Source organism: Lonchura striata, chromosome 1 (genome assembly GCF_046129695.1).
Source record: "Lonchura striata isolate bLonStr1 chromosome 1, bLonStr1.mat, whole genome shotgun sequence".
NCBI lineage: Eukaryota > Metazoa > Chordata > Aves > Passeriformes > Estrildidae > Lonchura > Lonchura striata.
Window position 1 is genome coordinate 24,760,711 of NC_134603.1, and position 144,179 is coordinate 24,904,889.

The window sequence follows — 144,179 nt, forward strand, 5'->3', positions numbered from 1 at the left end:
TTAAATAGCATTAGCAAAGAATAATGTTATACCAATAACAAAGGAGATGGAAAGAAACTTTTTCTCCCCTTAAGAAAACACACTGAGATCTATTGTGTGTTCTCAGAGCTATCATGTAAGCAATTAAGAGCACAATGCAAACTAGAAGAATTGCTAGTATTCAATTTATAATACATAGCACATTAGAACCCTGAAATCTCTTGTGTAAATAAGAACTGGAGCATACCTCTGCAACTGAAACACAGAGCAAAATGACCTCTCTATGCCAACAAGCAAATATTTGGTATCATTCTACCCACCAAGTAACAAGTGATACGATGACAGGAAATCGCCTCAAGTTGTGCAAGAGGAGGTTTAGATTGAATATTAGGAAAGATTTCTTGACTGAAAATGTTGTCAAACATTGGAACCATCTACTCAGGGAAGTGGTAAAGTCACCATCAGTGGAGATATTTAAAAGATGCATAGATGTCATGCTTAGGGATGTGGTTTAGTGGTGGACTTAGCAGGGCTAACTTAGTGGACTAAGTTAAGGACTTGATGACTTTTTAAGTGTTTTACAACCTAAATTAGTCTACAATTCTGCTTTGGAAGAATATCAAAAGGCAAATGTCCAATGCCTTAAAATTTGGGCAAGGCTGAAGAAAAGCATATGAAATCCTTCACTTCATTTGTCTTGAAAGCAGTTGTGATGCAAAAGCCATAGCTGAACACAAAGCAATCATATGCACGAGTTGACTCCTGAACTGTGAGCTTTATATTAAGCTGAAGTCCTGTGAAATTCATGGGCAGTCTTTCCAGGTCATTGGTAGTACCTGGCCTCAATGTTCCTTGTTCCAGCACTCAGAAGGCCTGTGAGTGAGGAAAGACCAGAAAATTATGTCGCTTTCCCTGTTCTACCTTCCAAAACTGGACTGCCCCTCTTCACTCAGCATGGGTTAGAAATCAGAAATATAGAAGCATTGTCTTTCCTGTTCAAATAGACTGATAATTTCCTGGGGGGAAAAGAAAATATCCTCTGTGGAAGAATCTAGTGAGGAACCAGCTGTTTGTTCTTCTCTGAGATACCAGAGACAATGAAATGATGAAATCTGCACACAAGACAAAGTCTGCTTCATAAATGAATAAAACATTGTTAATTCCTCTGTGGAGACTTTTCTGTGAAATCCAGGTGTCCATTCCATTGAAATTCTCAGAAGAGGAAAAAAATTACACTATTCATTACTCCAGGCACAGCATTTGCATAAAACACTTTTTATACTGTGGCTCTTGTCAAAATATCCCTTGCTCTGCCACATCAGCTCTCTGACACTATGTACTACTTGTGACACCCTGAAATGCATTTCCTATGGAGTCTTCTACACTCCAGAATGCTAAACATCCTATACCATGCATCCTCTTCCCCTTTGCTATATGGTTAAGATTTATTTGCCTTCCTCTTCCTGGCAGACATATTTTCCTGCTTAAAATACACAAATCTGTAGGAACACTTCAGGTTTGTATTAGAAGGGACACATTGAATGATTTGAAAGTGGACTCCCTTTATGTTTTTGTTTTTTTTTTTGTGAGATCATTTTTCTCTGACACTTTCCCCAGTGGTTCACAGATACTTGTTTTGGGGAGAACCAGTTTGCTTTGTTAAATTACAGGGCCTTAACATAGATTTCAGTGTTATTATGAAGCATAGGGTTTAAAACAAGCCAGTTCCTGTAACTTCATGCCTTTTAAATGCATTACTCCTCTTTTATATCCTCTTAAATCATTTATGTACACATCACTATTGAACATACCATACTTTACATTCCTCATGTAGCAGCACAGGACACTTACAACTATATGAGCTAATTAAAGCTACAGGGTAAAACTCTGACCCTGTTGAAGTCAAAGGGAATTCTGCATCTTACTTCAATAGAGCAAGTATTTCACCCTGAGGCCCCTTCTGTCCCCCTCAGTCTTTCTGGCTGTTTGTGCAAAAAGTCCTGGAGAATATCAGGTCTCAGAGAGCCAATTAGCCAAAGACAGCTGTATAACAAAGCTTCCTCAAGCCAATGTGGAGTGGGCAGCCCTCTGCCTCCAGGAATCAGGCCCAGGCTGGAAGAAGTCTGAGTGGGATGGAGCTGTAGCTCCAAGTGGCAGCCCCCATGGGCAGAAGTGGAGGAGCTGCTCTGCTGATGCAAGGACACAACTGGGTACAAAGCTCTGGGAAAGTCATTGAAGGTGAGGGGAAAGGGCCTGAAGCTGGGTTGCCAGGGCAAGTGATCTGAGCACTTGAAAGCCAAATGTTGCCTAGTTGCTTTTTAAAATGATTACTCCTGACCAGGAGTTCCAAACCCTCCCCAGTGGGCAGGACATGCAGCTCCCTGCAGTTGCCACTGAGGAGCAGTGCACGATGACATATTCCTTGGGAAGGACCAGATGTCCTACACATGCAGAGGACATGTGATATTTTGCTTTTATTTTCTACTTTCCCAAGGGCTTCTCAACACAGGACAGAGTAGGTTGCTGGCTGGAGAAATGACTCCTGCAGTGGCAATCCATTCCCAGTTGTTCTGTGCCCCATGGGGTCCTTCAGCCTCTCCCAGATCATTTAACAGATGTGCACTTTCCACATAACAGGAAACAGGGTGCCAGGTGGAGCTAGAGATGTGGGTCGACCCATCTCCATCTCTACAGGACAAAAATAAGATGCCACGTGAGATCTCTAATCACCAACACCACTGGCTCATGGCTTGTAAAGTTTTAAAATGTAACCTACAAAGACAAGTGCTTGCATGTACAAACTCTCCAAGCTGATTGCTCCTGGGTAGGTTGTGGAGTGGTCTGAGTAGCCCAACAGGATTAACTGCTCCAAGTGTAAAGCTAGATTTTTAAGAATGTAAGTATATTCTGATCTGAAATATTGAATTAAAACTATATTTCTCCTTGACATATTTTGTTTCAACTGAAAGGATTTTGGCATGATCTGGCCTTAATATTGGAGAGTACATTGCAGACCATAAAAGGATCATACAATAATTACAAGCTGTTGAATGCTCAGGTGGATATAGTGGTACTCATAGAATAAGGCACTTGGACTAATGTTCTCAGACCATGGTTATGCTTACTGTGAAACTGAACCTTAAGAAGAAAAACGATCTTTGAATGTGGTATTAGATCAAGGCTGTTACAAGGTTTTTGAGATTCTTAAGCCTTATGAAAATGTGAATCAGACATTGTTCACCTTCCAAATGGCTAAGTCATTGCCTGAAGGCCTCCTTGGTACTTGAAGCGCCTTGCTATTTTCACTTTACTTTTCTCTGTGGGAATTGAATGTGAGCAAACAGTGTTCATTTTGGTACTCTTGTGTTGCAAAAGGTCAAATCCAATTATATAATTCTATGTATTCATCTTTACAAAAAAGGGTTGTGTTCAATCTGGACACATAAAGATAATGAAAGCTCTTAAACTGGTCAAAGGAAGACATGAATCCATTTATCCAGTTAATTTTGTTGTTTTAAGAGTAGTGAAATACCGCTTTTGAAAAATCTTTGCTGAGTTGCCTTGAGAAACCTTAGTGAAATCAAAATCATATATATACTTGTAAATACTTAAAAAGCTGCCCATGTCATGATGGCATGACATTTTTTTGTCTCCATGCTGTAATCATTGGAGAGGATGACATAGAAGAGGAGCTCCACTGTATTTTTATCAAACATCTGGATGTTTTTTTTCCATGAAATGCTTTATCAACATAGGGGTACATTAATCAGAAAGAAACTCAGATTCAGAAAAATAAAGTTATAAAAATGAATTACTATAAGTTTATCTATCCCTGGCAGTGTTATTGATTAAATGCTGGAGTATTCAGAATCTTTGGATAAATTGGAAAGAAATATCTCTATTCTAGGCCACAACAACAGAGGAAGAATTCTTTAATGATCCCCTTACAAATACGGACCAAATAATGAGATTACATAAACAGACCTTCCATTAATTCTCTTTCTAGTGCTATTGCTAGCTAAAAACAATAATACTCCTTTTTTATGATTATATGTTTTGGGATGCAGCAGGAATTAGTTCTTCTTTTGGGCATGCACAAATGGGACACTATCAGAAGACCATGATTGATGGTCAGAGGTCTTCTATAGATAGTACAACAAAAGTATTTATTCCTGGTTGTTCAGGGAATGACACTTTAAAAAAGGGATTTCAGGTGCATTCTGGTGAAAAGAGTTTTAGTCAACAGGGAAGAATTTGTCACCATTTTTCCTCTCAAAGTCGCTTGTGATTACTTCTTGAATTTCTTAGGCATCTGAGGTGCAGAGCTCAGTGAACTTGCAAGCATCATCAGCAGTAATGGGGTTAACTGAGTGTAACTCTGAGCAGAACCTGTTAGGCTCAATCATCTTCCACAAAATACCACCACTATGCAACATACCTCATGGAATGGTCTTTTGTTGAAACAAAACATGATGCATTAAACTGAAGGATTTTTTGCCAATCTTAATTTCTGTCACATGGCTGCTCTGCTTTATGGGTGGTAGAATCAGCTATCCAGAGATACCAATCTTCACAAGTCCAGGGACCTGCTAGACACAAACTTTGTCAAACTGAGTATACTCTGAATTGCTGAGACCACCACATTCAATAAGCCCATGGCTTTCAGTGGAAATGTAGAACTTATTTTACAGCAGCCCCAGCTAAAAGAGGAATTTTCATGGATTCAGCAAGGCAGTAACAAGAGGTATTTTGGAAGAAGAGGACTTTCGACTGAAAAGCTCATGCCAGGAGTATGGCTTTCCTAATGCCCTTTTCTCTGGAGAATGAACAGGTTTTTATTCACCACACTTTGAACAGATGAAAGAAAAATTTCTTTAATCCCATGCTGTAAGCAGTATTGCTTCCACTGTCAGTGCCATGGCTTGCATTTCCAGTCTGACCCATTCTGCGATCCTCTGTGCAGGAGGTGCTAACCAGGCAGCGGGGAGCCTGAGGACAGTGGCATGGACTGTGATAAACAGGGACCCACTGGTGTCTGCTGTACATTTGTGAGCTCCCAGAGCAGGACAGATGGATGCGCTGATGTGCTGTATGACAGGGACTGAAAAGAAAAATGCAGTGTATTGGTCAAAACCCAAGTCCTTTTATGAAGTTGTTTGAAGTCAGTAGGTCAGTCAACTGGAAGCATATGGTCAATGCAAACATTCACTGTTCATAGCCTATGACTGCTCTGCCCTCACTTTCCACATGGCATCTCCCTCCTATCAGGTCTGTGCTACCCTTCCAAAAGTTACCTTCAAAATAAAAGTTATTATACCATATTGTTTGTTGAATTGACTACTGTATTTATCTATTCATTGACTGCTGTGTGAAGTATTGATCTCTTAAGATTGGATATGATCATACTTCCTCCTCTATTCTGACATAAGCATGGAAACAACTGTTGTTTTAAGGTCATAAATCCTTCAAACATGAGATTATATTTTGTTCTTGTAAGATGACAGTTATACCGGTATGTGTTTTTTGATTAAGCACTGTGAACAGCATCTTATTTTGCATACCTTGTTTGTAGCTTTTAAAAAGAAAGGCTGAAATATAATAAAGTCATGTACTTGGAAATGTAAAATCGTATTCCTTTCTCATATATGCCACACTTTTATGATGAACACCACCCAAACCCTGGTTTCCTTGACTGTTGAAAGGATTGATTTTCATCATTGGATAAGGATGGTTCTGCTGCCCAGACAACCATCTCCAAAACACTTGTTCTTTCCACTCGTTCCGGGTATTATAATGAAGTGCTCTGGAGTAATGTAAATTATGTAAATACTCTTTCCTATCAACTATGCTTTTCATATATTCCCTTAGAGCAAGATTAAAACAGTGAAGAAAGTGTGCTTGAAACTCCCTCTAAAATTCTATGCACTTAAACTGTACTTTTTCATGGCTTTTCTACTGGAACGAATTAGGCAAAGCAGAATTAACCTTGTCAGTCACCAAGTCAGTTTCTATGACACAGAGTACTGTAACTAAGAATACAGAAATAACAAGAGAGCCCCAATGCATTTACCCTCCACTGATTCCTGCACAGAGTATGTAAAGTGCTTTGGGGTGCTCTGAGGAGATAGACCCAATATAAATGTAAAGTAATAGTTAGCAAAGAAAAGACTTTTTGCCTGGAAGTGAAGAGCAAGGGAAAGTATTCTCAGGCCAAAAAACCAGTTTCATGTCCAAACCTATGTATGGAGAGTGAAACATGGCACAAACCTGAGACACAGAAGTGAAGCACTGAGCTGCAGACTGGAGCACGAGGACTGAGCAGGAGCTTGAGTAAAGGAAACAGGCTGCTTTAGGCAGAGGAAAAGGGAGAGACCAGAAAGATGAAGAGACTTCGAAAGGAAAGGACATGTACAAAGAGATGTGAAAACTGAGTCCATGTGGTGGTAAACCAGCCTGAGGCCCAGAGAACAGTTGCCAGATCTTCCTGTTCTGGCGAATTTAGTCTGGTAAAGGCAGATGATAAATGGGAGCAAGGCAACTGTGTACTTCTGAAAGTATGGTATCTGCCTTTCTGCTGATATAAAACCATAGGAACACCCTCTGCATTAGAAAAGGAAACAGTTCTAATTTTATATGCACCTTATCTCTTTCTCTCTTGGCTGTCTGAAAGACATGAGCTTCTACCAGCCCCCAAAGCTCCAGTTGTTATTCCAGTCATGTGCCCCCAAAGGGAAGGATGAATGCAGAACACAGCACTTGGGATGCTTCTGATGATGCTCTTGAAGTAGAAAAAGACTAACTTCCTCTCAGACTGGGGCAATCAGAAAAAAGGGGAAGAATGAGAGGTAATACCAATTGTGAACTCTTGAACGATATTGTTAGATATCAGTATGTGACAGAGTGCAAGGGGTTCTGTGTCAGAGACAGCCTCCCAGCCTGGTCCATGCTGCTATTGAGCACAGATATCAGTTGGGAAAATGAATCAGAAATCCCATAGTTGGCTTCAGCACACTGACATGGTCCCAGGACTACTATTGCATCTGGCACTAATTCGGAACCTCTGCATCCCACCTTGCTGCATGGTAAAGAAGGACCATGGCTGACTGGTTACCAGGAGGTCTGCCAGGAGCTCCACCAGTACAGTGCAGTGATACATTTGCTTTAGAAACTCATTTAAGTTCCTCATTAGGCAGGCTGTTCCTGGAGTAACTTGCTGAAAACTATTCCCACCACAGACTTAAGAGAGAAGATTTTCTGAAGCAAGAGCTGAGGGTTTTGAATTTTTTTAAACCAAGCAAACAACAATTTCCAAAACTTTAGGGGTTTTAACAGTGTCAAACTTTCTTTTCTGCCTCAGTTTTGTATTTTGGATTGACTGTGCTCCTACCTGGTAACTTTGAAAAAATGATGCTCTCTAGGCTTTGCAAAATTCATAGACTCATGTCGCCTACTATAGATCTCTGTTGTGAGAGGATGTTCTCCAGATTGAAGATAAAGTGCAATGCAATAATCATTATGTAATCATTAGTAACTAGCCCTTTCATTTTTGTGGTGTTGTTTTCTTGCCACATCCAGTTAATGGAGAAAATAATTCCTGAACACTCTGAATGGAAGCTAGGGGTGCAATATCCTCTTTTTTTAGTAGCATTTTCTTGCAAAAAATTTAGTGTAACTCAAGCAAACATCTAATTGTTACTGCAGAGCTGACTGGTGTAAACAAAAGTGCCTATAGTCAGATGGAGAGTCCACCAAGGCTCCATGTATAATTGCTTCCAAAGCAAAAACAGATAACCAGAAGATCTGTCATAAAAAAAAAAAAGTACATACAATATCTGTATCAGAGACCAAGTACTCCGCATTAACGCTGAAGCACATGAAAAGTCCAAATGTTTCTGGAAAGCTTTTCTTAATTCTGTCTTTCTAATAATGACTAAAGCAACAAAAGTATCATTTGGTGGAAGGAAAGGAGATAAACTTGAGCAAAGCAGAAGCTCCAAGGAGAATATGTTATTTCAAAGGGGCTTGTCTTCCTGAGCTTTAACAGAATAGCCTAATTTTCATTACAAAATGTTGCCAAATCAGAAGGAAAACACATCTCAAAACGCTCTTTGTTCTGTGAATGCACATTTGTGTAACAGCAGCAGCATCGTTATTCTGTGTCATCCCTTGTTGACAAGCCTGTTTGAGTTCCAATAATGGAAAACTATCATGTTGATTTGCTTCAGATTAACCTCATCTTCTTGTCATACTACAGGTATTTTCTATTACAAGAAACAAATATATGGTGATAGGTAAATGATTTTGATAAAGTCTGACAAATATTTTAAAACAGCTGCATGGCAGCTTATTTTATTTTAGAAAAAAAAATAACCAGTAGCATCACAAAATGGCATTTGTTACATGTCTTTGGTAATTTTAACATTAGGTGTTGTCATGACTTTCAACATCTGGCTATAAGCTACAAATGCTTTTTTCTGTGTTATAAACATAATTTTGAATACCTTAGAATTCTAAACCAATCAGTAAGAAGAGCTGAAAATAGTGAAATCACCACCAAAACTAACATTAAGGACTGTAAATAACTGCTCTAACCAATTATAATAGGTTAGCTTCAGCCTACAATAGTTTTGTATCCCAAGTACAGAGCTGCTGATTGCTTCTTTTGTTTTCCCCTTCAGAGGTAGGACATGGGAAAAGTGAGCTATTCTGATCCTGTAAGGACAGTACTAATGCCAGAGTGCAGAAAGTATCAAAGCATACAGAGGCACACAATTTTATGGTGTTTACTTTATAGTTAGCAGTTACCAGAAGAGACTCAAAGACACCACTATTTTTGGCTATAACAAGACTTACTTTTTCAGTCCTTTCCAACACAATAACTTGTGCAATTGAAACTTTGGAATTCTGCTTCAGAAGGTAGGCTCTGCACTTATGTAAAATATGTAGTTGTTGCAAGCCTCTACTTATCCACACTCATACAGGTACTGTGGTGTGCAAAGTAGATGTCTATTAGGCAAATAAAATGCAAACACACCTGTGCTAAATGCTACCAGCACAGGGCTTACACTTGAAGGCAGTCTCTGCCAGCTGTCACACAATGCCATGACCAGCTCATGGGATGTAAGACTGACAGACACCCATTACAGACCTCAGGACTCAGAATGGGGCTCCTCTTGCTGCCACCCTGTCTGCAATCTCTGAGCACTCAACCCAGCTTTCTCCTACAGTTTATAAGTGTCCTCTCACACATCCATGATCCCACTCTAGCATCCATTTTCTCTGTCTTACCTGTGTGAGGGAAGCACTCAGAACCACATGAGGGTTTCTATTATTCCACCTTGGGAGATTTAGTGCATTTTTAGTGGCATTATCTGTCAGTCCAGGCACAAAAGTAAGGTCAGATCTATTCCTAGGGCCTTGTTGGCATCCATAACTACCTGATTTGTGCTCTAACCATATGTGACACCCACCGAGTAAATTTATTGTAGCAATCACTTTGAGCATATCTCAAAGATTTCATCATGATATTTGCTTGCTTGCAATGCCAGAGAGAGAACAACAGCATGGAATGAAATGCACCGAACTTCCCCTCATATGAAAGAGAAATGAAGGAACAGAAAACAGGCTGAATTTCTCCAGGGTAATTTTATGTAAAAGAAAGACCAGCAACATCCTTTAAGGCCTGAAATGTCAAGCTTGTAAAAATAGTATTCTTGGGAGTTGTATTTGATCATTTGTTAAATACTGTGATATAAAATGTAGAAATCCATGTGTAATGCTTCAAATCCCTAATCTGGTTTAAAAGGTCAGTTGAAGCCTAAAAGGACTTGACATTTTCCCTTTAAAAATCTGACTTTTTGACTCAGAGCTAACAACATTTGAGCCTGAATGACCTGAAGGATAAATACAAAAGCTGATTTCAATTGAACTATTTAGAAAGCAGGGGATCTTCTAATTTGTAAGATAGCATTCAGGGAGGTTTTTCCATTAAGAACTCAATCGACTGAAAAATTATTTCCTTGGGTATTCCACAATCTTTCAATGCTTGTGTAAATTTTACACAGGAGGGGGCAGCGAGTGAGGTTGAAGATATATATAACACAATGCCAGGAAAGAAGAAAGCCTCTTATGAAACAGAGGTAACTGGTATTTGCCTCGAAAAGATGTACCCTTTTCACCTCCTCCTTCACTGCCTTGGCAGGCTGGGTCTGCTTCAAAACCTTTCGTGTCCTGTGCAGATGAAGGTTGCAAGTGAGTACGAATGTCTTGTAGTTCTTTCCAGCAATACCCCTTCCTACAGACTTCATTTGACTTGCAGTGAGTGCTCCATGGGGGTTTGATGGCTGCTTCCATGGAGGTGTGCACTAACCACATCCCTGCCTGTGCGGGTGTGGTCCCATGTAGAGCCTCTGGCTCTTCTGCCTGGCTCCAGCTGCACCACAGGTTCACTGTGGCAAATGAAAGCCCAGTCCCTTTTCCTGCCCCAAGCCTCCACTGTTCTCTGATCACCTCCCACCTTTGTGCCCTGCAGTGTCCGACGTTCTCCTGCCTGCCTTGCACCCTCTCAGCTGATTTTACCAATGCAGTGGTGGAGAAACCAGGGATGCCTGGTGCCGGGTCCAGTTCACGCTCACGGGTGTCAGCCCTGCCATGCACAGTCCTCCAAGTGCCCTGTGAGCAGAGGGTGATGGAGGGGTGACATGCTGTGAACCCCAAGATCCCCCACGGAGGCAGGGTCGAGGGTGCCTGCCTTCCCCGGACAATCACCACCTGGCTCCTGAGGTGAGGGACCACTGTGCCACACTGCCACCATGGACAGGCACACCCGTCATCACCTGCTGGCACAGAAATACCATTGGTTGGACAGACTGCTGTCCCAGGATGGATGTCTCCCAGCTTCCCCCGGTATTTGTTTTTGATAAATGCCTCAGTTTCGGCTCGCATCCACCCAGCAGCTGGGGACTATTATGCCGTGGCAACCTTCTATTCCATTGTCACGGTGTCAAATGCCTGAAAAGGATAATAGGTAGATATTTCTGCTCTTTGGATGTTAAGAAGAAAGTGGCATTCCTATTCCTTATTTAGTTACTTCTTAATTTTAATTAATGGCTTTAGTGATAATTACCAGATTCATATATTGATAAAAACTGGCACATTCTGCACGTTAATAATAGCACAAATTTGATATTTATGAACTGCTGTTCTTTTGCAAATACAGACATTTGGTAATCATCATTATGGTGATAAAATTCATTAGAATTTGAGAAACAACCTATTATCCCTTCTGCCCATCATCTTTTAATTAAGGAACACAAAACGATTTTATAAGGCTTTGCTACTCACACTGCACAGTATTGTTTCTGTAAGGGAGTCTTTCTGTATCAAAATACCTCCCTTTCAGTTTCAACAGACTTCATGAAAAGACTGAAAGACGACTGACAGTAGATTTATTCAAAAATGTATTTAAAAAATTCTAAACATGCTTAATTCTGCACACACTTGAATCTTCTTTGGATGTAGACTGGAGTTTGTGTGTAAACTGGAGACTAACAATGTTATAGTCTAGAATATGATGTGGTAGTTTTCAGTAGGGTAAAATGTTTCTGATAAATTATTCTTCAGGAATTTCTAGCAGTATGAGTGCTGGGAAAATTGTGAAGTCAGTCACTCACATTAAAAGTTCACTTGTATCTATAGAAGTCTCTCTTTTAATGTGGATTTGGCTAAAAATCAAAAAAAGTACTAGGATGGATTAGATTCAGACATATTCAAACACTGCAGACATTTGATGAGGTTCAGTTGGAGCTTTCAGTTCCTCATCTACTTCTGATCTACATCATACTTCAAAATTGTAATTTGCATTTTGAATGAGAAAAATATGAACAGCATTAAAATAAGGGTTTTTTCCCTTTATTTCTCATATAGTAATATCTGGACAGAATAGATTTCTTAAGTTGTTTGAGTGTTTTGTTATTATGACCATGACCTTTAGGACTACATCCACAATAGACGCAGTTTGTTTTATTTTATAATATCCTAAATTCAAGTCTCATCTTGTTAACACACACCTGAAGTTACATTTTTAATACATGTATTTACCTGTATTAACCAAAGACTTATACTAACTTCCTTTGATGCTTCCTTCTACTGTAATCAGTAGAATTGTCAAAAATACTGCTGACAACTTATTTTTAGAGTTCTGCTGTATTTTCCCTTTATTCCTGACACTTTGGTGCTGAAGAATACTCATGTGCACAGCACAGGAAGGTGTTGCAGGGAAAGATGCCTGCCCTATCTTTGCCTTTCATTCTTAACCAGAGTCTAATATACTAACACATCCTGGCAGACTCTCATGCATACTGTGATATATCGTCACAGTGTTCAGCCAAGAGTGAAGGAAGCAATTTTGTGAGGTCACAGGATAGTCAATGCTCTTCTATTTGAGTTTTTCTTGGGTTCATCCAGGCAATTTTAATCTCAAAAGGTTGTTCCCCTTTACATAGTTAATTCCTTCCTCTAAAAATCTGACATAACTCATTTGAAGAAAGCTGTACAGGCGTTTCTTCTTCCAGACACAACCTGGTGTCATAGAGAGACTGTGATGACACGGTAACAGGAAAAATAATTTTTAAAACCCTCATGAAACAGAAGAACAAAATATTTCCTCCTGCTTAGTCCAAACTTCACTTTCATGTTTGTTTGGAAATAACTAAGGATAGCTAGGGAAGTAAAATTCCCGATAGAAAAAACAAACAAACAAAACACAACCATGCGCCCACCCATGTAAAAAAAACAAACCCAAGGAAAAAAGAAAAACCTAAACAACAAACTCTCCCCACTATTTTGATAAGAATAAATAAAAATTCAAGAACTGAAATACTTTGTCCTAAATGCAAAGATTTAAAATGGAATGTGATTCTGCACTTCGGATTTGCTTCTTTTCCATTCCCACCATTTTCTGAGGGTTGACATTCTCTAGCAAACTGGAGCATTCAGTGATGCATGAGACCACTTCTATTTGTGAAGAGTAATAGTATTTCATAGAAAATACCACCCTGTCTATCCAAACTTCAGAATGAGGCAACTGGACTGCAACATTGTGCTAAAATTGTACCAGAGACATGGGGAGGAAAAACAAACCAAAACAGTTTGATCCCCAAATTGAGATCTCTTTGGAAACATTTCCTTTAAAGTAAACAAATCAAAGCATAGTTAGTTTTCTCAGCCTTTCTCTAAAAATCATGTAGAATCACAGATTTTAGATTAATTCTATGATAATCTGCACATCATGAGAAACCTGCTGGGTGAAAACTTTCCCGTCCCTAAGTTTCAGAGGCTAAAATTACCTGGAATAATGCTGAATTGCTGTGCAAACATTTTTACACAATTCTTGGTAGATACACAATTTTGTTGCTTTGAAATGGCAGATATAACAAGCTATTTTAGCATAGACAGTCTGTTCAAGTACCATCTTTCACTAATAATAATAAAAAGTGATGGAAATATGATTTATATCTACAGAAATTTCCAAGGCACTGCCAAATGTTGTCTTCAAGCACCCTGCTTGCAGGCAGCCACTATAGTGAAAACATTCCCAACATCTTTCCAATGCAGCAAACAGGAATAATGTAATACTCTTCCTCCAGATGCATTACATTGTTAAGCACTTAATCTCAAGGACCTTTTTGAAGTTCAGATAGTCCTACTTTATTCATCATCTAGTGTTTAGTTTAAAGTAACAAATGATTGAGCTGAAAGTCTTTCAGAAACAAAATTCCTTTTTTTCCCATACATAAACAGAGTTGCAGCCTTTGCATTTTTCGCCATCTGGCCCGCAGTGTGAAATGACATTAGTAGCATGTCAGGTTTATTCCCTTTTCAAAGAGAGAAATAAAGAAAGCAAAAGAAAGAAAAAGCATAATCCTAATCTATAGTATGAAGAGTATTAAAATGAAACATCTGCCTTGCTGAAATGAGTGGATGAACTCTGAAGTCTACAAGCTGCTGGAGTTTGTCAAGTACATGTTTACATTGCTGACTGTTGTAAATTTGCAGGATGATGACAAGAAGTCCGCAAACTAAAATATCTTATTCAAATGTTTTTAAACATCTGTTTCAAACAGAAAAGACCAGAACAATGAAGTGGCAGAGTGATCACAGGCAGACCAGGGATGCAATAATATAACTTGGGTTACATAATAAAAGATGATGGCAACAGAGGTTTGTAGCTGAAGTCACCAGCTTGTGCTCTAAAGTCAATTGACTGGAATGCTGAGAAGATTGTGCCTGTCGTCAAACTATGTGACTCTATCCAGACTAAGGACAAAATACAGTCAAATGCTCCTTAAAAAGCCTGCTTTTGCTAAAACACCTGCTGATTACAAAGCCAAATAAATTCTGTGCTCAGGAGAACAGCTTTGATCACCTTCAAGAATGAAAGATGTCAGATTTCTCAAGGGCTTTGAAAGACCAAGAAGCACTTGACTAATGAGATCATACTGTTGAGCAAACAGATTTTGTCCTTGCTACTGAAGGGCTTTTGCTTTGCAGGACTTCAGATTAAAGTCCTAGGATACAGGACTTCTTTTATCACCAACATGAACTTGAGATGTTGCCATGTGCTGAATAGTAATCTTTATTCTCACCCTAAAAAATACAGAGAATTAAAAAAAAAGGTGCTAGATTGTTTTGCTTCTCACTCTTTTGATATGCAGCCAAGAATGAAGCAAGAAATCCCAGTATCTTCCTTGTCAGTACTACTTTATAAACCAATTTATTAAAAAAAAATTACTACTCCTTACTTTTCCTTGTGATATGATATAACATTCTTCTGAAAATCACCAAAGTCCTTTGGAGAGTGCTGAGACCTAAGTACTTTTAATATGAAGCAGGGATTGATATAAATCTTGGATTTTGATATAAATCTGGGTTTATATAAATCTTTAGCTCTAGCAAAATTAAAATATTGCAATGTCTTCAAAATAACTTTGAACTGATGGAGCACAGTGCCAGGAAGCTGGGCAGGATGATCATGGCAAAATATAGCCATGGCATAATTACGGCCAGGGCTGTCTGTAATATTGATTGTTAGCACATTCTCCCATCCAGTTTTGGCACATGTCAGTCAGGAACTAGTATGCAGCAGTACTGAGGGAGACTGAAATGAACTAGGATTGCTCCAGATGCATTATGTTGGGCAAAAAGGTTTCTGTTCTATTTTGGGAAATAGAGGGCAATGTGAATTAAATTTCATTATATGGATATGAGATGTGTCATGTGCTTGAAAGTTAGCAAATAGTCTTAGCCACTTTTATTTCCTAGTACCTGTATGATAATTTATTGCAACTAGCATTATCACAAGCAAGAAAATTTTACTGTGTATTTGATTAGCCTAAATGATACAATAGTATATTTGCCTCATTTCTCCTTCACGTTATCTTGGGAAGATTAATTCCCAGCAACTTCATGTTTATGGACCCGGGGTGAGGACACTTGCTCGTGCATGTAAAGGAATGACAATATTACTGACCTCATCGGTACAGGGCAGGGCGAACTGTCTACCTGCAAGGAAGTGTGTGTTCCAGGAGTCCTGTCCAGGCTGCTCTGCCACGATGTCCAACCCAGGTGCTAAAGCACAGATATAGATGGAGTTTTTTGGGGCAGTCACATAGCAGCACAACCTAAATTGATGTCAGATCTTCAAGGAGAGGAAGTAAGATGAAAGCAGGAAAGGGAAGAGGGGTGATTTATAAGCTAATGATAAAGGAATGAGTAAGGCTCCCTCATCCATTGCCCACTACAGGGCAGTACAGGTCTTAGTTCTGAAGACATAACTCAAAATACAATTTATACCAAAGAGCTTAGTTAACATAGTTATCTGATTGGTTTCAGATAGCTTTTATTATTATCTTTTTAGTATTAGTGCCTGATTTACTGCATCTTCACATTATCCCAGCCTTGCTAAACCTACAGTTAGCACTAATGATTACATGGTTTATTCTTTATTTTCAGGGTCGCTGCCCTAGAATTCCTTTCAAGGGGAGGATCCCAGAAGCGAGTCTTCATTAGACTATCTATGTAAAATAAATTATTTTCTCAGAGACCCTGTATGACTAAATTTTTAAGAGCATGACTATTCCTTTAAAGTACATCTTCAGCTTCTTTGTGTTTGCTCACAGTCAGATCCAAGGCTAAGGATTTGGCTCCTGTAGCATTTCACTTCATCCTTCAGGGTCCCTATAAACCTGGGCTGTATCACATAAAGACAGGATAGAAGAATAACAGCCCATATAGGAAATAAAACAAGTCTTATGAGTGGCTTAGATAAAGTATATCTAAAGTAACTTAAATGAAGAAATTACTGCAACAAATAATAATTACTTCTGTAAAGAACTTTTTTGTCTAAGAGGTTCTTAATAGACTTAGATGTTTTTTTCATAGACTTAATACCGTTCTTCATATACTTAATATCATTACTTGTTCATGTAAATACTTTTTTAAGCTGAGGTTGAACAGAGATCATGCACTTGGAGAGGGAATTTTGATGGAAAGCAAGCTATGGTTTTACAGAGATACAGGAATGGATTGCTTATAAAGGTGTTAGGGTACAGCAGTCAGGCAACTTTCTTAAAAGAATTTCCAGCAGCAGTAAGAACCACTGGTTTGTACTTATTGAAGCAAAGGAGCGCAATTTTCAACTCTTCTGGTTAGCTGCCCCAGACTCAGCTCTGCTTCTGCTGAAATCATTGCTCTTGAGCACATGATCCCAGGTCACTGTGGAAAAAAATTTTCTCCATCAAGATGAAATTTGTTCCATCTCTTTTTTATTAGTGTTTTTTTTTTTAAATTTCAATTGAATGTAGTACCCTCTTTTATTTAATTGTTCATTTATTAGGAAAAAGATTGTTAACAAGAACTTACAGACTGGATTTTCCAGTTCCTTGGTTTTCAGTGAGCAGTGTTCCTAATTTAGCCTATAGTCCAGCTCAGCTAAAAACACTGGACTAAAATCTTTCAGGGTGAAAATTTAAGATCTTAAGGGATATGTGGAATCCTCATTCACTTAGTAAATCTATTGCTCAAAAAACCACAAGGCTTATGCAATTACCAATGTGCAGGCATGCCTGATGATAGAAACATGTTTCTTAAGCCTAGGAACAAATAATCAAACTGTAGTTAAAGATTTAAATGCTATTTAGATGGAAAGGAGAAGCTCAATACCCCAAAAGAAATTTCATTTTCTAGCTGGTTTTCACACCTAATGTAGTCATATAAAAATAAAGCAGCCTTTACACACAGAGTACAACTTTCTTTAATATGTCTTCTGGGTTCTCAGCTCATCAGATTGAAGTTCAAACAGAAGGCCAGAATAATTCAGAAAGCATAGCAAATGTTACAATCACAGAATCTTCTTCTGTGGCCAAAATTCCGAACAGTGGTGAAGTACTGCCTCATTCTATATAGGGATATAGGGATATAATAGGTATATATAAATACATCTTGTGGAGATATGTGAGCATATTGTGTGCATAATAGGCTTAAGAAAAGGTCATTTGTTGGACTGTATTTATACTGAGGGGAAAATTCACAGGGAAAGAACAAACAAGCGACCTCACTGAAAATATGTTTCCAGCACACAGACTGGGAGAGTGTGAAAGCCCCCATGGCACTGGGAGGCTAAACTGCACTTCATAAAGGGCTTTCTGCAAAGCTGCAGCAAGCAGTGCTAACAAAGATTTGTCAGTCTGAGCACTCAGAAGCTGTGTCAGCTCCACACAAATGCAAGTACAGCACAAAGCCCACTGGATCCTCTGTTGAAGTCAGTGGAGTTACATAAATATATAATTTATTAAAATCTTTATCTAAACAAGGCTTCTGCTGTAGCGAAGCTGCCAGAAGCATTGTTAGCTTCTCCACTTCACTTTTTGATAAAGTAAAAGGACTGATCAAGTATGTCACATGCTTAGGTTCACCTGCTATACTGCATGGTTACAAAGGAATAAAAAAATATTAATGAGCAGAAAATGTTGTGGGTGAGTTTGCTCTTCATCTGTGAACAGCAGTGTATTCCTCATCATTGCTGAAATAATTAAAGTGATATTTAAAGTTAGAACTATATTTTGTGTATGTGTTAAAAAATGTTTGAACGTAATTTGAATCAATGCAGCATATATTAATATTAACACTTTTTTTCTGCAAATTAAACAGAAAATAATTTTGCACGAACAAACAGTGGAAGAAATTATGAACATCAAGGTGAATTACGTGAAGAAATCTTTCTTTCCTACTCACTGTTTTGGTTGGGAACAGGGAAGGCTGAGGAAGGTGTCTTTGAAACCCAAACTCCAGACCACAATTTAAATTCCAAATACTTTTAAACTACAGAATTTTGACCAAAAGAAAGCAATCTGGCAAAAGGTCAGCCCTTCAAAATTATGATTATTTGTAAAGAAGTAAAAAGTGCAGGGTTACTAAGACTGTAGTAAATAACAGTTTTCTGAATGAACAAGGGTTTTATACTATGTAAAAAATTATAACAAAATATTTAAAGTATAGGAAAAAAAGAAAATTGAATTATGACTAAATATTTTGGGAAATACTTCATTCTATATAAAAATATTACAAAAGTTGAATAATATAATGTACATCACTACTGGCAGTGCTCTTGTTAAGGAAAATATCCAATTTGCCAAGTACCTTTTATTGAACATAGAATCCTTCAGCTTGACTTTAACTCGATAAAACTCTTGAGTTTTCCTACAGAGTGTTTAATACTTTCTTGGTGGACCCCTGAGCCCTTCTCAAATGCAAAATATTTTGTAAAGGAACAAGCTTTTCTAATCAAGGTGCTTCTGCTTTCCAGTTTATCTTAAAAGTGCATTATTGAAAACCTTTTTCTTTCACAGGAATTTTATCTATTGTTTATATAGGTATCACAGAGAGATATGTTTGATACAAATTGTTTCAGTTGGAAAGAGCTTTGCTAAAGAAAACAGACAGGCAGCTGTTTGCATTGCATATAAAAATTTTGTTAAATATGGCTGCACCTGTGTAAACACAAATTTATTTCCAAGAAGTGCCCCTGCAGCTGCAAAAGCTTTCAGACGTTGCCAGACAAGTTATTTTTATTAAACCATGTAACATACTAAATAGCTCTTTCAATGGTTGTCATGCTGTAAGAACATGTAACACAAAAAAATCTTGTCCATTTTTAGGGAAGATTTATTTTGTTTTTATTTTTCAAAATCCAACAGAGCAATGGATCCACTCTATAAATTAGTATTATACTATATTAGTATGAAAATTTAAGGCAATGCATAGATGTATATACTTTGTGAATCCTGTGTGTGTGCACACTTATGTAGAATTTAATATTTTGTTAGAACCTCAGTATCTACCTGATCCAGAGTCTATCAGAAATGATAGATTTTTAGTGCCTGCAGCAAACTATGAATCAGAGTTTACTTGAAATGCTAAATCATTTTATCAGGCATGGCATTGTATTTTCTGTGCTTCACCTCCAAAAAAACCTAAACAAGACATTACTTTAAGACCAGGAGATGCTTGGATGCCCTGTGGTGGGCAAAGATGGAATCTAGGGAAGGCACAGGGTCCCTACTTTCCAGCATTCACCAACATGCTCCTGCTTCAGCGAGACAAGAGAGAAAGGTAACAAACCCCTGGGTACATCAGAAACCTGCCTGGATTGTGAGCAACCTGCACCCAAGTTAAATGGCTAAAGAAAGCACTGTGTTCACATGGGACATAAACAAGACAGTGCTTTCTAGCCATAAGGCAGAATTTCTTCTCCAGCTCTGGTCACCCTCAAAGACACAAAACCACCTTGCCAAAGTGGGTACAAACGAGCCTCCAGGGACCACCTCAGTGACCAGGGGCCACAGTCCCTGTTTATGAGTATGCATTCTCCAGCCTTTAGTAGCCTCTGGGGTAGGATTAATAGATATGGTGTGCCTCAGCTCTGGGTTTCCCTATGCAGATGCATATTATGTAATTTGTCTGGGGTATTTGCACTCACTCTGAGGTCCATTCTGGTCCTGTGCCAAACTTGGGATTGAAAATAGATGTATCGTTATTTAAATCTGTACATATACACATTCCCTCTGTGTGCAACACATCAAGAAGTCTACCTGTGCTTAATAAGTTCACAGATCTCTCACTGACATTTATTTTAGTTATTTATACTAAATCATTTTCAGGGAGAATAGAAGCTCTTTTATACACGGTAGGCCATATGAACGACTCCTCTAGAAAGCCAAAATCAATAGTGTTTAGTGATTCAATCTGTGTTAGGTGCAGCACTAATTGAAGGGTTAGGAAACTTCACTGGATGGGGTAACATGGTGCCAATGAACCCATCTGAGCTTAGCTCTCCTTTCTGTCTCTCCAGGAGGATGCAGGGGACAGGGTGCTAGAGGCACTGCTTCAAGGTGAAGTAACGGCCAGTGTTTTAATTTATAAAGTGATTTAGCTATATATAATTATTTTTAAAGCATATTTCTGGTAACTAATGTGTAAATGCAAACATACATAGACACACATTATAAATACAGTTTTTAAAGACAATTGTCAGTCATAGCTCCCTTGACAGGTGTCTCTCTGCTATCAATTCAAGCAGTAGAGAATGGATCTTCAGTAAATGCCACAATACTTCTCAGCAGCCTCAATCTCACTACCCATTAAGATCTCAAAGGAAAACTAATTTGTAGGCGGGGTATTGTGGAGCTGCCAGAGGGGCATTCAGTGAGAAATCTAAGTATCAGAGCAGGTTCTTACGCATTTTAGCACAAATGCAACCTAGATCAGATTAGATAGAACTTGCATGTACCTGCTTGTAATAAAGCAGCGTATTTCACTGCTGCTCCACTTCTGATCAGAAGCTCTAAAATTGCAGGGGTGATAGAGAAACCAGTTTGGAGAGGGGAAAAAAAAAGAGGCCTATGGATGTAGGGAAGAAAGAAAAAGTGAAGCAAGTATGATGAAAGGTGATATCACCAATGTTTGCTTTAATTCCAAAGGGATGCTTTTTCTGTTCTTCACAAGAAAGTTGCCTTTGGCTCCCACAAGCCTTTGGAGAATGATTTCTTTGAACGTCTGCAGCGACAAGCACTTGGATCTGCTATGCCAGATCAGACAAATGCTGGCATGAAACTTGAACCAGATACATGAGGAAAATGTATATGGAATCTACAAGAGGCTAAGTTAGAAATAAATTGACTTTCCAAAGATCTCAGACAAGTGAAAAAGTAGGGATTCCTGTAATTCTGAAGACTGAACTTTCAGATAGATGTAAGAATAAAGTACTGAAATACTGTGATTCCGGAGAACCTTGCTACTAAAGTGAGTTGCACATATGCAGAAAAACAAGTAAAATTTATTGTTCACCACTGAGACATCTTTTTATTACTATTTCAATATTTCAGCAGTTGGTCAAGGAAATGAAATTATGAAGCAAGTAATAAAAAATTTTCAAACAAATAGATGTTGAAATAGGGTTATGAATTCAGCCACAATTGAAAAATTAATATATAAAAATGATGAATCACACATTCACCAAAAAAAAAAGACAAATCAAAACACAAAACCAGTAGGGGACAGGAGACGGGCAGAAAAATCCCTGATCCAAGAAATACCCTCCACATTCATGTTTCTGCTGGTAGGGGAAAAATATGAACCTCAGACTGTATGTGCAGCTCTCCTACCTTGTAACAAATGAGTTCATGCAGTAAGTGTCCATCCTACAATCAGTCTGTGAATAAAGGAGCACAAGATTGAATTAAATTGTGTCGAGATCTTGGGACCATGATGAGCAAAGAGTAACTACTTTCTCTGCCATTAGGGTATGAGTGAGACTTTGGATCATGGTCTGGAAGTGGGTTCCTCCTTATGTATGCTGATGCTTATAATTTGACATGTTTGAACTTGACTTTTGTAAACAGCATATTCTTTAATAGCGTGTATGAGGCTGACTAATTGGAAAATAGCAAGAAGCCAATAGAAAAATAAAAAAGACAAGATCAGCATGCTCCAGTATTCTTGGTAAGTAAGACTAAGGAAGGAGGCTTGTCTCCACTCATTGGACAAACATTCTCTTTGAACATAGTGCTGTGTCAGGAGGCAGCAGTAGGGAACAGTGAAGGATGTAGAGTATCAGTGGGAGGCATGATGGCATCTGTGATGGAAAAAACATGGCCATCAGTTTTTCTGCTGAATGGGTAAGGAAACTGATGAGAGCCATTAATTTGGGGGGTTTTGCTATCCAAAAAATGGATATGACACTTTTCTGCCTGTCTGCTGTGTCCAGAATGTACAGGAGTCCTGCGAGAAAGCACGACTGCACAGCCAGCACAGTGCAAAGCAACCACGAAACGCATTGTCCCTGTGGTAATTCATATTTTATTGAAGAAAGCCCTAAAATATAAAGTGTTGGTTGATTATGGGTAACCAAATTATGCTAGATGTCCAGAAGCAATTATAATAAAATATTAAAATAGTTTTATAGTCTAGCAAAAAAGAAGATAAAAATATAGAGCCACATACTTCTGATTTAGTTGCTTCAATTTCCTTTTTTGTACATTAAAAATGTATACAGGAGCTGCCATTTCAGTTGCATAGGATATCAAGCCACTTTATTTTTTGAGAAACACCAATCTAAGTACAGCTGATTTGCCAAGTCACAAAGATTTGCCCCCACTAAGCTGCACATAACTGAGTTATGCTTATGATCCATCCTTAAATAATAAATTTAGAATCCTTATTAGAAAAAGTGGTGCTGTCTAGCAGTTGGAGATAAACTATGCTGCAGAAGTCTCTCGAAAAAGATTGAAATAAGTCGCTTAATAAAGTCTAAATCATTCCTTAGGTTAGCTAATAGAAGCACCCGTGGTTATAAAATTAATCAGTCTCTGCTATTACAGCAAATTGGTGAAGATTGTATTGACACATCTTCATCTGCATGTCTCATCAGAGGTGTCCGTGCCATTTAGCTACAAAACCCTGGAGGCTTTACTCTGCACAGAATCTTATAATACTTCAATTAAGGGACACCAAGCTGCCAGCCAGACAGCAGAGCATTTATTTCTTGATGACTCCTTAAGTTGTGCCACAGGCCTATCATTAAGAGAATATTTTTCACAGCATGTTGCAAAGATTCTCATGCCATTAAAAGGAATTGAAAAAGCATCAATTTGTTGTTTCCACCTAACACAGATATTTTTCATTGCTGGAACAGCCATTAAAAACAATCTGTTTTATTGCATTCTGAAAAGATCACAGGAAGTACACATTGTGATTTATTTTAAGTATGACATTAGTATAAAAGGTATAGCCAATCTGAAATATTTGCAATAAATACTTAAAACCACAAAGTATTCAATATGTTTTCTTAAAAATTTTGCTAGAAAGTCCTTTACTACAATTTCATATGAGACTTTCAGAGATTCTTAAATGACCTTGAGGGGATCTTTGTGTTTTGAGATATGATATTCAGAACTATATTCAGGCCCTATAATATTCAGAACTAATGAACAACCCCATACAATGGACACAAAACTTAAAAGTGAGTTTTTGGTCTCATATGCTTCCTATGTCTATGACCTTTCCTTAAGGTGGGGTAATACAACCTCTAGACCAGGAAACAAGGAAACTTTACATGGAATATTATATACACACACACACACACATATAAAGATAAATTACACTTCCCCTAATAATTTGAAACTCATCTGCAAAGGCACTCAAGCATTGGTCAGCCACTTGAACTGCTTAACTTCAATAGCCGGAAAACAACTAAATCCCCAAGTGCCCACACTTCCTTAGACACCAAGGTTATCACCAATACACCTGCCAGCATAAGAATGCAATTTAACTTTACTGACCAGCTGTGTGCCAATACCTGGGTAATCTGGAGAGCAGCAAGCCCACACTGATCTCTCATGAAAACCCTAATCTAGAGCTCATTCCCAGACCTGCCTCCTCACGGGACTCGCAATGTTAGAGTCTAGCTGGGTAATACATACTGCACTGAGGCTCACAATGAGAGAAGGACCTGGACATGCTGGAGCAAGTCCTGAGGAAGATGGTCAGAGGGCTGGAGCACCTCTCCTATAAGGACAGGTTGAGAGAGCTGGAGTTGTTCAGCCTGCAGAAGAAAAGGCTCCAGAGAGACCTTATAGCACCTTCCAGCACCTAAAGGGAAGCCTACAAGAAGACTGGAGAGGGGCTTTTGGCAATGGCATGTAGTGGTAGGATAAGGAGGAATGGCTTTAAATTGAAAGGGGATTGGTTTAGATTACATATTAGAAAGCAATTCTTTACAGTGTGGGTGGGAGGCACTGGAAGAGGTTGCTCAGAGAAGTGGTGGATGCCTCATCTGTGAAAGTGTTCCAGGCCAGGTTGTATGAGGCTTTGAGCAACCTGGCCTAGTGGAAGGTGTCCCTGCACATGGTGGACGGGGTTGAAACAAGATAACATTTATGGTCCCTTCTAGCCCAAGCCATTCTATAATTCCATAATTCTGTATGCTTGGTTTTACCATACTGATGGGTGAATAGTGCTCTCCTGTTTTTTCTCATCATCATTCTGCCTGCTGTAAATCAAGAATGTAAGCACAATCACCTCACACATCTGCAAGGGAGTCCTCCATTTGCCTGGGTGTGCTCGCCTCTGGAGTGGGTCTCCTCTAGTGTCCCTGTGGGAGGTATTTTGCATTACACTGCACTGTAAAGGCAAATAAGAAAAGGAAGTGCCTGTCTTCCTAAGCCCATGTGCTAGCACCTCATATAAGATTCCAAAAAATGGGGTCAATACTCCACATCAGGCAGTATGGGGATCTGTAGGATCTTGCATCCCCAATGACTCAGTCCCTGTGCTGTTGTCATGGGTTGACCCAGGCTCAATGACAGGTGACCATCAAAGCTGTTCCATCATTCTGCCTCTCAGCAGGACAGGGGAGAGAAAATATAATAAAAGGCTGATGGATTGAGATAAGGGTAGAGAAAGATCTTTCACCAGTTACTCTCATAGGCAAAATAGACTTAGGGAAGTTAACTGAATTATTGCCAAGCAAATCACAGCAAGATGAGAAATAAAACGGTATCTTATAAATAAAACTGTATCTTCCCCTCACACTTCCCTTCTTCCTGGGCTTCCCCCAGTCTGCTCTCCCTCCTTCCTCTTGCCAGTGCAAGGAGACAGGAAATGGAGGTTCATCACAGGTAGTCTCTCACTCCTTCCTCATCAGAGAAACAACTCCTCACTTCAGCTCCAGCATGGAATTCCTCCCATGGGAGACAGTCCTTTACAACTTATCTAAGGTGACTTCATCCCATGGGCTACAGTTCTTCACAAACTGCTTCAAAGTGGGTCCCTTCCACAGGGTACAGTCCTTCAGGAACAGGCTGCTCCAGTGTTGGTCCCTTGCAGGGTCACAAGTCCTCTCAGCATATGTGCTTCACATGGGCTGCTCTCACCATGGGACCACAGGTCCTGCCAGGGGCCTGCCCCATGGGTCACAGTCTCTTTCAGGAATCCACCTGCTATGGGGGACCTCCATGGGCTGTGGGGGCACAGCTGTTTCACCACAGTTTGTGCCACAGTGTGAAGGGAAATCTCTGCTCTGGCACCTGCGGCACCTTCTCTCCCGCCACCTCCACTGACCCTGGTGACTGCAGAGATGTTGCTCCCACATATTCTCACTCTGTCTCACTCTATGGATAAAACTGTACAGCAATTTTCCTCCCCTTCTTGAATTCACCATCCCAGAAGTGCTACCACTGCTGCTGACAGGCTCAGCATTGGCCAGCGGTGGGTCTGTCTGCCACTGGCTCTGTTGAACATGGAAGAAGCTTCTGGCAGCTTCTCACAGAAGTCACCCTTGTAGCCCCTCTGCTACCAGAACTTTGCCAAGGTTCAAGAACCATGCTGCACCCCTTTTTTAAACTTCACACTTTGCCAGACAGTTTCTCAAATTTTAATCCTGACTATTCTGGCTACAGAGAGGTGGATAAGAGCCTCTCGAGAGCCCATACAAGGCTTAGGTTGCCATTTTCTCCTGAATATCACCACTGCTACCTCTGTGTCCTGGGATAGCTTTCCAAGACACCTCATTTCTGTCAGTGTTAAAGCCTTTCCAATGTTCAGGTCCCTGATGATTTCAGCCCTGGCACATTAATGCTGTAGTTTCATGAGCAATTTTGAAGAAAGGGCATCCCCCATTTTGCACTTTAAGATGCACATCACCCTCTCTATGATGCTGGAACAGCTATTGATACAGTCATGGACTTCATCTGGACAAATAGTGGGGATAAACTGGCTAAAAAAAAAAAAAAAACAATTAGTTGTTAGCTTTCAGTCAGATTGGTCCCTGACATGATCAATGTATGGCTCCACAATGGCATGGGTAGGCATAGGGCAGGGTGGGCTTAGAAGGCAGGAACAAACAAAATCAAGCAGAGCAGTGCAAGAATCCTTTCACCAGAAACAGAGCCAAATTTATTACTCTCTCAGGGAATTGTATTGCTGGTATGTTTTTTAATTAGAGCTGATTAAGTATCATATTCCAAATCTCACAAAAAAATTCTTTTGCTTTATGAACACATCTAACACACACAAAAATGAAAGTAGAACTGAAAGTGTTTGTCACCCAATTTTGATTCCTCAAATTGCTGTTTCAGTGTAAAATGTTTACTTAATATATACCAAAGAGCAAATTACTACATTAGCCACTTGTATATCTGGCCTTGATATTGATCCTAGAATCTTAACTCATGAGCAGCCCACTGAATGAAATAAGATTCTTAACATGATTAAAACCTACTTTCTGAAGTAAAAACTTCTGGGATTAAGCTACTTATTTGTAGCAAGTTTTTTTTGGGATAAGCCATTAGCAAGAGACATCTTCATTTTAAATCAGCACTAAACTATTATGTTAATATATGAGAGATTAATTATTTGGCCTCCTACCCTTATTCATATATGTAAATATCTGAAAATATATTTAAAGAAGTAGCATTTGCAATTTCACCTCCTCTGCAATTAATTTATTTGAAACTAACATGTATGGCGAGTGGCAATTTTGTGGAGAAAAAATACATTATATAATGAAGGCCAGACTCCATAGCTCTAATACATGTGAATAGTCTTGCTTGTGTGAATAGTCCCATTGGTTTCAATAGACTATTCACACCAGTTCAATGGGATTATTCATATATATAATACACTATAGTATTTGGGATGAAAGACGCTATATAAATGTAAACTGTTATAAAAATATTAATAATATGCATTTTAACTTACAGCAAAATAGGAGTTTATCCCTGTAGCCATTATAGCTGATAAGGTAAATCATGTTTGAGCTAAGAAACTCCTACTGTACATCCAAAACACTTATTTAACTGTGCTACTAATAAGTAGTATTTTTGTGAAAATACAAATACACATTTACATGAATGAAAATACTACATGTATTCATGAAAAAGCTTTTGAGAGCTTTCAGGTAAATACTATGTATGTTTTCTTATTCCATAAATGCAATATATTTTCTTTTTTCTTTTTTTAGAATAAACAAAATACAAAGGTCCAAATTCATCTCTGCAGTAGTTCTATTGACTTCAGTCGAGTTTGCCAAAACCAGGAAGGCAATTTTGCACAATAGGTATCACAAAAAACCTCTGCTCCCAGCCATTTAAAGGACCAATTTGCAATGTGATGTGTGCAAGCAGTTCTTCCAAACCAGCATGCAAACCCTTCAGCAACTTCAGAGGAGTTGAATTGCACATTATGGCAACATTCATGTTTCTAATGCCAAAACCTAAAAATCCATACTTATTATAAATCCACAGAAATTCATATATATCATTCATAGATTGCAGTAATAACAATAATTAGAGAAAAAATAACAGTCAAGTTACATCTGAAGAACTTTTCCCCAATAAAATGGCGTATTTAAAAAACTCTGCAGGGGCACATCCACAGCCACCATGACTCTGCAGTCTTCAATTCAAAGTCAGCCAAGTCCTTAAGAATAAAAAAGGGGAGTGAAAGCATGTGAGTGATGTACAGCCTTGTGCCTCCCAAACTAATAGCTGTGCAGTGAATTAATATCATATAGTCTAGGAAATCAGTCACTGTCATGGAAACAGTCTGCTAATTTATTAGTTTGTTATTAGTCTATTTTCTTATTTAGTTATTTCTTGCCAATTCTTCAGTAATGCAGTGAGTATAATGCAAATCCCAGCAGTACCCCTTCGGTCTGAGAGGCAGACCTTTTTAGGGAACTGTTGCACATAGGTGAAACCTTATAAAATAAGGGCCTTTAAATCACAGCTCAGGCCTGCTACTTAGGCTAAGTAGAAGGGAACTGTGGGAGAATGGCTCAGCTGGAATAGGGGTAGAGAAACATGAGAGACGTGAGAGGTGTGAGAGGCGAGAGAAGAGCTGCGTGGCTGCCGCGTGTCCACACAGTGCTGTATGGTGGTTGGTTGACTTGGGCTTGTTGTGCCTTAAAACTGTGCAAACTGATAAGCGGCTGACTGCTTTAAGAGGCCTGTTTTTTGCAATAAAGGGGCTCTCCTTTGCACCTGACTCTATGTCACTTTGCTTCATACAGGTTACCAGCATGGCAACCTAGCACAATGAAACTCTATGTTTGTGCTAGATGAGACAATTCCTCAGCTTTCTTCCCACTACTTAAAAAAAATTGGTCAGAGATAAGGGAGTGGCGGCCGGGTCTTCAAACTTGTCCTCCAAAATGTTGAGCACTGTTACTTCCATTGGTGACACCAATTGGGTTCAGCACTTCTACCAGTGTATCTCATCAATATGATTTTTCAGTCTCTGTGTTGTGTTCTGATCCATGTGGGTTTACAGAGACATGAAAGAGAGGGAGCTGGGCTTGTTCAGCCTTGGGAAAAGACAACTGAAAGGGGACCGCATCAATACATATCTAAGTATTTCAAGGGAAGGTGTGAAGAGGATGGAGCCAGGATCTTCTCAGTGGTGCCAAACAATAGGACAAGAGGCAATGGGCAGAAACTGATGCACAGAAAGTTCCACCTGAATATGGTGAAGAACTTTACTCTGTGGGTGACTGAGCACTGGAAGAGATTGTCCAGACAGGCTGGGAAGTCTCCCTGACTGAATATATTAACAAAACTCCTGGCTGCAATTAATATATGTACTCTGGGATGACTTTGTTTGAGTAGGGAGGTTGGACAGCCTTACCCATTCTGTGATTCTGTGATTCTCATACATCAGTATGCTCAGGGTAGGAAGGGCTGAGGTTTGATTTGCTGGGACCTTGAGTGGCTCCAGTATTGTAAGTCCACATTATAGGTTCAATGGTGAGGAGGTCTGGAAGAAGTTCCAGTCTAGGCACATACTATCTGTGCACAGAGGACAAACCGGTGGAGGATTCTGAAGTCACAATGTAGGTGGGCCATACCAATTTTATCATTGTGTGTCTTCAAATGCTTCCAGTAAAAATGGAAACTTCAAGTGTAATAGCGTGTCTGAATGCATGTTGTATTGCTCCATGTATAGCCATAAGGCAAATTTACACCCAAAATAAGCCCTCCAGTTCACTCTATTGACACTCTTGATTGAAACTTTAACCTTCTCCATTTTTTCTTCCCTATTCCTGGTGCAGGTGCTGCTATGGCTGTGGCACCAGACAATTCTCACATGTTCTGCTCTACTTCTTTCTTAAATCCTTCATCCCATGTGTCAGACTACAGAAGACAGAAAGAAATGCACAAGGATAAGAAGAAAAAGCAGAAGCTTCTCCCTGCTATGTAATCTAGGTCCTGTCATTCTTACATTTTATAGGTACTGATTTTCCAAGCTCATTCAAACTATGCTGGACTTTCCAAAGTGAATAATAAGTGCTGATCTGAATCAGAACTACAGTGGAATGACTTCATAGTAACTGTTGAACTTGACCCAGGAGCATGGTGATCCATATCCCACTATTTGTCTCCTTTTCTTGGCTTGCCTTGTCTTTGTTTCCTCCTTCCTCAGGCAAAGTATTTAATGTCATCTCTATATATTCTTTTTCAGTTTTCCATTCTATTTCTTCATCAAAAACCAAGAAAGCAAAAAACCAAAACAACCAAACAACCCCACCCCAAAATCCACCAAAACTCCCAGCCTCTCAAAGCAGTACATTATTCTATAAGTACTTCACAGTGAAATTTACTGGTCCCTGGGACTATTCCTTCCTCCCCTTCCCCCATTCGCAGTGGGGAAAGATGACTGACCAACTGAAAAGAACAAAGTTAATAGGAGGGCTGAAAGTGAATGGAGACAACAAGGAGCTGCATAGCCCAGAGAAGAGAAAGCAGATCTAATACAGTGATCTGAATCTCACAGCTTCAGTCCTGAGCTTAGTGACTAGGGAAAGGCAGCTGGATGCCTGTGCTCCATCAGGACACAGGAAGATTTGAGAAGATGAAAAGGAAATGTGTTTTGTTCTGTCAGACTCAGCTCAAAGTCTGGGCAGGCTTCAGTCTCTCAGAAAGATCAGGCAGACCCATTCCAGTGGTTTCAAAAGGGCTCTTGAAAGCCTGGTATTTTCATCAGCATCCTAGAAAGTACGTTCATCATCTTTTGGGACTCTTTTTGCACAGGGCTTCTATCTGAAATCAAAGTAATAAGCAGGTGAGAGAAAAAAATTAAATCCACCATTGTTCACTGACCTAAGCTGAAGGTCCCATTGGGTCAGTCATGTTTAATAAGTATGAATGAACCAATCTTACATAAAAGTCTAATGGGTTTTGAAAAAATAAAAACCCAACAAAAAACCTGAAAAAAAATGCACCACTTTTTAGTCTTCATAGTCGTGTAGCAATGAGCTCCACAACTTAACTATATATTTTCTTTTACTTCCACTGCTTGATCTCCCCTAAGCCCCCCTAAGACAGTGACCTGAGAGTCAGTCTTATTCTCTGCTTTTGGTTAATCTCATCTTCCTCTTTCATCTGAATATAAACACAAATGTTTTCCCATTTTAAAAGACTGCTATTCAACTGTAATTGTATTTCTTTCTTGTCTCTTCCATTTCAAAAATCTTGAGTTTTTCCTGTTCAAAAGTTTATTCTGCATCCTCTTCAATCTGACTTCTACACTACTAAGCCTGGAAAATTGCACTTGAATTTCCCATGAGGCTATTCTGACCACTGAGGCACTGTATAAAAAAGAAGTAGTGGCATTAATTCCTCTTCCAGATGTGCTTTCTCTGGGAAAAGCAAATTTTCACAAAGCTGCACCTTATTATTCTCTGCACAGCCAGCCTAGAATTCTCCTTTTTTTTCTGTGTGTGTGTAAAACCTACAGCAAACAATGCTAAGACTGCAGCTTGTTTTAATGTTCCATTTCACTTCCTTACATCCATCTGCCATACACTTTTTCATCCTCTGAAACTTACTGAAACATGTTTTTTTTGGTCCTCTGCTTTTGCCTCTCCTTGTACACAGAACTCTGCTGTGCAGCTGAGACTCCCAGATGCTACCAAGCTGCAAGCAATACTAATAACTTCACATTCTGCCATCAGTTTTTTTAATTCACATGCAATGTGAATCAAATTTTGTCACAGGTAAAATGGCAGACTTAAAAAAAGCCAGGTACCTACTGGGAGGATGTTCAGTACAAATGCCAACATTTTTAACCAGCGGTTGCTATACACCTGGGTTGGGGCAAGCCATGATATCAGCACAGGCTGGGGATGTTGAGAGCAGCCCTGCTGAGAAGGAATTGTGGTGCTGCTGGGTGAGAGGCTGGACATGACCCAGCCATGTGCACTCACAGCCCAGAAAGGCAAATGTGGCTGGGGCTGCACCCAAAGCTGGGATGGGATTCTGCCCCTCTGCTCTGCCCTGGTGAGACCCCACCTGGAGTCCCCAGCACAGGAAGGACACAGATCTGTTGGAGTAAGTTCAGAGGAGGCCACCAAGATGATCAGAGGGAGGGATGGAGCACTTCACCTATGAGAATAGGCTGAGAGAATTGGGATTGTGCAGTCTGGAGAAGAGAGGATTTCAGCGAGAGCTTGTTGCAGATTTTCAGTACCTGAAGGGAGCCTGCAAGAAAGATGGAAAGGGACATTTTACAAGAACATAATAGGACAAGGGGGAATGGGCTTCAAATTAAAGAGGAACAGAGCAGGGAGGGTTTATATTAGATACTAGGAAAAGCTTCTTTACTGTGATGGTGGTGAGGTACTGCAACAGGTTACCTGGAGGAGTTACAGATGCCCCATCCTTGGAAGTGCTTAAGGCCCGGTTGGATGGAGGTCTGAGCAACTTGATTGAGTGGAAGGTGTCTCATGGAGAGGGGTTGGAACTGGATGATCTTTAGGGTCCCTTCCAGCCCAAACCATTCTATGATTTGACAATTTTTTCCCATTCTATCACTCTTTTACAATATCTTAGCCCTCTTTTCATGGATGAAGCTGAGATACTTTTCTTCCTTTAAAAATAGTTCTGGTGAGTACTAAATCACTTTTCATTCTTGCTTTTCATTCTTGACTGAGGTCATCACTGAACTAGACTAAATTAGGGTATGCTGAGATGCTCATCATTCAGCTACTTATTTACATGCACACAATGAAATAAGTGTATTAATCTCAGAAACTCAAATTCTACCCAGGCACAGACTGAGAGTAATAAAATTATACAATAAATAAACAGGAGAAAGAAAGATGTGTGTGAGGGAATTTTCTGACACTGAAAGGAAAAACACTATCAAGACAGACCCAGACCCTGCAGATATTGGTTTGAATAACTCAGGCCCTCTGTGCAAAAATTTGTTTCAGCATCTGAAGTTCTGAAACCAGAAATGTGTGAATTTTCAGCTGATTATTCCTCTGTAAGAAGCCACCATAACTGAGCCACAACAACTTTATAATCTCTGCAAAATTATTCTTGTAAGTAGAATAATACCATAAACATAGATGAATGCTCATTTATGCTGTACTTTTTGCAATAGATTTGCAAGTCACTGTCAGATGATTAGTTTTCATAAGATGTCTCATGTTTCTTATATAATTTAAGCATCTCAAGGCCCATGCATTATCTCAATCTAAAAGGAAAAACCCTCCATGTACAGAGTTTTGTCTTATTCTGGCAAAATTCCCCCATGAAAGACCTGATGTTCTTCAAACACCCCACTAATGGTACAGTAAATTACATTTTCACATTTGGAACATTGTAATAGATTTCTCTACAGAGTGATTTATCATGCAACAATTAGAAACCCTCGGGAATTGGATGACCATTTTAAATTTTATCAGCTTGTTTCAATAAACTGTTAATGTGACCCTAATGTTTGGGAAGCACTTTAATATAATCAGATTTCAGTTGTTCAATCTACTGACATTAATGGCTACCTCATTAATCATAGGATTCTCACTGAGACCTCAGAGGCTGTGCTAAGTTCAGTGGACCAGTTCTTACAATAATAAAAACAACAGGCAATTTTCAAAAGGGAAAAATTCTAACTGAAAAACATTGGGTTGTGTTATCCTCTTGGAGTTTACAAGGTCATTTAATAATCCTTTAAAGTGTGGAAAAACATCATTTTTGTGTAATTCATTTTTATTTGTAAAGTGCTTAGTTAAAAATTATAGTCATAAGAACTGCAATCTCAGGCTTTAAACAAACAGTGCAGCCTAAGAGGTAAAACACAGGAGGAATGCTATGTAACACCCTGTGTACAAATGGCTCAGAATGTCTACCACATGTACCCCACCCAGTTACAGTGATGTTTCCGCCCTGAAAGCACTTTTATCCTGCTGTGATGGCTCTCACCTTGCAAAATACACCACTAATTACTAATAAAGCTTACCAATCTGTAAGATATTACCAGAATATTGCAGTGGCTTCCCTACCATCATCATCAAAATATCTTATTGTCCTGAGCTCTTTAATGGAAGACCATACTAAAAGCTTTGTATTAGATAGGGTGTTAGAATTTGTGTCTCAGGGTCTAGGGGAAATTTTATGATTGTTCTTATGAAGGTCTTGACTGTAGGTGTCCATATGGAGTATGTTAAGAAACACACAGAGATATTTCATTGCAAACCCTGAAGAAAGGTGTGGGCAAAGGATATGAGGACATAATTAAACAATTATTGAGAAATTAGAACTGCACCAAAAATTACTATCATAGGGAAATGTAAACTCAGTTCAGTAGGACTTTTTCCCATTCTACACAAGGAAGTTTAGCAGCTGATGACCTGTTTGTCGAATCTTTGATGGACAAGCAGAATGGTGGAAACTTCCATTGCCTGTGAAAGAAAACACTTGTCCTAATGAAGTGTCTTCTGGAAATGCAAGAGCCAGTAATTGCTCTTAACTCTAAACACACAATCTGAGAGTATAAAACAACAGTAAGCGCTGGAACAGGTAATTTTAGAAGCTGATTTTAATAGGTCCTGGTTTCTTTATTGAAAATGTAATCTATTTTTTTATATGTACTTGATATATTATTCACCAGACAGTCAATACAGTTAATGTGTACTCGCCTTATTTGCTGAGTTAATCTGTGCAAAACAGGTACATGGTTGCAAGCCAAAGAGGGTATGTACACTATCGACATATTTATCTAGCAGTTTGTTGGAGCTTCAATAAAATTGGTTTTGCCACGTTAGAGTGTCAGTTCTTTAAGATATTAGCAAGAATGGTGCATTTTGATTCCTACATTTCTTATTAATGAAGTTAACAAAGACCTCTAAACAAACTCTATTTTCTAATATACTTGAAATAGAAAAATATTACTTCAATCTTATCAGGTATATGTGTTCAGAGGAGGAAATGTTATCAGCACTTTGAATAAACTGGAAGGCATCAACACAAAGCCATACAACAAAAATAATTGTTTATACAGCATCCAAGAAAGAGATCTAGCAATTCACAGATACATTTTCAAGGTCAGTGAAAAAAATGCAAGGAACAATAAAAATCCCTGGATCACTAAGTCTACCTCCTGGCTATCCAAGCACCACACTAGGCCTTTTCTTAATGCCTGTCCTTAAAAGGGGGAGATTTCTTGTTATAAATGCTTTCATTGAAGTTACTCCAGTCCTTCTCAGTTCAACCCTCAAATGGTTAGAAATCTTTTTAGTAAAAAAATAAAAGTTATCTATGGTAAATTTTATCATTGTATTACTCTTCCATTAAAGGGTATACTCCTTTTGCTATTTGACTAGCTTTGTCATCTGGCTTAAATGTTTTCCTGCCAGCCATTCCCATTCCCTGGGCATATATCCTATCAAACTTCAAGTCTTCTGTTCCACTGCCATACAAAATATACCCTAATTGCATGAGTATCTAAAGCTTTTCCTTGTCTGTTCCACATTCACCTAATTCTTCTGGAACACAGCTGATGAATCTTTCAGAAGAGTGTCTTCAGAAGAGAACCCAATATTGGTGTGCAGAGGGCTGACAAATATATAATGGTGGATTTGTAATCAGAATAGAAAAGTGGGCTCTGATTAAAGACTGAGAGCTGCTGTCTGAACTAGCCAGACAAACATAGCTGTGGCTATAGGAAAAATTGTATGAGGACAACAATTAGAGAAAGTAAATTCATGAGGTAAGCTATTGTATGACAAGTTCTCAAAAGCATCTAGTTCTGTACAGATTTTTTTACTCATTGGAAAGAAAAATACTATTAAAAAACCCTCATATATTAAAAGGGACAACATGTGAGAGCTGGGATTAGTAAGGGCAGAAGTAATGCTGTAACAGCCAGCATCAGAAGTTTGAAAACTTCTTTACTACAACACCTTCCTATAATATGCAATTCCAGGGACAAAATGGAGGGAAGAATTTCATGGAGGTGACTTGGGGGGAGGAAAAAGAGCTAGCAGAGAACATAGTACAATGATGAAATAGATCAGAATGAAGATGCAGGAAAATGAATGGCCCTGCAAGATTTGGAGAGATAAAGTAATTTTAATTTTGATTGAAATCCTTACAAAAAATTTCAAGCCGTAATCTGTCAGTAATTGTGCATGTGGCCTTGGCTGATGGTGCAGAGCAGGAGTTACCTGATATACGGCTTTAATGTGAAATGTGACATTTTTAGTAAATTATCAGCAGTGATCCATCAAAGCATAATATGTAAGATTACCCACTGGAACCCAGTCATTTGGCTTGAAGTGTTTTTATTTATAGTTTGTGCAGATGCAGATGAACCAGTGAATCTAGGCTGGCAAAAGGCTTCAAAAAAAGAAGCACCTTCCTTCTGGACTGTGCTTTGAGATAGAGAGGGTACTGTAAGTTGACTATCTCATGTTGAACAGCCATTCTATGCTTTAAAGGGACTCTTAACTCCAGGACACAGATCTGGCTGTTCGCTCTGTGTTTTGAGAGGGAGGGAATATAGCAAGTGTTGGTGCTTCAAGGGAGGATGGTATTGCTTGTATTTAATTTATTTTGCTCTTTCTCACTGCTGTTTGGGAAGGAATGACTTTGAACTCTTAATTGTATATTTTGTTTTTATCAGAGCACAGACCCATCCTGTCCTTTCTCACCCCCCCTCCCTTTCTTCCGCAGTCTTCACTTTACTGCTTTCTTCCTTCTCTCTTGCCTTTCATCTCCCACCCTGACAATAAACAGTCTAGAGCTGAATCCAGAGAGCAGAAATAGATCTGATTCCCTCCCCATCCAATACAGGTCCCAATAAAACTTTTAAAATGGCATCCAGATCTTTGCTGTGTGGAATGGGATCTGTCTGTAGCACAAATGAAAGCACCCACCACAATTTGTCAAAGAGGGGGATTTTCTCCAAGCAATCTTCCTCACTAAAGGAAGTTCTTGCTCCCACATTAGCAGGAATGTTTTTGTATGAGGAAATGAGCACTAGGAATGGAAGCAGCAGCAATTTGGGAAGAGATGGATCTTGTGCAGAAAGGATGATGAAGACGCTAAGGATTAAGAGCCTGGATGCCTCTTGATGCACCAGGTATTTATGTCAGTAATTCTCATTAGATTTAATGTGAATAACAGTCACAAATCCCCTGAGGACTGAGAGAAGAACAGATTCCTTAATGCTTCCATGAGGAATACTTTGAAAACTTCATAAAACATTCATATTTGATGGAAAGGAAAACCTACTTTAATAAAACATGTTTACCACTATTATACAATCAGCAGTTGGTATTTTATTTACTTGAGTATAATGTATAACATACTTTGCATTGTTATTATATATTATCAGGCCAAGATTGCTTTACTTCATATTATTCGTTTGTTTATCTAACATTAACAGTTCATTTTACGGTAACCTCAAAACTGAGCATTTTATGAAAGCCAGAATGAACCCAAGTTTACAGAACAGTTTCTTCTTCTTTCTCTAATACCCCATTTCTGAATGTGGTTCAAAGGAAGACACAGAAAAGATCAGTTTGAAGCAATTGCTGTTTAAGGTTTGTTTTACTGCATTAAAGAAAGTCGGAGCTAGTTTGAGGTCCTTTGTTCTGGGCACTGAATAAATGCAGGAGATTTTCCGAGGGCTAGTTTGTTGACTACAAAGGTGTGTCACAAGACACCTGATATGCCCTAAGGTACTTCACTTGGCTGCTTCCAAAGGCAAAAATCCTGCAGGCTCTATGCCTTATATGATGGTCCAGTGGGGGCAGGCTCTTAATACACCATAGCAAGCAAAATGGCATTAGATGCCTAAATTCAGGCATCTTAATCCCATTTTTAAAACAGTTGATGCTTCCAGAATATGTACAGGGACATTTTGCTTGTGACTGCACACCCTCAGTGTCCTTTGTCTACAGAGTAGCACAAAACATTCATAAAACAATGTGCACAGCTACTCAAAATACTCCAGGTTACACATACAAATAATTCTGAGTAGAGCAAGAAAAGCAAGCTGTGCTCCATAAAAACCTTTCTCTGTCCCAATGTAATCACCTTTCCACAGTATTCCAAGTCAAACTCATGAGTACCTTTTGCTGATGAAATTTACTTACCACTGTTTATTTTTAACTCATGTGTGTACATTTTAGAAATTGAGGATAAAACGTGTTCCAGTTCCTTTGCAACTGGTAAGTACAGGTGTGTAATCCCAGTGTTTTATATACCTTTTAATGGTTGCTAGCATTGCAACCATTGTGAAAATAAGAGTAGTATACATTTAAAGCTCACATATCATGAGTAAAATCTACAACACTTCTTGAGGAAATGTTAAAATGTTCAACATCCATGTTCTCAACAAGTAAATAACACATTATAGGGATACATTATGACCAGATTATATCTATTAGTTACTGCTGTGCGCCATGTAAATCTCCAGATTCCCCTGGGAAATGAGAAAAATCATTTCAGACTTCAATAACTAACAATCAGTTATTGCTCTGGGCAATAATAAAGCTGAATGCAATTACCTAAAGTGAAGTTAGCAGTGTAACAAATGAAATACAGATTTCTTTCTCTCCTAAAATAAATGTAGCATCTCCTCATCACACACTACTGCATGGTATAATAGGGTCTTCTACACAGTTTTTTGCCTGAACAGCCTACTTGAGATTTGAAATACATGTGGTTAAAACTTATATAAAAAGTTACTTTTTTATGTCATCATTTGCATGATTAGTGCTATAAAAAGACCAACAGCTATGAACCTGAAAAAGTAAAGCACTCATTCTAGAAAAATATTTAAAAAAAAAAAATTATCTGCTCCCAATAGTACTCCTCTTTCCACAGTAAAGACAATTTACCCCAAAAGGGAAATAGAAAATTTCTGTTCATAAAATGGCTTTGATCAGATTTTTCTCAAAACATGTTAAAGCTGTAAGTGCAGCATTTCAGTATTCATACTTATCCTACCTCCTGCCACATTAGCTTATTATTTATTCTGTTAACATGAAAATGTTCATTCTGTTAAGAAGGAAAAACTGGTTTTAGGCTGATTTTTTAAAAGAAGTGCTTGAAAACTCAAGTCCCTAGAACTTTTCTTAACTTAGCACTGGATTGTATAATATAAAGCATATACAAATGATTGCAGGATGAGAATTTTACAGGAATTAATAATGATAAGAATGAAGATATTAGATACTGGATGAAAGATGAATATGCACAAAAATATTCATAATTAAGAATAATAGTGTTTTCAGCTATACTACCTTTCACCTTATTATAGAGAGTAAGTATTAATTCACCATGCTGAATTATTGCTAATTAATTATCTGCTGTACTTTCTCTTTGTCACTACAAAATTCAATTATCCTGGAAAATATTTTGCAGTAGAAAGTTAATCCTAATTCCTGATCTTTTGAGAAACCAGTTTTTTACTTATAAATGCAGATTGAACCATGAATTTTCCAGTTATTTTGAGCTACTCAAGACTTTTTTTACACCTGATGTTTAAGAAATAGCTTCTTATTATGCAATGGGGCTTTTTTTTTTTCTTTTTTTGTATTTTATCCTACAATGGTGTTGACATCTTTTAACACCTCCTTGGAAGCTAATGACATGCTTTGAAATTGACCCACATTTTAGTTTTTGGACACTAGCTCATAGTGTTATACAAAGCTCATTTTCAGATATTTTCAGGCAAAAAATATCTTTCTTGTATATTTATATAATGCATAATTCAACATATCATTAGTACTAGTGTTAGTAACAATGTATTTACAAAATGTGTTGAAGTAATTCCAGTCAGATCGGGCTGCCCTTCATTTTGGTATTTGTTTTATTTGAATAAAGATATTGAAAAGATGGCTCTCTTCAGCTGTACTAATCTTGAATATCCTTTTGAGGTAATTTTAGCTTATATTAAGATCATTAGTTATAAATCTCATTTAAAAAAATAAAATCCATGCAGCCAATTAAAGCAAGGCAGCATCAAGAAGAGTCTCAATATATAGCAGATAGGATAAAACATTACAGCTGCGTCACTTTGGTTCAGTATTGTCTCAGTTGACTGGAACAGTGCTTGGCAATTATTTGAAAGGTTTGAGGAGTTCCAGCTTCTTCTTGCTCTAATCTTATTCTACTACTGCAAAGAAAGGAGAACAGGGATGCTCTCCATGAATGCTGTCTGCCACTCTGCTGTTAAGATTCAATGTCTGAACTCTGGGTTTGGTAACATTTAGACACAGAGGAGAATGAAACTATAAGGCTTTATCTCAGTAAAGGGGAATTCAGGACCTAATCACCTTACATCTTTGGACTCGTGGCTAGCCATGAAACACGGGTTGTCTCTGTACTTTAGTGGTTTGAAGTGCTGACAGAAAAAGCATCCACATTATTCTTGAATTCAAGCTGTGTAGAAATCCCATCTGTTTTCCCTCACAGGTGATGCCAGGATCTTTCTAGGAAGGATCCTTCTGTCTTGTGTCAATCATTACCAAAGGGAAAAGGTGTTGGGATGGGCAGCCTTGCCAGGAACAGCATGCCAGACACACAGCAAGTGAGCTGGTGCCTGCACGGCTGAAGAACACTTGCCACCACTTCTGCTGTCATCCCTCCCAACTGCAGAAAATGACCAGCAGTAAAAATGGCCAAGAGTACACTCCTGAAGTTGCTCTCACACTTCAGGCCATAAGTCACAACATGCCATAAATAGCCAGAGGCTGTCAAGCTAAAAGACCTGATTTCTAATTGTGAATTTGTTATTAAACTTATTACAGAATTTTGTCAGTCCACTTGTGTTTGTTATCCCACTTGTGGAAGAAATGGTGAAGGGTGACTTTTCTAGTAATAAATCAATAAAGCACGCATTAAAGATATTAAGAAAGACACGGTAAACCCAAAAAATAGCTATTATTGAAGATACACTTTAATAAGATTTTTCTGGGGATGAGAGTGAGCCACAGAGGCTTTAAGGTTTTTGTCAAAGCTCCAGCTAGGAACAGGAACTATTTCTTGATTAAAAAAATGAGAACAAAAGGTTGGCCAACAGGAAGCAACACTGAGAATGGAATTAAAAGAATCATAAGAATCCACTGCTGGTCTGGAATCACTAAATCATTTTTAAATGAAGCCAAACAAAAAATTACAAATGATACTTAAAAAAGTGGAAAGATTTATTCCGAAAACTAATGTTTTGAAACTCTTATGGTCACTGCTTCCAAATGATTCAATGCAGTTTGCCAAAGTAAAGCTTTGACAAAGCACATGCTTACTTGTTGGATAATAAAGTAACTTCCAGTGTTAATGACATGCTTTAATTCTGAATTTGTCACTGATGGGTTCATTTTTTTAATAAGTCATGCACTCCTATCATCTGTATTTTAGAAAACATTTTGATAAATTAGGCAGACTGCAGCAGACACCTGTAAAAATTATGTGAGAGCTGATGGAAATGCCTAGTGGTAAGAAATCTTAGCAAAACTTCCCAAATCTCAGTTTATTAAAAGTATGGTTAATTGGTGGTTTGACTAAAGTATATAAGCAGCTTCCCAGTGAAAAGATGCTGAAGACTTCTCTGATAGATAAAGACAGAAGAACATTCACTTCTAAGTAAACTATGACTCTGGAGAATGCAGACACCATTATACTGCTGTCTGTGACAAACTAAGTTTTCTCTGAAATTAATTATATAAAAGTTTAACACTGTCCATATTAAACAAACATTAAGTGAGAAGAAATATTTCCAAGTAGCCTTAACTGTATAAGCCTAACAATTTGGGACTACCATGCACTTTGGAGAGAATGGATCTCAAAATATATTACAAATAATTTATAAAATTGTATATAGGTTTTTATTTCCTAGATGAAGACACTAGTATTTGGAGGCAGTGCATTTCTGAAGTTAATTCTGGCATTGTAAAATGCATATTCATTCTTGGAAGCTGAGCTTTTTATTTGATCCTCTAATAGATACAGATTATGCTGATACTTAGCAAGTTAACTATTTTTAAACTAGTGTCAGAGTAACTTTCAAAACATGCTATTTCCCCCAATATAAAATACATAATTGTAATTACCTAATTAAATCAGCAAATAAGAAAATCTTCTTCCACAATGAAGATGACAGTTGTTCAGGTATAACAATGCATTATAATGTGTTATGTTGGTAATTCTATATGTTACATAGAATAATATTTGCAAGCAGAAATTGCAGCAGAAAAGTATTTTATTATAATGATATCAATCATCAGTTGGAATCAAAACATACATATGTGGGGATATATATATATATATATATACATATATAGAGTATATATGCATACAATTTTTTTTTAATAGGAAAGTGGGGATGTCTTAGAGTCCAAATTTGCTTCTTAATAATGGAAAATATTTACCATATAAGAGAGATCTGTTAATATTATAGAATATAAATAAGAAGTTTTTCCTTTTTTATTCTTCAAGGTCCCCAAACAAAAAACAGCTTACTTCTGTCTTGTAATAAGGCCTGTTCCAAAGACTTTTGATGCTTCCTATTGACTCAACAGCCTTTGGATCTGGCTCTAAAGTAGTAAAATCTTTGTGGAATGTTTATAGATAACCACTTAGTCTGTGCCATCTTAAAGAAAGCAAAAGGAAATAAATTAAATGCATCTTCCAGTGACATAAGTCTCATGAAGAATTAACTAGGATAAGCACTTACTCTAGTTGGTGCACTGTCGATCTGAACAATGCAGACAAAAATAATAATTAAAACATAGCTTCATGCTGAGATGCAACTTTCAAGAGTGTCTACTGTGTTAAGCTTATGATTTTTTCTGGTTTTGTATTTGCAAGCATAATTACATCCCAGAGGCAACAGGAGCTAGAGCTTGTCAGTCCCCATTTCCCCCTCTGATAGGAGATTAATTTCTTTACACAGAAATCCAAAAGTTTATGCCAGAGCAATAATATTAATATTAATATTAATATTAATATTAATATTAATATTAATAATAATAATAGTAGTAGTAGTAGTAGTAGTAGTAGTAGTATGAACAAGTCTTTTATTATTTTGATCTGGAATGCATAATTTAATGGCACAGTTGTATAAATAATGAAAATATCACATCTACTTTAGACAACTAAGGGTAAACTGACGGTAACATTTAATGTAGTATTGATTGACCACATCAACAAAACAACGGCAGACATCTGTATGGATGACGGCATTTGGGAAAATGCTACCCAGTCTATCAATACAGCTTAAGCAGGGGTGGGATGGAGCAGACTTGATGGCTCAGAGTCCTGGTAATGGAATATGAAGCCTTTCACCTCCAGCACGCTGACTTGGGCCAGCCTAGGTCAGTCTGTCACTGACAGTCATTACCATCAGACGGTTCAGTGAAATGGGTTTGTCCTAATGGCAGGCTGTCTGTGTCACAAAATGCACCATCTATCATGACTGACATCACGTTGAGATTTTTCAGCTGGAAGGCTGGAAGGAGAGAGGATGGGCTCCACAACCCTCCTATCCCTGCAGGAAGCATGGGTAAAGACAGTTGTCTGGGGCTATGCTGCAGACAATACTGGGATTTTAGGAATGCCTGATTTTAGGGAGAGTGGTGTCAAGCGTGATAGGAGTAGGCACAGCATACCAACAGCATGAAGTTACAGTAGCTCTCTTTTGGATGGATTTGAAAGAAACAGTGACACGTGGGGAAAGCAAAACAAGGCTTGTTAATTAAAAAAAAAAAAAAAAGTAACAGAATCAGAATTCTTTATTAGGCAGAGGCAAGAAATGACATATACAACCGATATGAAAAGAAGACGGGATAGGAAGAAAGGATTTGAAAATGAAGGCATAGTATGTACAGAGCCAGAATAGGGAGACAGTGGAGAGATGCAAAGTGAGGAATAACATGGATAATGGGATGAGCTAAAGTGATTATGTCTTTCAGTAGCAATTCTGGTTGGATATGAGAAGAACAAGACTGTATCTGTCAAAGCCACCAGAAATTACATTGTTAGCAAGTGACAGGAGCATGAAGAGAGTTTTAGCTTTGTGGTTAGATGGGGAATACTGTACCTTTTAGAAGTTCTGAAGTAAGGTATTACCTGAAAGTTTCAATGTTAGCCTGAATAGTAGCCTAAATCAAATAGCTCTTTTATTGGCGATATTGATGACAGTTTAGGAGAAGAGATGAAAAAACTGTTACTTGGTGATAGCAAAATTAATTAACAAAAATAATTAAGAACATTGTTTCACATCTTTGAACTTAGTATTTAGACACACGTTAGGAGACATCAGGTTAGACAGTAGACAAGTTGTTGCACTTCAGGGAGATAGTTTTCTGTATGTTAATTTAATCTGTGTTGTCCCCTTGGAAAAAAGATGTTAAGCATCATTTCCCAACCTTTTACCTAAACTAACTAAACTCTAAAAGCTCAGGAACGGCTTCTTGGAGCTTTGAAAAGTTAAATAAAAAGAAAACCTATTTTCAATGGGCTTAACTACACTTCCATTAAAAAAAATGTTTCACAAATCATAAAATCATTGCATATGAGAACAAAAAGGGACAGACTCTTGTCCAGTTGTCAGATGAAGCTGAAGATCTTGTGAAAGAATGAAAACAGGAGGAAATCCAGGAAAGACAGTCATTGAAAACAATGGCTGATAGATTTCCTTAAGAAAATTGTGAGATAAAACTATGTAATTTTAAAATACGTTTAGAATTTTACACTAATCTCATCCAGGGATATGACAGTGAACTGATGGGTGTGACAAAATCAACAAAAATCCCTCACTGATTGACATACATTTCAGTTACAGTCACATAATAGTAATGGTACTTCTATTACTACCTGTAAAAAACAGATTAAAAATATCCTAGGACACATATACTCCACCCAGGCTGCTTCTAATCCCACAAAACACAGCAATCTTATCAGCAGCACTTGTCTAAAAGTCAGCTGCCCTTCTGACCGTTTCATTCTGACCAGTGTGAATCCCTTCTTGCAGAAGAAAACTGCAGTAGGAAACATTTCCCATAAAATGAGGATTAAAAATGAAGACATGAAAGAGTGAAACTAAAATGGTGAAAACATCACAGTGTACATAGAGTTCTTTTCGCAAAGTCATAATTCCTTATGGCTTCTTTACAGATTAAGTATTGAGGCTGCTGGGCATACATTGGTTTATTACTTAGAAGAACAACTGAGTAGTGAAATGAATATTGTGATTAGGTCAAATTAGGTGAAACTGAACTAGAACCACATGTATTTTGCTACTAGGACTCACACAGACAAAGTCCTCAGCAGTGGTTCAGATAATACAAAATAATGTAGCTAAGAACACTGATCCTGGTATTTTTTCATGGGATTTTTTTGGTTGTAATTCTACAGTCAAAAATCACATGTAATGTCTGTTTAAATATGATTGCTGTTTTTTTTTTTTTACATAATACTATATCCAAACATCCATGAACATAATCATTACTTGAATTTAAGTGAACCATATTAAAATAATCAAGGAATCAAAATTAATTATTAAAATACTTTACACATATATGGTTTCTGCCCTACTATTAGGAGTATGGATGAAATAAAATTTTTGTTGAAAATTCTGAACACAGAAGTTAGAAAAATCAGAGAAGATGCCCACAGTGGTTGTGGCATCTCCAGTCCCAGAGGGGCACAAGATTTCTTAAGAAGAAAATGTAAGGTTGTGTCCAGTGACCTGCCACATTCAAAGCAGCTAAATACCCTTAGTGTGAGACATCTTGACAAAAGAAAAGGGTACAAAAAAAGTCTTTTGTCTCATGACTAAAAATCAAGACATGCTATCCTTATAAGAAAGCCGTGTCATGTAAAGATCTATTAATCTTGCTAGAGAAATAGCTGCAGAGAACTGTGGTTTGGTAAGCATGCCAGACACAAACTCTGAGTAATCAACTCTTCTGCAGGCTCATTCTCCACTCCCCCTGCATGTCATCTAGAAAGATGGGAAAGTTCAGATGGGTATGACTTTCACTTCCAAAGCTGCAAAGGCAAAAAAATGCAAATATTTATCTTTTTTTTTTTTTTGTATCTTTCCTTACAGGGAGTGCTACACTTGGTCAAGTGCCATTTTTGCAAGAAACAAGGTATGCACGTTCACTATTAATCAGGAGACTGTTCTGAGAGTCAGTGGCTTGCTTGTTGCACAAAATAATTGTCTATTGCAGAAAGCTCAGCACCATCTCAAAGTAGCCAGAGAATTACCTGCTGGAATTCATAATTTCCATGTGTTTTGTTTTTAGGGTTTTGAATGTGAGTTCCCACTTGGCTTGTGATGAGTGAACATGATGGGGTGCTGCAACGGGATAGCTTTTACGACCCCTTCCAGCCCAAACCATCCTGTGATTCTACAGCGTGAAAGTGGCTAACTGCTTTTGGCTCCGCAAGTCCGGAGCGACGCGGCACCTTCCCCGGAACACCCTGCGACACACTCGAGCGCGACAGGCGGCCGGGACGCAGCGGGCAGCGCAGGCGGCGCGGGGCCGGGCACGGCGGGCGGGCCGGGAGGCGGGACGCGCGGGCCGGAGGCAGCGGGAGCCCCGCTGGCACAGGAAGTGGCGCGGCGGGAGGAGGAGGCGGAGCTGTGCCGCTCGGCCCGAGGTACCGCGCCGCGTCCCGGCCGGGCGGGCGGCCGCCGGGCCCGAGGGGCTGCCCCGGCCCGCGCCCCGCCCGCGCCGCGGCCGCGCCGCCATTGGCCCGCGGCCGGGGAGCGCTCGCGCCGGCGGCGCGCGCGGCCTGCCCGCTGACCGCCGCGGGCCCGCCCTGCCATTGGCCAGTGGGACGCGCGCGGCCCCGCGATTGGCCGGGCGCGCTGTCAATCAGGGCGGCCCCGCCCCCGGAGCGCGTGCTGGAGGGGCTGGGGTGGGAGCGGGTCGGCTGGGCTGCCGCCATTTTGGGCGGGGGCGGGAATGGTTGCAGTCCTGTGTTGACCTGTGGTCGCGTTTGGTGTTCGTTTCACCGTACCGGGACCCCTCGACTACCAGGGCTGCTTTTCCGTGCTTGATGAAGTACGACTCTGACTAGGCAACCAAGTTGGAGGGAAACAAACCCCTCACCGAGGTGTCCTCGGCGGGGCTGTGTTCGAGGCCCGGGCACTCCAGCTGGGCCGAACTGGCCGAAGCTTGTGATGCCGCCATGGCTTTTCCTTGGTGCTCACGGTTTTCATTCGTTGGCACGACCGCTTACATGCTGCCGGCCCGTGTGGTGTGGTTGGGGGTGTGTGTGCGACTCTGTCTTGTGTGGGGTTTTAGGGTGTCTGGAGCTGACAATCTGTGCTGTGTGTGCTGACCCCCCACGTGCAGTGAGACCAGGCCGTGTGGTGCTGCTGGTTGTGTTCGGCCGGCTGTGGGTGTGCAGTAAATCTGATCTGTGTGTTGAGCTGGCTATGTTTGCCTTGCAGGCGTGATGTGTTCCGGGTACATTGGACTTCTTTGTGTTCTCTGCAGAGTGCTCTGGTCGTGCCTTGTGCTCAGAAAATACTGGACAGAAATGTGTGAGAATATGTGAGCTGCAAAAACTTCTAAATGTGAAGTGTTGGCAGGGGATTCTCTGCCATGCTGTTTGTGTGGTTCTCAAGCTGCTCCACCTTCCATCAGCCCACACATGGTTACATGGACAGATCTCAGTAGTATCAGAGACTCCCTCTGAAAGAGCTTCTGGTGTAATTGAGCTGTATATGCAGCACACACCTTCACACTCAGTAATTCAATTGCATGTCATAGGTTTTGAGTTCCTTCCTGTTGGGGCCCAGACTTATTCCCAAAGAGCTAATCAGAATGGAAGAGTACTTGCTATTAAAGATACATTTCTATAGTGGAAAACTGTATAAACTTATGTTTAAGAGATACACTAAATTCTACAAATGCAGGGAAGATTGAATAGTTTCTTAAGTACTGCAGTTTGGCATATCATCCTTGGCTGAATCACTTCACTCTTCGGTACAAAATTGGGCTGGGGACAGCCCATTGTTCAGAAAATAACTTGTCTGCTTTCCTAAAGAAAACTTTGGCCACATTTTTTGTTGACATGATTGTCTTTCATAATACAGTTTATCCTCTAGGACTTCTTTTCTGTCATTATGAAAGTTGGAAAGTTGTAAGTCTACTTCATCTATTTCAGTCTGCTAGCTGGAATAGGTGGGCACAAGTAGATGATCTCAAAAGGTCCATCAACAATCTTGGGAATTCTTTGAATTTAATTTATGTAGTCATGAAGAGATTACCACAATGTTCTTCAACTAACTTTTTATTGTGCTTAAAATAGTATTTTGTATCTGCTAAAACAATACAGAAAATACTTCTTCAGTGCAAATGTGGGAGCTCTTCATACATCTAGGTTTTGAAAGGTTACTTCAAATCAGATTACTGAGGCAGAGATGCCTTTCAACAATGGTGAAATTCCTTATCTATTTAGCTTTAAATCTTACACTGAGTTTTGTACAAAGACACGTGTGGCTTTTAAAGTCACATAAACAGGACTATGCCTTCCATTTCAGATACAAGCAACTGAGTTCCAGAGTTTGTTACTGCATCACATTGAATGACAATGATTTTTCCATACGTCGTTCCTTAAGAACATACTTTAGTGAAAGGTAATATGCAAGGGGATACATAATTCATAAAATCAGGAGTAAAGGCAGTTTACTGGTTTTTGCTTGGTTAACTGTGGGGTTTTTTCCATTAATTTGAACTATGCAGAGTAAATTTATATGCACCGAAAAATGCTACACTCACTTCCACCTGTTCTGGACTTCATAGTTCTTGCTGTTAGACTCTGCAGCCTCTTCAGATTAGGAAGCTGATTTGTGTGACAGTTTGAAAATATTCTGCCTCACTATTGGTCAAAAATACAGAATGAAGTTTAGTCATGTAAGCTAATATATTAACCTCTGGTACTGCTCAGAGTATCTTTAGGATATATTTAAATCAAATATTTCAGCCAAATAGCTGAAATAGCCAAATAGCAGCCTAGTCTAAAAGGCATCTGAAGCTCAGTGTACTTTATGGCAGTAGCTCCAGAGAACAGCCAGTTTCAGTAGACCCTATGTAGGAAACAAGACAAGAGATGGATTATATCTTTGGATTATGTTTTTGCAGTGCAGCAAAGATACTGTCCTTGCATTTTTCTGTGAAATTTGTTTCTTGAGACCATGAATTAGTTTTGGTTAGATAATTTAAAATACTTTTCAAAACTAATTGATACGATGAAGACTAGTCACTGTTAATTTCAGTTAGAACTTTAGAGTTTCTGTGAGATTTTTATCATGACTAGGAAGTTGTTGGTTTTTTTTCCTTTGGGATATTTCCATATTAAATCTAAATTTGCATTAAGCAAGGCAAGCTGTGAATTATAGGAGAGGATAGGAGTTGGGCTAATGTTACAAAATTGGGTTGTCTGTTAAAAAGCCGAAACTGGTTTAATATCATTGTGGGGAGCCGAGTTACTCCGTTAAGTACTTGTGAAGAAAAAGTGAGTTATTATGTTTACATGTTATGAGATATGTGATGAGAATGCAACATAGATGATTGTAAGATATAGACAAAGAAGGCAGTCATTTCCATTTGCAGAAGTCTCCCCCAGTCCTCCAACTCTCATACAGTACTACTCTTGTAATGCAGTTACTCCTGGGAAACAGGAGTGTGAAAGTCAATGTTTTCTGACCCAAACTCTGCCTTAAGTTTTTCTGCTGTTGTGGATTTTTTCATTTACTTGCAGGTTTACTTTGCTTGAGGAAAATATGTGAAGAGATTTACAGAATAAATACTAGCTGATCGTTTTTCAAAATAAAAAATGAAGTGCTTTTCAGTGAATGGCTATCCTCATTCCAAGTGAAGTCTGCAATGATTAAATATTAAAATGATCCATGGTTAAAATTAATATTAAAAATTTTTAGGAGATTATTACAAAGATTAACATTTTTAATGTTTTAATAGTCCCACAGTTGATCAATCATAGGCACAGTGAAACTGCTTTTAGTTAACTAACCTGATGATCCTATATATCACGGCAGTATTATGTACAACATAAACCTTGTGGAGGAGATGGGAGAGGAGATGAAGAAAGAGTGTCTTATAGCTCTGTAATAATCAGGTTTATTCTTGAAGTATTTTTTGACACACAGAATAAGCAGGTAACGGGTTTTTTTGTTCTTTTGAAAAGAAAATATGAAGGAAAGATAGTTCCAGAAAAAATGTGGTGTTTGCTGTAGAGGAAGGAGCTGTTGCATGTAATGACAAACATATATGGTCACTGGTATGGCTGTGAAAGAATAAGAAGTTCTTGAACATACATTTTTAAATAGAACTTGCATTAATGCAGCTTTAATGGTGCAGAATTATCTGCAACAGCCTATGATTCCTGATACATTTTTATTCTTTAGAATTATGTTTGAAGGTCATGGGAAAATGTCATGGAATCCCAGGTGCTTTTATATCACTAGCTGTGCACAGATACCCCTGTAATCAGTGAGCTGAGTAAATACTTGAGGCATTCCTGACAGGACAGTGCTTATTCCTTTGTTTCTCCTTTGTTTCGTGTTTTTTTAGCCACAGGGCAAAAATCATCATTAGTGATTTTTTAAGTTTGATTCTGCCTTCCTAACACACACTGCAGTGATATAGTGGAACTTTGCACAATATAGTTTATTGTGTCCTGAGGTATTGTGCAGTTTTAAATATAATACATACATCATCAAAATATTGTTCATTCATGTGTTGTGATTGTTCTTGTCATCATCCTTCACTCAGTATGTTTTACAATCAAAAACGGGGCAGAATTGGGAGGAAAGGCTGATGAATTAGCCAATGTAAACCCAGAAGGGTTTGTAAAGAAGAATTGAAGATGAGAAAGGAAGGGTGCAATAGAAATCCAGGGCTAGATGCTGAAGTGTTAAAATAAATAAATCAGGAAAGACTGTTCTGACAGCAGAAACTTACGGTGGAGAAGTCACAGTAGAAAGGACAAGTGTGAGAGGGGAAAAGAACAAATGATGGAAGTAGGTTAGTGCTGGGAATAATAGTTGGAAAGTTAAAATCCAGAGGACAAGCTGAAGCACACCATTTTCTACACAAATTTGTTGTTACTTATTAATGCTGTTACTTCTAGTTTTAGGTAAGACAACAAAAATGGGGTTGCATTGTCTGTAGTTGTTTGCCTCTAGCCAGAAAGCTAAATTAATTATCATGTATTTCTACTGAAATAAGTAGTGAAACAATGTAATAACCTTTTCATGTCATGAACTGTTTTTTATACTGGGGAAACAGATTGGGTTGAAAATGTAGTAGGTTTCAAAGTCTCAATTGTCTTCTCCCTGGCTGTGCTGTGTGATGTAAATGAAGAAAAGGTTAAGTTTACCCATGATAATTCCCTCTCACATTTACATTATCAATCAGCCTGTGTAGCTTTTTATGCTTTTATCTATTGTGTTTTCATTGTAAACTTTACATATGAAGTTCTCAATTCTACAAACTCTTATGCTGAAATTTATTCACAAATAGCTCTGACAGATGTACTTTAGAAGCCTTAAATGTTGTAGTTTAAGATGGTGCCAGCTGGTTGCTTCTCCCAACCCCTCAGACTGCATTCTGTATGAGGAGCTGGCAATACCTGCACCGCAGTTCAGTTCCCTCACCTGAGCTCACATTCCTTTTAGGGTGCTGTGTGCTGATGTGGAGGCTGGGAATCAGATCCTGGGTCCTGGGCACAGAACATCCCTGTTTTTGTTGCCTTTCTTACAGCCTCCTAAACAGTGGCAAGAGATTAAGCACCTGGGTCAGCAACATCTTAAGGCCTCTCAGACACCCAGAGCCTGTTGATGAGACTCTTCTGTAGTTTTAAGTTGAATATATTCAAAACGTTTTTTTTTTTTTTTTTAATTAATTACCTATATTTTCAGTTTGTAACTGCATCAAGTCAGTGTGGAGGACAATTCCAAGCTTGGCTTTACCATATCACCATCTCTTCTTAAACTCTGACTTTTGGCTGCTTTTAAAAGTGATCATGCCTAAAAGCTTATATTAAAAACCATAGATCTTTCTTTCATGTAATATGTATGCTATAGAAATTGTTCAGTGGGTGATGTGTTGCTCTCATTGTGTGAGGAGCTGGTTACACCGCCTCCAATTAAGATTGCATCACTTACTTTACTGCTAGACTAGTATTACTTGCACTCTTGCCAAAAGGAAATCGTTAACCTGAAGCAGTGGATTACTTGTTTTGTTTTAGTGTCTTGGCTGTCAAACTGAAAGCACACTATTTATATAGCTAACATTTAAATTTGGTTAGGTCCTTGATTTACTGTTACTCAACTAAAATTAATTTTAAAATTAGAACTGTACAGTAACAGTAAAATGGATAAAGAGCTGCTGAGCTGCCAGCACTCAGATGTAATGGGTGGGAGGCCACTGGCGATGGTTCAGAGCATGTGGGGACTTGTCCCAACATTTGCATCAGGTGTGATGTGCTTGTCCTTTTGGTCAGTTGTGTGTAAGCATGCAGGCATAGTGGCAAAGGATGAATATTTCAGTGATCCTTGGACTGATGGAAGAAAGGATGAAGTTTAAAGCACAGTTGAGATCATGGTAACATGGGTCTGTTAGAATGTAGTTCGTGTGCATGTGCCGAGGAACGAGGAACACTGGATGTGTGTGCAGAATGGCAAATTTTTATCTCCTAGAGGTGTGGCTAAGGGAGGACTTGGTTTATGAAGAAGTTCCTGTAGATAAAGAGGATTCAAGTGCAGGGCAGTGTCAAGAGGGGCTGGTGCTGCCTAGGAGAGGTAGAAGTATGGTTTGAATAATAAGACCAGTGCAGGAACGTTAGATCTAGTTTTGATGGAAAAAATGTCCTGAAAAATTTGAAGGCATGATGAAGGTCCTGAACAGACTTAGTTCTGTTTGTAGAACTGCCCATGGGAGATGGGTTTGAGATTGGGTTCACGCTTGCTGTGGTGTTTCTGACCACACATCTGCCTTTACCTCAGCCAGCTCTGTTAGCTGTCCCCTCCTGCCTGTTTGCTGCAGAGGCCCTCCTGCATACGTACTCTTTAGTGTCCTAGGCAAGGCTATGCTGAATCTATTTGAATTTGTAATTTCTTCCCTTTGCAGAGGGCATGCAAAGCATTGTTTCTGTTTTGTTGTATATATATATGCAGCATAAAAAGCTTTCAATAATATGTTTTTTCAACAAATTTGAGTATTATTTTAACTGGGCTGCTAAGAATTGCAGGAACAAATAGTTTAATGTTTTGGGTTTCTTTAATTCTGAAATCATGAAGTGGTAAAAACAAGGGTGGATGTTGCTTTCCTTGGAATTTTTTTACATGCTATTTAATTTATGAGTGAATCTTCTTGCAATATGGAGTGAAAAGGTTAATAAAGCATTGTTAGATTGGTGCTTACTTTTTATTCTGAAAGATAGGATAGTTTGAAAGCCTGGTTTATTTTGGTGTCTTTCTGTGTATACAATGCTAGAGACCAGCAGGCTAAACAGGAAGGGTGCTCTGGAAAAAAATAGAAACAAAACCTATTGAAAAAACTTTAAACTATTTGCATTTTAAGTACACCAGTGGGGTTAAATAATACTAATAACTTCTGTTAGAGTAACAGATCATAATAATTTAAAACTAAAGTTCCCAGCACACTTGCTAATATCTTTTATGGCTTCATTAAAATACATCTGAAATAATTTACAGAGCAAAGCTTCTGGGTGAATTCTTCCAGTTCTGCATGGGAAGAGTGCCTGTTTATCTTTGTGCATGTTTATATAGACCCATGGAAATTATGATGTAAATGTGGATACTGTACTAAAACATGGCCATATATGCAGAGTAAGGAATTCAGAGCATTTGTCTTCTGTCATTTATTGCACACAAGTAATGTATATTGTATAGGCTTGGTTCAATTCTGTATCCTGACCATAGAAGGGCAGTATAGAATATGTACTCTGCCTTGAGGGGACCTTGAAGGGGAGGGAATAACGTGTGTAGGTGAAAGCCCAGGGTGATGACTCTCTCACCAAACTTGTCTCTTGTCTGGTTTTGAGCCTTCACACATTTATGCACATTGTTGGAAATAGTGAAGAGCTGGAAGGGTGTTTCCCTTGTACTATACCATTTCACATTTTTATTTACTCACCTTATTAAAATAAATAGATAGGTCAGTTTGGAAACAACTGGGACAGCTGTAAAGCTGAGTGCATGGGATAAAGTCTTCTGAAGTTAAAAGAGGAGGCAACTTAGCTTCATTTTCAGAGTTGACCCAGCTCTCCTTAAACTTTTAAACTTAATTACAGAGCTGTACAGCTGTTGATACAGTAGTGACCAGACTGGACAATTGTAGCAGGAAGAGAACAGAGCTCCAGTTTCTTGTGATGTTGGTGTTTTCTTAAGGAAACCAATCTGAACTCATTTTACTATATGCTCTAGAAGGTTTTCATTGTGGTATGTAATCTACGAGGTTAGATTTCAGGCAGTGCAATTGCCTTCTAATAAAACTTTATGGCAGAAGCGCACACTTTGTGCTTCAACTCTAGCAAGGGCATATGCAAACCCCTTGTCCTGGTTTGTCACCCAAGGACACCCCTAATGCTTAGAGGGATGCACACAAGAAATTTGAGCAAATGGAGTGGACTGTCATCTGCCGTTTTATCTCAGGCTAGGTTCCATAAGAAATACTCACTAACTGCTTTTCAAATGATGTGTATTAGCAGTCTTACAACTATTATGTTTGTAACTGGTTTATGGTATAGAAATCTCTCATCAGAGGTATCTTAGGCCAGAAAAGGCCAACCTTTAACACATTAGAATTCAGGATCTTAAAAAAATGTGCCATCTTCTAAAGCAGCTGCCCATAAAAAAGTGTTCAATTTCACTACTATTTTTATGGTAAATAAAATTTCACTCATACTGAATGACTCAAAACACAAGGAATACTTTTTAAAAATGTTTTTGTCTCAGTGTCATTCTTTCTTTTGGCATTCTTCTGGACAGTGAACCCTGAAACAAAATCTCTTCCTTATGACACACACCTGCATGCTGTTCAGGAGCAGAGGGAAGAGATGGGTATGTTGTCTCCTACCACCCTGTTCCCATTAATGGGAAGAGTTGTGAAAAAAGCCCAAACAGGCATTTGCACAAATGGTTTCATCAGCTGTTCACGTGGCATTCTGTTTCAACTGGTAGTTTTCTGCTGGTTGATGATTTTTCTTTTTGCTGCCCTTCTTCCCAGCTGCAGTCCACAATTTTTTTCTGCCTTAAAATGAGGCAAGGAAAGAGTTTTACCAGATTTTCTGATGATTATCAAAGCGTATTTTTTCATTTGGTGCATATAAAGGTTTTAGCCTGATTTTGATCCATTAATTTAATTCAATCTTTGTTCAAGGTTCAGATTGTAGATAGATATAAATGATCTTACACTCCCCTTTTTGCCCAAATACAACATAAAGCTCCCAAAGAGATGGTATCATGTATGCTATTATTTTATTCTTAAAAATCATTGCCTTTAATGGGATCTTTAGGTAGTTTTCAGGAGAGCCAAGTCTTGAGCAATTTAGATAAAAACTGCAGAGTGTGCTTGGCCTATTGTTTTGAATGACTTTGGAAACTACTGAGTTGATGTTATTTATGCCATATTAAACTTCTCACCCAGTTATGACCTAATCCTTCAAAACCAAGTAGGACTTGGTTTTGAAAATGCTACTGTTAACATCTATGGGTCTGTGTTCACTAAGGCTGACTATTAAGGTCATTATTAAGTGTTGTAGGGCCAAATTTCACATTTTTTCTGTTAACACTTAAGTTAGCTACTGTTATCTACTGTTTTTAATCTCAATTTTATATAAAGAAAGTAAAAAAACCGATATATTGTGTTAAGGCTGCTTAAATGCATGCCAGCTTTATGTTCTGAGCTTCGTGGGGAAGATCTGCATCTGGATGCAGTCCTATGCCATGTGTTGCAGGAAGACCCTCCTTAATCAGGGATGTTGGACCAGATGACCCACTGTGGTGTCTTCTAACCTGACCAATTCTGTGATTGCTCTGTCTTTAATTAGCTTTTGAATAATGGAGGAAAACATAAATACAAAACCCACCAAATTAAAACTCCTTATACTTCATGTTTCTTTTGCCTAGTGACTAGACTAGATGTTTTTTTTTTAAAGCTGAATTGCTTTCCTGAATGCTTAATACAGCATGTGAAACAAAATAATGGCATAAGACTATTTTTCTCCATTCATATATCAGACTTTTTAATACTTATTATGCTGCAGTAGCTTCAGAGAAAGGAAAAAAAATGTGCATTTGTTCTGAATGCTGGATGGAGAGATTACCTGAAGCAGTGGGCTTGAACAAGTTCTCCTAGGGTTCTTCTGACCAGTGCTTTTTGGGTCTAGAGGGCGCTTACTATGATGGCTGATGAAAGAGGCAAAGGATAGGTCTTTCTTTGGCGATCCAAAAGCTATTTATTGCTTTGTAGGGGGTCCAGGGACAAAGATGAACTTGGACTGAGGGCACAGGGTTTTATATGGAGAAAAAGGGGTAGATCTGAGGGTCAAGGACCAATGGGAAGGAGAAAGTGGTGCAGAGCTGGGGCAGCCAAGCAGGGGAGCCAGTAGGTAACAGGGATGGAACACTGGAGCAAACTGGGACCCATGGGGACTGGGAGAAGGGGACAACATTCTAGGGAATATACAGATAAGGTGAATGAGGGCTGAGCTGGGGTGGAACACACCGACACAAGACACGGTACAAACTGATAGAACTTGAGAGGTTAACACATGCCGGCAAAGGTCCATGGGAGGGGGACACTTCTGACCCTAATCTTAGAGGGGTGTTCCTCCTTGCCTGCTTCGGCCTCTCCAGGGCTGAGGCTTTATAGTGGTAGCCTTTGGGCCTCCACAATTATCCTTTAAGTCCTTTTGTACACCAGGTTTAGTAATGGAACTAATAATTTAGTTTTGCTGAAGTGTTACGATTAGGTTTATGCGGACTGAAGTATTATTTGCTGCTGTCATTTGTAGAGTGCTTTCAACTTTTGCAAGCTTGCTCAGGGTAAGAAGGGAAGCAATCATTAGGCCACAAACATGATGACCAGTTGTGGCAATTACTATGACTAGACGTTGTGTGATGGGACATTGTGTGATACTACAGTGAAATATGTTACAGAAGGGCACCTTTGCCTGCCTCTCAGCTTTGTGCCTGCATGATGTATTTGTGACAGTTTTCTCTTCTGGTTTTAAATTATTAAGATAATTGTATTTGCCGAGAGTTGGGTTTCTGCTTGAATGATAAGCATATTCAAGGAAAGTGGATATCAATGTTAGAATTAATTGAAAAAAATTAAGTGGAGACTTAACCTCACATACTTTAAAAAGTTTCAGTTCTTTATAAACAGTGTGAGAGCATAAAAAAAAAAGGAAAAATTACAGCAGTTTCAAACTGTCTTGTTTTGATATATTACTTTAAAAATATATTTCAGCTTTTAAATAATTTACTCTGAAATCTTTTGGTTTTAGAAGTCTTAAGGCAAGTGAAAAGAAAGTCACCATAGAAATAAGAGCATGATGAATATGAAATCGCTGCCTGTTTCCATTTTTTTTTTGTGTATTTTTTTTGTAACTTTAAAAGTTACAAGATTTCTTTTCAATAAAGGTCATTGTGCCATTTTGCATATTGAAAACTTTGTGAACCACTGTTCTCTGGATGGTTGAGAACTGTAGTTTAAGATGGATATACTAAAGGGAAGGATAATCCCTAAATACTTCTTCTCACTGGAGGAAGAAATCGGAATTTCACTTCCATCAAAAATGAGCCTAAGCTTAAAAATCTACAAATGAGAAATTAACAAGTGTGTGTAATTGAAGCATTCAGGCTTATAGCAAGGCCATGGCTTGTGGCAGTCCCAGGAAAGAAGTAGTGTTTAGGAAAAAGAGAACTTTTGTCAATTCCCACAACTAAAGTAAATTCAGGGCTTAATTTCTCATTTAAAGAAGGGAAAGAAGTCACTCTTCCCTTGCTGTAACACCTAGGAGGGCAAAACAGTCTCTGAGATTTTGGTGTAAGACTTTGGTAAAACCATATGGGACTCTATTGCATATAAGAATGGTAACTTCGTAACTTCCTGGAAGTGAAGCGCTTAGTCAGACTTAGCTGATTTTGAAATTTAAGGTCTTTGACCTCTAGCTTTATACCTATTATTAAAGTTAGTCCCTACTCTATCAAAGGAGATGAGTGCTGAAGGGATATGTGGCGGGGATCAAAGAGGGAGTAAAATTGCTGGGATTTAACTGAACTGCAAAAATGTCCTCTGCTGACACGTCAATTACTGAGACAGAGCAAATAATTGTTTCTCATTGTTGCTCTTGATTCTACGAACTTTTGACTCTTCAGGCAGAGAGCTGTGCTTCACTCTGTTTTGTGTGGTGGTGGTGACAACCTCCCTACACGTCGTGCCACGGAGGTGTCTGTACAGTGTCACCGTGTGCTCCCATGAAAGCTGTATCCATCCTTGGCAGACCTGCCTCTGGGCAATGGGGTGGTCTGGGTGTCAGTTCTTCTACCCTTTTTAGTTCTGATTTTTTCCATAGTCCCACGTCCTTCCCTCTCTCCCCAAAAATGTTTCAATGTTATTTTGAAGAATGTTATTCTGAAATATGGTGTCAATTATTGTGTAATTTTCCCTTTAGTGGAAATTACTCTTTGTGATGTACTGCATTTTTAACTGTTTGGCAAGACAGAAATGGACGACGTGTATGCTTTTTTCCTTCATGAACTTCTTTAAGAACATTTTCTTCACACATCAGTGCCATCATAGTTTAATAAAAATGAGGGAAAAAATTCCTCTATGAACATTTGGAATTTTAAATTTGTTCAGATGAAGATCTGTCTTCATAGTAAATTGAATATATGTTTCACACGTGCTATAGCTCTACTCATTTCTGAAGTAAGTAGGGAATCTTGTTCTGAAGGTATAACAACCTAATAATGAAAATAAAATGTAAGATGTACAGAATCAGTTAGGAATATTCTTCTGTAAAATTTCCTGGGTTTTTATAGCAAGAATAACACCAATTGCAAAATAAATCTCTTCTGTGTAATTAGTCCTTTTATAAGTGTGTTTTGGCCTACTACATTTTCATCCTGTAGAAGCAGAGACAAACTGTACTCTTCTGGGAATGGAAGGAACCTTTTAACATTTTTAATAGCCTACTTTTGCTTAAGAAAGCAATTTTACATAAATATAAAGTCCTTTAAAAAAAAAACTTATTCAGATTTTGCCACCTTTGAAATGTTCACTCTTTTCCTAGCTGTGAGTACATTTAAGGATAATCTTTTCAACTCTTCAGATGTTTAAAAATATTCAATGTTTAGTAAAATTATGTAGACTCTTCACTAGATGAGCAAATGCAAACATTTGGGTGTAAATAATCCCACCAAATTTTGGGCACTCTGGGGAGATTTAGGAACATAACAAGAAAGCAAGATTGCCAGCAGTGGTTTGGATTCCTAACCATTAAATTTCTTTCTTCACCCATTGCAAAGGGAAAGGGGGTGGAGGTAGCCTTCTGTGTAGCTTTTGTGTCTGAGTTATGTTCCTGAAATCTAGTGGGAGTAATCTGGGTTGTTGATGAAATTAATTTTTCAGAATATATTGCTTTAGGAATTTGAAATATTCATGAGGAAAAGTTCAAAATTTATATGAACTATTACCTGTTTGTTACTTTTGTTAAATAAATGCAGAGCTAATTTAATGCAGTTTGTAGGTACTGTATAGCTAAAAAAACAACAATGCAGAGGGTACTAATTGGAAGTAACAATGTGTGTTTTGTTCCTAGTGCTTACATGAAGCTATGAAACAGCCTGATAGATGTCTGAGTAAAACTTGTAGTTCCTATATAGTTTGAATCTTGGGATGTGGTATGGTGTTTCTTATCCTTGTGTAGAATGTTGAAATTATTTTTAATATCTGTTCTGACTAGAGTTATGGATCCTGTGGTTTTGATTAATTTTCCTAAATTTAATTAAATTTAAATCACCTCTGCTGCTTTCAAGGTTAAATTAAGTAAAGAAGTATTACACTCCTTTTATTAACATAAAAATAAATAAATCCCCAGATAAAGCAGAGATTGATTCTGCAAGAAGCACCATGGGCAGGGGACTCTTTCCTTGGAAATAATAGTCTCATTCTTTTAGAGAGAGTTTCCAGAGAGGAATGGAAGAATACTGTAAGGCTTACCAAAAGAACATGAATGTATTTTGTTTGTAGAAGTTTTTCTTAAGGGAGTAATAGGAGTAAAGATTTTAAAAGTCTTTTTCTCGGCTACAGTATGGTTAAATAATTAATCTGCATTATTTTAGCAATTTTGGCTGCAGGCTGCTTCCACTGCTGTGTAGACAGACCTTAGTTACTGTACTTCAGCAGTACAATAAAAAAAAAAAAAAAAAAAAAACCCAACAATTAGAATAACCATCAGCAGCAATTTCCAAAATACCTACATGCAGATGGTTTCCCACTTTAAATGTAGTGCTGCCATTTCTTTGGGATAACTTGATGTTTCCAGATGATCTGATGTACTTCTTGAATTTTACCTGAGGCAGATAAAAGGCTATTTTTGCTCTCTTGTAACTTGTAAATATTTTACTATCCATTAGTTATTATCAACTATGGAGTTAACTGGGATATGACCAGTTAGACCAGTTATCCTTCAGTGATATCAGTAAGTTTTCATAGCATCTTTGAATTATGTTAAAAATGAATCAATTTATGAGTTCAGATGATCAATCTGCATTACGTCCAGCAAAACAAACAAAAACAAAGTTATGTTTAAGGTAGATATCTCTTTGCAATTAAAGATGAGGAACTTGTGCATATGTACAGATGCCAAAGACTTAGTTCAGTAGCTCTACGTTATGTAGTGGTTCTTTTCTGTCCTGGAGTTTTGCTTACTTTTCTCTTGGCTGACTAACTATATTTCAGTTACAAAACCAGTCATTTCATTGATTATTTCTTTCATGTTCCCATTGTTAATATTTAGGCAACCTGCTGGAAGAGTGCAGACATGCTGTCAAATATCACTGCTAAGGAAGTTTGTACACATGCTGATATGCATATCTTTTGGGTGTGCACTGATTTACATTTTATGGCTTATTGTTATTAATAATTTGTATTGCACCAATAATGTACAAAGTGCAATCTCTGTATATATAGATCCTGTTCTTATTTTTATTAGTATTTCTAAAGTCGTTCATAGTAATTTTCTATTTCATTAATGTAATTTCTTCAATTTTTTTTGAACTGGTGTATAAAATGCTATGTATACATCAAGAACAGTGAATTGGGATTTAAATTGTAGCCAGACCTTGAATGTACATTTTGGACTGGTTTTAATCTCACCAAATGTTACTGACAATGGGAGGTTATAATAAGCAATTTATTATGTGTTTTAATTATTATCAGCCACTGCTTAGGAGTAAAAGAGGAGAGGAACAAAGTATTTTTCTGAGTGTGTAACTTTCAAAGGGGATTTACTAGAGGGGAAGCCAAAGCGGGTGAAAAAATAGTGAAGGGTGCCACAAAAACATGTCTTTTAATCTTGTAGTATGTCTGAAGCAGAAATAAATAAAAAATGATCAGGGCCTTGCTTTGTTTTCTTAAAACCATCTTTTATAAAAGCTTGAATGTTGAGGATGGCTCACATTGCCTTCATATTATTTGAAATACTTTTCAAGTATTTTCAGTAGCCAGTAAAAGGAGCAGTGACAAGCTCCTTGACATGTTTTTTAAAATGTTGTGTAGTCATTAAAACTTTAGGGACTTGAAGGCAGCTTGGGATGCATGCAGTATGGCATGCTGCCTGTCCCTTTGGTTTGGCAAAGAAATACAGGAGAAGCCAGATCCTCCATTTGCTGATGTCAGAAGCAGCAAAAGTCAGATACCTGAGTGTAAATTTCTTTTACAGTAAAGATGACCAATTATAGTAGGATGACCACTCCTATTTTAAATTGGGAGGATTCGTTTTTAACTCACAAAGGTTTCAGGCTTTTACTTTATCAATAAATGGTTAGAAAGTTGCATTGAAAACCACTTCCACAGCAAGGTTCATAAATAATAAATATTACTTCTTATTAATCCATATTTTAGTTTAAGTCTAGCTCATGGCAAATTGTCCAATAAGGTGGAATTCTTTGCAAGAGAAGGTGATGAGCCATAGTCCCCAAGGAATTAAATTGTGAAAACAATCTCAGTTTTGAACATGCTAATATAGATCTGTTATTCCCTTTCCACATCTATAACAACACGTTTTAAATTGTGGCTGATCTTCTATGCAAATAGCTGTCTTATTAGACACTGGTCTCTGTGTGCCAGTGTCTCAGTGGGTTGGAACCTTCAAAGCAGTGGAAATGAATGATGATTACTGCATCCCTTTGAAGAACAAAGAGGACTCGGGGTTCTAGATGCGAGAGTCAGTGCCACTGAGCCACACAGGCAAACATGAGTATCTCTGTGGCTTATTTTAAGTCAGGAAATAATCTTTGCCTGTGTTTTCTTCTTCTGTTTTATTGGCATTGCTAAAACTGCAAACATCTTTCACAGCTGATGTTTTGTTATAGACCATTAGTAGACTATGGAACTTGCAAAAGGCAAGTCAAAACAGTGTCTTAACCGTGGCATAAAAAAGCCAAGAACTAGTTTTGTAGAGTAAAAATGTATCTGTTACCTCCTCAATTAGATGAAAGTTCAAGCTGTACTTTTATTTTTCCCTTCTAATTATTATGATGTGAATGTTATGAAATATGACCCAGTCCTGTGAAGTGTAATATAAGGGAAAAAAACGCAACCCAGTGAATTGCAGTTCCCTGCAACCGTGTTTTATATAAAATAGGGAGTATTCTCTGAATTCAAGCAAAATAATGTATGGAAAAATTAGAACACTATAATTGAATTTTCAGTTCAGATTAAAAATTAGTGGCACTCTTCTCTACCTTGCTATTATTCCTGAATACATTTTAAAAAAGGTTGCTGACTTTATTTTATGCCATATAATCCACAAATGAAATTAAGGAGCCTGGATTTGTCACTTGACATTAAATGCTAGTAATTCCTATAGAACAGATAAATATAAAATAATAAACTTTGTGGGTTTAAAATGCACAAATAACTAGTGGGCATTATTCCTGCAGCTATATTTTAAATCATGTTTGAAGCTCTGGAGAAAATAATGGTGTTTGCTTTAAATTTGGTATGCTGGCAGTAGTGTTCAGCAGTGCCATGGCATGCTTTTTGGGTCGTGATTTGGCATACTGGTGCCTTCCAGGGTTTCATTTCCCAGAAAACGTGCCTTGGCAGTGACCAGGGACACTCGCCTTGCTGTAGCACAGCTGGTTATGCCTAACAGAAAAGTACAACTCTTGCAGATAACTCCATGGCCATATGTGCACAATCTGCACATGGTTTGTGGCTACCCAGGATGATTCAGCTGAAGCTTGCCCTTGGCATGGTTCTCACCAGGGCCAGTTGGGAAAAGGCAGGCATTGGCTGCTGTGCATCTTCTGTGCTTGAACAGTAAATCTGACACTTCTTGAAAACGTCAGACCTCTCATGAGTGTGGGTGTTTATGTTGGGACTCTTGTGTTGTAGAGGCAGTTAGATAGTGGGGCTTATCCTCACTGTGGTGAGTAATGTCTTCAGCCCAGCTAAAATGGTTCAATCCCAGTGTTTTGAACAATAAGCATGACTGTAACAGCCACTTACTTTGTAACCAGGGAAAAAGCAGTGAAATGAGTGTGTTTGTAGAAGCTGCCTCTTGAGTTGCAGCCCTGTGAGGGACGAATATAAAACCATAAGGTTTTGCATGTTAAAAGATACATCAGGAATTTGCTAGAGCACTGTTCAGATGATGCTGGTTCAGTTACATGAATGCTGTGGAAGCACCAATATACCAGAAAGAACATCTTTGTATGGATGATTATACAGTTTCTTGTGCAATCCTAATGTCATCTCCTTGAGAGGATGTGTACAACATGACTGTGCAATGCGAGAATCCCATCCAAGAGTCAGGATGGTTGTTACTTAAATGCAATGAAGGTGATTTAAACTATCAATACCATGTCTGAGGGGTGTCAAATGCATACAGCTCTCAGCTTTTGTTCTTGACTTCCAGTTCATTCACAGATATCTAGAGCCCATGGCAGGAACACAGGCGTGTGTGGGGTTGCTGTGTTTCAGGTATCTGCTCATCTGCAGGTGGGTTTCCTGAGCAATTTTACCTGTGGATGCACACAGCCTAGTCCTGCTTCTGACTCCTGTATGTGGTGTAAATGTATTTTCAATAATGGAAACAGTTCACAACACTACATTAATTCCCTGGTTTACTAAAGAAATAAATTATATAGGAATGTAATTGGTAGTACTAAATGCTGAATTACAGTGGTACCAAATCCTGAATTACAGTGAAATCAGTTTAAATCCTTTCTTTTTTCTTTATTTTCATTCAAACTAACAGACATTCTGTAATATTAATAACTCATGCAATGGAGAAAAAGGTATATTTAGAATATATCTAATAGTCTTCAGAATAGTGATGATTAACTCCAGTGTCTCATTGTACTCTGGGAAGGCTTATGTCTTTGTGTATAATCATGTAAATGCTGCTTGTTACCATTTTTATGATGTTATAAGCAATTGATTTTGTTAGTAATTAATTTAGGAATAATGTTGTGGCTTTTGTTTTGGTTTGTTTTTTGTTTTTTTTTCTGATACTGACAGTGATTTTTGGATTGAAAACAATGGGTAGAAAAGATGCCTCTACATCAAGGACTCCTGTTGACCAGTACAGGAAACAAATAGGTAAGAGTTTGAAAGAAAAGTTTGTGTGCTTAAAATAAAAACTTTTTTTTTTCCCAGCAAGGCCCACTAGTGTAGCATTCCTCTTCAAAAACTTCATTTTGTATGTGCTGTTGAGTAAGTAATTCAGCTTTTTAAAGACAGTATTTTGAGTGACTCCAGATAAAGTATATGCTGTGTGTTTGGAAACATTAGGGAAATACTGCAGTGAAATAGCTTCACAATGTTTCTAAACTGTTGGAACTTTCCTGATTTTCCTGTTTGTCTATAATTTCATATATGGACATTTCTAACAGGATACTTTCCTCATTCATAACAATTTTTGATACACTGAATGTTACAAACCTTTGCATTGTATAACTGCATTTATTCTCACACTAATGGATATTTTAAGCATGTTAATTTTTTTCCTTAGGACTTTTTCTGTCTTTAGCTAATACTTATGTAGGTAACACATATGCAAAGTATGTACACACATGTACCTTCACAAAGATACTTACATAGCGTATGCAAATCCCTCTTTCTTTGTTTAAATGCAAAGGTGAGTTATTTTTGAAATCCATATATTAAGATTCTGTCTCTGTATGTTAAATAATATAAAAGAGTCATAGTATTTTGAAAGTTTGTATATAAAGTGAAGTATCTTAATCTGTATTCAGTTATTTTAGTAAATGATGTTGTTTTACAGTTGTTAAGCACACACATCTGTTTAAATATGCAGAAAACAACAAGTGTCTGGGGGAAAAAAAGGTTGTTTACAATGTGTATTGTCAAGGTGAAAGATCTAGGGTTATGTGAACAGTCTTACCAGGTCTTAATTTTTTTAGTGCTGCCTGATTATTTTAATATAACTGTTTTAGTGGTCTTCTCAACTTCTCATTAAGGTTTAAGTAAATGATTATTTTGTATTTTATTTGTTTTAGATAGGTATGGAGTGGTGTATGTTTCCTAATCTTGAGCAGTTTGTGTGGCTGATTTTCTAAGCTCATTCTAGGAGAAACATGGCTGAAAGCTTGTGAGTGCCTTTTTGGACGAGAACAGATACAATAGAAAAATGTTTAAAAATATGAACTATCTGCTTATGGGCTTTTTAGGTTTTGTGTAGAAAACCATGCAAGGAAACTGTTGTCCAGTAGAAGATGACACCACAAATATTTCACCCAAATATGTTTGGTGAAAAATGGGAGCCCTACAGCTTGTTTTTGAGACAACTCTTGCTATGTAACTCGGTACCTGGATAGAGGATGATTGTATCAGCTTTTTGGAATTTTCTCCGCCTGTTTTCATCATGGTCACTTGTTTCCCAACCACTACCTTTAGGGTTTCTTTTTTCTTTTTTTTGATTTTTGTGAACACGTTCAGGTGACCATGGTTGGAGATGTTTCTTGAAATCCTCTACGGGGTGAAAGTGTGGTGATCAGCAGGATTCCCTGGAGAGAACAGGGCAGGTGGAAAGCTTTATTTAAGTAAGATGCTGAAATAATTACCTCCCAGTGTTTCACAGCTTGTGCTGTTTCTTGCACATGCCTACTGTGTGGCACAGTTGAACTTCTCAAAGCTGTGAGATGCTTGGACTAATCAGCTGTGCCTTGGGCTGGGGAGGACACTGTGCTATAGCAAGGTGGTAGGAATATTGGTACTGGTGCTGTTATGTTGCTGACTTGGCAGTTTTGGCCTGGTGTGTTGTCTGGACCATTTGTCACCTTCCCTGTTACACACTGCAGCAATATCCTCCATTAGGTACTGCAAAATATAGGGGAGGAGTTCACAGTCAACCCATTTTCTTTGGATGCAGCCCATTGCTCTTAACGTGGTGAAAGCAAGTGTTAGAATTTATTGTAGGGATGAATCTCATGCTGGCAGGCAAATAAACTACATAACCTAGGAGGTGTTTCTGTGATTGTAATACTCCTTAGAGGACAGAGTGCACAAAAGACTCTGCTCTGCCTTTTGCTCAGATAATGGTTGTTTCAGCTCCTACTCTGGTCATTCACTGTTACTGTTAGAGAGTTTGCCAATGGAAATCAGTTCTCTGAACTTAATGAATGTAAGAGGGGGAGTTTGAAAATGTGTGGATACGATTTTAAAATTAAGTTTTGCAGATGTGTTTGAGTTTTATGTGTAACCATTTTGGGCTATCTTTAGGCCTGGTAGCAGAGCTTGGTGCAGTGAGCCCACTAGTCTCATTTTACCATTAGGTATATTACAGGACAAACAGGTGTATTATTGACAAATATAATCCATTATTGCCCTAATGAATATAAAAGTGGTGTTGTTTTTTGTTTGTTTGGTGGGTTTTTTTGGTCATTCTTGATTTTTTTCTTTTTTGTTCTTATATAGTTTTGCATAACTGGTAATAATTCATCCATTTGTCACAGTATGGTTAAGGTTGAGAGGGACCAGTGGAGGTCATCTCATCCATCTGCCCTGCTCAAGCAGGGCCACCTAGAGCTGGTTTCCCAGAACAGTGTTCAGATGGTTTTTAAGTATCTCCAAGGATGGAAACTCTACAACCTCTCTTCCTGTGTTTGACTATCCTCAAAGTAGATGGTTTTCTTCTTATGTGTTTCTGTGTGTGCCCATTGCTAGTCCTGTGACAGGGCACCACTGAGAAGAGCCTGGCTCTGTCTTCTTTGCATCCTCCCTTCAAGTATTTCTATACACTGATGAAGTCCTCTTTGAACCTACTCTTTTTCTCCTAGGTAAGTACTCTCAGATCTCTCAGTCTTTCCTCATAGGAGAGATTGTCTAGATTCTTCATTTTACCTCCTCTTGATTCTTCTTTGTCTGATTTCATTCAAGTACTTATTAGAAATTACACAGAAAGATTTTTTTTTTTTAAAAGCAGTCATTCTTTAAGACTTAGATTTGACAACTTAGGTACTTTTGCAGGGATGTTTTAGTGTGAAGCTGTTCAACAGATGATTCCTCAGAACACAGAGCACCCTAATGCTCCAGGCTCATTTGTTTTGGAGATGGACATTTGGTCATCCTTTCTAGATTACATATAGAAACAGTATGCAAACTGAGGCTGCACAGGGCCTGTTTTTAAAAAAATGAATTCATCAAATGCATTTAAAGCTCAAAATCTATGCTTGGAGTGATTGCCGGCCTTCTTTTCCAGGCATTTGGTATCTGTGGATTTTGAAAACATTATGATAGATGCTGGCTGAATAGCTATCTCCTGCTGACTAATGGTGTGGTGTTATTTTTTAGCTTACAACTTAAATGTTTTCTAGCCTTGCTGGATAGAAGGTAACCAGATTGAAACGTTTTTCATACCTTTTTTTTGATGGAAAATGGCAGCCTTCAAGGAACAACATGTCACAAAGTCATATCAACTTACAACACAATTTTTAGTTAGATGTTTCATAGAGTAATTTGAAATAGAAGCAGATTTTTAATTTAATTTTGTTCCAAGCTTTCTGTTTTGTTCTGAGTTTCCATACGGCATGCCACATGTTTGCCCTGTGCCATGGTTCAAGTTCATGTTGATTACTTCAGCCGTTTGCCTTTTTCTCTTCTCCATGAGAGCAGGATCACTCGTGTCTTGTTTGCCTCTGTGCTGCTAGCAGTTGCTGTTTGCTTCAGCAGCATTTTCAGAGGATTCCCCCAGCACAGAGATTGATACTGTTCTTCCCTGTCAGCTGGCTTTCAGCCATCTCTCCTGCCACCAGCCAAATTTTGTCTGTAGTGCCACTTAAGCTAGTGCTCCAGTATCTGACAGTGGCACTGCCTTCTCAATGGGGGGCAGAGGCAGTCAGCTGTAATGGCTTTGTGAAGCCTAGCCCCAGGTGGACGGGGGACAACTACAGCAACCTTTTCAAACTGGCTTTAACTGTGCCTGGAGGAGGGAGGATAGCATTAAGAGATGTCTCCCTGTTCAAATCTCCATGAGCAGCCAAGGCTGTAGAAGAAACCACGAGGAAAAGTAACTTTAACACTTCTTGCTCATCTCTCACGCACATACCCAAATATATACCTGTAGTGCAGCAGCAAACAAGGAAGCTCTTCTGCAGAGCATTTCCTTCTCCCTGCTGCTGTTTGTGCTGCTGTGCTTAATTTGCTGGAATCTGAGGAAAGGTGTGAGGCAGTATGCATCCTTCTGCATTTATGCAGCTTTCCTCCACAAATGCTGTGAAAATAGCAACAGGTTTTGTACCATATTTTCTTTGTTTACTGTTATGTGTGCTTTAAGTTCCCAGAACAATTCCACATGTATATTTTCCATCCCTCTTCATCTGGTGTGTCGCTTGCTCGGTATGGAAGCTGCAGGATTTGTGGGTAGTGTTCATGACTTGTGTGATTGTGGGATCCTAAGCAGGCATACTGAGAGGATTATAGCATAACTAAAACCTGGTCTACAAATCAGGAATAGACATACTTTTGGCTCCCATTACTATTGTGTTGCTGTAGCATAATTTTTCATGAGGAGAGGTTGTTTGCCAATCATTCAACCTTCAATTTGTAGACTGAAAGGTCTGCCTATTGTCTGCTCTATATCTCCTGACTTGCCAGCTTGATCTTTTAGGAGCTGGAGCTTATATACGCATAGCCTGGGGCTTCTTTGGAGTAAATAAGACTCCTCACATCTCCTGGAAAGAAGTAAAAGTTATGAATGAAAATACATTCTCTTTTTGTTTTGGAAAACACAAAGTAGAATGCGTGCAGTGACTTGGTGATGGAGGTGGTGCTTGTTGTGTGGAGCAATAGGATAGGGAAGGGGACTAGGTAGGAGTCCTGAATCCTGCTGTGGCAGCGCAGGAGTACAAAGAACAGTGCCCACCTGAACTAACGTAAAATTTTGTGGGTAAAGCTGAGCCTTTGTAGGTATGTCGCTACACAGTTTGTGGTATTTGGGAGTGGGGCTGCAGCCAGCCTCATCCCCAATGGGCTACAGCTGTGAAAAGCAGGTGAAAGCATTGAAAGCCAAGAGCCATGGAGTGCCCAGGTGCACTGACCAACCACCAAAGGGAACAGAGGGCACACAGGTGCAATGTATGTAAGGTGAAGAGTGTAAAAGGCTGGGCTAAAGAACAAGAAGGGCAGATGCTTGAAGCCTTCTGCAGGGATCTGCTGTTACTCTGTATGGATGGATGCTTAAAGCCCTCTGGAATTGCACGGTGATGCTCTGTGTATCATGGCCATCTCAGCTGTAGCATAATGCTGTAACATGTCTGTGGTGTGGAGACTGGTGACTTGTCCAGAAGAAGGCTGCCTTATCCTAGGGCTGAGGCAGTGATGTCACTGTAGCCCTGAGATGGAGAAGAGCTTGGGGACTAGTGGCAGCACAAACATCTCTGGGGTTCCCACCTCCAGCTAGCAGCTGTAGCATGGACCTGTTGCCTTCTTATCTCCAGAGAGAAGCCCTTCTTGTGGCAGATTGCCATTTCTACCTGCCTTACTGCTAAAGAGTTGTTTTTACTCATACCACCTCAACTCTTCTGTTTTCTGTTACTTTTTACCTTCTCTGTGTTTTTATGGACTTAGTGTGCCTCTATCTTCCTTGTCCTGAGTAGTGCTATTGCATACTCAAAAAAACCCTGGCCACTATCAGCCTTCTTTTTCAGCTTAAAAAGAGGGAAAATGTTACATTTTGATACTTTTTTAAAATTTTAAATATGTTGCCCACTTTGACATGAAATGTGGTTGTTTTGCATCAGGAAATGCTTATTATCAGAATGAAAAATTTAGATATAATTTCTGAAATAACAGCAAAAAATGTTTGAATTTGTACTGAAAATTTCAAAATTTCCCCATTTTTCACAAAACAGCAATTCCTCTATCTCATGTCTGTTAAGAAGAGGCATGGAACCAGGAGGCAACATCTACATCATTGAGATTGCTCTCCTCTGCCATAAGCAAAGGTGTATGAGGACAGATGCCAATGGAATAAAAATTCTCAAGTCTGTTTTTTTAACTAGTCATATTTTTTCAGTATTTTAATGTCAGTCACCTATTTACTGTGGGAAAGGAAAGGAGGGGAAAAGTACAGAAACAAATACTGACTACTCAGAAAGTCTTCTCCCACTGTTTGTTTATACTGAAAAAAACCCAAAAATAGCAGTTCTGGTGTACCTTTTTTTTTGAATACAGAACATTACATTTGCTGTCTTGAATTTTTCTAATAAAAATCTATTACTAAGCACATAAAGAGAAGTAGGAAAAAAAGAATTCCTTTTGCTATTATGTGTGACTGTTGGCAAGTTTTGGAATCTGAGTTTCATACTTCACAGTGATAGGCCACTGATACATGTGTAGTTCCTTTTTTTTTGGGGAGGAGGTTTTATGAAGAATGAATTTGGTGTCACAAAAAAATGAACTACATCCTTCGGTCAGTTAATGCTGTTTTGATTTTAATTTTATGCCAGTGGAATCACTTTGCAGAAACTCAAGCAGGAGCAGCTGAAGAAAACACTGCTGTGAAGCAAAGCCTAGTCTGGCTATACTAATTTAATCCACATTTTGTGATGATTGGGTTGTTTTTAAATATGTTCTGTGAAGACTGATGATGAATTTTAAGCACATGCAGCTTGTGATCACATATTTTGTAAGTCCATAGCTGCAGAGCTATGTTTTATTGCCTTGGCTGAGACCATAGAAGGTGATGGTAGATCTGGATATGTACTTACATATGTAAGAATATTATTTGGTTTTCATTTGTTGGGCAGACATAGACTCAGTCTGAGCAAGAGTGTAAAGGGTGGCTGCATATCCGGAGGACTATGGGAATGTGTTCACACACCTTGAAGAGAAGCTAAGGAGAAGGGTTGTGTATCTAAATCCTTGGCTACCATCCCTTCTCCACAGCAAAAGTTTATTTGAGCTTGTTTGATTATACTGCTTTTACTATATGTTCATACTACACTTGTTTAATACTCTTATAGAAATGGAGGCTCATAGTCTGCTCTTATTTTAATCACATCAAGAATATTATTTTCATTCAGTGGAGTTCCTATTGGTGTAAATGAGAGTGAAATTTGACGTGTTTCCAGTTGCTGAAATGGTTTTCAGCATGGTGTTATTTCAAACACTTGCAATTCCTGTAAGGTATGCAGTGTCTACAGGGCTGTTGCAATGCTACGTATTTGTGTTTGTACTTACTCTCACTTTCATTCAATTCTTCAATGAATTCATTTCTGTAGTCAAAGTCAACCAAGAAAAAACTCTTATAAACCTTTACAAAATGCATCAGATTTTCCCTATAGACACATATAAGTATGTATATATTACATTCAGAGGCAGAGCAGTTTAACATTTTTAGAAATTCTTTCACCAGGCTTTGAAAATCTTAGCTCATGTGTGAAAGCTGGACTTCAAAGTACTCTCATCTCAGTGTGAACATGTAAATCTAATTTTAGGCACCCATTTCTAAAAAATCTCAGACATAATTTTTCAGTGTGTACAGTGTTCATATATACACATTCTCTGTGTGTTGTGCATGTGCTTATATTTGTCGGTGCTATTGCATTAATAAAAATGCAAAGAGAATGGGGCAGTGAACTACAAATTGTATTTCCTCTCATTTTATCATAACAAAGCAGTGGAACAGGCATGAGAATGAAATGCTCAGCGCAGGTGCATCTCTCAGGATGTGCTTGGTATTTAAGGCGAACATAATTCATAGTTGTAAATGCATTTCTTTAGCTACAATGTTATGAGAAGGAGCTCTGGGTTTTTTGGGTGCAGTTAAGTTTTGTCCAGCCATTGTCCTACCTTGGAAAGTGGTGGTCTCTGCTGCTTCTCCCCTGTCTGGGCTAGCAGGAATGAAGGCAGCAGACAGTCTGACAAGCATTGCAGGGGCAGAGTTCTAAGAAGAAAGACATAAGAGTCAACTTGGATCAAGTCAAGAGGTTTAACTGAAGGGATTTTTATATTTCATGCTTCAGGATGTGACCATGTACATTACATAGTTCATCAGGTATTGCACTATTTATGGCCTTGAAAGAATGTGTTAGATGTCCATGTTCAGGGAAAGCATGACCACAGAATAATCATCTGTCTTCTCTAATGAATTAAATGTAATGAATCACATTAGTGATTGCTATCATGCAGTCCATTAATTGTGCGTTGTCATGGATTTCTGTAACTGGATTGTATTAAAAATATTTTTCTTTTCAGTGGAAGCTTTTGCTTGTATTATAGCCCTTATTTTGGAAGAAAATTAGGAACTGGCTAGTAAATTTGGAATTGTGCTTTTCAAGGTCTTGAACTATTTATGGGATTGTCTGCTCAGCTCTACATATTGCTTGCAGGCTTAAAGTGTTGGAGAAGAACTTACAGGGCAGAAGGAGAATGGTCTTAGGAAGCTCAAACTGCTAGAATGAAAATAAGAAAAGGTATTTGTTTAATTTTAATTACAGTTACAGAAATCTCAAAAATCATGTGACTAGCCTCTATTTGATGGTAAAGCTGATTAAAATAAGCACATTGAAAGTATTCACAGTTACTTTGAGATATTTCATTTGTGTAGTAGTTGAATCAGTACAGAAAAGCACTGTGAAGTGAACGAAGAGCTCTACAAAAAGTGGAATGTGAGAAAACAAATAATTTGTCCTAATTGAGCACTCAGGTTTCACTCAATAAATTTACAGATAATATAAAGCAAGTGACTAATCTGTTCCTTAATTTTTGAAATGCTTTACTTGAAATCTAGTCTTTGTCATTATCTCAGTTACATAGATACCCTATTCACTATGGGACCAGCTGAGGGAATTTTGCTCAGCGAAGCTACTGATACTGGTCTAGAATAACTCATAGAGTAAACAATAGTATTTTCAATAATTTTGACTGCCTGTTAGATAGGCAATGTGGAAAAGCCTGGCTTTTTGTTCATTTCTTTTCTGTGAATATCTTAGCATTATGAGCATATTTGCGTTGGCGCTGTAAGATTTGTACCAAATCTAATATCCTCTGTTGCAATATTTGATTTTACATTAAGTAACAATAATTTTAGAATACATGGGGAGTTTTTTGTTAGAAATAATTTCTTGTGATATTTTAACCGAATACCTGTGGGCCATTCATAATTACTGGTGTTTGGATGATCTAGGGTGTGATAGGTAAGAGGATGTGACACAGATTGTCAGTAAATCACTTGCTCCAGTTCAGCCTAGGTGATAGTCATGGGAAGATGGTAACTGCCTGGCAGATGTTGGGTGGCATTTATGATGCGATGTTTGTGCATTCAGTTCCTAGTGGAGAAGTGTTGAAAAACATCATTATTTGTTGGCAGTCAAAACAGAGAGGAGCTGGATAATGAACTAGCGTATGGAGTGAAACAGTGTCTCAGCATTAGATATAGTCCCTTCAACTCAAGGTTACAGCATTCTGGTAAGAGCGTGGCCGAGATTTACTGAAACTGTTTTGTGTAAGACTGAGCTCACACTGTGCATTAAACCCTTCAGTTTTGGGCCTCTTGAGCACAGTCCTTGGGCTGACCTGTCTCTTATCAGTACTAATTAACCTGGCCATGATGCTGTGTACTGTGGCAATGCATCTCCTGCTTGCGCCTCACTAGTTCACATCACCAGCAGAACGAGTCTGCAGCTGTCAGTTTAGACCTGGCCTGAGGGACCTGCAGAGCAGGGAAAAGTTTTAAGGTAAAGTAGAATGTAAATGCCTTTTGCAGGCACTGAGTGGAGATGTGTAAGAATAATCTCTACTGGCTTCTGTTCTAACAGGTGAATGGTGAGAGTTTGGGCTGATGATTCATGTCTGCACTTGTAGGTTAAGCAAGCATTGTACTGCTTGCTTGCACAGAGGTCAAATAACCCTGATGGTACTGTTAAACTCTTTTATCCCTAAAACAGAGTGGCTGCTTGCACACTGTTTATGGAAAATTGCTCCAGGCAATTTTCAGTTCCTTCTTAAGCTATGTGTAGAAATTACTTGGGAGAGAGTGACAGTGGCCCATGTGTCAGAGACTGTTGTAAGAATTGGAGTGAGCATACCTTTTAATTCCAGTTCCTGTTCATGTTGCACCTGCAACCTGATATTCAGAGGGTACAGTTCAACATTACAAAGTGACCTTTAACAACACCTACCTCTCTCCTTGTTCCTACCACCATGTCACAGTGTATAGTATACCATCCCCTGGGATGGCAGAGGTGTTTGTATGCCATTTTGATCCAACTTGAAGTAAAACATGTTCTGAGCAGTTTGTGAGTTGAGTGAATTCCCTGGTCTGCTTCATCATCTGGCTGCTTGCACCAACTAGTACACATCAAAGCCAAGATGGCATACAGCTGGAACTGATGTGGCAAAACTCAGGCCAGCAAGTGCCATAAGCCAGTATTGCTGTTGAACACTTTGCAAAGCCAAGCCACATGTCAGCTGAGTTTAGGAAGAATCATTATTCCATATAACGTGCAGATTGAACAGATTAGGAAGCATAAGAAGGATTTGTGCCCTGTGTTAGTTTCCCTCAGTTTCTCAGAATCACTTTTGATCTCAATCCAGAAGCCTCTGCAGGTCAGATCAAGCCTACGGGCTGTGTTACTTTATTAATAATAACTACAGTAGTTTGAATCCATGTATTTTTAGAGGTATTTTACACTGTCTTCAGTGAACAATGATGTTCCCTTTCACACATGTGGAAGGCATAACAAAACCTGAATACAGTCCTGTTTTTGGCACAGCCTTTTCCATAACATTCAGGTATATAGTGCAGTGGTGTTCTGCCTACTGAACAGTGGAAAGAAAGGGAGTGAAATGGCAACCTGCAACTAGTGGTGTTGTCTCTGAAGAAATACTTTTACAGAAAAGATCGGCTGCTGTCCTCTCTGTCTTTTCTGGAATAGATTAGGACTGTGCAAACTAGAATGCACAGAGAGAAACATTGAATAAATTGCAAATCAAATAGAACTGAAGGTACAATCCTTAACATACTTCATAGTGTGAAGTGTCTCAGAAAATCCACCTGTTAAGTACAATACCAGATGGAGAAGATTGGTAGAGTTACAAGAAAGACTCATGTCTGTAATACAGGAGGCTCTGTGTGTCTTGATAGGCAGCTTGGAAAACCACAGACTTTGTAGCACATATACTTCATGAAAGAGCTTCTATCCAAATTGTTTAATGGAAGAAAGAAACATAACTCATGTTTGTGTAGAGAAAATTATCAAATTCTAATGAGTAATCATTGTGAAAAGGACAAAGAGGGAAATGCTTTCATGTATTCCTTGGAGAGGGAGAATAAAACATTTTGGCTCTTACGAAAGCAGAAAAAATGTATCCCACAGAGGATTGTCTTCCTCTTCTTATTTCTGTTGGAGATGAAAAAAGACAAATTAAAAGCATTGTTTAGTGTTAATTTTTTTTTTGCTTTATTCAGCTACCTTTCAGGTAATTTTTAGTCTGCAGAGAAACACTTCCTACAGCCGAGAGACCATGAGTAGGAAGGCTGGATTTTCTCATGGAGGAAATTTGGGACAGGTATCACACTACTGAATTTAGCAGTTAAGCAGTTATTTCAAATGCTTATCCTTGTAACTGGGAACAAAATCCAATCCATAAGTGTGAAGGTATAATGAATAACATTTCGGTGCTGGAAAAGCTAATTATGTTTCTTTACCATTTGTTGTTTATAGCCAAAGTGGTATCAAAGAACTGTGCATTTTGATGACCAGCTAGTTCACAACCAGTGATATCAATTCATTGACTGGAAATCTTAGTGGAAAGCTTCCCTTGCTCCTACTGATTACTCATGGTCATGAAAAAAGTGTACTTTATCCTTGTATGTATTTAAAGTAATTATAAAAAATATTAAATAGGGTATTGGGGACAGTGAGTTTGAAGTACTGAGTACTGTTTTGCTCATCTGTATTTAAGAAATATGAATTGGAAGTGAAAGAAATGCTGAAAGAACTACTAGGGAAGAACAAGAAGAGCCTTGTTTAGCACAGCTGAACACGAACTAAGACAAATATGGTTCCTTTTGGAACTTCCCAAATAAACAAATGGGAAAGACACAGTCCATATATATCTAGTCCATACCTGTATAAATTGTTCATAAAGAAACATAACAGGAAACAGAAGGTAGTTTCTTATGAATAGGAGATTGAGCTTCTTGGATAATGTCCTATTGGTAGGCTAAAGAAAAAAGACAAATAAAACAAAACAATCAACCCTCCCCCCCACCAAAACCCCAAACAGAGAGCTCTAACTTATTTTCCAACTGATAATTTTCTATGATCAGTTTTAAAGAAAACAGCATGATACATGTGCCTTCTCTAGCAAAGCACTGGATTTCAGTAGTTCATCAAGTCCTTCCTAGTCATATGTTCCATATGGACAAAGTTTCACTGTGAAGTGGAGCAGCTTTCATAGATATTTATAGCAAGAGAATGCATTTGGAAGGATTACCATAACTTTCTAACTGAAGTTTTACTTGTGGAAAAATTAATACTGAATATTTTTACCAAAATCAAGATTTCAGGGGAGCTGACAACATAATCTTGAATTTCACTGGCTTTTTCCTTTTTTTTTTTTTTTTTTTTTTTTGAGAGAACATGAAATTCATGCTGAAAGGAGAGAGATAAGGGAGAAGGAACACATTTTGATCATAACACTAAACTTTGTTTTTTAGTGCCTGTGCTCTCAACACAATGTGGTGAAGCGATCACAATATTTCCACAGCATCATTTTTTTCTGTTTGTTTTGGGGACTTCATAATAAATTGTTGAATGTACATTTGGTGTTGCTGCACTTTTTGTTTTTTGTATTGCAGAAGTACAGTACCTAACAGTCTAGTAGTAACTATAGTGTGCAGTTCATCAGAGGATCCCCAGTTATGCATCTTAGACAAGACTTTCCTATGTTACCTGTTGGTCCTAGCTGTCCCAATGGTAGGATGTAACACAGGCATTTTGTCATCAAAAAATCTCAGTGGGAAACTAAAAGGAGCTCATACCACATACTTCTAGCAATTAGCTCATCTCCAGGGAGTGACAGAAAAAAAAAAAAAGACGCATAGTGTCTGTAGGTTGAGAAGGAACCTAGGAACATAGTTTATTTAGTAAGTAAAAAAGGAAGAGTTTCAAAGAGTTTACTGCAGACACCAAAGGTGGTGGCATAAGGGCATGGTAATATGTTCTATCTCCTCTGCATATATCACTGACTGAGGTGCTTTCTTTAGGTGGAGTTTTCTTTCTCTGCCTATTTATTTATTACACAGCATATGCAAAGCCAGTAATTTGCCAAGTATTATTTTAACTTAGTTTATCACATTTTGAAAGTAAAATTCATGCAGGTGCACAGCAGTTACTGAAATCTTTCCCACGGAATTGCTCAGATCTGAGAAGTGTGCACCAGTATGGGGAACATTGTAAGAGCTCTGTTCTCAGTAAATGTTGGAATGGGTTGATATATTGGCTAGACTGGGTTATAGCAGGTAAAGCACCTGGAGTGGAAAGTGATGAAGGCACATATATGTCTGGGGACTGTTGGTCACTAGCATATCACACTGGTGTGTCGACTAGGGCTGCCATTTGAACAGTGTTTGAACTCAAATGTTGTAGTAATACTCTTTTAATAATTTAGTGTTGTCTATTCTGCATTTGCAAAATCCCTGTGCTAAATTCTTAGAACTGACATAGTGAGATTCACTGTCTTTTTTTTTTTGGCTCTAGGAAAAGCATGTCTGTCACAAGGACTGTGTTGTTACTGAAAGTGATATTGTGTCTTTTTTCTTCTGAAGAATGGAGGTGTTGAAGAACGAGCCATAGGGAGGGCGTGTGGCTTTTTTTGTTGTTGTTGTTCTGTGTTCTTATATCTACCTATCTATCTATCTGCAAAATGGAACATGCAGAGAAACATTTCATTCCAAATGTGAGACAGACCTCTAGGTTGCAAGGAACTGAAAAATTACTTTGAAAAAGAAATGTATTGACTATTTTTCACTCTGCATGTTATGTATAATGAAGGTGTCCTTTCTGGTGTATTTGAAGAACAGAATCAGCCAGATTGAGGAATGTCAATAGAGAACCATTCAGAGAGTTTAGAAATAAACTCATCTGCACAGATCAGTGCCTGTCCTGTCTGCTGGGAGCCCACCTGGGAGATGAGGGTTCCTCTGCACTGCTGGTTTGCATCAGGACTCTCACAGGAGATGAACTAAGACCAGGTCCCTGGCCACCTAATGGTGCATGGCTGATGCTCTGTGTCTTGTGTCACATGCTAGACCACATTAGGTGGCTAAACAGAGGGCCTTCATCAAGGGAATGCAGGAGATGACACATTGTGATCAAAGCAATGTCCACATACAATTTGTGAGGAACAAAGCATATCTAAAAGTTAGTTTTCTGTTTAACTCTGCTTAATTTTGTATGCTTTTAATTCCAGAAACTGCAATAGCTTTGTTCATGGTTTTATAAATATTTAACACACATTTTTAATGAATAAGAAATTGAATTTAAGGGTCAGTAGCAGATTCAGTTACTTTTTCAGGTACTTGTTTAATTATTTCTCATTATATTTGTAAATGTAATTTTAAAATCTTTAAAAATAAATTAATATAGGCCATCAGAGAATCATCTCAAATAGATAACATTCATGAATGTTTTTTACTTCTATTATACCATTAGACTAGGATCTCAAGAGTTTTTGATGAGTACCAAAGTCTTGCAAAGAAAAGAGATTTCCCAAGGTCATACAGTAATTCTATGAAAGATTCAGGAATAGAAGACAGCTCCATGCTTTATCTGATTTAATAAAATAGTTTTCCAGATGGTAGAATTTTTTTCTAAACAGTCTTTCCATCTTTTGTATGTTTCCTACAAGAGACATTATACTTAAGAGATCATCCTGTGGAATAAAGATTTGGAAAAAAGGATACTGGGAGCAACCCTTGATTCTTTTAATAGATTGCCCTAATACATGCCTTTCACTATTTAAATAATTTATAATATAGTGATGTTCAAAGTAAGGCTATTACTGAAACCAACTGATTTTATTCATTAAAATATCAACAGAGCAGTGATCCTGATGCAAATGGTGAAATAAAATCAAAGGGTCTCAGATAAAAAAATCATTACCATCACTCTGATGTCAGTTATTGGAAAAAATGAAACATATAATAATATTTGACAAAATTGTATTTCTAAAGACAAGGTTTGAAGTAAAGCCTAGCTATTCTTCCCTGTGTATTTTAGATTGCAGCATTTGTGAAGGATTCCAGACATTACCTGTCAGGCAGTAAGTCCAGTCCCAAAGTTAGGAGTAAGATTTCATTGTTTTACTATGCACACACATGTCCCTTTTCTGTGAGCCTTCAGAAAGAGAAAAAGATGGAGTTGAAGGTCTGAAAAAATAAATTTAAAAGTTAGCCAGGCTCCTCTATCCTATTATCTTAACACCCATCTCATTACTGACAGAAGCCCTGATTGGCTCTTGAAGCTAAAATTCTGTCTCCTAATTTGCCTTCAAGGCATTATTACACCTTTAGTTCTCAGGTCCATAAACCATTATTCTGGGCACTCATAAATATGCATTTCCTTTACACTTTTAAGTAAGCTGCTATTGCTGTCATTCACTTATAGTTAAGACTGTCAGGTGGTGTTTCTCTTGAAGGAAAGAAGTTTAAATTACAGAGAGCTGAAGATATGTGGTTCTTAGGCATGCTAAAATTATGAGTGAGTTGTAGAGATTATTCCCCACAAGGAATTTTAGGATCCCAAGGGATAATGGTGATGTGTACAAGAAATGTTCCCTTCTTGGCTAATTCCATTAAAAGCTTCTGATTTCTTCATTGGTGGAGTGAGACTCCAGAAATCTGCTTTTCTATCTTACATAATCACTTTCACAGTATCCTCTAACACCCACCTCTGCTACAGCTGTCAGTGCACTGACTTCTGGAGTGACAGTGATATGTAGGTCTGACGAAGCATCCTTTGCAATGCACTTCATTGAAGTGAGGACTGCGAATGCTGTCAGTATTACTGGAAATCTTTTACTTAGGCAGAATTAATAAATTACACCTTGTATTTTGGGATGGCTTTGTTATATGCAGCTGGTCCCGAATGATATGACTTACTAGTAAGAAATGACTGCATCTTGGCAGAGAGAATTCTGATTATTTTCAATTCTGAGAAAAGCATTATCCACTGGATAAGATACTGGATCAGAAGTTAAGGTATTCAGGATCATAGTTTTACCATTCTTACAGTGCCTGACTTCTTGCAGATCTCCTTACTCAGATATTTCCTTCTTTTCACTTTCCAAGTGATTATTCATAGGATATCCCCCTCAGCTCTTGCAGGTCTTCTGCTCCTAGGTGAACAGCATGAATCCCATCCCTTGTACTAAATCTATAAATTTAGTATGTTCCCCACATGTTCTAGCTCCAGTCCAGGCTTTGTTTGGTTCAGACCTGGGAAGTTTTTCTTTAGCAACTTGTGACCAGTAGTGAATTAATGTAAACTTGGCAGCAACGTCTCAGGTTAACATTTAAAGGGATTTATGCTCAACAAAGCAGGTGTTACGGAGAAGTGGCCCTAGCTTCTCCTGAGCTGTCCTGTCTCTGGTGCTCTGTACCTGGTTCATTATGTGACTTTGTTAATCTTTGTTTACTGCAAGGCTTTGTTTGTTTCTCATAAAATCAGATACATGGCTTTAATACTGTTCAAATAATGCCATCCTATTGTGCGTGAGAGCAGAAAACTGAAGCTGATAGAAACATGTGATGTGGTATTTGTGGCGTAAGTCCTTTATTATGTTTCATATAGCCTAGTCTGTTCCCTTGTTCCAAACCAAGTTGCTCAGGTTTTCTGTGCCACCTCCAAGGCCTCTCTCTTCCTATTGAGAAAAAGAAGCTGTGGGTGACAGATTGTGTCATTCCCTTCCTGGACTTTTTGTCACCATCCCTCCTTTTAGCTAAGCCCCACAGTAGAAAGGTTGGTGAGGTATTGTTGGGGATGTCTGTGGCTCCTTGGAGGGTGCTTGTAGAGAAGCATTAGACATGGGAGAAGGGAATGACTCCAGGTACCTGTGGTGCCACAGTCTCACTGAGTCATGCCCAGAGACTGGCCCCAGTCACCTAAAAAGGTTGAGCATGTCAGGTGGTGTGATGTCAGCTACAGCAGAGACATCCTTCTCTCCTGAAACACCAGTGACTCTTTATCCAGAAGGTTTAATAGTGTTGCTACAGTACTTGGTGATAAGGTTGCTTATTCAGTAACCATTTTTGGGCACGACTTAGTAGTGTTGTCTGGCAGGAGCACGATACACACCAGAGTAATTAGGAAGTTTAAAATTACTGTTACTGAAATTTTTCAGGCAGTAGTTGGTTTGGTCCTGCTTAATGCCAGAGATGTGCACTGGAAAAATTTCTTGACAGTTCAGATGGGCTCGGGCTGCTGAACAGATTTTCTTCAGTGAGGAATGAAGGAAGGTGGCATTCTTTTGACCAGGATCCTTTTGATCCTGGTGCTAGAATCATATACAAGTATGTTGAATTTTTTCGTAAAAACATAACCCAGTGGGTATCTGACTTATCCTTTATTGATTTAGTGATTTTAGTGGCTCCTGTTCTGTTCAAGGTCAAAAGACAATAATTAATATAAGACAATCGTAGAAATTTCTGGCTGTGTAGTTGAAGAGATGAAAAGAGCAGGGAAGATATTTTGTGGAACTTCTGTTACATAGATATGTTTGATTGTGGGCAACTGAATAGGATGACCTCGTTATCAGTCTCTGTATTTTCCTTTGTTGTCTTTAAGTGCTCTCAGTAGAGAACTGTTAGTGGTATTTTCCTACCTTCCTGCCTAAGCACAGGCCAGCGTTTATTGGAGCTAACCTCTGGTAATTATAACGCCAACATTACGGTAACAAGCAGACAGATGGAACATATAGTATTCATAAATTACTGATTGCAGCTCCCTTATCCTTCACAGTAAGCTCTTCAGGATAGTGACAGTTTCTTGTAAGGATCCACAGTCCAACATGGAGATCAGCAACAGCTGATGTGTTTTGTCAAATCGGTTCAATTTTCTTCTCTGATAGAGTAGCAAACTTAGCATTGATGGGGAAGAAGTGCCATTTACCTTGACCTTATGAGTATTCTGGTAAACAAACTAGAGATATATGAATATTAAGCTACTGCAAACTGATATGAAAGCTGTTCTCAGTAGTTACTAATGGATCCAGAGTGGCCTGAACCCAGTATTTTAATTGGCAATGGAATGATGAATTTAGTCTGCGAATTATGCCAGTATGAGAGGCAAATTCAAACTAAATTTGAGAAATCAGGGAAATGGCTTGGAAAAATAGAATAAAATAAAACAGAAGAAGGGCAAGTTTCTTAACTGTGGCATAGTCAAACTACAAACTGAATAAGTGTAAGAAATGCTTATGCAATAATCTTGGAGAAGAGGTTTATAACAGTGAGTAGAGTCACAGGCAGACTGATTGAACGTGTATGAAAAGTATGTACGTTAAAGATACCAATAAGATCTCTTTCCACTTTTGGGGGGATATATCACATTCCTCTATTTGCAGCCAACCATTCATAAAATTAGCATAAGCCAAATTGCAGCTGGGTACAGCCTGAACCAGAGGCAGAAAGACTCACTGTATTCCGTGTGTCTCTCCCACCACACCTTATGCTGCCTTTTTCACACTTATCATCAAAGAAATAGTACAATAGTTTCTGGTCCCCAAAAATAATTTTTTCAAATATTTGATAAAAATGTGGCTTTTAATTGCATTGATAGTGAATACTTCCCAGAATCATAGAACGGTTTGTGTTGGAAGGGACCTCATCTTGTTTCAACCCCTGCCATGGGCAGAGATATGTCTCACCAGATGAGGTTACTCAATGCTCTATCCAACCTGACCTTAGACGTTTCCAGGGATGGGGTATCCACAACTTTTCTGGGCAGCCTTTTCCAGCTTCACCACCCTCACAACAGAGAATTTTTTTTCTAATATCTAATCTAAATTCTACTCTCCTTCAATATGGGGCCATTCTCTCTTGACCTGTTACTATATGCTCTTGTAAATAGTCTCTGCAGTAGTAGTTTTATTTTTCATTTTTTTTATTTTTCAGAATTTATACTAAAATGTGAAAGTATAACTGCAAGCAATTGTTCATAGCAAAGTTGTACAAATGTACTCAAAACAACATGTACAAAGTAATGTATGTATATATTATGTAAGTGGAGAAGAAAGAAGCTAAATACTCACCCAATGATATGTTTCAAACTAATTGTATTAATTTTTTTTTAAGAAAGGTACTTATTGTTTTCACAGGTGTCTGTTTGAGTAGGAAATGTTAATGAGATTGTTGGAAAGGTTAATTGAAGAGCTGCCATCCTGTGTGTGGAGGCTCTTTTTACATGGAGCCAGTACTTTTTAATGGCTGTAGGTATGCACCTGTTGAACTTAAGCACAAGATTGCAATAGATAGTTTAGCACTGAAAGGCATTAAAAAGGACTGCCTATCAAATAGTAGTAGCATCAATATTTTTAGTTGTGTTCTTCAGATCTTTCATTATAGTCTTACAGTTAATTGAGTATGTTCTACAGGTATTGAAAACAAATTCCCTGAATAATTAGCTGATTTATTGTTTGTATTTGTTCTATACATTATTAATAATTGGTTTCCTGAATTTGTCTTCTTCAATAGTTATATAGATTTTTAAAATATTCCTTAAGTATCAGAAAATATGCTAATTTAAGTATGTTCTTAATTACTTGTTACAATCAAAGTATGGCTAATACAAATTTTAAATGTAAACCATTGTTTTTAAATGAAACACTGCTTTTCATGGCAACCCATAGAAATTTTGAGGGATTTTCTACTTCCAGTCAAAATATTATATTTAACAAATATTACCAGATATTACCAAATATTCTGATTTGGAGTCAGGGAAAGATAGCAATAATTAAATGGGTATATTTTGATGTACTTAAGAATGTATTATATTTTGGGGTTTTTAAATCTTGCATGCAGCATAAAATGAAGTTATCCATTTTAATGCATCCTTCTTGTTGGCTTAAAGCTGAAATATAGTTGCTTGAAAATTAATTTACCCCTCATGAATGACTGGTTGGATTATCTTTGTAGCATTAAATGTCAACCCTGAGCTCAGAGCACATTGTGTCTACGGTAAAAAGTTGTCCCTGAGCACTTAATGTTGTGTTAAATGATGATGTGTCCTTTGCAAATGTATTATTAGTGTCAAGCTGTTCCGTCTCTCAAGATTGAAAAATGGTCAGTGATTTGAGCTGCCATTAAACCTGAATAAAATAGAGAGGCTGTGGGGGGTTTTCCATGCCTTTTATGAGTATAGACATACTCTTGTGTAGGTATAAGACATATAAAAATCTTCCTGTTAACCTAAGACTCCAAAACCTCCCTTTGGAAGCACAGATATTAAAAAGAACAAAATCTCAATTCTGCTTCTCAAGAAAAGAATGGTCATTGAATTTATCTGTGTGACACTCATAACACAAAACACAATAATAAATACTTGAGAGCTTGATCTTGTTTCCATACATGTGAACTAGGGCTATGTTGCCAATTCTTAGACATAGGTTATAAAACTGTTACTGCTGTGTGGTTTGCCAACTGATTTTTACTGAAGTTAGGCCTGAAATTCCCATGAAATTTGTTTTTCTGAGGTTCTTCAACATTCTAAATAAATAGTTATTTTCAGAATGAAGCAGGCATGTTGAAGATGTGTTCTGTGAGAGCAGAGTTTCACAGAGTTTCACTGGGTTGAAATCAATTCTATTATTCAGTGAGTATAAAATGACTGGACTAAAATCTCTCAAAGATCATAGAATTAAATACTTGTTCATGTACTGTAGAAGGCAGGTGTGTAGGTACATCTGTGATTTTCAATGGTGTTACAAAGCACTTTAGAAAACACTCTTTCCCCATGCCAGACACCTAACTTGTTGGCATTTAGAAAGGCACTTAAAGAAAAGTTGTACTACTATATTTAAGATGATAGAGCTCAGTTTTGAGCTCATACTCAGTTTTTCTTACGTTGCAGGGCATGTAAGAAAATAAATCCTTGCCTTTACTCCTACCAAAAAAACAAACTACTCTAAAGTTAGGGAATTGGTGGTAATGCAAACTGATTTGAAACTTTTAGTCCATTTACTTGCTGTTTGCAGATTCTACTGAATTCCTTTGGTGCACTTGGGTTCCATTGCAATGGTGGCATTAAGGTACATCAGCAAATGTGGTTGTTTGACTAAATTCACTCTCAGCTGTCAGCCATTTAGCTGGTTCCACAGAAGTGATTCCTTGGTAGTTGAAAAAGGGAATGCACATGCAGAAGAAAACAAAGAGGACATGGACATACTTGAGTGAGTCCAGTGAAGGGTCAAGATGTCTATCTGGTGCACAGGATGTACAAGAAGAGGTTGAGAGAGCTGTCTTTACAACTTTAAGAAGAGAAAGCTCAACTGAGATGTTATTGCTGTCTACAAATACTTAATAGGAGGCTACAGGCAGGGTAAAGCCTAACTTTTCTCAAGGGTGTACAATGGTAGGACAAAAGGCAAGTTAGAATATGAATATTCTTGGTATGTAGGTGAAAAATATTTTTACTAGAGGGATGACCAAATGTTGGGAAGAGTTTCTTAGGGAGGTTGTAGGATGTTTACCTTTGGAAATACTAAAAACTCAGCTGGATAAGCAAGCTCAGCTAGACTTGCTTCCAGACTCACTGGAACTGACTTTCAGGTTGAATACAGTTTTAAAACTGGCTCCATTTTGATCAGAGGGATGGATCATATGACCCCCCAGGAATGTCTTCTAACCTATCCCCTGAGAGTGAAGCTTAAAGCAGGACCATAGCTGGTACACGGGAGGGGTTCTGGAGAAGCAGTGTGCTAATTATGGTACAGAGTACAGCTCTGTAGCACAGGCATAGCTAACTGGCTTGGGAACCACCACATCATAGCTGGGCAGGGATGGAATTCAGGCTGTGGTTTTCAATGCAATTCACAGTCTCTTCATGGCTCTGTAATTTTGTACTCTATAGTACAAAATAGTATATAGTATATAGTACTCTATATAGTACTAATAGTACTAATAATATTCAAGATAATTATTTCAAAGGTAATTTGTACACGTCTGTAAATGTCTTGAATCAAGATAAAGTCATGTAGGAACTGGTTCTTCTTCTCTGTTTATCCCTTAGAGCTATTTCCTTGGTTCATATTTATTCTGCTTAACCTCAGAGTTGAAGCCAACCCACCTGACTTGGGTTCTGAATATCTCTAGTTGTTCTTGACAGTAAAACAGGCAGCACCAAGGAGCTCTTTAGGTTGTGCTAGGCTGCTGTCACTCACTCTTTGGAGAAGTCTCTCTATGGCAGGTTAAGAGAGACCTAAACTAGCAATCACCTGAAACTGAACTCAGGTGTAATGGGTGTGATCTTCTGTGTCTTGTATATAGGGAGGTTGTGGAGAATGGTATGACTGAACCTTCCTCCATCCTAGGCTTCTGTCCATTCTACTGAGATCTAATTCTCCCTTACTCCTGTTACTGCAGGTAAAGGGACGGGATGCTTGAAGTCAGACTGTGGAAACCCTGAAAAGGTTTCTTGTTCTGTTTGTTCTGTGGGGTTTTGTGGAGGGTTCCTGAAACCTCCACTAATTCATATCAATAATAATGATAAACCAATTGATTTCAGCTTAACTAGGTGTATGATTTCACATTTGCAGTTTGTCAGTAAAACTTGCCACAATCTGTCTCTAGTTTCTAATTAGATATGTATGTATTTTTGTATGGTTTTCAGTATCAGTTACAGTAAGGTATTTTAGTTAAACTGCTACTAGTAACCAAAATTTACCCTCTAGTTGTAGTTTTATTATCCTTAAGCAGTACTTTAACATATGAAATGGATTGCTAATGTATGGAAAACATCTTACTAATGTTTTGAGTATGACTATAATACCAGCACAGAAAGATTCAGGACAGCAGTTTGTTGGTTGTTACAAATTATACTGAAAGTGTTGAAAGGAATTCTAAATCTGTAGTGTGATTAAAAAATTCTACTATCTGTCAGTTTTTTTTGGCATGCTGTAAATAACTCATCTTCAAATTATTTGTCTGAGTAATTAAATTTAGATTGCACATTTCTTATTTCAAATATTTTGACTCTTATCTATTTGGTTTTCCATTGTGGCTTAATTGATATGGTCTATATAAACGGACAATAAATTTATATACCTTTGTTATAAAGATCAGTCAGTGAATAGAACTTGGTATTCATCCCAGACAGAATTATGATTGAATGTATTTGCAAGATTAAAGCACTGAATTTACTTCTTTCTAATTAAAGGCAATTAAAGATTTGCAGACACAAATAAAAGACAATGAATTGAGGAATAAGTGTAGAAGCAAGTCCATTTGCAGGTGAAAAGAAGTGCCTTTGAAGCAGAACCAGCTGTATTTTCATTGAAAGAATAACAGTTTAGGAAGCTTTTCTGCATGTGCTTGCTTGATAGCATAATGTACTCATAAGCAGCTTACGCAGTACAGTATTCAGAAAATAGCAGTGCATTAATTTTTAAAGTAGCAAATGCAGGCGAAGAGCAATGCTGCCACATGATGATAATGAAGGTGGATATTGTAAAGTCTGCTGAGAGAAAAGAAAGCAGGGAGCTCCTGAAATGTGAACATTTATAAAACAATAACTAGATATTCATATGATAATAAGCTTGGACAGCAGCATCAACAAAAGCCAAAGATGCAGTCCTGTTTCTGCTTAAGCCTGATGAATTGAAAAGCAGAGAGGCAGTCTTTAGTCCGTTATTCAATTCCAGTAATGAGCTATTGTTAGAATGAAAGAGTAAATATCTAGAAGGGTTAGAAATACAATTTTTTTTTCTCAGTTTTTTTGTAGATTTTTTTCAGGTTGTATCTTATACAGCAACATCTTTAAACGCAATTGTAAATGCAGTCAGTTTTCCGTAATACAGTGCTCAACAGCCTGCATTCTCGGTTGCATGTATAAAGGAGCTTGGTATGTATGCAGAGGTACAGTGTTGTGCATACTACCTGGCAGTGTCACAGTATTTCTGTAGACTAAAAAAAAGAATTAATCCAGAACTTAAATGAACTTGCCTAACATACACATATTATTTCATTTTTTTTGTGTTTATTGTCATGTCATTGGAGGTTTTAATTAAAAAGAATACTGAATATATAAGATCATGTCATCTCTAATATGTTATTACAATTATTGATAGAAGATGTATGGGATCTCAATTTCCCTTGTAAGCAAAGTTAAATTAAAAAATATTGTAAAATGCATAGATTTTTATTCCTAGTTACATGGAGAGAAACAAACTCGCTTTGCATGTTGTATGAATCTCTAATATCCACTCTGAGGGAAGCACCCTTTGTCAATTTTCACAACATAGCTGTTTTAGTAGCTAAAAAACTCCCTTACCTTCACCCTATTCTAATCCTACAGCTAGTAAAACAGTCTTCATTTCCATGTGAGGAACAGATAGAAACAGGATCTGTAAATATGGCACAGCTCAGTTCAGGTACTATTGAGGTCACTTTGCCACCAAAGAAGAGAAGGATGGAAGGAAGGGACGAGGTGCAAGGCAAGCTCTGTGGAGTTTCTGAAAGGGAAAGGCTATTTCAAGAAATGGATGGGAAGGTGGATGATCTTCGGAGGGACTGTCAGGAAGCAGGACAGAGATCTGTAGTCAGTAAAAATAGTTGCCTTATCATGGAGTGCTTTAAGTCTTTGGCCTTAAAAATAGAAAGGAAGTGGTGGACCTGAAAAAGGAAACAAGTAGTGCATTCATTTAAAAATAAATAAATAGCGGTAGTTATAAAAAAAGTTTAGGGAAGCTGGCACTAGAGTTTGGAGTTTGAGAGAAGAGATGATAATTCGGTAACAATAATGACTAGTCAAAGAGGTAAGGATTATGTTTAATAAGAAAAGTAAGATTTGGTCTGGAATTCTTCAAGTGGTATCTTTTTGCCTTCTTCTTGCCTTAATACATTCCATCAGTAAAACTTGGTGTCTCAGATAGCCATTGGATAAAGCAGACAAATGGAACTTTGTCTGATGAGTCTGTCTCAGCTGGCTTTGATGATCACTTCCTAAGAAGAAATAGCTTAAACTGGTAACTCTGACAGATAAATGTACAAAACAGCTCGCAGAATAAATGAGATAAAACTAGAAGACATTGAGAGTGTGAATATACTTATCCGAACTGGTTGAATTTGCAAGCCCGAAAGAAAGGAGGTTGTCGGGAGCCTGTATTACTTTTTTCTGCTTGTTTTCCAGGTGGTAATGATCAGTATTCACGTGACAGGAGCTTTGTATTTCATTGTTCTTTGTAGTCCTGTAGTGCAGATGTCTTTCCCAAGGCCTCAGAAAGTTCACATGTTTTAAGAGTCTTTTAGTACGATTGCTGAATCTGGTTTTCATTACAAAGAAGTCCACAGATGCCCTTTTTAAACTTTTGCACTTGGTGGACTCAGACTGTTTCCCTACCATATTTTTTTCCTTTTGGCTATTACATTTAGCAAGGAGTGCTAAATTAATGGCAGGTGCATGGATTTGGAGAGCTACCAGTTCTAGAGTCATCACTGAAATAGCCTGGTTGTTATAGGAGGGTTAGTTGTTAGTATCAGACTTAATATAAATCTGGAAATATTCTCTACATAAGTAGAATATAGTCTTAGCTGTAGCCATGATGCTGGAATAAAGAGTAGCAGGGTGCTGGAAACCAAGGGAAAGAGCACCAGTAAGCTTTCTCATTTGGATTAATAAACATATTTCTGCCTGTACATGTATTTGACAGTCTGGGTCTTCTATGCAGTATTTGCTCCTGCTTGTGTCACCTTCACACTTGAGCTGTGGAGAAGAGGAGGGAGAATGGGCAATGGGAGGAAAGGGAGGTGGGTTTTACTAGCTGACTTGTGTCCCATTCCTAGTGGACCTTACCAGGATTTCTAGTTTTCGTTATCTAATGCTCTTGCATCACTGGAAGGGAAATTTCTGACTGTCTTGTTTCATTTACCCCTGATGGAAGAGCAGCAAACCTGAATTATGAGAACTGAGATTGAACTTAGCGCTTGTCAGTTATATAGTTCTAAATGAAGATATTTTTCATGCTTAAAACATTTCAGATTGATACATTTCTATAGTTTGTTCACAAGTAAGTAAGAACAGCTGCATCACTTATGAAAGTTGGCTCCCAACAAACAAACAAAAAAATTCAAGGCTGTGGTGTGTCTAAGCCAAATTTCAGCCTGGAATGTATTTTTATGAGTAATAAACTCCTGCCATTTGTAATGGAAATTCTGAAAGATCTTTTAACTATTTCATGGCGAAAGTATGAGTGTGGGACTTTAGGGAGAAGAAACACATTCTCACTCTGGCTGGTGTCATCTCATGACTTAGCCATTTTTGTGGTTTCTGCAAGTCTTTCTCCAGCTGTTCTAAAAAATTATTGTACTCCTGATGCATAGTATTATCAGATATTACTGACTTCTGAAAAATAATGCTGCAGTAGTCCTGTCCTGATAATAAGATATATTGACTGGATGAATATATTGGAGCCTCTGACATAAATCATCTTTCTGTCATCCTTTCTTCACTCTGTCTTCTGAGTTTCCTTGTATATATGCTGCTTTTTTTTTTTTTTTATTCCTAATACATATGGTTTCAGTTATGTTTTCATTTGTTATTGAGTATTTTTAAGTTATTTCAAGTCTTTCATGAATAATATCTGACTGAAGAATAGTATGGAGACCTTCCCAGTATATAATCCATAGGACTGAGGAGAGATTATATAATGAAAGCAAATTCTTAATGCAAGTTCAGTATTCATGTTATGCTACACGACAGTCTCTGTATTGAGTGTGAGCAGGGTGATACAAGGAGTAGACAAAGTCAGAAATGGTTTTCCATGAATCCAGTGTATTACTGGAAAGAGACATTCACATTTCAGAATTTCATCACTGCACAATAATGTCCCAGTTTTCAAGGTAGCCATAAAATGCAAAGTTTGCATTATTGATTATGAATGTAAAATCACATCTGCTTGGATAAATGGAATTTTTGTATACAAAACAACTGGACAAAATTTTAGAGGAAAGGTTAAACTATTTGACTGTAACAGTAAAGAAAGCTAATATACAATTAGGTAAACTTTGTGATTTGAAAAAGGCCAGACACTCTGTTTTAAGCATTATAGTTTAGCTTTCAAATTAGGCATAGAGAAAAAAAGATAAGTACGCATTAGGAGGGAAAAAATAAAAAGGACTTCTTAAAAAGCCAAAGGAGTTGTACTGAGGCTGTATCCCTCTGAGCAGTTTCTTCACAGATTCTTCTTTTTCTTCTCCTTTTGTGACTGTATCTGTACCTTGACTTCTGTTAACTTAAACAAGCTATGGTTAAGAGTTCATAATAAAACAGTAACAGGCCTTTCAGACAGCAGAAATATCCCTGAGAGATATCAGGTGTCTTATGCTTTGTTATTAAGTTGAGATAAGTGATTTATACCATTTCTACCATTTCTGAATGCTTACATGTCCTCCTCTGAAGTCAGTTCATATAGACTCGTTGTATTCAAGCCCTGGGCTGCATTCTTTGTGGCTGCAAGAGATAGTCCCTGTAACTTGTTGAAAGTTAATCTAGAAAGTTTTGTGTAACATATTTTTACAAGAAGATGGTGTCAAGCAATGATTTTATTAGCATTTACTTAGACTGATCTCCATATCTGCGTTCTGATACCTGCAAATAATGTTTTCGTTCAGAATTACAAACCTTTACATTCACCAGAATGTCTTATCTTGCACATTTATATGTGTGTTAGGGATGACTAACCAAGAAAAATTCTAATGGAAATTTTTGTTTTGATTTCAATAAGAGAGAAAAGCATAATCTACTTTTAATCTACTTATTTGCTGACTGATTCCTATGGAGCAATTTATTAAACATTGTACTAGTGGATATCTATCTATAGATGTATTTTGATATCACTCTGGAGTAACAGGTTCTGCACTGATTTGTCAGATCTTGTTTCTGTCAGTGTCTGTGTTAAGCATGGTTGTTCCACAGATTGAATCCCTTTGTGATAGAGTAGCTGTTCTTTAAAATGCTGGACTGTGGGATGTTTTTAATATGTTGAATCAGACTTTTCAACTGAAATAAATGCTCATGTTCTTTATATTATTTTTGCATTGTTTTCATTGAATATGCTTTTTTACTCTAGGGAAACAAGATTATAAGAAAACCAGGCCTATGTTAAGAGCTACAAGATTAAAAGCAGAGGCCAAGAAAACTGCACTAGGCGTAAAGGTAGAGACTTCTTTGATAGCTCAAACCACCTTTGTGTTTGTTTCGTTTCCCCATAGATGTACTGTGTGAATATTGATTTCTGAGAGATATTGTTTATGACATTTCAAAATCTAAGTAGAATGCTAGAATCTAAAATATTTATGATTAACTGCTTTTACTTAACCCTAAAATGACTTGAATATTTGAAGTGCTGAAAGATTTTACATAGTGTATGTCCTTGTTAATGATGCATGCTTACTTTAAGGTTTAAAGTACTGTGTGGTTAGAAAATTGATGGTTTTAGGGAGCCTGTCTACACACAGAACAAATTATTTAACTATTTTGTATAGTTAGACAAATTACAATAAACAGTTCCTCTTCTCATCCTATGCCAGTAGTAATTTAAAGACTGGGTTTGTTAAGTATTGTTAATTCTCAGCATTACTGTCTCACTCTGCATCCTTGTGTACTACTTCGGACTAGGAAAAAGAAGGCTTAACTAACAGCAAAGGAAAGCATATGGAAAGATACTAAACTTTATTTTGAAAATGTTCCCTTTTCAGGCAGGTATGAAGTATAACAATTACTTTAGATCACAACTGTGAATATGAGCAAGGAGGACAATTAGGAATATTCTCTGTTATCTACTACCCAGTGTGTCATCAAAACAGGATCTAGCTGAACACACATTATTTATGTTGCCTCCAGTATTTTTTCCTCAGATTTATTTTTTTTTAATCTAACTGATACACTGTTAACAGCAAGAGTAAAACCTGAGGAAAAGAAAAAAGTAGATCCATTATCTAGGTATTCTAGTAAAAGAAACTTCAGAAATGTTAAAAGGAGAATGTTTCTTGTTTCTGGCAGATGAGAAATCAATTTTTTTCAAGTTATAGCTTATAGCAAATGCCAAGGTATTACTACCAAGCTGTAACAGCTGTTAGGCTGCCAGATGATGTATTTGGTTGTCTTCCAGAATTTGCTATTATAATCACGAAACAGTGCTTTCTTTTTGCTCCTGATTGCTGATCTCGATCAAGCATTACTGTGTGATGCAGTATGTTTTCACAACATAATCTCCTCAGTTAGTGCTGTGTGTCAGGTTTTAATGAGAAAAAGTAGATTGCCTTTTTTGTTTAAAGGATAAATTATTAACCTTTTGAGTTCCTTTTCTTTCCTTTCTTATTAATTTTTCCTTTTTATTTTCATTTTCCTTTCAATGGCGTGACCTTTTAAAAGTGATGTTCTACTTGGAGACTTAGTGTTCAGCGTAATTCTTTTAAAATGAACACATTTTTTGCATGTCTTTCACAAATGAGAAGAGTATGAGATTTAGTCCTTCAAAACCTGTTTCATTTCCTTATTTTCTTAAGTAATTCTTTCCTAAAAATGAGGGTGAATGGGAAAGCATATGTGTAATCATATATGTAATGAAGAATTGAGTATTAGTGAATAAAGGACTTTTGCCATCAAGATGTACATGTGCTCTCCAAGTCCTGAATGGGTGTGTTCTGCTAGTTGTACTGTGTGATGTCTCAGGTTTACAATTCTGCTTCTGCCTTAAAAAAAAAAAAAATCTCTAAAATATTTTCTTCCAGCTGTAATATTCTTTTGTTTTTCTGGACCTTAAAAAAAAGTCTGGGTCTTCCCCAAATAGATCACAGTAATTTATTTTGCTTCCGAAAAGCTGACAGAGCTGAAGCAGAAAGGAAGGTAAATTAGGCACCTTTCCCTTCAGGGATTTGCTTGTAGGGGAAGAAAAGCAGAGCTTTTATATGCATCCTTCTCACTGAGCCTGCTTAATGCAAACAACCTCTGGCTTAGTAAATGTTACAATCTACCAGAACACGGGCAATTTCTGTAGAGTAAACTCTGCCCTTCTGCTTACAGACCCACAGTGCTCAGCATGGAAGCGAAGTGTATTTAATGTCTTGGGGTAAAGGTGCACCTCTTCCCATCTCACAGTGACAGCTCTTCATCCTGCTCAATCCCTCCAGTAGCTGAAATTCACCATGGGCAGTAGATGCTCCTGGAGTGTCTGTAGGGAAATCTCCTTCCTTACCCCTGGAGAGGCTTAGTTGTGAAGCCCTAAAACCTATACCCCTCTCTCGAGCATAGCTTGTTTTGCTCAGTTCAGTGTTAAGATCCTCCAGCTGCCAAGTGCCATCTTTTTATATCTATCCTCCACACCTATCCTAAATCCTTCTCTGTTGTTTTCTGGATATTTTTTAAAATTATTCTTGACAACTTATGTTTGGTGTGACAGCAACTGGCAGGACAGAAGAAAACACAAATAGTTCTTCAGATCCTTTGACCAGTTGTCTCAATGCCCTGAGGTCACGCTTGTTCATCCTTAGTCTTGTTGGGACTTTGTATTTGTCTGCCTCGAAAACCAGTGGGCAATGGTCAGTGGGCCATGCCAAGCTGGGAATTTTGTTGGTGGTTTCCCAGAGGCTCACATACCTACCTATGGGCTGGGTCCAGGTGGCATATTGGAGTCCCTAATGACTATTGACCTTATTTTTTTCTGAATTGAGGAGGTTTTGATATGCAGGGTAGGTTGCCCTGCACTAGGATGTGCACTGGATGTATCTTCATCTACATTCTCATCTCCCTGGTCCTCAGATTCCAGAGTCTCATGTCTGCTCTTTAAGGGCACCTGGAGAGGTGAGGTAGGTCAGCAGGGAATTCACCTGCCATCCCAAGCAGAAATGCAATTCCACTCCCCACTGTTTTTTAAGAGCTCCTCCTTTTCCCTGGGATGAGTAATGTTAGTAAGTGACACGATTCACCTTCCAAAGGCTGGGATTTTAGGGTTTTTTTATTATATAGGCCCTAATTCTGTGCTGTAGAAATTGATTATCTTAAATCTGTGTTGAGAGGAAAAAAAAGTGATATAACTACAATGCAATGTAATAAGTGGGCACTTTAAATAGAAATGTCCAAAGTTCTTCTAAATCTGTGAGAAGACACATATGTGTATTTGGAATGTACTTTGTTTATATACGTATCTATTCAGTACATGATGCAATATGCAACATTTTAAAATAAATTAACCTTTTATTATAAAAAGCTAAGGTGAAGCTAATAAAAATGTTGTAATGGAAGGATAAATGTAAAAGTATAAACTCTCTGGGAAAGGGGAATATGTTTGTAGTTCTGTGAAATCCATACACACAATAAGCTAACCCAATAAGCACCATACAGCCACTTAAAACTGTAGGCTTTTTTATGTCATTGATAACTCTAGGGTTGTTTTGCATTACTGTCCTGAAGAAATTACATGCCTGGATGTAAACTAAGACTTAGTGTAGTATTTAGGGCAGGAAAAACGAGAACTAGAAAATAGTGAAGGGATTTTGTCCTTAATTTCTACGAGGATAATGAAATTCAACTGTTGTGTATTTCACCATAAGAGCTGACAACATTAGCTTAAAAAAAGGCCCTATAAATGACATAAAACTTTTCAGAACCAATCCCCTGGAGATTCTTCACATTTCATCGCTGGCATACTAATTAGTTTGTCTCGTCAAACTTTGATTGCATTGTCATTTTAATGCAAGGTTTAAAGTAACAAAGTTTCTTTCAGTCACTGGCATTTAGTACTTTTTAATTTCCCAATGAGGTATTTTTATCTATGTTGATAATGTCAAAGAAGCAGCTGAGCGCTAATAAATATCCAAAGTTAGTTCAAGCAGGGTGACCATGATAGTACTTGGTGTGTCATAGTTGCTCTTTAAACACGTTAAAGATTAAATATTGTAGCAGAGCTATTGTGCTGGCTCTGTTTGTATATGTGACACTAATGTAGACAGTGCCAGAATACATTGTGTCTCTTGGAAAAGCAGGACCCAGTCTGGAGAAAAAGAGGAAGCAATGTGTTATACATCTCCTGGTGTTTGGATAAGACAAAATTCTTTGTAGCAGTACCAAAAAGGGAGCCTCTGAACTTTCTCTGGGTCATTTTGTTGCCCCCCTCCACAGGGGGTTTGTGCTGGTGGAAGCCCAGCCATTCACCCTTATCAAGTAGAGAGGAAGGCCTTTCCACTTCTGGTGCCAGCTCTGCTCTCACTGGGTGAGGAAAACATGCCAGCAGGAGGGTGATAAGCAGAAAATGGTTTGAGAAGTGTGGAAGCTTGGCCCCCAGATAGCTGGAGTTTGGTATGCAGTGACTAAAAGTTGTGGGAGTTCTTGGGGAGAGATTTTTTTTCACAGGCTGCAAGAACAAATCAGTAGTCCATGGGACAAGTGATGAAGTTTTCTCTCTTCTTGAAAGGTAGACAAATCTTAACAGTAGTATTTTCAAAGTACTTGCAAAGACATTATTGACTGCACAATATCACTCCACAGAGAATTATTAGCAACACAGTACATTGATTCAGCTAAGGAAAAAATGTTTCCTAAACAAAGTGAGAGCTTACTGTCTGTCATTATGCGTATCTGCTTAACCTGTTGTGTAGTTAGAGACCTCACTATGGTGACTTTCTCTCATCTGGAACAACTTAGATAGGAATAGATAGCAACACATTCCTGGTGTATTTTAGCAAAGGATATTCTCCAATTTCATGCTGTTCATAATCTGCTAAATTAGTGAACTACATTTTTCAAGATACAATTTCATTTTCATAGCTTTGTAGAAATTAAGGCCACAAGAGACTATTAGATTATTTGATCTGCACTTCTATGTGTTAGAGATCATAAAATATTATCCAAATACTTTTTTCAAAGTCCAAGCACTTTGTAATGGTCAAAATACTGGGTCTTCAAATCAACTTATGTGTCTCAAAAAATGCAGAGCAGCTTAATATGCCAGCAGTGGATAAAGTGTGATATTCCCTGTAGTCAGGCTTTGATCCCTGACCTTGAAATGAAAGGGAGGGGAAACAGCACATACAAAGAGAAGAACAAAATCAGATCTGTGCCTGACCTGAACACATAAGTATCATAGTCATGGTGGTTTGAGATGTGAACAAGATGCACCAAGCAAAATCTTAGGAGGATTTTCTGTACCAGCTTGGAGCAGTAGACCATCTTTCTCAAACCTTCTTATGTCTCTACTTAGGACCAGAGTGTGGGACTTCAAAGAATAATCAATAACAGCAAAACCTCAAATCCTAGAAATCAAATCAATACAATGGAGGAAAATGTCAGCATCAGAAAACTTTTGATGCAATATAAAAATGTCTGAGCAGTTAAACATAGGGTGCTGTTACTTTTAATAACTTAGTAGTTTTTGGGGTTCAGAATGTAGCACTGACCGTGGAAGTAATCTGAGTTTTCCTAGAGCCTTGAAGGAGAGGAGCTGTCGCTATAGGATACGAGAAAGCACAACACGAGCCACCACGATGGCAAGGCAAAAAAGAAGAAAGTTTATTCTTCTGACTCCAAGTTTTATACTTTTCCAAAGGTGACAGTGGATTGGAGAGTGAATGGGCCACCTCTCCAAAGACATTGGACAAAACACCAGTACATCAACTTCCTCCACCCCCACGAAGGAATGCAAAACAATATGTTGTTTACAGAAAATGTGTGGAAAAGTTTTGTAACAGAATGTAAACTCAGAAGGCTTTAGAAAATCTTAAGAATCAGGGTGACAAGGAGCAGCTAGGAGAGTTGAGTTTGCTGACTCCTGGCAGCGAGGTCCTTCTTTTCACACAAGCCAAATTTGAAGTATTCTTTCCAATTTCAAAATAAAAATGTACTTCTTTGAGAGAGATCAGATGATAAAAGACTCACAGGTATGGAAGTCCATATTTTCCTGAAGAATGTTCAATCATTCTTGCTCCTAAAAAATGGCATTTAGTTCAAGGCTGAACTTATCTAACTGCAGCTGGGCCTTGAAAGTTTATTGTAAACAGGATAAAAGGACCCCACACTGTGAAATGCTTTGCTTAAATACAGGTGTATATAATTATATGCTGTAACCAAACTAGTTCTAATTCTTCTCTATGATAAAATAAATACTGGTCATCTCTCTGCTCGAAATCCCTCCACCTTTGTACATCCAGAAATCACAGAGTCACAGTTTTTCAAGGCAGAGTACTCTACTTTATAAGTACAGTATGCATCTTTGATACCTATATATATTATTTTGCATCTAGCTGTTTTAAAATGAATCCTGTTGTTTTGTAGGCATATAGCCAGGTATTTTTGATGACTCTCTTATAGTATCTTGTTCTCATTATTTGAGATAACAATGATCTTTCTTCCATCTGAAATTTTCACAGTAAAAAATTAGAACCTAAAAAGTGTGGATAAAAGTTCATAAATTACTTATGTTGCCTTCTGTTAGCTGTAGAATGTCCTGCATTAAGGAAGTAAGCATTCATGTATAAATATGTTTTTGTTGAAACTCTAAAACATGGTCACAGTGAATATCCACCTAAAGTCTTCAGTTAAAAATATGAGATAAAAAGATTGTCAGTTCCTGTATATGTATTTTACAGGTATCCTTGGTCAGCATGATTTTCTTTTCCTCTCTTTTCAGAAAGAGCAAGGGATAGTTTAGCAATTCAAAGAGAGAAATTTATGGTACTCTCACTTAGTTTTAAGCAGGTTTCTGGTAAAAAAGGTGTAATTCTATTTGAAGGGCAATTAAAAAACATGTAACACCCCCCCCCCCCCCCCCAACATTTCCTGGAAGTATGATATTTCTCTATATGTGTAGGATATGAGGGGCCATACACAGTGTCCAGATTTCTGTTATCATAGCCAACATTTTTTCCTCGCCCCCTCTCCTGATTAATCTTGTTTAGATCCCAGCTCTGCCACTTGCTCCATCAGGGTGAATTTGAGGACATAATCCAAGTATTTTGGCATGAGAGACATAAAAATGACAAAAAATGATAAGAGAACTAAATCTGCATTTTGCTGTAATGGTATGCATTTCCTTTATGAAAAGTTTCTGGAAAACTTAACCAAACTGAAATCAGTAGGGTTCTACATATGCTATTCTACATGTAAGAGAATAAAATAGAAAATTCTGTTCCTTTTTAAAGGCTTCTATGACTGTACTTTGGGATTTGAGAGTAAAAATGTTGTTTTCTAGTGTTCTGTAGCATGATATAAAAGAAAAAAAAAAGGAGAAAAGGTCCTCTGATCATTTTAAGTTTATTTCTATAAAACTTTTTCTTTATTCTTTAATTATTCATGGTAAAATCCTTTGAGTAAATGGATTTTGCAGAGGATGATTGGGATGATCCATAAAGTGCAAGAGAAAGGGAGCTATATATGCCAAGCAGGGAGTATTTTAACACTTAATTTCTATGCATGACTTAAAATACAAATAGCAAAGCCTGAAAAGTATAAAACAAATTAAAATGACAATATATATATCTGTTGTGGCAAATACAGTACAGTGGTGCAGCATCTCATTTGCTATTTACCTTGCAAAATTTATGCTTATAAAAGTCCATAAACTGGATGCAATTCTTAAGAGACTGCATATCCCTAGCTAAGAGCCAGATGTCCTTTGTAAGGCCATTTATTTTATATTTTTGTTACTCTGCCTTTTTCAGTAACTCAAAACTAAGGTTCTTGCATAACTCTCCAACCTGGAGTTTTAGGAGGAATTTTCATTCCCAGGGATAATAAATAATGATCCACCCACACAGTTCCTAATGGCTGTGCAGGGAAAATAGTATTGTTATCACAGTGTTACTCATTGTGAAACTTAGGCAGAGGAATTAAAGAACTGCTTCTATGAAGCAGTTACAAGGCAGCCTAAGAAAAAAAACCTCAAGATTTTCCCAATTCCACTTCCTTTGAAACAAATCTTTAATGCAAAGGTTCCTGAAAAGTTTGCTGCTGCTATTCACAGCATTTTTTAAGGGAGACCGGGGGAAGGGAAGGCAAAGGTAAAGCTATTGTAAAGCAGAAAGAGTGAGACGTGTGGCATCCAAACAAGAGAAAAACTTTTTAATACTGGAATGAATTTGCTCTCTGTGTCAAGTGTGAACGGTGCCTGCAATGTATGGTTTTGTTGTCCACTCTCCTGAGCAGATGGAGCTTGCAGTTGTATGTCACTTGTTTATTACATCCTCTTAAGATTAGTAGCTGTGTGGCCAGATGGGTCTGGGAGCACAGCTGTGGATACAAGGAAATAAATGAAACCTGTCTGATGCTGCCATGCCCTTTTGTGAGATACTGACGTGTTGCAACTGCAACAAAGCAAAAATCACTTTCCTTTAATATATGAGTGAATTAGATGTACTTCTTTTAAAAATCAAATCATGAAATCAGGAGGATGAAGTTCAGAGGGTGGTACAATTCTAAGAGGAAAATGTAGTTGAAATCTGTATCCAACAGCCTCAGCAAATTTGCAGGAGCAATTTTAATGTAGTAAAACAAATTTAAACTACATCTCAGTCATCCATATAAAATATAAAGCAAAGGTTTCTATAGAATAAAGAATATGCTCTTATAGAACATATGCCAACTAGGCAGTAGTATTTCAAAATTTATTAGATGGCATATGTTGAATTATTGATCCGACATTCTGATAAACTATATAATGCATTCATGTAAATGCAAATTAAATGCTGCTCTATAGAAGAATGCCAGATATGGGCTAGACTTTAAAAAATGAAATGCACAGTTTTAACTCCTTCATGTCAGTGAACACAATGTTGGTCACAAAGCCACCACCACCCTAGAGATGCTGGGTAGGATTAATCCCACAGTGCACAAAAAGAGGTACCATCTGCACTCCCTTCTAGACTAAGGGGAGAAATGGTCATTTTTGGGAATTCGCCTGCCATCTCTTAGAGGACACAAGATGGACAGGTTCTGTTCTTGGAAAGTAAAGGGTGTCTTGTTGTCTTGGTTCAGTGTAGGCATCTCCTTTCAGTCCTGCTGACAGAGTAGGTTTGATGTGACATCTTCTCTACCAATTCAGATCAGTTGTTATAAAATCACTGAACTTTTTTTCTTGGGCTTGTTCTTCTGATGTAATTGTTTTATAGCTTAACATGAAGCTGAGAATTGGAGGGGAAGTTTTGCTTCTTTCCTTAGAGAGAGAGCGGGATTTGGAGGTACAAACTAACCTTTGGAACATCTCAAATGCAGAATTTTAAAAATTCATCATTATGACCAGGAGTCAAGCAGTAGATGTTGTTAGCTGTAGAGTCATACTTTCTGTGAGCTGAAGGGATATAAGGATTTTTCTCAGATTTATCTTTCATATTTCACTGTCTGGCAAAATGAGAGTCAACACTATAGGAAGTGTGCTGTGCCTTACAGAAAAATAAAAACTTAAAAAGGAGAAATATGGTGTCTTTGAAATAAATAAAAAGGAAAGAAATACAGGAAATAAAAGAAATATTAAGAGGATGATTGTACTATAATTACATTTTTACAGAGTCCAGCCTTAAGATGATAGCAGTCACATAATGACTATAATGTGTAGTATAAAAACATATTTCTGCTTCTGAAAGCTGCTATAAATCATGTATACTTTGGAAGTGTCTTTTATGTTAATTAAGGAAGATGCAGCAAGTTGCAATATTTTATGGGAAGAGAGGCAAGTGCAAATTGTTGTGCTTTTTGCCTTATTGCAGAGCTGAAGAAAGAAAAGTTTCATCCAATTCTGAAGGAGTTTGTAGTTCCATGTTGTACTGCATGCCAGGAGGTTGGGAGGTAGAGGTAGCAATTTTCATTGACTTCCACCATACTGTGTTTGCTTCATTAAAAAATTACAAATTTGTTGGCAAAAAGCAGTAACATATTGCTAGAAAACATCAAAATTCACAGTGTAAATTCATAACTTAAATTTGTGTTCAAAACTGTGGTTTGTGAATTCTGTCTTTTCCTTTAAAAAAGAAGGAATTGGATAAAAAATATAAAAAGCTCCTATTTATAGGTAAGACTAAAGATTTTTAAGCTAATACCCTCTTTCTGATGGTATATCAGATTCACCAAAATCTTTATTAAGTGAATGGATTCTACAACATTTGGAATGGTAACCACAATAGAGAAATCATTAAAGCATCAATGCCTTATGCAATTATATTCTGTCTGATGTTATTTTGATGTGCATTGTAGAAGGGAAATAATATTTATTCCTGATTAATCTGAAAATATGGTATTATTTCTAACAGGTTTTTGTTTTCTTTTATTTCTACAGGAAGTTGCCCTTGTCCTTGCAGCTATACTGGTATTTTTGTTGGCTTTCTATGCTTTTTTTTATCTTAATGTTTCCAATGAAGTTGACCTTGATCTGGACCCAGATGAAAACTAGCAGATGCAATGAATCTATCATCAAGATTTCTTCAGCTTCAACAAGACTACATAGGAACACACAGTCCCTTCACTGTAAGACAGTAAATGATGCCATTTCTTGCAGTCCAAATTAATAAGAAAGTTTTGCAATACATCAGTCACATTCCAGGTCTCCAAAATAAGAACACTTATGCCTGGCCAAGTGTATTTGTCTAACACCAAAGCCAGGAGCTACAGTACAATACATGAAGTTTATTGTTTACATGATGTTTTTCTCAGGCAGAGAACTTTGATGTCAAAAGCGAGGTGTTACTATTATCATGGGTATTGATGCTGACTTCACAGGAGTGTCTGCCTTGACCAAATTTAGGAATCAGAGCTTCCTAATAACCAGATTAGTTTCCTGTTGCTTTCTGAAAAGAAAGCAGAAGTACCAAATAAAAAGTCTTTTCTTCATTTGTGTTTAAAATATACCAAAACGCCCTCATCCTTTCTCTCCCTTTTAATCTTTCTTGTGTATGTGTGCACATGCATGAGGATGGAAGAAATTGTAGTAAAAGAAATCTTCTTACAAGCAGTCTGTCACCTTCTATATGGACTTAATTTTCTGTCATTCCAGATTCTGTGTGCCCATATATCTGCAGTAATCTTTTTCATTCTTTTGCCAACTGTTCAGCACACATGTGTTCTGTTAGAAATGGCACCTGGATGACAGAAGCTCTAACATTCACATATGCTTCTGAAACACAGTTCTTTACCTCCTGTGCTGTCTGAACTAGTGTAAATAGAAAGTTTAGTCGATGTTGGTTTTAATTAGTGTATTGGTCTACTATTAATATGAAGTCAAAATTGTGTTTTAATTATGCTCTTCCTGATGGTTTTGTTATCAACTTGCTCTACCTATTAGGAGCATGTTGTATAAAAACATTCCTTTCCAGCTATACAATAATTTTTAATCATCAAACTAATGTGAGAGGCTGTAAGTAATATGAAAACACGTTTTTTCCTGGCGTACGAATAACTGGTAAATCTTGGCTCCTTTACATCTTTCAGTTCTTGCAAAGTACCTTTCAAATTAGGCACTGTAGATATAATTTTTGTTCCTTTTGATAGCCAAAAGCAACTTGAAGAATTTGGTGTGTCAGAGCAGCTGCAGGGAACTTCAAAATTGTTCTCAGTTTGGCATATAACTGAGTTTTGGATGTAAAGACTCAGTTTTGATACTCTTAAAAGTGTGGTCAGTCTTTGACTAAGATTCATTTCCAATTAGGTTTGGTATCGAAACATGTAGAGCCATTGGTGCTGTATGTTGCAAGGAAATTTAGACAGACTGACTTTCAGAAAAGTTTCTGTAATTCTGAGGCTTGGTTTTGCCATTAACATAAATTTCAGAGCTGAATGTTAGGTTTAATTGCATCTGAGGTATTTATTGTCTTGTTCCTGAGATGCCCAACTAGGATTTCATATAGTGATTTCGAAGACAAAGGGATACAAATCACAGCAAATATTATAATGGAAAATATATTTCTTTTAAATTGACACAGTCCCATTATCACCACTTATGAAACTTTGATCAATACAGTTAATTTTTAAACTATAGAGTAACTATGATTATATACATTATGAGTCTCTAAGGATCCACTTCATATGTGTCATAGTCTTCATTCACTTTCTGCCATGCAAAACATCAACTCTGGAAATTCAGAGTACAACAGTCTTCCGAAAAATATATGAAAGAGAAATGTATATATGTAAATATATCTTATTTTCTACGTATGACTGTTAGAGACACAAAATCCTAACATTTGTGTATGCATGTGACTTACAGTCCACTACTAGCCGCACAGTTGACCAAACACCTTGCAACATGTTGAATTTATGTTGAGGCATTATTTGACACATGGCCCAAATTCCAGTGGAGGGAAAGCATATCACAAGCTGTCTCCTTGGATGTGACATGCCTTTCACTTTACCAGCACCCAGCCACATGTCACAGAAACCGCAGACCTGTTCTGTTACTTTACATTAGCAATTTTCATGTTCTGTAACATGCTGGAAGGATTGCTTCCTTCATGTCAGCATATGGCTCTCAGGGTCATGTATGGTCTGAGAAAGATATGTGGTTACTCCCTTCATGCAGGTCATTTCGTAATCTGCTCTCTCAATTGGTTGCATTAAAAAGCAAGAAATTCTTGCTGACAAATTTATGAACATGAAGTTCCTACAACAGGAATACTTCATTTCCCATAACTGTGAATCAGACCAAATCTGAAGTGTGTATATATGTGATTCTATGAGCTTCCCCAATGTATGGCTTATGAGTCCATATTGCACAGTTTGCAATTCGGCTTTGTTTGGATTAGGTCTTTTTATTTGCATGAAAGATCATAGAATCATTAAATCCTTGAATGGTTTGGCTTAGAAGGGATGCAAAAGATGATCTATTTCCAATACCTCTGCCATGGGCAGAGACACCTTCTACTAGAGCATGTTGCTCAAAGCCCCATCCTGGTGTCAAACACCTCCAGGGATGGTGCATCCACAGCTTTCCTGGGCAATCTGTTCCAGTGCCTAACCACCCTCAGAATAAAGAATGTTTTCTCAATGTCTAATCTAAACTTACTCCCTTTTAGTATGAATCAACTCTCTCTTGAGCTGTCACTACATGCTTTTGTAAAAAGTCCATCTTTTTTGTAGGCTTCCTTCAGGTACCAGAAGGATATTCTCATGTAATTGGAAAATTTATTTTTGCTTAGACCGGGTAAACTTCTGTTCAGTATATATAGAAATACATGGTAAATATTGCAGCAAATACACATCTTCTCTTATCAGTACAATAATTCCTAGTAGGATATGTTGCTTGTTTTGCCCTTAATTATAACTGAGATTGAAATATGCCTTTTGGATTTTGGACCATTTATCTTTCTGTGAGTTTCTCAGTGTCTATTTTATTAATAAATGACTTTTTTATATTTTGGTTCTCTTACTAATGTTGAACACACTGAATTATGTATACATTTGAAAGGACATTAAAGCAATCTAAACAGCACAATGTTCAAAAGTAAGCACTGTAAAGTAAGCAGTTTTAGAATATCTGGATACATCAGTACTTGCCCTCTACTCCTGGAGTAAACTGAATTTCTTTCTAGCAGAGGTTGTGGAGGAGATATACTGAGCCTATGCTGAGTCCTTGTGCTGTGGGTGGGAGCAAATATCCTGTCTGGAAGAATCTCTGGCTAGGAAGGCATAACAGTCTTCCAGAATTGATTTTGCTCAACAAATCTTCTTAGGTGGTTTTCCTTTTCTCTTTGATTCTTCAGTAGCAGAATCAACATGTAGACCATCTCAGGACAGAAGCCTCAGTCTGGTATTTTTACTAGTGCTTCTAGTGAAGATTGCCAAGGAAAGGCTCTAGGCTCTACTACCTAGAGTCCATAAACTTATTTTACTGGAAGCTTAGGAGGCAAGTTAAGCATTTCCCTTAATAGACCCTAGAGATACATTTAAACTTTTCTTGAAGAATGCTGTAGTTAAAGTTTACTGTTGCATATCATATAGACATCATGTGATTTAGAATCAGCTCCCTCCTTGCATCAGACCAGCTGTAGCAGGTCTGTAGCAGGATATGTAGACTGGGAGATTGTGCTGCAACACATAACTACGAGTAGCTACAACATGAGCAAACTCATCTGTTTACTTAGGTGTCCTCTAGAGCAGCTGACCTAAAAGTTTTATTTGAAAACACAGGTTTTGAACAACTCTGCTAAAGGAAAGAACAGTGAAAGCCCTACAAAGCTGTTCATGCCTCTTCCATGAAGGTTGCTGCCATGGAAGAGGCTCATCTGCTTACTTAGGGGCAAGTTTTGCATGCTGCCTTTTTCAGAAGGAAAATGCTTCTAGGAGCTCCCAGCAGAGTGATGTCTGATAAGGGATTGTCCCTGTAAGGCACAGCTGAGCCAGGTGGTGAAGGTCAAGTACATTCAGGACAATTTTCTTTAGAGAACTGTACTTGAAAAGCAGAGTAGGCAAGTTAGAGTGCCAACAAAAAAGATACTATGGATCTTGATCGCATTTCAAGTTCTACTTACAGTAGCATAGTAATTAGCAGTGCTTATGACTAAGAAAATAACAGCATGGCACATCAATAACACAGGAGAGATGTGATGTTGGAACTGCATCCTGAAAGATTCTACAGAGTATTATGCCTGCACTTTGGGAAGTGAAGCCATGAGATGAATAAATTGGCAAAGATTATCTGTGATCTTATGCTTACAATATTTTTTTCCTGAAAGAGCCAGTGGAGATATTTTGCAGTACTTTTCTCCATCACCCTCTTAGTTTGCTGTAATGCATTTTTGTAGATGTATTTCTTTCTATGCATTTCCAAGAGTGAAAAAATATTTTTTTTTGCACTTCATCAATTCATTTAATTGACAGAATCCTCTACTCATCCTTTTATCCCCCCTTAATCACAATCAAATTAGTGGGGAGACAGCCAAAATGTTAGGTACCAGTGTCTCTCAAGCAGATGTCACACCACTATTTTTTAGCTCGTTTAAATGAATAAACATGTTAAACTGTGAAGTATTACATTTTAGATTTTTTCATTTAAAAAAATGGGACAATCTGTTTACTGTCCTTAATTGAGACAACAATCCTGGTGGTTGCCAGTTTTGGCAGTTGTAATAATGAAATATAAATATTGGGACAGACTAACTGATGATTGTGGAGGATAGTTCAAGTACAATACTCATTCTGCATGAATACCTTTTTCAGTGCTCCGTTTTTTCTAGCTTCTGTGATTGTTGTACTTGTTTCGCATGTTAAATAAATACCTGACTAGTCAATCTATAGGCTTGATTACGTTGTCTTATTCTCCATAGCTAAAGCTATCCACCCTGGACCACAGTTCATGCCTTGCCTAAACTCTCCCTGAAAGGTATATGTCCAAGTCAGTTACAAATATGAGCTTCAAAGAGCTTTGTTTCGCTGGACTGTGGAAAAAATAAGCAACATAAAGGTCTTTAGTACTCTTCTTGCCATTTCACAAAGATACTGTAGAAATTTAAAATAGTGCAGCCACAGGAGGTGAGTATGTACTTTGGTGACAAACAGATGTCATTGTTCTATTGCACTTCCTCCAGAAACAAGTCTGGAAGAAAATTGAAGCAAAATGGCCAGTTCCTCCAGGAGTCCACCACCTCACAAGTCAGCATGTTGTTCATGAAGAGCTAAGTCTGATATCAAGTCAGAGCTACTACAACTTCTTTTTCATAGGATGATAAAAGGGCCACAAGGAGTAAAGGTGTCTGGAGCAAAGCAGCAGCTTCTTGGACCAATGGGTTGTTTATTTAAGAAACAGAGTTCGGGGGCAAAATATACGTCAGAGCAGTCACTGCTGCCTCCATGTATAAATAAGTCACATTATGCTAAGATATAGTGGGTTTGTATGTCTGTTACAGAGTTAAATGTAAATGCTCTGATACTGACAACATTTCTCTAGAGGCACCTTCTCCTGTGAGACTTAGCAGAGAGGAGGGATGTGGAGGGAAATGGCAGTGGAGCCCTTTTGCTGATTCTGCACTCCAAAAGCATCTCTCCTGCTCAGTGGGGAGCTGATGGTGTTTAGAGTAGGACTGCAGTCCTGGGTTGCTTTGGACAGGCTACAAAAAGAATAGAGCAGAGTTTAACCTACTGGGTGAATCTCCTACCATTGCTGGTGCCTGATTTGTTACCACAATACAAGCTGAGACACAGCTTTTTCACTTTCATTTATTAGGTTCTCAGGAAGGTGCCAGAAAAATTGTCTCTTGTTGTCCTTTTGAAACTATTCTGCATAGTTGTTTTGCTTAATGTCTGTGGGACTCCTATCCAGTCAGAGAATGCCACACTCATGCCTACTGCTCTTTGGTAGTATTAGGCCTTATCCTTTTGCAAGGAGGGGCTGAGGAGTGACCTGCTGCCTCCTCTGCTCTCACCTGGCTGGAACTGAAGAGGCCTCAAGTCTCTATTACTGTGTAATGTAGTAAAACTTTTTCTGTTTTGGTGAGGACAGCAAATTGTGAATTCAGGGCAGCTTTATTTAGCCTTTCCTGCCTGAAGAACCTTTAGAGCCACAAGCATGGTGAAACTCAGGTTTTTCCCTACTTCCCTTTTGATGACTTCCTTCAGCTTAAAATGAGCTAAGGTACTATGCTTGTCTACTTAAGGCAGGGCTGTTTTAACAACAGTATCATGGGTTTTTGCTGCCCTAAAGAGCTTATGACTGCAGGTGACCATGTTTATGTTTATGTGTTCGTTAATCATAGCCTTTCTTGAACTTCTTTTCTCAGGCAGTACTCTGCCTTTGTTCCACTCAGTCTCTGCTGCTCCAGTAATAATAGGATGCACTAAACAGAAAAGAGAGTAGAGTGGCTTTTTTAGATCATTGCCGAAGCCACAAATTAATTTAAAGTTAGTCAATATATGTGGAGGCAGTCCCCCAGTACACTGTATAGATTTTTATTTTAAAGAGCAGCCTGTTCTTGTGAATTATATTTGACAGTCCTTGCACTTATACATGGAGGTTTTTGAGTTCACATTAAAATAAGTTATAAACATGACTGTGTTATTCATGAGAATACATCTGAATTTTTTATTTTCTCATAAACTGTTCATCAGCTGCCTTTAATTAATAGAAGAGTGGCCTTTATCTTTCAGTGATACAATTTGGTCAAATATAGCTTCTTATCTGAAATGTTACAGAGTGGTAATTACATCCCTTTGGTTAAGGGGTACCTCAAAATAAGAATTATTTGTAATATGTATGACTTTTCCTGAAGATTGCAATGATGAAATTTGGTAAATTCTCCACAGAAATATCAGATGTATGACTCCAACAAAAGCAACGGTTTTGAAATTTTTCCTTCAGTGGGTTTTACCTTCTGTCTTAGAAAATTTTCAAGTTGATATCAGGATGGAGTGGGAAATGCCTGAAGGCCAAATGAAAGGACTAAAATAAATGCTCAAGAGACTGTTCCCATGCATTATTCAACCTTTCATGTACACACGGCTGCGACTGGGCTTATGTCAGTGTTATGAGGTGATGGAGAGGCAGCACATCTGAGACAGCCCACTTTGCTTGGGCATGTAGCACCCTCAAACCCACAGTGGCAAGTGTTTCTCCTACACTATATTAGGCGCCTGTACACAGAACAAATGTCTCTTCCTAAATTAATTCCTATCTACGGAAAATGATAAATTCTGTTTTATATGTCTTTACAGATAGAAAAAAGAAAGAAAAAACATTCCCCACTAGCAAGGGCATTTGGAAATAAGAATCATTCCTGCAGCTGTGCATAGGCATCAAATGTTCAATTTAAAAAATAATACAAATACAGAAAGGAAGATGTCATTGATTCACCATTCCTTACAGTACAGATCTCAAGAATAATTTCCACAAAGTTATTATTCCCCCTATTCCAGTACTAGTTTAAGGATTGTCATGGCCAACTCAGAATGAAAAATGATCTTGTATTTCCCGGAACTTAAACTATAAAATTAATCTATCTTTATTAAACATTGAGTTACTCAATTGCTTTGAAAGGGTCTGCCAGAGGGTATTGACAGTAATGTATAACTCGAAGTGATGTAGAATAGCAGCAAAAAAAAATATAACTGGATTTCAACCAAAAAAGTTACAGAGCTGGCATGGGGACCTTCAGCAAGGAAGTGATGATGGTCATTAATGTTTATCTTAGTTACTTAGTTTTCCTGTCATTTGTGAAGAATTAAAACTCCTTGGTCATTGGTCTGGAGAAGGCTAGATTTGACCTTTGCACCTAGATCAGGCTTTCCAGGTTGCTCAGATCAAGGTTCTTCATCAGGTTCCTTCCAGAGAGCCTAAGCAGTTTGTAAAGAGACTGAGTAGTCTTCTGCAGGAAAATAGCACGCTCCAGCACAGTGTTGATGGATGGAGGCAGAGATCTCTGTAGTTTGCTCTTGGGGAAAGAGGTTTATTGGGGGTGCAGAAGGTCCTGCCTCGTGCTCCCAGACACAGCACGTGGCCGGGCCTGAGAGGGTGAGGGAGGGGAGAGACAAAAGGATGCTCTAGGAGAGGGGAAGTTCCAAGGGAGGGGATGAGGTTCCAGGAGGGGAGGAAGTTCCAAGAGACCGCGTGGCCCCTCGAAGCCTCCTTATCAGGCAAGCTTCAAGGTGGGTTGGGATAAGGCATATCCAATGGGGTTACAGACACTAATGTTTTAGGGGAGGGTACAGAGGTGTGGGATGAGCCATACATCTTTTGGGGGGTGGGATGGAACAGTCCATTTCACCCCAGGACTCATCTGAGGGCAGGGGTGTCATCCGGCTGGCTGGGAGAACTGTTCTCATCCTAGCTGTATTATTTATGAACAATCATATTTATCTATCATCTGCAACAGTCTTCCATCAGGTGAGCAATGAGGTAACACAGGATGAACACACTGAAAAACTGACACAGCCTCCCTTAGAGAGAGAAATATTTGCTGAGGTTGTCTGGCAGTGGGGTACATTATGTGTCAAGTTCTGTATCAAGGGAGGAGTGAGCCTGGGCAGACAGATCTCAGGATGTCAGCAGGGACTTGATGCAGATGTTCTGCCAGATGCTGCTGCGTATGGACTCCCTCCTCCAATGGCAGAAACCCAAGACAACTTATGAGAGGACCTCAATGCAATTTTTTTCATGAGTAAGATCATGAGAAGTGTTTCTCATGCTAAGAAGGAGGAAAAGTTGTTCAGTTCATTAACAACTCAGCATAATAGGAACTGCAGGTGCTACAATAAACCATTCTTAGCCTAACAGCAAAGATTTCTTTGTAAAGCTTCACAGAAGTCTATGCACATTACAGATAACTAAACAATTTAATTCTTGTAATCAGGAAATTGATGCAGCTGGATATGAGAGGGGAAAAAAACACACAACATTAAAAAAAAAAGCAAAACAAAACAAAACAAAATACCAAACCCCAAAAACATTTCAATAAGAAGTATGCTAATTCTCTTCCAGAGGAAATACAGAGGCCCTTGCTCTGATGGAGTCTGAGGAAGGAGTCATGTACACTCATGATGTCTCCTTTCATCATGTGGTAGTCACAGTGTACACATCTTTCCACCCAGCCAACAGGAATACTTTAATTAAGTAAAACAGGATTACAAAACACCAGGCTACCTCACTTCCCTGGTTTAGAGACCTGCAGAAATAAACCTTTCAGTTCATTAAATTATAACTTCTATAGATATCCCACTATTACATCCCTCACAGCCAACTATCAAAAACAGATCCACCAGCAACATATTCATGCTCTGTCAAGTTCTCCTGTGTCTCAGAAGTCTTGAAGAATACAGAGACTCTGTGAGAGATTTTGTATTATGTTGGTCCTCTCACAAAGTTTCTTGACCTTAGCATGGGCTGAGAGATGCAGTTGCCAGGCTAATGAGGAGGAAAAAAAGAGGTTAGTCTGTAAAAAACCTCTACTTGATGCTAGTCTTAATTATTTGGAGGCAGATATCACAGCTGCCCTTGGAGGTGGAACTGGAATAAAGTATTTTGGGAAACCTCTTTGGAAAACCCAGTGGAAAAAGCTTTGGGCCATCTATGTTCCAGTGGAGGAATAATCAGTGATGTAGAAGGCTGAATAGATGGTAATGAAATGAAAGCAACCAGCAAGCAAAGCAGGCTCTTATTCCAGAGCCTCAAATCCACAGCAGTGCCATGGCCTGGAGGAGCAGCACTTCCTCTCCATCTGAATCCCAAGCCTTTGGCCAGTTCACTCTGCCAGGGAGCTTGGGAAAAACAAACCTTGTGTGACCTTTAGCAGCAATTATGCAGGAGGTCTCTGCAAGAATGAAAATTTGCTCACAGGGGAAAAAAATAGCTTGGAAAACTGTGTAATACTCCCACCCACTGACACTCCCGACTTGTGAACTATATCACAGCTTTTCATCCCTCTGAAAAAAAAGTTGATTTGACTAATACTGCTATGTTCCTAATGACTTGTTTTTTTGGATATATGGCAGCTGCATTAAATGGGGAAAAAAGCCCACGCAGATAGTGGCTTGATTCACTGTGGCTGGCACAGAGATGGGTGCAGTGTCTCTGGCAGGGCAGCTTGTTTTGGAGAAGGCAGGAGTCTGTTCATGGTTATGCCATCATGACACACTTCTCCCAGTGGTATTGCCTGCTCTGGGAGTTCAGAGTCCCTGCAGGGCCAGTGCAGCTGATGTGCTCCCTGCTGCTGCAAACAGCCTTCCAGGCAGGAAGTATTAGTATTGACAGGGCAGGTCTCTGCAGTGGATCTGAGCAAGAAATACCCTGGAGATAAAACCAAGTCAGGAATGTACGTGGCAGGATGAGCAGAAGCCACAGGGGACACAGAGCCTAGATTTGCTGAGTTGTCAGGAGGCTGGTGTCTAAATCCAACTCTGGTCAGAAATGAAGGGAATTTAAAGTTGGTTTGGATAAAGGCTGATTCTCAACTGATCCTGAGTGTACAGTCATTAACTGGGCACACGAGAAGTCTCTGTAGAGCAGAAGGCAGTATGAAGTTGCAGATGTGTGAATATGCCACCAAAGGGCCACCATGTATGTACAGGATGTCTGCTCCCAGTCAACAGTGGAACCACAGGTGACTTTTGCAACAGCCTGTCTGACCCATTTCATCATATGTCAATCTTAAATTTACTTGTGGGTGTGCTTGGGTGTGTGGTCTCTGAAGGGCTGTCCCCAGCTGCTCCTAGGCTAGCCCATGTTTGTTGCCTGCCTGATATTGTGCTGAGACTCTGTGGGCACATGCATAGAAGCGTAGGATGATTTGGGCTGCAAGGAGCCTTAAAAATCATCTAGATTACACCCCCCTGCCAAAAGCAGGGTCACCTTCCACTAGACCAGGTTGCTCAGAGCTGCATCCAACCTGGCCTAGAACATTTCTAGGGATAGGACATCTACATCTTATGATTTCCCATCTTATCTGGGAAACCTGTTCCAATGTCTCAGAGTGCCACCATCACAGTAAAGAATGTTTTCCTAGTATCAAAAGCTATCAATTTCCAATTTAATGCCATTACATCTTGTCCTATTTCTAGTAGTATAAAAGTTGTAAGTTTTCTCTGGCATAATTATAACATTTTTGTTTATGGCTTGTGATTGGGGTTTTTTTGGTTTTTGTGATTTTGTGACTTGTCATTTTTTCCAGTGTTTTTCACACCACTGTATCTAATCACCACTGAGATTTTAGCAGAGCTCTAGTAGACTGTGTCATATTCCTTCTCCTACATGTGTTTTCTTGGGCTGCATTAAATAAGAAGTTTTGCACTCACTATATTTTGCAACAAGCCAGTATAACAGACCTGCAACTTCTGAACAGTACTGAATTAAAAATACAGAGAAATTAAAAAACCTAGTCCATTATTTGCAAAAAAAAAAAAATATATATATATATATACATTATTCAGTCACTGATTAAAATACTTATTTCTAATTATTAAAACATTAATAATTTAAATACTTTAAATATCTTTAATTAAATCCACTGTGCTGAATAATACCAAATTCATTAAGATGAAAGTGATAGGTTGGGATGAAAGGAGTCATTTTACAAAGCAGTTCATTCAGTGCATGGTGCCAACAGGCTTCCTCCTGAAACCTCCTCAGGATATGTTTTACAGACACTGGGAAGTTACAGTGCTGGTATGCCGCAGCCAGGTTTTTTCCTTCCTCCAGTATGGTGTAGGGATCACTGCACAACTTAAGATTTTGCCATTAGGTTGAACCAAAACTCAAAAACATAATAATTACTAAACACCATGTAGGACTTTTGTCTGAAGCAAAGGGGTTTTAGCTGTTGTTTTCCTACAAACCTGCACTCAAATACTTTCCATTTCATTGTTACATAATAGTACTTATTCCTTCTCCTGATCCTAATCTATCATACAGTTTTGACCTTACCTGTATTTGAGCAGTTATGATTCACTTCAGAGGTGGCTGCATTTCAGCAGAGAAAAGTGGTCCCACTGCATCTTTTTGCAAAGTTTGTAGAATTACTTAATGGAAACATTTTATTTAAATTTAAATTATTTCACTATTATAATCATCATTATTATTACTGCCATTGTCATCAACTACTAGGGGTGAGTATTAAGAATTTTTCTATCCACATTAGGAGAAGAAAGAAGTCTTAGGAATACAGCAGAGGTAATTGTCTACCTCTTTCTTAGAGTGAATGGACATACAGTTTACTATCAGCTTTGTATTTTTTTACTTAACTCAGGTAGTAGTAAATGTAATGAAAACAGTTCAGAGGTATTTGTCTGAGTTCAGCAAACAAGTTGTTTTAAACAGATTTAACATGAATTTTACATTATGTCTTAATTTTCCTGGCAGACTTTATTATTCCTTTGAAGGACATCATTACACTGGCTCTGTGAAGCCCTCAAAGAAATATTTTACAGGTGCATCTCACCTGCTGTTCCTGGTGATGAAATTCACACCATTAAGAGAATGGCTGTAAAAATGTTCTATGTGGAAGTGCATTACCTCATTATCTAAACATAGTGCATAAAATTTATTCCTAATAAAATCTGTTATTCATTATAAACATAGTCTGTTCTGCAACAGTGGGGAAAAATTTGTCCTTTGTACTTTTGAAGCATACTTGCCAATGGCAGAAAAATATTTGGAGTTTCCCAAATCCAAATCCCAGGATTTAAGAGGATTCAAAACCAGTGCAGGTTTTACCCATCACAACACTCTACATACAATTGATGTATGCAATTTCTCAGTCACTGATCCTTGATTGGGATCCATGGTGTCCATGGTCCATGAACAGTACACGGAGGTGCTGGAGGGTAGAGCACACTTGATGGCAAGGCATGAATATGTGGAAGTCAGGAGCCTGTCTGAAATCCCATGCACCACTTTGGAATGGCTTTTTAACAGGCTTTTTAATTTCAATGCCATCAAGATTTGTCCATTTCCTCACCATCCGAATGCTCTCTTGATGGTGGTAGGTGCCAGCTCTGTCAAAAGTGGAGCACCTGTTGGATCTCTTAATCATTATCCTGATGGAAATTACTATTCCTTTTATGATAAGGGATGAGAAGATCTCAAAATGACTTCCAGGAAGATAAAATCTTCTGATTAGAGTATATCACAAGAGGAATATGTTCCTCTGGGGGTCCTGATAAGTGAAAAGTTGAATATGGGTCAGCAGTGGCCCAGCAGCCAGGAAGGCCAAACCTGTCTTGGGGTGCATCAGGCACAACATCACCAGTCAGGCAAGGGAGGGGATTGTCCCACTCTGCTCTGCACTGAGGTGGCCTCAACTCAAGTCCTGGGGGCAGTTTGGGGTGCCACAAGAGAACAAAGATAATAAACTATTAGAGAGTGTCCAAGGAGGGCAGCAAGGATTGTGAAGGGCCTTGAGGGGAAGCTGCATGAGGAGCAGCTGAGGTCCCTTGGTCTCTGCAGCCTGGAGGAGACTGAGGGGAGACCTCATTGCAGTCTGCAACTTCCTTGTGAGGGGAGGAGGAGGGGTAGGCACTGATCTCTTCTCTCTGGTGACCAGTGACAGGGCCTGAGGGAATGGCCTGAATTTGTGTCAAGGGAGGTTTGGGTTGGATATCAGGAAAAAGTTCTTCACCCAGAGAGTGGTTGGGCACTGAAACAGGCTCCCCGGGGAAGTGGTCACAGCACCAAGCCTGAGAGAGTTCAAGAATTGTTTGGACAATGCTGTTGAGCAGATAGTATTACTCTTGGAGATGGTCCTGTGCAAGGTCAGGAGTTGGACTTGATGATCCTTGAGGGTCACTTTCAACTCAGGACCCTCTGTGGTTCTGTGAGCTCTGACTGGGCAGAGTAAGGCATTGAGCTGCATCTCTCATATCCCATTCAAATACTACAGTAGCTTAGACCAGGGGAGGACTCCAGCAGCCATATTTCAAAATAAATCAATAACTGCCATTGTGTTTTATGAAAAATCCAATTTCAGAGCTCTTTGGTAGAAATTCTTGGAGTGCTCAAGTCAGCCCTGAGGGAAGATAAACAGAGGAACATATTTTTATGTCTGAACTAAGGTGGTGTCTGAAGTGGATGCTGGGCAACTTGATCTTTTTAACACCAAAAAGCTGTTGGGTATGACCCAAATTCAAGATGCCTGGAAAGCTTTTGTACTGGCAGCTGAGCTTAGAGTTTGGAAACCTCCTGAAGCAGACAGCAGAATCTCTCTTTTGGATGTAAGCACATAAATTCCAACTCTGCCAGGTTGTAAACACCTACGTCCTCTTCTGAGTAATAAAGCCATGACAGATACATCCACACCCTTCCAGCTGAACTCCAGGATTTTATTCTTACTGCACATCTCAGGAAACTTTTAAACTTTAATTTATGCTGAATGTATATTGAAGAGTGTGCTGGTTTTGGCTGGGGTAGAGTTAATTTTATTCACAGTGGCTGGTATGGGCCTATGTTTTGGATTTGTGCTGAGCACAGGGCTGATCATATAGGGATATTTTAGTTATTGCTGAGCAGGGCTCACCCAGAACCAAAGTCTTTTCTGCTCCTTGTGCTGCCACGACAGCAAGGAAGTTGAGGGTACATGGGAGGTTAGGAGGAGACACAGCCAAGACAGGTGACCCCATGTGACCAAAGGGCTGTTCCAGACCATGTGGCATCATGCTCAGGACATAAAGTGGTGGGAAGAAGGAGGAAGGGGGGATGCTCAGATTGATGGTGTTTGTCTTCCTGAGTAACTATTATGTGTGATGGGCTCCAGCTCCACTGGAGATGGCTGAACACCTGCCTGCCCATGGGAAGCAGTGAATTAATTCCTTGCTTTACTTTACTTGTGTTCATGGTTTTTGCTTTCCCTGTTACACTGTCTTTATCTCAGCCCATGGGTTTTCTACCTTTTGTCCTTGGATTCTCTCCCTGATCCTGCTGGTGGGGGAGTGAGCTAGCAGCTGTGTGGGACTTGGCTGCTGGCTGGGTTTAAACCACAACAAATAGCATTTTCATCCTGAGTTTTCCTTTCACCATTTCTTGCTAAACTAGCATACAGCAGACATGAAAACACATGAGGGGTTTCTATAACAACACTGTGAAATAATAAATTCTACAAAGCAACTCTGGAATCTACAAATGATGTAAATGTTTTTTTAAATTTAATTACTATCCACATTTGTGTCCAGCTTCAGAATAATACAGCTGCAAAAGTAATTAATTAATATAGGAATGCAGTTTAATAACAGCGCAAGGGTTCTGTGTTCACCGGTTAGTTATGGGCACTAGCTAGAATGTTGATAACAGGTTGTTGCCATTGTTGCCACCTCATTAGAAAATTACCATTTAATTAACTTAGGAAGATATGGAACAATTTTGGTATGGGAAATATTTGTACACATTGTCTATTGGAATTAAAAGCTCCCATCCAGCAAAAAGCACAGCAGCCTCTACAGCTGGTGGCTGTTGGCCCACAGAAACTAAACAGACTCGCTGGTCTGTGCAGCTGCAGCCGCTGCCTTTGATTTGGAGGGGAAAGGGAAGCTGTGAGACTGTTATCCAAGGCACCAGCTGAAAGCAGCGATCCAGCTGTGACGTCAGTGCTTGCCTTGCAGGCACTGTAGCAAGTCCCCAAAAGTATTAATGCTCAGACACTGCGGGCTCCAAACTGTCGAGCAAAAGTTTTAAAGGAAAGATGGCTCTGGTTCAGGCTGGGCTTGCTGCAGCCTCCCCTGAAGCCAGTGGGAGTATTTCCACTGACTTCACTGGGCTTTGGATGGCCCTGCTGGGGTTTCCTGGCCAGAGCATTGGTGCTGATTTGACCAGGTGCGGGGAGAGGCAGGTCAAGCTGCTCAAAGGTTAACCACTGCTGGTTTGGAGGGGCAGAGGGTGGGGAAGAGAAAGGGACAGCTAGAAAGCAAATGGACAGCTGAAAGGCAGCTGGATGTTCTTGCTGTTGCTTTGTTCCTGTTAACACTGGGTGCATGGTCTGAGGTTTTGTATGTTCTTGTGGATGAAAAGATCCTCTTTAAACTTCAATGTTGAAAAATAGCCCTAAACCTCCTGCTGTCAAACCCAAAGCAGAAAAAAAGCTCCTGGTTCCCAGGATGAATTATTTTTCTGACCAGCCTCTTCTATGCAAAACCAGAGGAGCAGTCAGATGACATTGAGCCTGACTCCTGCGGGGTGAGGAATTCACACATACGTGTGCCAGCTCTGCCATGGGCATCTGTGGGGGATTCCTCCAGGCGGGGGTAAATGGTTATATCACCTCTGTCATCCCTTGGGCTCAGGAGCACATACTGCGAACCCTCTGCACGTGTTTAATGTTGCACATGCAAAGCCATGGAGTCGTGCCAGCATCCCACAAGTTTCTCCCACTGACGTCCCCTCGGCTGCAGCTGCAGCAGCAGGATCTACCCTAACCCCAGGCTGAACCAGCGCTCTGCAGCAGCCAGCCTGCCTCAGCTGCTCTGGCAGCCCAGCCCCAGCGTCTCCAGGTATTTCTGAGAGAGATGTCACTGCCCTTGCCAGCAGAAGCTGCGCTCCCCGCTCCTCACTGCCCTCCCCCCGTCCTGCCGAGCGGATTGCCGCCTGCCAGGAGCGCTGCGGGGGGACATCAGGGCCTCCCTGAGCAGCAGGCTGGGCTGTATCGTGTACGGCTGCCTCCCCTGGGGATCTCACTCCTGTCAGTGCAATGAGCTGACAGGTAGGCACCGACAACACCCATCAATCACGCCCTTAAGAGCCTGAAACGCTGCCATTTCTCTTGCGGAGAGCACAGGCTGCGGGGGCTGTCAATGAGGCAAATGTCCTCGTTGACAGAGATGCTCCTGAGAGGATCTCCCACAGTCATTCGTGTTTATCCCAAGCAACTGCCCCCTATTCTTCCTCCTGGTGTGAGGTGAAATGCCAGAGCTGGAGGGATTAAGAATAATCGTGTTGTGATCGGTGCAGATGCTTTTTGAGGCAGACGCTGAGGTGTGTGACACGGCTCTGCGCTGTCAGGCCGTGCGGGAAGCGGGCGCCACGGAGTGAATCCCTTGACACAAGGACAGACAGACGGACCAGCGCAGCGGGGGTGAGGGCTGCGTGCCTGCGCCGCACGCCTTTAATCGGTGGCAGCAATTAATGGCTCTTTGTGCCTGTGAAGGAAGTGATGTACATGAGCATGACCTTCACCGTTTCTTTGAGGGGAAAATTATTTGGGCTTGAGAACTGTAGCGGCATTTTATCACCCCAAAATCATCTGGCCCATTCACAGTAAGATTAGTACTGAAAGTCAAAGGTGCACCTAATGTAGCTCAAAGTCTTTTCCTGCCTAGCAGCAGTGGTTAAATACGAGAAGGGAGGGACAAATGAATTAGGAAGCGCCACAAAAAGCAGCAAACAAACAAAACATCTCATTAAAATCTCATTCTGTGTCAGTTGTATTTTTTCCCACCACTAATTCAGAAGAACTGGCTGTTTCTACCTTACAAGTACTCCCGCAGGCTTATTGTACAGAGCTTGTGTTGGGCCCTCATGGACAAATATCTGTTGCTGTGTGAGTGGCTCTGTGGGAAGGCAGAAGGACAGATCCTTGTCTAGCAGGGCCTGATGAGCCACTGTGTGACACAGACTGATATGGGCTGGGACCTTCAGAAGAAAACACCACAAAGTCATACACTTTTAGGCTGGCCTTTCCATTTACATTTTCCTCTGTTTACACATTGCTCTCACAGCCAGTTATTTATCTTTGGTGTGATTTTAACCATCTACTGTGGCACTAAAATTCAAAAATATGGTTTAAAAACCTACAGGCCACTGTAATTTAAGCCTAGAGGCACCCACATCCCTTTTAGTAGATCTCAGAACTCCTAGGAGCAAATGCTGCCTATTCTTGGAAACATTTAGGCATTTGAAGGAGTACAAATTGGAGCACAGAGCCATCATCTTGTCTCATCCCTGCTCCATATACTCCATTCCCCTCACTCTGAATACCTGTGGGACACATCTACATAAGCAAACCTTGCCAGGCCAGAACATGGTTGTGCCTCCCACAGTTGTCCAAAATGCTTCTTCGGCATGTTTCTCCCCAGCAAGATTCATGCTTCAGCCCACCTGCTATCACCAGTCAAGGTCTGGTGGCAATCTGGGACACTACATCCATCTCTGTTCATCCTTTATCTGCCACCTCTGCCGTCCCTGGGTACAGACATGCAGTGGCCAAATCCTTACAGCCCATCCAGTCCCCGCTCTCAGAAAATGTACAGTGAGTTATGCTGCTGAACACTGATGAAATTTCAGGTAGTGCTAAATCTCCCCACTACACACTACCTAAATTCTGGCATTTCACTAATTTGAATTGCTGATCTATTTAAAATGTAAATTGCTGATCTATTTAAAAGGCTACAGCAGGAGCACAGTTTACATGGAGATCCAGCTGGGATGGAGGGTCAACATTCAAGTTCAGTGTTTTCTTTCTAAACAACTTGGCTGCTAGAACAACACCTCGAGGATTTGAATTTAGTAGATCAAATTTTCTTCACAGTACATTCCTACTGACACCACTTAGGTCAATGGACCAGCTTGTGAACTCAGTTAAATCAGCATGTATTGGGAGTAACATTACAGAGAGTAGTGGAACTATTCCAGATTTAAATTGGTGATAATGAGACCAAAATTTGGTCCAATGTACTTGCAGAGATCTGAGAGCAAAGCATTCATTTCAATCCTGAAGTAAAATATACCACCCTGCAGACTTTTTAAAATCCTTGAACACAACTCTCTTTGTAACTATAAGCATAAACAGAGTGAACACTAAGAGAATAAAAGATTAAAAGATATCCACTAGATTATACCAAAACTAGTAAAACCTGGGAATGTTCCTGGATAGATGCAAAATTTAAAAATCAGATAAACTACATTAGTTTTCAGATTATGAGCTTGCAAATATTTTTAAATGTTTTAGTTTAACACAATATTTTGAGATGGGAACTATAATTCAAGGTTCCACCCTTGCAATAACTAGGTACATTACATTTGTTAGTGGCACCAGCATCCCTTTTTATCCATGTTATTTTATGATGTCATTTTATCCATTTTATTTTATCCATGTTTTATTAATCACTCATATGATTCTTTGTACTTGTGGACTTTAGACTTCTGACTAAATACTGGCCAGTTCCTTTCCTTTCACTCTTCTCACCTTAGCTGCTTTGTGATTTACCAGCTTTTCCAGTGATTATTTCAGAAAGTGATTTTTTTTTTACTATATGCATGAAAATTTTATTGTTGATTAGTTCAAATTCTTGAATGCTTATTCATAGAAGAGACCTCCCTCTCTTTAGCTTATTGGAAACATCTGTATTCTTCCTGTTTGGACAATGAAAAGTGGTAACTAGCACTCTGACAGCTGAGCTCCCGGAGTTAATACGTACATGATGCAATCGTAGAAAACAATACGCCATTCAAAAATAAAAGTATGAACTGGAGAAAAACCATAACAGCTCCAGTTCCTCCAGCATTACTCAAAGACCCTGCCTATTTGGGCAGAGGAACAAAAATCTCTATATTGCTTTTCGCCAAATCAGTTACTTTTTCCAGGTGTGCAAAATTATAGTCTGGAAGGGTGGGATCAAAACAAACAAACAAACAAACCAAAACCACCACCACCACCACCACCACCAAAAATCATAAAAAAAACCAAACAAACACAAAAACCCCCCAAAAAAACAGCAGGAAAGATTTTTTTGTGATTTGAAAAACATAGAGAGATATAGCAAATATATATATATCTTAGCTCTCCTGTCCTTTCCTTTCAAATTAAATGAGGACACAAAAGTGAGTGGTAGGAGAGGGAGGTTATGACAGGGGAATAGGGGAAAGCTGAAGAAAAGCTTTAATTCCTTTCATTCAGAGATACCTCTGAAGGAGGATGTTTCCCGTCCTCCTGTTCTAGGAGCCCTATTTCTTAGGGCTTGCCTTATTTTTTCCCCTCCTTTCTTTTCTTTCTTTTGCAGTTGTATCTACATGGACTGGAATTCAATATAGAAGAATGTATATACACATGGGGGAGGCTCAGCTGTGTAAACCACTACAGTTTTTATGGGAATCAGTGGAGCTGTGCTGATTTACATGACAAGAAGATCACACCTTTTACCTGGTATGTAAACTGAAATAGCAAACTACTGGTGGCCTAATTTGTACAAGGTTTGTATTTCTGTTTTAGCCAGTTTCTGATATGGACTAGGGGGGAAATGCAGAGATCTTTATTATCATCTCTAATGAAAATCTGAGCTCCAAACTTGATAGTATGTGACGGTGCATAAAATTAACTAGATGTGTCAGTTAGCAGATCTGGCTGAAGTTGTGCCTGATTATATTCCGCATGCATATTTGTTTTCAGTCATATTTACAGGGGTGTCTCTATCCTGATGCTTCAGTTAACTGTTACTTTGAGGAAATAAACAGAGGTGAGGGTCCAGTCACCTTCAGCTGTTGGAAGTTAATAAGGTGTTAATGAAACGTTGGCAAATAGCAGCAGTTTAGCACTTGGTTGACACTTGATTTTTAAAAGAGACAGAGTGTAAATAAGCTGTGTTTGCAGTGAAAATTAGAAAAAGTGGGAGGTGGGGGAACAAATAACACTCTCACAGCTTATTAGTTTTAAGCAGGAAATACTCGATAGACCACATCAGGGAGAGTAGCTCTGATGCCGCAATCACTGGCAGCAAACAATGCCCGAAGGCAATGGGGTTTGCTTTCATACAGGCTTTTTAAGACACTCTTCTAATATAAGACCAGCCAATGCACATAACGAGTGTAAGAAGACCCTTGGCACCGCTGCCTCTGACCTCTGGAAATGCTCAGAGGGAGCATCTGGCCCGTTTCAGACCACAAATCCTAGGAACCCTTGTGGTTGTTTATGAGGGATGGGCAGTCTCTTTCTGCAGGACACTTAAGCTGTCAAGGAACATGAACTCTGTTGTTCCTGCTGCGTTAAGGACAACAAACGACACCTTGAGAAATGGTAGCACTCTGAAGATTTATTGACTACTGTGTGCTGTAGCAGAGTTGTGGGAGTGATCTTTGGGATTCAGGGAGCAATTTAGGCTTGATATATATTAGGCAACTCTAAATAAGATAGTACAGCATCATCCTGAGTGAACCTTGCCTTTTTACACCTCTAGCAGTATATGAGTGTGTAAAGGAGATGGTACAGCCTAGCTTTCTTTACGGTGTCTCTTGCTCCTAGATCTGAAAAAAGAGGAGGATAGTGATGAACCAGGAACTTCCCTGGTGTGGGAGTAGAATTAAACAATGGTAATTTGTCAGGCTACCATTTCAGTTGCCAATTGTCTGGGTAGATCATTAGCAACTTTGTTTCAGAATGGCTCCTTTGAATAGGGGTCGTTGACATGAACACCCAGCATAGATCTAGGCTAAGTAGGGATGTGAATAACCGTACATTGAGAATTTTCTGTTCGTGCAATGGGATCAAAAAGATTTCTTGATAAAATGTTCATTGACAGAAGAGTTAATGCCAAGACCATTCAAAAAGGGAGATATCCTGGGGACACACTTTTTCTGCATAGTTACAAAGACATGGTTTGTTTTTGCAGGTGAGTAGTGTGTGAGTGATGCTTCTTTGCCAGGCTGGAGAGATTGGTGGGTTGTGGCAGATTATCAGCCACATCTAAAATTACTGTAGCAATGTGGAGTTGTTATAGTCAGAAACTGGAGCCACTTGATATATCTTTTTCCCCATTCTCATGTGTCACATTTATTCACAGCAGTCCTTAACATGGCATACCTTACCAGCATAAGGTAGCTCCTTTGGCACACATACTGTTTAATAATCTCTTACAGTGCATTACGATTGTATATTAGAGCTACCTTTAATTTAAAATTTAAAATTTCATTTTCTTGAGGTAAGCATTGTCAGAGGAATAAACCTGTGGGTGTAATATACCCATGGGTATTAGCAATTCTAAAGTGTTGAATAAATGAAAAGCACAATGCCTATATTTTTGAGTAGGGTAAATAATGTCATACATAAATATTGAAGTATTGAACATAAAATACTCTATAGACTTTGTTTGCTTGATTCTCCTGATGTGTTAGAAAAGCTTTAACCCAAGGGGGACTGTAAGTGCAGTCTTTAAAATTAATTGAAGTGTCGCATGTTGTCTATAAATTTCTGTATTGAATTATTGTCCTATTTTAGTTTGAGGCAATATATTGTTTTGTTTATGAAGACTACTGCGTAGCAGGGATCTTTTTGGTATCAACACACTATGAGAGAACATCTTGCACTATTTTTGAAAGAATCTGCAAATCCACACCTCCAAAATGAGGCAGAATCTCAAATTCTGTAATATACTTCCCAGTAGCACTGGAGTTTAGCCACAGTCAGAATTGGGATGTTGGGCAAGCCACAGGGAGTGTCCCAAGTTGATTGTGAAGCAGTTTGGGTACCTGGCTATTCAATCACTGAGGACTTGAGGTCAGGATTTCCCTTGACAGGCTGGCAAAGAACACGAGAGTACTTTCTCTGCCTTTGTAGTATATGGCCAAGTTCCTAGGATAATCCATTTTTTCACTAGCAGCTATTATGAGGACATAAGACACCAGGAGGTGCACTTTGACCTCTCCTGTTCTCTTCTGTCATACACAGAGTATTTGAAGCTTTTGGCCTTTTGTACCAAAGGTCCAGTTTTGTTGTAGGATGTCAAGGCTCCTTTTGTAAGGGGCACAGAGCATAATTCCTATGATGCCTTTGTCACAACAGTGTATTTGTTTTAATGACAACTAAGCCACCTTTAGCAAAAGCAATTGACCCTTGGTGATGGATTGACTTTCTTGCCACCAGAGCGTGGAATATTTGTTTTGACATTAATGCAATAATACCAGTACTGCTACTTTTTCTAAGTATTTTTCTCTTACTGTGTATCCAAAATTTTTGAATGCAAAAAAAATTTTGTGAAAAAGATTTTGCCAATGGAGTGAAAAATCTTTTGCCAATGGAACTTTTATCCTTTTTCTCCTTGTTTACCATTTAAAATATGGAATACAGGGTCTGTTTTCTTCAGGTCCAGGTCAGTGCAGCAGAAGATTGTGTAGCCACTTATAAAAAGAATCATTTGAAGCCATGAAACAAGAAGAGAGAGAAGGTGAAGCAAAAATGCCACAATCACTACATTTATGGTGTAGCAGAAATAAAGAGGAGACTGAGATGAACAGAAGGAAAGAAGCATTACTATTATTTAAATGAAATTATTTCCTCTAGAATATTTTAAAGGAAAAACAAAAAGTAATAAGGCATTAATACCTGAGAAAGAACTGCTCTATGATTTCGCTTTCTTTGCTCATAAGGCTGAAAGTCTGAAAATTACCCATTTAGATTAGTCAGGAGCCAAAAAACTCCAGCACCGACTTCTGCTTGATTGCAGATCTTGGGGAAGTTTATTGTGAGTGTACCTTTTCCTCAACCCATGAAGACAATATTTTCCTCAACCAGGCCAGAAGTTCAGGGCAGTGTTCAGTCTGATATTAAGACATGCATGCTTGAGTGCCTAAATGCAAGTGTCTTAATCTAAAACAAGTCTAAACCATCTGACCCTCCATGGCTGTTCTGGACTAATGTTTAATTTCCATTTATGCTCATTGAACGTGAACAGTCCTCTCCAGAGGAGCTGACATCCAACCAGTGGTCAGGATTTCAAATAAGTAGGAACAAAATTCCTGGATGTGTTCAGGTGGCTAATTGTTATTGGATACCTAAGTACATTTCCTTAAGATGACTTCTACATCCAGCCTTTAAAACTGGCTCTTCAGCTATTCCAGATTCCTGTCAGTCCTTGAGCATCTTTGAAAAACACGCTGTCCTGTATTTGCATACACATTTGTCATACCACAAGGACACTGGTGTTTTACAGACACTTCTGATGGGCAGGATGGCACATGCTGCTGGGGACAGATGTCAGCCTGTGAACAATAGTGTACTGAACATGCCTGAATTTCAACTGCTCTGGGCAGCCCTGGAGGAACTTATGGCTTCCCCTTGTGGAATTGCCACTAGTTTGCTTGCAGTGTGCAGTGAAGAGTGGTTGTTTCCCATGCTCTGATCAGGAATTTTATTTAGTACTATCTAGAATGTACTGCTTATTTTGCTGCCCTTCTACACTATCTGTGAAATTAGCTTTTGGATACTCTTGGTGTTTGCTAGCTGTTTTCCCCTGTTAACTTTGGCAGATGGACTACATACATAGCTGGCATTCAGGCTGCTACCCTGTTTGGGTAACTTGTCTGGGGCTCATAAATATGTTGCACAAGCCCAGGCCCCCAAGGAATAAATCACCATTGCAAATGAGAGGAAGGGAGGCAGACCCAGACAAATGGACCAAGTTCCCAAAGTAGCAGTGATGCAAAGGATGTTGAGACCTTTTTTCCATATGTAATACCTTGTGGTTTATCTTACTGTGGCTAGTTTGAAGTCTACACAGGTGATTTTCTGATGGATATCTGCTAAGGTGCTCTGATACCAAGCAGCTGGACCACTAAAGTTGGGAGCTCTGTTTAACTGCATTCTCCATGTCCAGATCAATAGTCATTCTGTTATGAAGCAACAAGCATGACTGTGCACAAAGGGTTGACTCATTTTAATTAGGTGCTCCCTTGATGATTCTTTTCCTGACATACAAAAAAAGGAAAATTAACCTATGCGTAGTTTGCCTTCAAGCAGTCTTCAAGGATTTCATTTAATTTGCCACTGATACAGAAAGAGGACTAATTTCTTAGTAGATATTTATCTGGAGGCAAGAAGGTGGTAAATAGTTACCCATGCCTGTGAAGTGCAGGTGTTCATTAAGTGTACCCTGACACAAATGTCTTCCTTTTTTCTTTTGTCTATTCTGTTTGTTTGCCCTCTGCTGTTTTATTCAGGAGCAGCCAAGTGTAACCCAGCAGGGATATCCACCTGTGGTCACTGGGGTAGATAAGTCATAAATGTTCCTGGAAGCTCATTAAAATTAATCTAACTCCCAAGCAACTTTTGTTTGCTTTTGAGCATTCTCTGAAGAAACTCTGTAGCCAATATTTTTCTTACATCAAAATACAACTCCTTTCTTTTACATGGACTTCTCTTTTATATCACTTCAAAAAGAACTGGCTGTGTTCTTTCTTCGAAGTGAGAGTTAAAATTTAATTTGTAATTACAGCAAGACGACACTTCCTTAATAGGCTAGAACAAGAGCCTTAAAAGAAATTCAATAAGAAACAAATAAAACAAAAAAATGTCCCCGTGACCAAAAGCCAAAACTTCAGAAAGCTTTAAACTTTAGTCTGCAGCTTGCATTACTAACTTTTGGTTTGTTCAAAAATTGGCCTCTTTTTTACTCTTTCACATTTTTCTCAGTTTGACTGTCTGTGTTTTTCTGGTACAATTATTTTACAGTTATACCTCTTCATTTATTGGGAAGGATTGCAGCAAAAGCAGGTTTAAGTGAAAAGGACTTTGAATATGGAGTCACATTCCAAAATAGTTGCACTTTGCATTTTTCTGACCTGTTTCTAGGAGTCAGTTTCACAGATTCCACATCTTCAAATAGTCTACTTCCAAATTTCGATAGCCTTCATTATGGTTGCAACCATTTACAGTAAACTTTAGCACATAGAGTTGCAGCTACCTTGGTGGTATCTGAGTTAAAAGCAACTATTAATAAGGCAATGACTTTACCTGTTCTTTAAAAATTAGAATTAAGGCACTGACCTCATAGAACTAAGGCAGTTAGACTGAGAATTAGATATGAGTTTTGAGCACAAAGAAACTCTAGAGTTTTATCGCCTTTCTCTTTTGTTAAAACTATAATTCCCATATTTCTATGCAATTTCAAAACATATCTTAGGATTTCTGATGGATGCATGAAGTTTTACCAAAAATAATTTAACTTGTTAATAAACAAAATAATTATATAATAAAATATTGCTTTCCTGGTTTGTTAGGATTGTCATGTGTGACACAGTAATAAAATCCAAATAGTTAAACCGGAAAACTCAGTTTCTTTGCTGTATTCAAGTTTGCAGAAAAGTGTTATTAAGGGATTGAATGCCATTAATTTTAAAGGTTTTTGGTACTTGGTCAAAAGAGAATAGTGATGAGATTTTGTTTGAATGCATATGATTTTATCTATATTTTACTAGAAAAATAAAGAGAAGAATAAAAGCAGTAGGCATCAAAACTCAGTTGTGATCAACTCTGAAATTTCTCAAGCTGGGTCTGAAAGGCAAGCAAAGAGGACCACCTAGACCAAAAGGGTGTCAGCAGTTAAGGTCTGGGCATGATGAACTTGAATCAAACACACCTTGAAGAATAGATTCTGCAAGGCCTGGGGGCCTAATGTGGTCTACTGGTGGACTTTGCCCTTCCAGCTGGAGAGCCCTTGGCAATGATGTCAAGTGTAAATCAGCTACAGACGCAGATGGATTGTCCAAAGTGTGCCTATAGAACACAGAGAACATATCTGCTGGGATGGCACTGCTCTTTTCTGCCTTCTTTAATCTTGCCTAATTGATAATGAAAAGTTTGGTCAGCAAACAGATATTGGAAAAGAATATTTGACATTTAGATATTCATACAATTATTATTCAGCGTATGTTATATTCCAATGGGGAATAATGGGCTGGGGTATTTGGGGATGAATGCATAAACCATTCAGGAACTGTTTGATAATAATTAAGGAAATAAGATGCCTAGTGTATATAAAGTGGGCTTTTAATTATAATAGAAAAGAAATTCTTCAGAAATAATTTGTGCGATAACTTATTTCTCAAGTAGGTTTTTGGCAGGGTTTCAAATAATGTATCAGCTAGTGATCACATATTCTGCGAATGAATTGCAGCTAACCCAACATGTTTTACAGGCTTAGCTACTAAAGCCCAGCTCCCATGCAAATTTAATGGCATTCTGGGAAGATATCAGAAAATTTCAATCTGTATGCAAGATTTTTTGAAATTGAGTCAGAAGTGGAGAAGTGTATTGTTTGCTCTGACACACAAAATCCTGAAAGCACATTGATAGGATGGTCTTTGCTGGGAATGTGAGAAGCACTTACTCCCCTTTGCAGGAAGGTTGTGGCTGCAGTACAGTATTGGGTCTATTAAGTCCACATTTGATCTGGATCAAAAATGAGTTTGTGGGCATTCCTGATAAATTAGCCAAACCATGCACTAGGGTTTAGACCTCATGTTATGTCACTCCATGTCAGGACAAAGAATAGGACAAAGGCATTAAGGCTCTGAGAAGGTTTTGTCAGAATTTCTGCATGAATTCATACTGGGAAATTAGCTCTTTTTATCATACGACTACTGCAGGTTTTCCCCAACAGAATTTATAGGAGGAGGCTTGTGCATGTTATGTTTAGTGAACTTTGATCTGGTGGAAAAGCTCATGCTCACCAGTGCTTATGCTTGTGAAGAGAGCTGGTGCTGCTGTTTTCTTTCCTCAGAGTGTCAGGAGTTGGAGAATAACTGAAGGGAAGATTGTCTTAGGTTTAGCTTTCTCTTTGCTCATTTGCAGGGATATGACACTCTAACAGCAAACTCCCAGGAGACAGCTGCAAGTGTCTGAGGACCTTATGGGATCTGGAGGCAAGCTGTTGGCTGTTCCTGGGACAAAAAAACAAGGAAGTTCAGTGGTTCTGGGATCACCCAGGAAAAAAATACTAAATTTCTTGAGTTCCAAAATATGTTGTAGTGCATATTTTGGTGTTTCATATGATAACATGAGTGTAGCAAAGCTGCAGGTAATCCTTTACTTTTCAGGCTTTCTCCTGAGCACAGGAAGCCCGTTAATACTGTAGCAACACATGCAGAGAAGATAGGAGAAATTCAGAAAATGCCACCTTAGATAACAAGCTGCTGATTAAAGTATTTTCTCAGGAAGATGAAGGGGAAAAGGGAGATACCTTGGATTTGGTATGTGAGCAGCTATTCATGTGGCTGTGAAAGGACACAAGGCTGTGTACCATAGCTGGCTGTATATCACAGTTGCATGCCCACCACCTGGAAGGGTAATTATTAGAGAATCATAGAACAGCTGAGGTTGGAAGGTGTCTCTGGAGATTATCTAGTCCACCCTTCCCCCACTCCAGTTTTGGGTATATTCCTACAGAACAGGGAGTGAGTCCTACTTAGCTTTATGTTTTTGAAACCTCTAAACCTGTGATACTCTTGACAATATGACCTTTGCATATAATACCTTGAAACTAATTATAATAAGATCTCCCTCTTGAAATACAAATAATTCTTTTTAATTCTCTTTCTTGGCTTAGAAATTAGTGTCATATTTGCAGTTGCTGTAAACTGCCCTTGGCAAATAGTTTCTTCTCCTCAGCTGTGAATCTCAGGCTGTATACAAAGCCAAGGGTATAGCCCACAGTTTGCATTAAGTAGCATTTGATTATGTGGTAATAACATTAATTGGCACCCAGAATCAGTTGGCTGTAGGTGATTTGAAGTGATAATGCACTAGAGCTTCTAACATTCTAAGTTAAAATGCTCCCTTAGCCTGGGGAAAGATGCAGGTGTTTGGGATAAAAGAATGTTTTGTAAATGAAGGACTTGAACACTGTGATTCCACTTCATTACTCCTCTCCTGATGCTTAATGTAAAATGATTACTTTATTGCCACCTCTCTTCTGTGTTTTAAAAGTATTAGAAAATTAAACCACAAACTTTAAAGATGTACCAAGTTATTTTAAAAAATTCAAAGCAAAGAATTAAAAGGGATATTGAATTACTAAAAAATAATTTTGAAACATTCCAGATTTAAGCCAGTATATCTATTACTAAAAGATACACTTATAAATGATCAGTTCTTGATTATCTTGCTTGCCTTTGTAACAATGAACCCCTTAAAACAATTGCCTTTCCTGAAAGACTGTTTCAGCTTTGTGGATTAGGGGTCTTCATGGAGGTAGAATATATTTATGCAGCTGGCAACACAAGTGTCTTAGTGAATGCTAATTGTTCCCCAATTCCCACAGATCCTTTCATAAACCATAGGACTGGTTCTTTTTTTAAATGTTCTTTCTTATATTTCATTAATAGCTGAACCATTGCTGAATTATACTTGATATAATCAGGAGTTAGCTTTAGCAAAAATAGCATTGGCAACTGAGGGAGTGTGAGTGTTCCAGTAATTTTGCACTCTTTGGAAAAGGAAAAAGCATGAGCAAAAATTTATGAAAGCCTCTTAAATTTGTCTACACTATATATGGCCATATAGAATATTGACATAAATATTAAATTTGACATTGTTGTGAAATTGCAGGTGTGCATTTCATGTCTTATTGTCTTCATTAAAAGCTTTCTTTCCTGTATTTTTCCAGGCCCAGGACCATGTCTGGGAGAGATTCTCTGTTATCCGTGCATGTGCAGTAACAGAGCCAGAGCAGCCCTGGCACGACCGGGGTGGTCTTCAGCAAATAGAGAGCACAGTGCTTGGTGCCTGTGTCTGGCTCCAGGGACAGCGTGTCTCGGGGTGGTCAGGCAGTGAGCAGGGCTCTGGCTGTGGTGCCCCTGGCAGGTTTGTGCAGTCTGTGCTGCAGTGTGGCCTGGAGCTCGTGCTGGACGAGCGGACAGCGCTCCGAGTGTGCAGTGGAGACGACTCGTGTCATCTGTAGTGTTAAACACATTCCTCTTAAACACATGCACTCTATTTGTCTGCAGTCTAGATTGTTCTCGTGGATTGTTCTGAGCAAGGTTTTGGTGTCCTCAGTTGTACTGCAGAATAAAATTGGTTTTCTTTATTTTTAAATAACAGGAAAGAATAAGCATTAATAGAGAAGAACAAGCAAAAAATGAAGACACATGGGGTAAATAAAGATGTGCAAAAAACAAAACAGCATTTAGAGATGTAGATCAGTATTTCTGAAATTATGCTATTGGAATATCCGTGGGGTTCTATGGGCAAATCATACATAGAAAAAACTGAAGAGAAGTGTGTAGTGTAAACACTACAAAGATCTGATTCTTTTTTTAAAGACTACTCTGCAGTTTACATAGCTTGTGATTCCCAAACAAAGACTGGTTTTGTCAGACAGGGAACAATGTGCATTGCTGCAGGCATGAGAAAGGAGAGCTGCATTTGGAAAGTATTGCAATTATAATGGGAGTAGATTATGAAGCAGATAATTAATGATAGGGATACAGGATCTTCCCTTCCCACTGGGATTCATTCTCACTATGTTGGTGTAACTTATAGCCCTGAGGAACACCCTTTTTAGTTTCAAGACTCTCTTTTCTAATCTCTAGGTCTTTTGGTGTTTTATTGCCCTGGTCACAAAGGTTCAAGGAGGTCACTCCAGAAGATATTCTCTGCAAGGGATTAAAGTGACTCAGAGGAACAAAGTAATTTGGAAGTTTTTGCAGAAGCTTTCTTCCAACTTTAAGCTAAATAAGTATTCTCTTCCACTCCTACAAGATCACTTCTGAAGTGTTTTGCTCTTCTAATTTATATAATTCTTCCTTCAGGAAGATCAGAAAAGAATATGTAAATCTAAAATTACTTCATAGTTCTAGCTAAACAATGCAAATGGTATATTAAAAATGTACGTGCCTGGAATTATGAATTAATTAGTGATATTATTACTGATAAATATAGCATTGCTCTTTTTATTTACATTAAATAATACAGTTTTCTCCCCCAAAGTATCTTTTGTTATTAAAAAATAAGATTTTTATAATAAATATTTTAATAAGATGAAGAAAACTAATTGACAGAGGATGATACTTAATAGGGTAGATCAGTGTGTGAGATTTATTCCTGAAAAACTTGGAATAGATATTTAATATGGTTATTCACAAGACCTAAGAAAGCAACACAAATATTGCAAGCAGAGAAATAATTTTTAGATTTTGAATTGTTGACTGGTCAAATATATAAGCAATGGATAAGAAGCATAGGTTACTATATTCTTTAGATTATCTGATACAGATTGTTTTCCACTTAGTGTCTGGCCTGTAAATAGAAATCTTCCAATTTGCATGCTAAGCACATATATAAGAGCAAGAGAAGACTTGTAAGTGGAACACAGAATCACCTTGAAGTCTTTAAAGTTATTCAGAGTCATCAAAACAGTAACTCAAAGTATCATCAAAGCAGTAAGCAGCATAGCCTCCATACAGCAAAATGTAAATAATTAGCAGAGAACCATCTGTAATGCATTATGAGCAAGTGTGTTCTGGGTATTGATCTATTAAGGCATACATGTATTAATGTAGTCAATGTGTTGGGATATGTCATGCAGTACAGACTGCAAAAAAAGTGGAAGACTATTTTAAAAGCTTTCATTTCTTCTCTACTATTTTTGCATTTTTGTCTTACATAATATGAAATTTAAACTTCAATGATTATATTTGTGTGAAGATAACTAAGTCTTTCAGTAGGCCAATTGGTATGGCCTACTGATAAGGGTAAAAAAGGCTTTATCTGGTCACTCAACCCCCCTGTGGTTAAACAAGCGTGCATATTGTCCATCCAATTAATGTATTTCAGTACAGAATAAAAAAAATATTAGGCAAGATTTATAATTGCTGAGGTTGTTGGAAGAAAATGTATATATATTCATGAAGAGGGCCCTGGACTTTGATGTTTTGCATAATATAAGCCCTAGAACCTCACCAAAAGACAGTCCTGCTTAAAGAAAAATGCTGACTATATTGTTTAATTTAAAAAATGGAAAATTTTATTGATTTTATAGTAAAATTATACATGCAGACTTAAGATTGAATCATGTTTAATTCATAGCTGATTCTATTTATTTTGCAGAAGGTTTTGTGCAGTTCAATATTGTGAAAAAAAAAGTATTTCTACAGTCAAGTTTAGGCCTTGTGATATGGTAAGGTTGAATAATGTTGAAATATGTAATATCTTAATATGCATAAAATTTGTATTTTATGAATAGCATATAGATATAGTTTCACTGAGACCTCAATGTTTTTCTCTAGCAATTCTAACAGACTTTTTTTTTTTTAAAAAAAAAACAATCTTTCTGTAAAATTTTGCACTTCATATTCCTTTAGTCTAAGCCCCATGGGGTACTTTTTCATGAAAAAGAAACAAAAAATTTAACAGGCTCTTAGGAGAGCCTGCCTCTCATGCCCGTATTTCTGTGGGTGAAGGTGAGGAAAGAGGACAAAGAAGCAGGAAGAGAAACAGGTGTAGGTATTATCATGTCATTTATAAGAAAATTATATGGGAGCTGAATTGGCCAGCACAAAGTTATTCAGGGAAACTTCAACATAACCAAGAAGCAGGTCACTTGTCTGGCCCCAAGTCCTATTACAGGTTCTTAACCACAGGACTGGTTTTCCTTCTTCAGTTGCAAATAATTAATAGCATTCTGAAATAATAATTTCACTCAGACTTGTTTCCTGTTGTGCTGGCTGGTGGTTTTCAGTGTAGCTAATATCTTACCTCTTATTTTTCATTAATTGGTTGGCATTTGATTAGCCACCAGCCCCCCAAACCACAGGGAGTTTTGTATTTGAGCAAGCTGAGGTGAGAATTGAGTCCAATATATGTCATTTGAGTGCAGCTGAGCTGGAGATTCAAGGTGTTAAGTACTTACTGAAGACTGTTCTTATAAATCAGGTCAGTCTGTGTATATACAACTGTGCAATTTGAATTAATATGCTTCTGCATGTGCTGTATTTTAATAGAGCTAGACAAAGGAGGTACAGTAAGGAACTGAGTAACTCGGGGAAAGCCCAAGTTACCTTAATGCCAGTGAGACAAAAGTATCACCATATTTACCTTCAGTGTAACCAGACAATTCTTTTAAAAGTCTACCCTGAATGTGAAAATGGAGAGGTGAGATAATATGGGACATTAGGTTTGTTGCTGTGCTTTTGCTTCTGTTTGCAACTATCATCTTGCTTTTCTCCCTCAGCTAATATTGCATTGAGGACACCTTATCAGAAAAGAGGTTCTCCAAATGTCTGTTCTCTTCCCTAAGGAAAGGTTTTTTTTAAAGATTTTTGCTTTTGTTTTTATTTTCTTTATATATGGTAGAGCAAAGGGCTCCAATTCACTTCTGGCTGGTGTTGAAAACAGCTTCTTACAGTCTGTCTCCCTTTATGTTTTGTACCTTCTGCAGTGCCCTTTTGCTGCCTGAATATTTACTGCATGGCAGAGGAACAGAGATCCTGGAAATGTGAAACAGAATTTGCAATGTTTTGGAATTAAAATACTTTAGCACTAAAGCTTCCTGTTTTTCTAGCATTATAGGAAGAGAAGAGTCCATAAATTTGTAAAGCGAGTCACTAGCTTAAATGTCATACGAACTGTTCTTGTCATGCAAATTTAGAAACTGATTTACAGGCTGAAAATGTTATCAATTGAACTAGAGTATTATGTAATACCTGAAGTAACTGCTTACCCTGCATTATTCAGAAGCATGTATTTTTAAAAGAAAAATAAATTTAGCTCAACTTTGGTTTTTTGTTAAATTTAAAATGGGGAGGAAATTGACAACTAATTAGTCAGAGCTTGTGAAAATGATTTGTGACTAGAAGAGGGAAGAGAAAGAAAAAAAAAGACAAGTGGTGAGAGGTAAACTTTGTAATGTGCAGATTGGTTGTGCTTTATTCTGGAGCAAATTTGTCCAAATGTGTATAAATGTGGTAGCACAATAATAAATGAGGAGCAGGAGAATACAAAAAAAAAATTAGGTGAATTCATAGAGTCGTCTGTATTTTAGTTAAGTGGATGCTGTAATGTGATAATAGAAATGTATTACCTACATATCCTGTTTTAATGAACATTGCTTCATTATATTGCTGTAGTGAATGTTTCTAATTCCCAAGAACATAAGAGTGTATCTTACTGAGGGGAAAAAAATATACTTATTAAACTGCAAGTTGCCAGCATACCATTCTTGACAACCACAGATACGCACACATGCATATGTATAGAAAGTATAAAATAGTTAAAATATTCCTGAACCCAAGCATACAATTTCATTTTTGTAATATTCATTTCATCTGTTGTAGAGAAGTGCTGTTTAATTTGAATGAGGCTGTGAATTTTGCAAAATGAGCTGGTAATAGCATTTTACTTAAACTTATGTCATCTCTGTTCATATTGCATGGTTCAGGAATGGTTTCTTTATAATTAAAGTGTCAAAAAAAACACATTTGAATCAAGAATGATGAAATTCATTCAGGATGATTTGCTAAAGAATAATAACTTTAAAGTTTCTCCCTTTAAACAGAATTGTTTAGGCTCTCTCATCAGCTGTCCAGGGTTTCCTTATTTCCTTTTCTAGCTATCCTAGGAAATGAACTGATATCTTACAATGCTTTCTTTATTTCCATATGGTCTTCTTATTATACACATGTTATGGGTCAATTATTGGAGGCTGTTGTACCAATGATTTACAGGAGCATTGGTAAATACTTTTAAAATTTTACTAAGTAGGTAAGAAGATAAAACATATTGCACCTCCAGTACAGGGAGTATAATCAGTGAAAGTCCAAATTTTTTGCAGAAATGTAGAGACTTCCAGGAATCCAAGTTGATAAATGTGAATTTTTCTGCATGTTGAACTTGACTCCACAATATTTGGCTTATTAGTTCACTGCTGAGCACAGGATGGTACCTCTGGCCTTGATTCAGCAGTCTTTAAATAAATGGATAAGTGCTCTGCTGAATCAGGGCCAGACTAGTGCCATGTCAATATAGGGCATTTTGGGTGAAAGAAAATGTTGACCACAGGGGGTTGATTTCTCCTTCCTCGTAGGGGAATAAATCTGAAATAAATATACAGAAACAGTAGCAGGAAATAAGATGGACTGAAAGGTTTTACCTAAAATTAACTTTAGATTGTATGTTCAGAGCAACAGTGCTTGTTCTGTGAGATGGAAAAGATATGCTTGACTTCAGTATTATTTTTTTAATTACTCAGTGGGGTTGTATATAATAAGGGTGGGATTTGCTGCACCTTAATGGCTATCTGAAAGCTGTCTGGTCTGAGCTTCTAGAGGAGGAAAGAGTCAGCCTCTCTCTAGGAGCTGATTTATCCTGTTGTAAGGTGTGTGCGGTTAATTACCCCCAGAGATGCTGCTGCATGGAAAGAAACTACTGGACTCTAATCAGACAGAAGCTAGGTGAGATATAGATGCTACCTGACTAAATAAAAAAAGAGGCTTATTACACAGGTGTCTGTCTTGTCTCTTGCCCAGCAGAATTAAGACATGAAACAAAGGGAAGAAATTAGGTTTACAATTTACCCCTGTGTCTGTGTGAAGCAGGTGTCTGAATACGAGCCAAATAGCCAGCCCTTGGATCCAGCTTAATTTCTGGAGAATGACTGCTGTAGCAAAAGCTCCCAGTGTTCCTCACATTGACCTAGTTTTCAGTTATCTAGTGGCTCTGTGCTAATGTGACCCAGTATTTCTTTGCAGTTCCCTGTCTGGTGCATTTAGATTTTTCCCTTTTTGTTTACCTTTGGTGTCTATACTCACCAGACACCTAATCCTGCAAAGTGTTAAATCCCACACGGGAGGTAGGGGCTGTTCTCTTTTCTCATCTAGCAGGAGTCAGGCTGCCCCATTTCTCCCAAGATTAGGCTGGGTAAGAGACAGGTAAGCATAAACAGCGTTGTAGCTGGTTTTAGGATTGTACCCCAGCAAAGGTCAAGCATAATAGTGCAGTGAAAATAAAGCATTTTGAGTCATTTATTCCTTTAAAAAGGTTTGTATCATCCATGCAGCTGCAAAGCCATAATGCTTTCATTAAAAGTCACATCTGTGCTGAATTAAAACAGGAGCCTTTTCCAGCCAAGGAGTATTTGTCAGCTTGAAAGTTTTTCTCTTAGCTCCTGAAGCTTTTTTCCAAAATCCACAGGCTAAGACAGAGAGCAGACCTTGTCACGAGCTGGTACCGAGGTTTAAGTACATTCCTGCTCTGTTATTCACCGTCTGGCTCCAATTTAGAGGTACATCTCCCTTGTGTTCACTTTATTAACCTACATATGACTGGCTTTTTTGTTTAATGTTAAAATGAAAAAAATATACTCTGGGCCCAAGAAAAGTAGTCTTTTTCCAGGTTTTCTGTTCCTTGTGGCACATTAACCAGTTGCATGGAATGTTTGGTGGATAAAATATATTTTATAAGACTTTTTTGAGAGTAGACATTTTTAGCTCCATGTGAAGAGATTTAAGCAATCACAAAATCTTAGTCCTCTCATGTCTCCTATTTTTTTTGAGCCCATTTGCCACTTTCTACCAAAACTGACTTCAAAGATGTGAATGTACCGAATCAATGAAAATTTACTGTGGATAGAAGAGGGTAGCCAAAATCAATTCCTCAACTGAGAGTGTGTCGGCAGCATGAGCCCAGCAGCTGTGTGCTGTGTAGCTGCACCAGTGGAGAAACAGATGTGTTTTCCTCACATACTGCTGGATGCCTGTTCCACAAAAAGCCACCACACAAGCTACTACTGATTTGTCCGTCTGATAGGAATGAGACCTGGCAAGTGGGAGGACTTGAAGGAGGAACTGAAGGTATAGTTGGAAGATCTGTGGTAGATGTGAATGTCAGTGTGGGTTGATGGGAAGTAATGTTTAGGACAAAAGAATTTGCTGGTTCCCCAGCTCACAGGCCAGGTGACTTAGTAGAAAGGTGGAAAGCTTCAAAGTTTGTCTTTTCAGTGTGAACACTTTAGTTAGAAAAGTACAACAACTGTAAACAGAGACCCCAATTAAGTTGTGTTTCTAAAGCACAGCAAATTATCTTTATTAACTTACTGAAATTTTCTTTTTAAATGCAAGAGCTGCAAATCTTTGAGAAGTAACTAGAAAGAAAAAGATGGGCGTATCTTTATCAACACAAGAGATATCAAATAATGCAATGGGACAAGAAAGGTAGCCTACCTTTTATGCAACCATGCTGTCCAAGAACCTCTGATATTATCCAGGATTCCTTATGCTTATGGTCCTTGTATGACTGAGAAGAAAAATGCCCTATCCCCAAGGATTTTTATCTATTTGTTCTAGGTAAAATAAACAAACTTCCACCATTAGGCTTTTAATGCCTAACACACATATTTGTATAAATTAACTATTTATCTATACATATGTATGCGTAAAAAAATTCAAGCATGTCTTCAGTCCTTTAAAAAAAGCCAACAAGCAAAGAGATCAGCTTTTACATTAGAAATAATAGCATTTCAACTATATTTTCCCTTTCTTAATCTAACACCCCACATTGCTCATGTCAATGTCTCCCCCTGTCATAGAATTATGCTCTTTTTTACCCAGTAAGGACTGTCATCTCAGAGGAAAAGTTGTACCAAGGTTTCCTCCAGGTTTTTGGCTGCGCTGCTTCACAAGGGAAATATTTTGTTTGAAGAAGATATTTGGATGTAATACAAACAGTGTGAGGAGCTTCCCTCTCTGCAGAGGAGAAGGGGAAACCACCTCCAATTTTTTTTCATGAGACATGGCAGATTTTCAGGATGTGTTTAACAGTGCTGTGCTGATTCTCATATCCTGGGGAGAGGTTCTGGCTCTGTGGAAGCTCCCATCAGTGCTCCTGCCAGCTCCTGTGAAGTCAAGCAGAGGCAGGACTCCCAGGAGCAGGGAGGAGCTCCTTTCTTCCTCCATACTCTGGAGTGGGGTTTGTCGTGGGGGTTTTCTCTAGTGTGTGCATCATGCCAGGTCTCTGAGCTCATGCTCAGCTGCAGCTCTCCCTCTCTGTTGTGGAATAGATCACTTGTTTTCATTGCATATTTTTATATAAATAAATTTAAGGAAAATACCCCTGAAGGTAACCTTTGACTTAAATGATCCTTCAGGGTTGTTGATTGATTAACCTTCTCTTTCTGAAATTATTTAAAAGGAGAAGAGGACAGAGATAAATGTAAGGGAAAGCAGTATTTTTCTAAGCAAAACAAAGGGTATTGAAAAATAAAAGTTGATAAACTTTTCTGACACAGTCAAAGCTGGTTTTGCAATGATGCAATTTCCTTCACCCTGTAAGGTTTTACTGTCCCATATCTCTTGAATGCAGAGGAGGAGATGGGCAGCCTATGCTCATGTTTCTTCAAATAGATATTCTTGGAGTGGTAGTAGCAATCAATATTGAAGCACACTTTGATATTTCTAGGTTCCAGTAATTGAGAGTTTCTGAATTTAACTGTCAGGTGCAAACATTAAAGAGGATGAAAGGATTTCATTATTGCCAAGTTGCAATATTGTTCAGAATCCACTGTCTCTGGAGGCTGACTGGGCTCTTGTTCTTCTTTTCTTGCAAATTAAAGGAAAGAGGGCTTCAACAGAATTCCCCACTACACAGATTTTGCTAGCTAAAAATAAACATCTAGAAAATTAGAGAGAAGTAACTTAAGTAAAACATTGATGTCTGTAAACTCATAGCAGTGGAAATTTGTATGCAGAAAAGCTGTTAATTCAGTGTTTGTTTTATCTTACTGTTTATTGGCTCATTTTAATTTCCAATAAATTTAGCCTTTAGAGCCTCTGAACTCAGGAGGAAATAATTGTTTGTTTAACAAAAAAATAGTTTTCTTTCTGCCCATCTTTCTCCTTGTGCCTCATCACACAGCAGGGGTGGGGTGGTGGGGCAGGGCACTTAACCATACCCTCACTGAAGAGGAAATGCTGATGATCTGGAGCTGCTCATTATCACCCATTGCCTTGTTTACTATTGGAAATAGATGCAAGGTAGTTGCTGCTGTCTGATGCAACATTGCATGATGGAATAATGTGTGTTGGTAAAGACTTCAGTGAAACATCTTCCCTGACAAGCTTACTGTGAGGAAAGTACTGGGAGAAAAGCTCCGTGGGGCTTTCCTTGTGAGTGTTCAAAGAACAAGGTACTTCCCTACTTTTCCTGGAAGGGATAGGTCTGAAAACCTGTAGTACATAAACATGGAATTAGACAAAGTTATCTTTATGTTTGCAGGACCACAGGTTTGGTGCTTAAAGGATCTATGAAGTAGTAGTAAGAGATCCTAGCAGCCCCAGGCCACCAGTGCTCAGGGCACTTGGCAGTGTTTTGGCTAGTTAGTCAGGAAGTCAAGAAAAAAGGGGAACCTATGATCTTGAACCCCACTTCTTTAGGTAGGGGATGTTGGTTCAGGTGTCTTTTCCCTTTAAGGTCACTGACTTCTGGGTGGAGCATCATAGGTTTCAGACTATTGTCAGTTAAAACTGGCTGAAAGTGGTCAAGTTGATTCTTGGCAGCAAAGGTGGAAAGTGCTTATGGGTAGGAGGCTAGTTGCCTCTACATACTTGGGCAGGGTTTGTGGAATTGCTACTTTGAACAACAGTGCCCAGACTTATCAAGTGGATAGCTGAGTACAAAAGCACTTGCTTTTCAAAACTGCAGATGTTTTCTTTATATCTCCAAGTACAGGTATTTCCTCTCCTCAGAAATACAATGTTGCATCCACTTGTTTTGCAGTTCTCCTTAGCTGTCATCTTCTAAGAATGTCCCTGACTGTTTGAATGTCTTTTGGACAGCTACATTGGGTGATCAGGATTTGCATTTCTGGACATTATTCGGGACTAAAAAGGGTGATGCTGGCTGTACCTTTTCGTATCTGGAGACTGCACTTTACCACTGGTGTTCTCAGAAGAATGTTTTTTATCCCCATTTAGTTTTTCTTGCAATGGATTTTTGTCTAAAATGCATTCCAAACAAGTAGCCTGCTTAAAAAGAAAAAAAAAAAAAGAAGGAAAAAAAAAATTAAAAGGAAAAAGCCAACCTAACAGCAAAGTAACAGCAACAACAACAATAAAATCCTAGTTCTTGCTAGGTTGCAGTTTCAATCCAATCCACTTTGACTGTAGCCATGGCAAATTGCTGTCTGAAAATGACTGCCCTATTCATCTGTTAATATTGTTAGAAAGAAAGCTACAACTGTACCTATCAGTGTAACTAAATTAGAGCAGGTTCACATAAGGCAGGCACACATAAAAATGTACTTATGAAACAGATGTATCCCTCAACAGGAAAATGACAGCAATTCTGATAAAATGCTTTTATTATTTACTTTCAACAAGTATCTATAACTGCAGCTTGACTATTGTTGAATCATTTCAATAATCTCGTTATAGGCCTGGCAATAAAAGGAAAAGCACTTGAGCACGGTGAAATGGCCTGGCTTCTGACATCTTCAGTGGCGTGTCAGTGATACAGTGATGGTTTTTTTAGCTGTCAAAACAAACAGCTGCATTATTTATCCAGGTGATGAACTGCTTCAAAGCAGAGCACATCTCTTGTGTGGAAGAAGGCAGCTTGCACAGGTTGGGCCCTGCTAGTAGGGAGGGAGGGATGGATGGATGGATGGATGGATGGATGGATGGATGGATGGATGGATGACTGCAGTGTGAGGGAAGTGTCAATTGTGCTGGGTGCAGGACTTGTACTCATGTCTCTTGGAGGTACACACAGCAGTGTGAAAGATTGCATCTGGAAATAAAAAAAATATTTTGGTCTTAAACTGAGCGAGTGTTTACCTGGTATTTGCAGGCTTCTGCTTACATGCTGTAAAATTCATGGCCCACTTACAAGTTCCTGTAAAACTAGTGCCTAGAGCATGTCCTGTTTCCAGCCTTAAGTTTTTTGGATATGGATTGTGTGCATTTTGAAAATGGATGCAAAAGGAGATGAAGAGTTAGCATTTATGCAGTCAGTGTCTTTCCAGGTCTTCATGGATTTCAGAAGAACTGTGAGATGATAGCTAACTATATGCACAAAGCACTGCAGTTGGCAAATATAGAAGTATCTTTTACTATCTATAGGAACACAGAGAAATAGACTCAGTGGCTTGAATATAGTAGTGTAGGTTGTTTGTGGCAAACGAAGTACTATCTTTAGGGTATTTAATTTTAATCTGCTACAAAATAAAATCGATTCCACTTCAAAAAT

At 38.4% G+C, this 144,179-nt stretch overlaps 1 protein-coding gene across 2 annotated transcripts; it reads left to right on the plus strand.

Moving 5' to 3' along the window:
* The first annotated feature begins 46,410 nt into the window (after nt 1–46,410).
* TRIQK (triple QxxK/R motif containing) lies at nt 46,411–108,075 on the plus strand. Of its 2 annotated transcripts, none has more exons than XM_021543200.1 (4): nt 46,411–46,493; nt 64,652–64,732; nt 92,942–93,027; nt 103,130–108,075. In XM_021543200.1, the coding sequence occupies exons 2-4, from the start codon at nt 64,672–64,674 to the stop codon at nt 103,241–103,243; spliced, it is 261 nt and encodes an 86-aa protein (XP_021398875.1). In that variant the 5' UTR covers nt 46,411–46,493; nt 64,652–64,671; the 3' UTR covers nt 103,244–108,075. The 2 variants fall into 2 exon arrangements, with proteins under 2 accessions (XP_021398875.1, XP_077639048.1); XM_077782922.1 differs by lacking the exon at nt 46,411–46,493 and adding an exon at nt 47,303–47,395.
* The last annotated feature ends 36,104 nt before the right edge of the window (nt 108,076–144,179 follow it).

Excerpts from the sequence above, each read along its gene's own strand:
- TRIQK (XM_021543200.1), top strand. The coding sequence starts at position 64,672 with ATGGGTAGAAAAGATGCCTCTACATCAAGGACTCCTGTTGACCAGTAC. Across the intron at positions 64,733-92,941 it reads CCAGTACAGGAAACAAATAG|GGAAACAAGATTATAAGAAA; the intron begins GTAAGAGTTTGA and ends TTTTTACTCTAG. Across the intron at positions 93,028-103,129 it reads AAACTGCACTAGGCGTAAAG|GAAGTTGCCCTTGTCCTTGC; the intron begins GTAGAGACTTCT and ends TTATTTCTACAG.